At 37.8% G+C, this 144,179-nt stretch overlaps 3 protein-coding genes across 13 annotated transcripts; 2 read left to right on the top strand and 1 right to left on the bottom strand.

Moving 5' to 3' along the window:
- Positions 1–28,396: 28,396 nt before the first annotated feature.
- Positions 28,397–29,286, bottom strand: LOC110776696 (uncharacterized). The gene is made up of 2 exons (XM_021981244.1): positions 29,034–29,286; positions 28,397–28,911 (listed from the first exon to the last, which is right to left on the bottom strand). The coding sequence occupies exons 1-2, from the start codon at positions 29,284–29,286 to the stop codon at positions 28,397–28,399; spliced, it is 768 nt and encodes a 255-aa protein (XP_021836936.1).
- A 15,215-nt stretch (positions 29,287–44,501) lies between these two features.
- Positions 44,502–91,401, top strand: LOC110800574 (uncharacterized). The gene is made up of 4 exons (XM_056830075.1): positions 44,502–44,603; positions 89,532–89,750; positions 89,800–90,355; positions 90,506–91,401. The coding sequence occupies exons 1-4, from the start codon at positions 44,502–44,504 to the stop codon at positions 91,399–91,401; spliced, it is 1,773 nt and encodes a 590-aa protein (XP_056686053.1).
- Positions 91,402–95,488: 4,087 nt separating this feature from the next.
- Positions 95,489–102,700, top strand: LOC110800569 (uncharacterized). 11 transcript variants are annotated; one of them, XR_008920506.1, is made up of 8 exons: positions 95,495–95,705; positions 95,787–95,869; positions 96,310–96,427; positions 96,542–96,633; positions 97,223–97,477; positions 98,285–98,334; positions 98,461–98,613; positions 102,450–102,700. XR_008920506.1 is itself a non-coding variant. In XM_056827959.1 (5 exons), the coding sequence occupies exons 1-5, from the start codon at positions 95,549–95,551 to the stop codon at positions 98,331–98,333; spliced, it is 456 nt and encodes a 151-aa protein (XP_056683937.1). In that variant the 5' UTR covers positions 95,491–95,548; the 3' UTR covers position 98,334. The 11 variants fall into 11 exon arrangements, 1 of the variants encoding a protein (XP_056683937.1); XR_008920504.1 differs by having other exon boundaries at positions 96,297–96,427; XR_008920498.1 differs by lacking the exons at positions 98,461–98,613; positions 102,450–102,700 and adding an exon at positions 96,938–97,039 and having other exon boundaries at positions 95,489–95,705; positions 96,353–96,427; positions 97,223–97,472.
- Positions 102,701–144,179: the final 41,479 nt, after the last annotated feature.

The raw sequence follows: 144,179 nt of genomic DNA, 5'->3' as shown, positions 1-144,179 counted from the left end.
TAGCCGTTATCACGGTGGCGGTAATATCTTGGTAATTCCTGTGTTTTAAGTCGGAAAATGTTTTATAAAAAGCAAGGAATTATTAGGTGTTACATACTTGGACCAAGGGTATTATTTCCTTCAGTCTCCCACTTGTCCTTAGGGACAAGTGTGCATTGCTTAATTCCTTTGTCGCTTGATGCCTGCTCATGAACATAAGGTAAGAGTAGTCATCCTTATTATATCCAGAGGTATTTTTCGGTTTTCAGAGTTCAACTGTTCAAATAAACAGATAATCATAGCCTATTATTCATCTGAGCACGGCCATGCATTTTTCAGTTTCTAGCTCTCTGAGTGGCCTTGTACAACTTTCACCATCTCATCCCGATTTATGGGAGGACAATCCCAATCTTGTGATCTTCATGTTAGACTTCGTTTGATAGGGGATTACCCGAGCTTTGCCGTTATAGTCTCCTTTTACGGTGCGACGCTTGACAACGTCAAAGTAACCAGTTCTCAAACAAGTAATCTCAAATCACTCAGGTATTGAGGATTAGTGTCTAATAATGTAATGAAATTTAGTTATGACAGACTTTCATCTCTTACAGTAAAGTTTCATAGGTCTGTCTGATACTTATCTTCTCAAGTATCTATGCAAATGATTGCGACATTTCCATGTGCACATAGTTCAAGAAACAGAACTACTAGTCATCTTGCATTCTACTCGTCTAGCATTTTCTATGCGTCCACCTTTATAGAAAACTTCCGACCAGGGACCATTTTCAATTTTTGACATTCAAGTTCACTTGATAGACATTTCATAGTCACAGGACTGGTCCTGACAGCCTATCTTGAATATATTGTCAAATTAAAAGGACTCATCATTTAATACTAAACCAAGATTAAATGGAATATGAAAATACATTTCATATATGATAAATGTTCAACCCCAATGTTTTACAAGCATGGGCCTCTAACCCATCTTCAAAACAATTAATGGAATTCAAAGCTAATCTTGATTTCCAGTGCCACAATGTGAGTGTTTCTTCTCACTTGTTGCATAGGTTTAGTTATCATGCTTTGCCAATCTTAATATCCTTTTCATCGAATGTTTTCGAGATAGGATGATATAGTCTTTCTTGCTACAATGGTGATTCTACGCATTTCGCAATGAAGAACCATCAAGTCAGCAGACATGTAATCCACCCAAGTTCAGCGAAGAACTCTTTAATGTGAACAACTCTGTATTATTGCTTCTTAGGCAATAATTACTTTTACTTCAACTGTATAAGTTGCCAGTGATGCTTTGTTTGGATTTTACTTATCCAAGCAGTTCACAGATATCTGGATGTCTTTCCATCTGTATCTTAGAACATAGAAATTAATATTTTAATTTCCCATGCAACAACTAATGGTCTTCAATCCATGTTGCCATTTCAAAACACGATGCTCTGTAGCTCGTCCTTGCCAATGGTTAACTCCAAAGGGATCTTGCTTGATCCTTTGCCAGTGTTTACCCGTGTAGCATCAATATTTAGCATATCTTTATTTCCTTGAACCAATAATTATTCCAATGTACCTTTTCAAGTACCATATGATTTTCTTGATCTCAATCTAGTTGATCTTTACTTAGTTAGACCAATAGAGATTAGTATATGTTCGTCATGCCTAAAGCCATACGATATATTTTTGGCGATCCTCATATTATATCATACATGATAAATTCTTTTGCAGAATTATTCTCAATTGAATTCTATTCATGTAACTTTAGCTATCCAATTTCACTAGATACTGAGTCTAGCTAAATTCTTTGACATTTAATACAAGTGAAGAATCTCATTAGATTCTTTGATGTTTAACTTTGTAAATTCTTATACATAGTTCAAACATTCATTATTTATTTACATGGGTCGAATATCTCCTATGGAGTCTTTCGTGTTTGATTTAGTAAATGCCATTACTTAATCCAAAACAAAATTCTAAGATCTTTGTAAATTGATCTTAATACTCAGTATGTACTAAGTTTCGCCTTGGTCCATCATTGATGAATATTTTCAAATCTAAGTCATTAGCATTTGAATGTTATTTCACAATAGAGAGATATGTGTGTGATACACATAGGACCAATTAAGTTTTATGTACTCCTACTAAACTTCTTATACATCTATAAGAATCATGTACATTCTATGAAACTAAAATACTTATTAGCTAATTGCTTGCTTTAATATGCACTTAGATTTCATAAGCTAACATTATTTGGATCCACAAATTCTATGACATGTCATGTATATAGTTTATTCCAACATTTGATTGAGGAATACGTTTTGTCATCCAATTGCTATATATACCAATATGCAATCATTTATTGAATTATAGACTTGAGCATTACGATTATGCATGAGGTTTCAACATAATCCACGTTGTGAATTTTCTTGTAACCTTTAGCAACTAATCTAGCTTTGTGTGAAGACACAATTTCACGTTTGATGGTTTTTATCCTTAAATCCAATTTGCAACCAATAGGTGTGAAACTATTCTAGGAAATCAAAAAAAATTCAATTTTGTCATCAAAACACTAAGTATGTTCTATGGCCTTTAACCAATTAAACATTAAGTCTATATATGGCCTCTAACCATTTTAGGGAATCTCTATTTCGTCATAGCTTTCTTACAAGTCACAAACTCATTACCATTCTTGATAATAGTTTGACTGCAAGTTGTAGGATTCTTCACTATCTAATAGAAGAATTTCATAGTTTCAGTGACCTGAACTCTATGCCTACATGGGTTTAAAACATCAAACAATAGAATATCAATAGCCACTTGAAAATCCTTTTAATATTCTGTTCTCCTTGAAGCACTTATAAAGTCTTCTAAGAGATGTCTATTCTTTAAAGCCACTTCTAAAGTCCTTAAAGAATAAGTGTTCGGCTTTTATAAAGAACTTCAAAAAGCCTTCGGAATGTCCGTTTATGTTTGTTGTTCGCCTCGAAGACGAATTTGGTTTAGTTTGGTGGTAGTTGAGCATTTTGTTTTAGAAATTATAGGAAAATTCTTTATGATTCATCATTGATCGATTCAAGTACCAATTGACTTCGATCATTCCAATTTAGACATACCATATCTTATGGAGCTCGATCGTGAAATTACAACACACAATCATTGATGATCATTCTTGACTTAAGTAATCATCAACATGATCTAACCTAAATCTTTATGATTTCTTGCCAAGTGGATTTTATACTTCTGAATCTTTGAACTAGCCAAACAGATTCAAATTTGTATCACTTTGAGTAAATAATTCCATATTCACTCAAAACAATGTGAAATAATAAAGTCATAAAATATTTCTTTAGCTTTGAACTCTATTGTCTAGGTACGATGTTCTAACAATAGTTCATATCTTTTGTTACTTTCAAAAAGTAAGACTAGCTTGTCTTGAATGATCTAGAAATCAATCAACTTTCAAAAGTCCATCAAAACAGAGCTTTAGAACGTTAACTTGTTGATATGGTCTAAGTAACAATGCCAAAGATTAGTGGAACTCAAATCAAGAGATTGATTTGAACCTAGTAAAGTTTTTATTGTTAAAAAGTTGTTTGTTTTAATCAAGCACATTGACTCAACCCGTAAATGACCATTTCATTCAAATAAACAAACAAACATTGTTTTTGTTTTTCTTGAATGTGAGTCTTTCTGTGTTTGAAAACAGAAATTTAGGTATGCTGATTATGGAACAAAATAGTCATTAAGTTCCAGCCTTGAAAGGTCTTAAAACAAACTAGATGACCCTACAACTAATGTAGCATTTCCATGCTTCATATCCCACTTGTAGGTCATTAGTGTATCCTAGCTTCCATCATTTGAGTTATTATCAAAGTAAGAACCTCAAGCGGTATATGATACCAAGGAATTTTGATTGCTAGGTTACTTTTCTTTAAACATAAACTTATAGGTAGAAACGAAATTGTAAATTCCTTTTACTTGTTCCTTGTTTTCCTATTTCTTGTACCCGTTCTTATAGTCTTAAGAATTAAATTCTTTAGTATTGATATTTATACTTTGTTGGACATGTCCAATGTCACTCCAACAAGGTTCTTACCATTTAATTTATGTTGAATATTTTGCTTCAACTAGATGATCTTACCAGAAGCTTCTAAAGTTCTCCAAGAATCGATCTATTCGAATGTCTAGGGACTAGACTCATTCGAGAATTAAATGGACAAAGATATTAGGTTGTTAACCTTTGGTAAAGCTGAGCGTTTAAACTCAATGCTTTATGATCTCAAAACAACATTGTATTTTGAATTCACAAGCACCAATCGGTTTGCCATTCAACTTTGATACTCGAAAACAACCATAAAAGTCGCTAAAATAAACGTACATTTTAAATTGCTCACTTTCTCTCATTTCCGTGAATCGTTCTTGGATTCACTACCAATCGAGGAAATTTAATGTTACCTTTCTAAAAGGATTTACTGCAGTGGAAGATATTTAATTATTAACAATAATTAAACCATACATTGAAGCATGCAAAGTCTAAACATTTATCATGAGTAATAACTTGAAGATTAAAGCAATCATGCAATTTAAACAAGTCATTGGCATTTTATTCGAATTTATTGTTTCGGCAGGTGTGAATAAAATGAATCCAAGATCCTTAAATCATTAAAGAATTAAGCACATTATGTATTCTGACTCAATTCTAAAATATTTTAGGTAAGCAAATCCTTTGCTAATAGTCTAGAAACTACTCTTGGTTGATAGGTACGTCTAAGAACTTATTAGGTAAACCTATCCCGTTTGCCACGACATAAAAGTACTCCTTACTTATATCGTTGAGTTTCACCAAAACTAACATGTACTCACAATTATTTGTGTACCTTACCCCTTTAGGATCAACAAGTAACACCTCACTATGGCGGAATACTATTACTTAGATTGATGTTAAGGTTATCCAAGTAAGTGTTATTTTGGCATGACACCTTTTAACTCAATTTTTTAAAGTTTGGAACTTAAGGCTCTTACTATGTTGGTTAGATTTTAAGTGAACTAAAATCCTTAATCATGCAACACAATCAAGCCATAATCTCATGCATAATTAAGACATATTTAAAGCAATAAATAACTTAAAGCATGCATAAGATTTAAATGTGATCTAGTATGGCCCGATTTCATCTTGAAGCTTCAACTTCAAACTCCGTCTTTGAAAATGGATTGGAAACTCCGTCTTGAATTTCACCATGGGAGGCGCCATTTTCTTCAAATAGGACATGCTATAATTAAAACTAATTACAACTATTTGATGGTACACAGACCATATTTAAAATAAAAACTTTGGTGCATTAGACCAATTTTACATTCAAACTAATGGTACGCAGACCATATTTTATATCCTATTTGGGCCATACTAGTCACTTTCCATAACCTGCAAAACAGTACATTTACAATATACCATTCACCCATTCATTTATCAATGAATGGCCCACATAGCAAGTTAGAGAAAAAATCATGCATCACATAAACATTTGCAACAACTAATCTAAGGTTCCAATAATGTACAAATTATTCAACCTTATTAGTTCTAATCGAGTTTTTTTAACCTTAAAGGAATGTAGACCTAGTCAAGAGTTTAATGACTAAAATCTCCCACTAAAACCAAGAGTTTACATGCTTTACAAATTTTAAACACAAAATTGTATTTCCTAGTCCAACCGGAAACTTACAAATTTAGTTGAAATTTAAAGCTCATATAAATAATATTTAAATCCCTTAATTTTATTTTCAGTTGATTAAAATTAATTAATTTAAATTTTTATCAAGGTTTTAATTTTATTAAAATAATTAGAATAAAATAATTTATAATAATTAAATTAATCAAAATTAAATTCCGAGAAAAAAATTAAATTGTGAAATTAAATTTAATTAAAATCGTTTTCAACCGAAACATAAACAAAACGACCCAAACGTGCCAAGGCAAGGCCATAGGCCGAAGCCCATGCCTCGCCCAAGCAACAGCGCCGCAGCGCCCATGGGCCGCGTGCACAAGGCAGCTGTAACACCCTAATAATTCCTTGCTTTTATAAAACCATTTTCCAACTTAAAATAAAGGAATTACTAAAGTATTACCGCCACCGTGATAACGGTTAAGGCAAGTACCAGAATTACGCAGCGGAATTTAATGTTAACTAACTTTTCAAAACATGATTAATAAATATCGAGGCCTCCTACAAATTGGAACCATGACGGCCCAAAAACCAAAGTATAAAAAGTTCAACGAATTTAAACATAATTAAAATATAAATAAATAGTTCAAAATACGAAAGCATGCAACTCTCTCAATCATCCCAAGCCACATGATTTCGATCTACCAACCTGCTATATTATTCTACTCCCCATCAATGCAAGTGCAAATGATAGATCATCATAGGGTCATTAAGGCAAAGGCCATGACCAAAAGACACAAAGCACGCATGTAGTCAGCAAAAGCTGAGTACTTACAAGAATAGAGTGAAACAAAACTATAAACATGCATCACTCACTAAGTACTAATCAACATGCAAAAGCCATTAATAATAACAAGTAAATCATGAATACAAGACTCGACGCTTGACTCGACTCTTGACTCACAATTTAATTAGAATAAGCTTCGAACGGGCCAAGGAAATATTCCATAAAGGAAGGGTGATGGGAGCCAACCATACACCAAATAATAAATAATAATATCGGGCCATACCGAGTGTCGGGCCATACCGACGGAATTCCTGCGCATAATATGAATGAAACAACGTCTTGTATCATTAGTAGGAGATCAAGCTTTCCGCCAAGTCTCCCCCCATTGTTCATACTCAAGGTATATACGTTCCAAGAGTTTTGAAGCTTGTTCTGGTTGCACTTTACGTTTATTAATATTTTATTAGAGGCGAACTCGAGACTCAACAAACATACATTTAATAAACAACAACCAAAACAATCTCATTTTAATCCTTTAGGACTTGTGATCAATAAATCAAGACGTAGTGGAATTACTACCAAGTTCCTTCTCACAAAAGGTGAGATTCCACATCATGCCCATTAACATGAGGGTTGTGCCCTTGCACGACAAAATCCTAATTCATTTCACATAAAATATTCCCAACTGAACCCTACATGTGCGATGGCTTACGTGAGCGAACCCTTCACATGTGGTAGAATAAATAGTACAACGAGGTACGAATAATTGGCTCAAAAGTATGCTAGACATCCCGTACAATAGCATAACAATAAATAATCCATCCCTTGCATGTGAAACAAACCATACATGCATAAATATTGAACAACTTACAATAGTCCATACTCACAATAGTCCCAACATGCTTGTTCAATCAACAAATCAATAATTCCAACAATAATAAGTCACATGATCGTTCACCAAATCAACTATGAATTCACCAAGTTCACATAATACAATTCACATCCATAAACAATCATGTAATGTCCCTTGACAATTAATGTGGTCGCCCTAGACTTGTACGTACCTGGAATACCTAAGTACAGGGGCCACTGTGCGAATCACAACTTACTAGAAATCAACTCCTATAAACACAATGGAGAAACTTAATTATTATCCATGTTTACTAAATTTCCAGAAACTTTGTTTAGTTTTAAAACACTTGAATTAATTAGAACTTAATCGTTCATTAATAAAATAATAGTCTCAATCAATCGTTTAAAACCCTAGCATGAAATTAATTTATTTTCATGTATAAAACAATTAAAAGTCGACGTTTTAAGTTTTTACAATATTCTAAAAAATATAATTGATTATCATAATTAAATTCATCATCTAATTATGCTAATCAATCGCCCATAAGGCTTAGATTAAAACTCCAATCATAGTTTGTAATTAAAACCATTAAAACCAATAAAAATTGAAGCTTTAATATATACTTCAAATCTTAAAATTATAATATTTCAATTCAAAACATTCTTCAATAATTCAAACATACAAATCCTCAAAATTCGGTGTTCATAACCGATCCCAGCATTTTAATTAATCAAAACCAATAATAATAGTATAATTTAAATATGGAATTGAAATAGAATAGGCAAGGAAGAAGAGAATTATACCAATCCGGCCTATAGCACGGAACAACCACGAATTAATTGTGATTGGGTGAAAGAATTGAGTGAACGAACAAGAACACACACACACACACACACACACACACACACACACACACACACACACACACACACACACACACACACACACACACACACACACACACACACACACACACACACACACACACACACACGCGCCTTGTGTGTGTGCGCGCGCGGCGAGAACGAAGAGCAGGGGCAGGGAACAACTGTGCGCAAGCAAGAGGGACGAGGGCGCGGGCTAGCGCGAGCAAGAGGGACGAGGGACGAGAGGTGTATGGGCGAGAGGCAGCACACGCACAACAACACAACAACACAGCAGCAGCGCAGGGGCGTGCTGGCGCTGCGCGAGGGAGCAAGAGAGTGTGAGGTGTGCGGGTGGTTACGTGCACGAGGGCACCAGGCAGTGAGCATCAAGGGCGAGGGGCGTGGGTGCTCGAGGCACAAGGAACGAGCGCACAATTGATGTGCGTGCTCGGGAAGGAGACGGGCCAAAGAGAGGAGAAGAGAAATTACTGCAGTAGGATTTTAGAACGCTCATAACGTTTAATATACAACTCGGAATTGATTGATTCTTGCGGCAAAGTTCAAGAACTTTTCAAGATCTACAACTTTGAAGAATAAACATCTTTCTGATAACGAACGGAAGTAGGAGAAAAACGGACAAACATAAGTTCGACAAAAGAAAGAAGAATTTAGGGTTAGGGTTTTACTTTTAGGTTTAATGAATAATAGTGAGCGATTTTGAGGGTGAGCACCTATATTTATAGGCTTAGGAAACTCAAAGATGGGCTAGGCTTTAGGATTTCCTTTCGAGCTTCATTAAACATAGGATGGGCTTGTTTAATTTGTTTGGACTTGAACTTGGAATTGAATTGGGCTAGATTCATTTAAAATCGTTTTACTTTTGAAACCCAATTAAATTCCCAACATTAAATAATAAATTCGTTTGGTAATAATTAAACTAATAAATATTCTAATTAAATAAAATACATTTAAATAACATTTAAATGCGTTTTAAATTCTAAAAATCATAAAAATGCTTTATAAATATAATAAAATATATTTATAAAATACAGAAAAATACGAGGTATTACAGTCTACCTTCCTTAAAAGAAGTTTCATCCCGAAACTTGGGCACGGAAATCATAATTTGAAATCAAAACTTGAGACTTTATGAGACTTTATTGCGTTTTCTTTGCAAAAATTTTTAGTTGTTGTACTCTTTAAGTAATTCAACATGGCAATATGAAGTGCAATTTCCATAGAAGGCACTAAAATAAGTACAAAATAAGGGAAAATAAGGTAAAAACGCGAAATTCTACCGCACTCTACCCCCCTTAAAAGAAACGAGTTACGGCCCCGTAACTCAACTACCCTCGGGAAATAGCTAGGGATACTTTCTTATATCGTCCTCAGCTTCCCGGGACTACAAAACTTCATTAGACCACAAAACTTTCACAATTTTAACACCCTTAGTTCGTATACTACGCACTTTACAATCCAGGATTTGACTGGTCTTTCCTCGAAGATAAACATTGGTCTAATTCTATAGTTTCCGGTTGCAACACATGCGACCTATCCGAAACATACTTTCTCAATTGAGATATATGAAACACATTATGCACTCTATGCCGGTCCATGGGTAAGGCTAGTCTATAAGCTACCTTTCCTATCCATTCTAGGGACTCGTAATGACTTACGTACTTTGGCTTAGATTTTATTTCTTTCCAAAAGTCATTACTCCTTTCTTTGGTGAAACTTTGAGTAACAATTTGTCACCCACTAGAAATTTTTGTCAAGTATGCATAGCCCTTTTGGCGATCTTGCGCTGCTTGAATCTTTGATTGAATAGTTCTAATTTGGTTCATTGTGTCCTCTATCATCTGAGGCCCTAACACAACGTGTCTTACTGACATCGCACCAACATAGTGGACTTCTACATTTCCTTCCATACAAGGTTCAAATGGTGTCATTCCTATACTGGCATGATAGCTATTGTTATAGGAAAATCAATCAAATCTAAACTATCTTCCCGACTTCCTTGGAAATCAATTTCACATGCACGAAGCATATCCTCAAGTGTCTAAATGGTTCTCTCAGTTTGTCCATATGTGGATGGGTGGAACACTATACTCATTTCCAATGTCGTGCCAAAGTTATTCTATACAGTTTCCCAGAAGGTTGAAAGAAACCTTGAATCCCTATCTGGCAAGATATCCTTAGGAACTCCATGTAGTCTCACAACATACTTAATGCAAGCCTTAGCAAATTGCTTCATCTTTCTAGGTCTCCTACATTGGTATAAATACTGATGGCTTGGTCAGTCTATCTACCACAACCCAATTGGTGTCATTTCCTAGCTTTGGCTTGAGCAAACAAGTGACAAGGTCCATTGAAATACAGTCTCATTTCCAACTTGAAAATTATAATGGTTGAACCTTTCCTTGAGGTCTCTATGTTCTATTTTGACCTTCTGATAAGTCAAATATCTAGCTACAACTCAGCTACTTCATTCTTCATTCTTGGCCATTAATAGACACTTTTCAGATCCTTATACAACTTGTCACCGCCTAGGTGAACAAAATATGGTGTATTATGACCTTCTCTCATGAGCTTTTCTTTAACTCTTCGCACATTTGACGCACACACCACCTTCCTTTGTGCCTAAAACTTCCATCAACATGGATCTTAAAATCTATTTTCTTCCCTTGCGAAATCTTTTCCTTGATTCGCTCCAAGTTGACATCTCCAATTTGATTCTCCTTAATCTCATCCATGCAAACAATATGGCTGCTAGCTCTATGTCATGGGTAGGGTACTTAGGTTTATACGGTTTTAGTTTCCTTGATGCATACACAATAACCTTCCCGTTCTGCATCAATACACACCCTAAACCATTCTTTGATGCATCACTATACACATTATAGGTATCATTTCCATCTGGTAGAGTTAACACTGACGCGGTTGTCAAACGCATCTTTAGAGCTTGGAATGCTTCCTCACAGTTTTCATTCCACTCAAACTTAGCTTCTTTCTTCATCAAGGTAGTCATTGGTTTGGGTATCCTAGACAAGTCTTGCACAAAGAGTCTATAATATCCAGCTAACTAAGAAAACTTCAAATTCAGTGACACTCTTTGATGTAGGCCATTCCCTAACAGCTTTAATCTTGCAAGGTTCACTACAACTTCTTCTTTAGACACTAGATACCCCAAAATGTGACATTCTCCATCCAGAATTCACACATTGATAATTTGGCATAGAATTGGTTATCCCTAAGTGTACTTAACATAGACCCAAAATGTTCAACATGCTCTTTATTGCTCTTCGAATACACCAAGATATCATCTATAAAAACACTAAAAACTTATCCATAAATGCATGGAACACACGATTCTTCAAGTCCATGAATATTGTAGGTGCACTGGCCAACCCAAATGGCATAGCAGTGAACTCGAAATGACTATTTCTTGTCCTAAATGCAGTCTTTGATATATCATTATCCGCAATTCTCAATTGATGATAACCTGATCACAATTCGATCTTCAAGAAAATTCCCGCTACTTTAAATTAGTCAAAATAGGTGTCTATCCTAGGCAAAAGGGTACTTTGCTCTTAATTATGACCTCATTGGGTTCCTTGTAGTCTATACAATGTCTCATACTCTTATCCTTCTCCTTCATAAACACAATTGGTGCTCCTATGGTGATGCACTTGGTCTAATATAACTTTTCTCCAATAATTCCTCCCATTGACCTTTCAAATCACTCATTCCTACTGGAGTCATTATGTATGGAGCTTTCGAAATAAGTGCGATTTCAGGTGCTAAGTCTATAGTAAAGTCAATAGGTCGATTGAGAGGTATTCTCGGGATCTCTTCCGGAAACACATCTAAAACTCATTCACTACCGCAATGTCCTCAGGTTTATCCTTAACTTGATTATCGAGGTTTATCACATTGCACAAGAATACTGGATTTCCTTTATGGAGTAACTTCACGATTTCCGTTTTCGTGATGGTTCCTATGTCTCTAGGCTTACCAAAACGACGGTAGGATACTACTTTACCTAGGCTAGGTCTCCAATGAACTTTTTATTTCTCACAGTCAGTCTTGGCTTCGAACATGGCCAACCAATCCATACTTACAATAACATCCAAGTCCTTAATTCAAACTCAATCAGGTTAAAAATGAAGATGGTTTTAGCGATGGTCAAAGGCACATTCTTATGAATCTTGGTACTTACTATACTACCAGTTGGTATAATTATGGGTACCCTAATGACTCTGGTTCCCAACATCCTTTCTCTTTTTGCTAGTTTCTCTTGCAATCTTGTTCTTTCTCACCTGTAGTCCATATAGAGGAGCGACCTTTCTATATATAGAGGGTATCTAGAGAGGTTAGGATCACTCCAGATAGTAACAACTATGAATCCAGTTGGCAATCCATTTTCAAACCATTGAGCCCTAAGCTCTTCCGTTGCCACCACTTCAGGTGCAAACTTAGACAATTCTATAACTTGGAATAGTATTCAGTCAAAGACAACCGGTCCATCTTCAGCTCAATGAATTTTTGGGTTTTCTGCCTTTCCAGTTAAGGTGGGTAAAACTTGTTTCTCAAGGAAATTTTGAATGATTCCCACCCAAATCCTGGTGTAGCTCTCAAAGCATTCACACACCTTTACCATCGTAAATAAGCTTCTCCCCTAAGGTAATACACAACATTATTCACCCTAAGGTTCTCTGGACAGTTTACAACAACCATCAATTTATCAAACTTTCTAAGCCAGTCCTCCAGTACACTTGGGTCAAACTCCCCTTGGTACAGTGGAAGATTACTCTGGACTACCATCTTGAACATTTCCCTAGCAGGGTCATTAATTGAATTTTTCCTAGTCTCTGCTAGGTTCTGAAGTACTGCGGCTAGTTGCCTAACAATATTGGATATTCCTTGATCATCCACGACTCACTTTAATGACTGGGTTTGACATGGACAACGCTAAGGTTACAGACCAACAAACCAATCAAATTACTTTGCAACAATGCATAAAATTTCGAACATGATGGGGAAAGTGGAGCCACCTACTAGCCACCCCCTTGACTTGTTCGAACCACATAGCTAAGTGGAAACTAACCACGATGCACTTAGTTAATAATTAATTCGAGAAATAAAACACATAATCCCTTTGCGACACCCACGAAACTTTTAATCGAGATTTGAACTCAAGAGATAATAAAAGTGTAGATACCTACTTTTGTCCTCATTCCCGAAAGGGAAGGTTCGATGATGAAAACGTAAATCTCCACTTGACAACGCATCTCCTATAAAATAACGAGTCTCAATTCCCCTTTTCATTTCACCCGAAACCTGCTATTTATGGAAACCTGCTAAAAATAGTAACTGCCGTAATGGGTAGTTGTTAAAAGTGGCAAGTCATAAAAGATAGAAACCTGTCAGAATTAGGTGTTGCACTCCAACATAAATCCTAAATGAGATAGAAATTGCGAGAGAATCCTATTCCTAATATGATTCAAAAGTAAGAGTCACGTGTTAATTAAAATCCTAACGAGCCTAGAGTTCGTAACGGGCCCAGACGCATCCCGTCACAAAGTTAATACGCACTAAAGGACTCAATTAAACCTCAAATACTCCGGATTCTAGGAATCCGAATCTGACTAAGAAAAACAGCCCAGACCCTATTTTCAACGCCTGGCTCTGGGCGCTGAAAATACCTGGTACATGTTTTTTCCTAATTCCTCATGGATTAGAGTTCTGCAATTCTATCTCTCCACGAACTCTTTCCCATAAATAGACCCCTAAGTTCGACGTGAAAAGAACACACAACAACACACAATTATATTCTGAGTATTGACTCAAAACCCCTAAGCCTAAGCCTCACGCTGCAAAACTGATCACGCGTTCTGTCGCAATCGATCCATAAATCGAACAGAACGTATCCCGCCCTATAATTTGAGATTCGTTGAATAAAAGGAGAAATAGCAAAGTCAAAGTGGTTAGTTTTCTGAGAACCGTGACGCACCTCTCAAGGGTGCGTCGTAATGTGTCCCTTTTCCATGGTTTAATTGCTTTCCTCGCCCTTTTATGAACTGTTAAACTAACTAAAATCTGATTGTTCGATCACGCTTAATAAATATGATATTTTTGGGAAATTGGATTATCATGCTAGGTCCCTTAAAACAATCTAAATCAGATAATCGCGTTCGATCTAGTACTATATGTTGCATATTGATAAAATCAACTCAGATTAGTTTAATAGTTAACGCATGTCCCTTCAATTATTTATGCTGAGCTGGTAAGGATATCCTGCCTCTGGAGTTATCGAAGAGCGAGTACTCCTCTCGGTAGTTACAGTCCCCCGAACCCTCAATCTCTACCCTGCGGGTGTACGTTGAGCGATCCCCACCACCAGGGATCACAACGGAACCTACGGCCGTCGTGGTCAAACATAATTGCACTCCCTTTATGTCACGATAACCGGGTTTTGTCAGTTTTTCTCATTGTCGTTAAAAACTGAATGGCGACTCCTATATTACTAGTCAATTGGGTGTAAACTCACAGAAAATCCAATTACACTTGATTTGACAAAAAGAAGCGTCACACCAACGAGGGATGAGGTCACGCATTAGCCTCGTGCTTTTTCGACCCCCTCACAGTGGCGACTCTGCTGGGGATAGTGAAGGAAATACTTGTGCTTGTAGGTAATCAAAATAGCCGAAGGGTGAAACGATCCTACCCCGCGTTTATTTCCCAATCAAGTTGGGACGACCTGAAAATCAGTATATTAATGTGAACGGACAGAACCGCATAACGAATCATGGCTCCCTTGGTGTTTCATCTTGGGAGTTGGGACTAAGGATACCCATCGCCAACCGGGGGGTGCATACGCTTTGAATGTTGTCCACTCGGCACTTTCGCTAGTAGTACACCCGTCCCAAACCCAATCGCTCGCTCATTAGGTCCCTCTCGCCTGCATGCCCCCTTGGCTTGCACTTGCGGGTTGGCCTCTTGGGCGAAATTCGTCTGTTGAAGACACTACCCCGACCGGGGCATGTGTTGGATCTGCGATAGAAGCGGTACTAAGCCAGGCGCAAATAACTACCCATAGAAGCCTATCATAAACTACATGACATATTATTATTGCCTCATGATGGAATGTTAGTTATGTGTAGCGAAATATATGATTGTGTGTGACAAACTATCCTAGAAAAACCAACGACCTTAAAAATTGCCCAAACATCCATAAACCAATTTGCCAAAGAGTTATACCGAAATACGTGTTCCGCAAACCCGAACGATCGCCACAAAAATAAGCGACGCTCGGGATGGCCTGTAACGAATCCCACAAAACGCTGTAACGCGTAAAGGACGTTATTAGGCAAACACGCAAAATCAAAGTCCCATAAACAAAAAATATACGCAAACAAGAAAACGAGCACCAGCCAGGGACGCATTTTCAACGCCCCTGGCTGGGCGCCAATATTTCTCACGCCCAATGCTGGGCGCTGAAGTTGCTGCCTGGCCTTTTGGTCAGGCACATCAGCCTCGGTGCCCGCGCATAAAAAATATACGTAGCAAAAAAAAAAAACTTTTCGAAAAAAATTGCTGCAAGGGCGTATGAAAAGGCACTCGTTTATAAAAGCGACTAAAAAAATAATAATAAATAACTCTTTGTGTCGTTGTTAGGCCTCCTACGACGACAATGTTCGGCACCAAAACCGAGCATGCTAATGACCTTGAATGTCACATGGGCAAAGTATTCAAAAAATAATGTTCAAATAGAGTCTTCAAGGAAAATAATGTTCGAATAAAAAAAAAATCCGAGTCTAGACTAGGCTATGCCGAAGTACAATCCAAATCCTAAGTCTTAGTTGTCTTATCCATAGAATCGGTCCTAATGCTTGGTGTCGTTCTGCAAGTTAAAGGTTAAACCGTATTGAGTCTCCCTTCCTAACATTTAAATCAATAAGCACCCATATGTAATTGTCATCCCTTGCTAAGAGTCTACGGCCTCAATACTCTCTCTCACCAATAAAAATAATATATTATAGTATTTGCAAAATGGAAACAGTCACATTCTGAAAATCATTCCCCCACAGTCGCACAACCCCCAAAGTGAACCTAAGGTGTCAATACCATTAGCAAAAAATTAATGGCCTCAAGGCTCATGATCACATTGGGTCACGACTATCATAGTCCTCTCGAGCCACTCGCTCCTTGAAATACTACTAAGTACGGACTAAAAGATTTTCCATGAATGCAACATGACCAACCATGAAAATACCCAAATCGGCATACCATAAGGCTACCATTGGGGTAAAGCAATACACACTAAGAGAGAAGCGTTACTAATGATTCTAGTCTTGCAAAAATAAAAATTCTATCTCCCCAACTAACTACCTTGCCAACATCAAGCAAAATGGCGCATGACAAATGAACACCCAAGGGTTAAAATCTAAAGTGTCAACCAACGAAAGTTATGGTCCAATTAGCCTAAGTCTGAGAGTCGCTTGGTCAAGTGTTATAGGCTTACGCCACGTCATTATTTTGAGTCTAGGCCACCTCCTTGTATCCATGCACGGGTTATAATCAGAAAGATTAATGAAAGTTCGAGTCTAAATCACAACTTCCAATTAAATCCCATAAACTGGAATCTGAAAAGAAGCAAAAAAAATTATTTTCGATGTAATTCTTTCGTTAAATTTCAATAAGGTAAAAATAACATTTTGAATCTACGCTATTTGCACATTTTAAGAAACGACTAAATACGCTTGCAAAGTAAGACAATTTAAAAGGTCCACCCTAGGCCTACTAAAATTAAAAGGTCCACCCTATGCCTACTAAAATTAAAAGGTCCACCCTAGCTAGGCCTACTAAAATTAAAAGGTCCACCCTAGGCCTACTAAAATTAAAAGGTCCACCCTAGGCCCACTAAAATTAAAGGTCCACTATAGGCCTACCAAACGAGGCTCACTCAGTCTCGCCTCGTGACTCAAAGACCACAACCATCTACCTTTTAGCCCAAATAAAAAAAAATTTGAAGGATTTATGCTGGGGAGAAATCCCAAGCAAAAAGAGAAAGAGAAAAGGGAGAGCGAAAAGAGCCATGAAATACTTAAAGAGAAAGAGAAAAGGGAGAGCGAAAAGAACGAGCCATGAAATACTTAGCCCATACCTCCCAAAGCGCAAAATTTACACAAGTCAAACGAAGAAAAGAATTGAGTCAACCAATCCAAATCATAAAATTCTACGATGTCTACCCTTTCCAATCCTTATGCTCTTAGACGCCTTCGCTCTGAGGTCCCTGTTCAGCTCATTTAACCCATCCATGTTCTCATCGCCATAACCCAAGAAACCATTACCTCAACTCTTATTTTTGAACTTGTTATCAACCGCAAACCACGCACGGCCATTGACACGTACGTCATGCCCATCATTGCCAAAGTCCAAACCTGCTCTTACACCACCATTAGCATAATGACCATATAACTTGTTTGGATACATCCTGTTGATATACCCTTGAGCCGTCCCCATGCTACTCATTGGCCTTGGTTGATGTAAACTCATGACACTAACTTGAGGCTGCAAATTATTAGTCCTAGAAGATGTAATCCTTATGCTTGACCAATACCCATACAAATTATCCTATCTCATTCAACCCATCTTTCAAACCGTCTTGAGTCACGAATAAAAAAGAAGACAAATGAAAAGTACAAAAAATAATAAATAATAAAAAAGCGAACTTTGCAAAGTGCCTTTAAAAATTCGTTTAAAAAGAAAAAGAACATTTAGCGCACCAAAAAAGATCCGCCCAGAAATAATTTTCAGCGCCCACGGCTGGGCGCCGAAATCTTTAGCGCCCCAGCCTGGGCGCTGATTCTCTCTGCTTGCTAAAATTTGTCCAGAAGTGCTCGTCATTTTATCCCCACATACACGGAACAATAACGAACACTTGGGGGGGTACAACACGTATTCAGATATACGTACCACCAAAAAAAATACATGTACTCAAAAAAAATATAAAACAAATTTTTGGCTTACGTCAAAGCAACAAATTAAAATAATAATAAACTTCACTTATTCTACCGTTTCAAATAATATGTTTCTGAAGGAAATAATGCCCTTGGTCCAAGTATGCATTCTATGTTAAGTCTAATAAATGCGGTTCAGTATTAATTAACAAGTTAATAATTCAGTGAGATCAAGTGAGCTGAATGCCTAGCTAGAGGCCGCTTCAAATCAAGTGGAATTAATGATATTAATCCACAGCTTACTTTTGACTGAACCCGTAGGGTCACACAAATAGTACGTAAACGGATCAAGTATTTAATGACATTAAATACTCTATCTATGGATATTCGGAATCGACGGATCTTGGTTTCAGTGGGAGTTGAGATCGTCACAAGCAAGAAATGAATACTCCGGAAACGATGATATTGCCGGAAACGGAAATATGGATCGTATCGGAAATATAAATATTAACGAAGTCGTAGATGTTGCCGGAAACGGAAACATGGTACGTATCGGAAAATATTATCGGAAATGGAAATATTGCCGGAATCGGAAATATTGCCGGAAACGGAAATATTGTCAGAATCGGAAATATTATCGGAATCAGAAAATAATTCCGGAAACGGAAATATTAAATATTTGTTCGAAACGGAAATTAATTCCGGAATCGGAAATATTAAATATTGTTCGTATCGGAAATGAATTCCGGAATCGGGAATTTAATCGGAAGCGTATCGTACGAATTAGCATCGGACGAGGGCCCGCTAGACGAAGGCCCAGCACGAAGCCAGGCCATCGCCCAGCAAGCCGCACGCACCAACGCACGCCTCGACCAGGCCCAGCGCAAGGCTTGCGCGGGTGCACGGCTCGTGCAATGCTTGTGCGGGAAATCCTAATCCTATTAGGATTTGTGCAAAGATTAAATCCTAATCCTATTAGATTGGGTTTTTTTATTTAGAGTCCTAATAAAGTTCTAACTAGCAAATCCACATCCTAGTAGGATTACAATTCCTTTTCCATACTCCTATAAATAGGTGCCTAGGGTCACAATTTATGGGCACGATTGAAGTATTCAAAGGGTAAGTTTTTGAAATAAAAATCAGCCATACACTTGCTAACACTAGCCGAAATTCCTAAGCACCTTAAGGGCGATTCTAGTTGGTCTAACTTGAGGCGGATCAGAACGTACTGTGGACTATCTACGGAGGGACGACATTTGGAGTCCTAAAGACTTGTTCTTGTTCGGTTCGGGCGCAGCTAGGGAAGGCACGCTACAACATGTATGCATCTATTCTATGTTAAATGATTATGTGTAAATAATATGCTTTCCTGGCTAGATGGTTTTTCCGCATGATTTATGAATTGTCATATGTATCATAACCTAACAGTGGTATCACGAGCCTCTTATTATTTTCATAATCTAAATTGCATAAACATCGTTAAATATTACAAATTTGCAAGAATTAAAAGGGGTGATTAATTTTCGTAATTTTTAATTAATTGCAAATTGCGTTTATTTAATTATACGTACGCAGTTTATCGGCAGTTTCTTCGTTACTCATCCAAATCAAGTGATTTTTCGGCCGAACCCAGAATTCTCAAGTTCGAAGCCTAACTATGACTTTTCGGAGGTTTTAGTTTTTCGAATGCAAAATTTCGTAAATTTAAGATGTTAAATTAAATATTTGCGATTCTTGTTGATAAATCTTGAATTTTTGATTGACCTACTGTATATGTTTAACAAGTTTGAATGCCTAGCCTTGTTAATTATGCAATCTAATTTGTAATTATGATTAATTTGTTGAAAATTGGAATAATTTAGAATTAATTTGATTTTCATAATTAGTTATAATTTAATTAGATACCTATGATTAAAAACCACCATAAAAATTGTAAATTTATGTTAAATTTTAAATTTTTTATGACCTAGACTTGAATCCATGTCAATCGGAAATCAATTAAATAATAAATTTTTGATTTTTCGCCCTAAAATTATGAAATTAATATGATTTATTAATTTGTTAATAATTTTGAAAATAAAATTTTAATTTTTATGCGATTCGCTCATATAACTTGCACGCACAAAGCAATGGACGCTACGTGTTACCCTTAAGGGGTGTTGTATAGTGCGGGCATGCGACGACGAGCAAGGGAGCTCGTCGCCCATGCGGTACGAATGCAGCGAGCAAAGGCATGGTGCACGAGCACAAGGCAGCAGCCCTGCCTTGTGTCGTGGGTTGTGTGCAATGGGCGCATGGGCAAGGGCGAAAGAAAGGCACGAGCAGTTGCGTGTGGGCAGTAAGCGAGCTGCGCCACAGCGCGCACTGCCTCGCGCAAGCGTGCGGAGCCTCGCGCGCAACGAGCGCAAGCTCGCGTGCCACGAGCGCTACGCCCAGCATCGATCGCTCGCGCGCAGCGAGCGCCTGCTCGCATGCCACTGCCTCGTGCGATGAGCGCAAGCTCGCGTGCGACGAGGGCAGGCGCGCAGCGAGCCAGAGGCCAAGCGTGCCTCGGATGCCTTGCGATGGAATGCAGCAACGATTCGACGCAGCGCATGGGCTGCGCGCACATGGCCAGCGATGGCTGTGTGCGTGTGGCCTATGGCTGTGCGTTGCGTGGTGATGTTGCGTCACGATTAGATCGTTTTAAAATTTTAATTTGAAATTTTGAGTTTACGTAATTTTAATTAATTTTAAAATTTATAATTTAAATTGTTTTCTTGGATTTTAATTTTGAATATTATAATTATAATAAATTTTATTTATTCTAATTAATTATTTTACTAAAATTAAAATCATGAATTAATTTAAATACGACTGAAAATAAATTAAATTTGTGGATTCAATTATAAATTTATATGAGCTTTAAATTTTAATTAAATTTGTATGTTTCCGGTTAGACTAGAAATACATTTTTATGTTTAAAATTAGTAAAGCATATAAATTTATTGGTTTAAGTGGGAGCCCTTTTAGTCATAAACTCTTGATTAGGTCTACAAATCCTTAAGGTTAAAACAACTTGATTAGAATTAATAAGGACTGAATAATTTGTAGATTATTGGTGCCCTTAATTAATTGCTGCAAATGTTTATGTGATGCATAATGTGTTTTACTAACCAGCTATGTGGGCCATTCATGATAATGAATGGGTGAATGGTATATATTATACATGTACTGTTTTGCAGGTTATGAAGTGACTAGTATGGCCCAAATAGGATAGAAAATATGGTATGCGTACCATTAATTTGAATGTAATTGGTCTAAAGTACCAAAATTGTTTTTCAATTCAAATATGGTCTGGGTGCCATCAAATAGTTGTAATTAGTTTTAATTATAGCTTATCCTATTTGAAGAAAATGGTGCCTCCCACGGAGATTTTCAAGACGGGCTTTGAAGTTGAAGCTTCAAGATGAAGTCGGGCCATACTAGATCACATTTATCTTATGCATGTTTTAAGTTATTTATTGCTTTTTAAATATGTCTTAAATATGCATGAGATCAAAGCTTGAGTATGTTGCATGATTAAGGATTTTAGTTCACTTAAAATCTAACCAACATAGTAAGAGCCTTAAGTTCCAAACTTAAAAATTGAGTTAAAAGGTGCCATGCCAAAATATACACTTGCTTGGATATCCTTTACATCAATCTTGTAATAGTTTTCGCTCAGCGAGGTGTTACTTATTGGTCCTAAAGGGGCAAGGTACACAAATAATTGTGAGTACATGTTAGTTTTGGTGAAACTCAACGATATAAGTAAGGAGTCCTTTTATGTCATGGCAAAATCGATAGGTTTACCTAATAAGTTCATAGACGTGTCTATCAACCAAGAGTAGTTTCTAGACTATTAGCAAAAGGTTTTTGCTTACCTAAGATGTTTTAGGATTAAGTCGACAAACTGTGCTTAATTCTTCAATGATTTTAGGATCTTGGAATCATTTTATTCACACATGCCGGAACACATAACTTGAATAAAATGCTTAATGAACATTGAATTATGCATGTATGCTAGAATTTAAGTTTATTAAGAGAAACTGTGAATGGTTATTTATTTGTTTTTTCTTTTCAATTGTAGTTTTAACTATGGCAAACAACAATTCATTCAACATTCGGTCAATTCTCGAAAAGGAGAAGTTGAACGGGAAAAACTTCCTTGATTGGCAAAGGAACTTGCAAATAGTTCTTCTGCAGGAAGAAAAGGAGTATGTCCTGGAAAAGGCGATGCCCGAATCCGCAGGCGACGGGGTCACTCAGGCAGCCCTCAATCGATGGATTGATGCCAACAAGGATGTGAAATGTCTAATGCTCGCCACCATGAGTGCAGATCTGCAGAAAACGTTCATCAACTCAGATGCTTTCACAATCATCAGTGAGTTGAAGAACATGTTCCAAGATCTGGCTCGAGTCGAAAGATTCGAGACTCATAGGCAAATTCTTGAGACCAAGCTTAAGAAAGGCGAGCCCGTAAGTCCACATGTTCTCAAAATGATTGGACTCATTGAGAATATGAGTCGGCTGGATCAGCAATTCTCTCAGGAGATGGCTGTAGACACCATCCTCCATTCTCTTCATAACGGGTATGATCAGTTTAAACTGAACTACAGTATGAATAGTCTGGACAAAACGCTCACTGAGCTTCACGGTATGCTGAAAACCGCTGAAAAGACGCTCAAAAGTGATAAGCAAGATGTGCTTATGGTGCGTGGGGGCAAGTTCAAGAAATCTGGAAAGAAGAGGAATGCTAAGAAAGGTGGCAACAAGGCCAGCCCAACTAAGCAAACTGGCGCCAAGTCTGAAAAGAGGAAGGTCAGTCAACCCACTTCTGAATCCGAATGCTTCTACTGCAAGAAGAAGGGGCATTGGAAGAGAGATTGCTTGAAGCTAAAGGAAGATCAGAAGAACGGAACAGTCGTTCCATCTTCAGGTATTTTCGTTATAGACTGTATACTTGCTAATTCAACTTCTTGGGTATTAGATAAAGGTTGTGGCTCACACTTATGTTCCAATCCACAGGGACTAAGAAGAAGTAGAAAGTTAAGCAAGGGTGAAGTCGACCTACGAGTGGGAAATGGAGCACGGATTGCTGCATTAGCTGTAGGAACTTATTATTTGTCGTTAGCCTCTGGGCTAGTTTTGGAACTGGAAGAATGTTTCCATGTTCCAAGTCTTACTAAAAACATCATTTCAGTTTCTTGCTTAGATGCTAAGGGACTTTCCTTTTTAATAAAAGACAATAGTTGTTCGTTTTATTTTAAAGAGATGTTTTATGGATCTGCTAGATTAGTCAATGGACTTTATTTATTAGATCACGACAAACAAGTTTATAACATAAATACCAAAAAGGCCAAAAAGGATGATTCAGATCTCACCTATCTGTGGCATTGTCGATTAGGCCATATAAACTTAAAACGCTTAGAAAGATTTCAAAAGGAAGGAATTCTATAACCATTTGACTTAGAGGATTATGGTAAATGCGAATCATGTTTACTTGGCAAAATGACAAAGCAACCTTTCCCTAAAGTTGGAGAAAGAGCAACTGAACTATTGGGTTTAATCCATACAGATGTATGTGGACCAATGAGTACAAATGCTAGAGGTGGTTTCAGCTACTTTATCACTTTCACTGATGACTTCAGTAGATATGGTTATGTCTACCTAATGAAGCATAAGTCTGAATCCTTTGACAAATTCAAGGAATTTCAGAGTGAAGTAGAGAATCAATTAGGCAAGAAGATTAAGGCACTGCGGTCTGATAGAGGCGGTGAATATCTGAGCTATGAATTTGATGACCATCTGAAAGAATGTGGAATTCTATCAGAATTGACTCCTCCTGGAACACCACAATGGAACGGTGTGTCGGAACGGAGGAACAGAACCTTGCTAGACATGGTCAGGTCAATGATGGGTCAGGCCGAACTTCCATTAGAATTTTGGGGACATGCACTAAATACAGCTGCACTCACTATAAATAGAGCTCCGTCTAAAGCTGTCGAAAAGACTCCATATGAGTTATGGTTTGGAAAGCCTCCAAATGTGTCTTTTCTTAAGATTTGGGGATGTGAAGTATACGTCAAACGGTTAACTTCAGACAAACTTCATCCGAAATCTGACAAATGTATCCTTGTGGGCTATCCAAAGGAAACAAAGGGGTATTACTTCTACAATACATCTGAGAACAAGGTGTTTGTTGCTCGAGATGGTGTCTTTTTGGAGAAAGATCACATTTCCAAAATGACAAGTGGGAGAAAAGTAGACCTCGAAGAAATTCGAGTCGAACAACAAACTCTAGAGAATGCTCAAGATGACATTCAGGATGAAACTCAGAGATCTTTAGAAGTATCTGGTGAGAATCATGGTCAATCTAGAAATGTTACCCCGCGTAGATCGCAAAGATATAGTTCTCAACCGGAAAGGTACTTAGGTATTTTGACGAACGAGAGCTATGACGCTCTATTACTTGAAAGTGATGAACCTGCGACTTACAAACAAGCTATGACGAGCCCTAGCTCCAAGCAATGGCAAGAAGCCATGCAATCTGAATTAGACTCCATGTCTGAAAACCAAGTATGGGATTTGGTCGATTTGCCAGATGGCTACCAAGCCATTGGAAGTAAATGGGTTTTCAAACTGAAAAAGGACAAGGATGGGAAACTTGAAGTTTTCAAAGCTAGATTGGTTGCAAAAGGTTACAGGCAAGTCCACGGTGTGGATTACGATGAAACCTTTTCACCAGTTGCAATCCTAAAGTCTATTCGGATAATGTTAGCAATCGCTGCAATATTACGATTATGAAATATGGAAGATGGATGTCAAAACCGCTTTCTTAAACGGCGTTTTAACAGAAACTGTGTTTATGACACAACCTGAAGGTTTTGAGGATCCAGAGAATGCTAAAAAGGTATGCAAGCTAAAGAAATCAATCTACGGATTGAAGCAGGCATCCAGGAGCTGGAATATACGTTTTGATGAAGCAGTCAGTTACTTTGGTTTCATCAAGAACGCAGACGAATCTTGTGTATACAAGAAGGTCAGTGGGAGTAAAATTGCTTTTCTAGTATTATATGTCGACGACATATTACTTATCGGAAATGACATTCCTATGTTGAACTCTGTCAAGATTTGGCTTGGGAAATGTTTTTCGATGAAGGATCTAGGAGAAGCACAGTACATATTGGGCATCAAGATTTACAGAGATAGATCTAAAAGGATGATTGGACTTAGTCAAAGCACTTATATTAATAAAGTGCTTGATAGGTTCAAGATGGCAGACTCCAAGCGAGGCTACCTACCCATGTCTCATGGAATAACTCTAAGCAAGACTCAGTGCCCAAAAACACTTGATGAGCGTAGACGAATGAATGGGATTCCATATGCATCATTGATTGGTTCACTAATGTATGCTATGATATGTACACGCCCGGATGTTGCGTACGCACTCAGTGCTACGAGAAGATACCAGTCAGACCAAGGAGAGGCGCATTGGACTGCTGCCAAGAATATTCTGAAGTACCTGAAAAGGCACAAAGATGACTTCCTGGTCTATGGTGGAGATGATGAATTAATTGTTAAAGGCTATACGGACGCAAGTTTCCAAACCGACAAAGATGATTTCAGATCATAGTCTGGGTTTGTCTTCTGCCTCAACGGAGATGCAGTAAGCTGGAAAAGTGCTAAGCAAAGCACCATTGCGGATTCTACAACTGAAGCGGAGTACATTGCTGCACATGAAGCAGCAAAGAAAGCTATATGGCTAAGGAAGTTCATAGGCGAACTTGGTGTAGTCCCCTCCATTAAAGGACCAATAACCCTGTATTGTGATAATAACGGAGCTATTGCACAGGCAAAGGAGCCTAGACACCACCACAGAGTCAAGCATGTACTTCGTAGATTTCACCTTCTACGAGAGTTCGTTGAAAGAAAAGAAGTCGAGATAAGCAAGATTGGAACTGATGACAACATATCAGATCCATTGACTAAACCTCTGCCGCAGGCGAAGCACAACTCGCACACTGCAGCTATGGGAATCAAGCATATTGGAGAATGGCTTTGATATCCTTGTTTAATGTTTTAAAGTTTTAGAGTTTAAATCTTTGTAAAACATTATTGGTTAATCATTCACAATAAATGAATAGAATTCATTTTTCCATTTAATTTGTGGTTTATTAAATGATGAGTCCCTTCAATTTGACGATATATTCAAGATAGACTGTCAGGACCAGTCCTGTGACTAAGAAATGTCTATCAAGTGAACTTGAATGTCAAAGGTTGAAAATGGTCCCTAGTCGGAATTTTCTATAAAATTGGACGAATAGAAAACGTTAGACGACTAGAATGCAAGATGACTAGTAGTTCTGTTTCTTGAACTATGTGGACATGGCAATGTCATAATCATTTTCATAGATACTTACTTTGGGAAGACTAGTATCGGACAGACCTATGAAACTTTACTGTAAGAGATGAAAATCTGTCATAAGTAAATTTCATTAAAATTATTAGACACTAAATCCTCAATACCTGAGTGATTTGAGATTACTTGTTTGAGAACTGGTTACTTTTACGTTGACCAACCGTCGCACCGTAAAAGAAGGCTATAAAGGCAACGCTCAGGTAATCACCTATCAAACGAAGTCTAATCTTAAGATCGCAAGATTGGGATTGTCCTCCCATAAATCGGGATGAGATGCTTAAAAGTTGTACAAGGCCACTCGGAGAGCTAGAAATGTGAAATGCATGGCCGTGCTCGGATGAATCATAGGCTATGATTATCTGTTTATTTGATCAGTTGAACTCTGAAACCGAGACACACCTCTGGACATAATAAGGATGACAACTCTTACCTTATGTTCAAGAGCAAGCATCGAGCGACAAAGAAATTAGGAAATGCACACTTGTCCCTAAGGACAAGTGGGAGACTGAAGGAAATAATGCCTTTGGTCCAAGTATGCATTCTATGTTAAGTCTAATAAATGCGGTTCAGTATTAATTAACAACTTAATAATTCAGTGAGATCAAGTGAGCTGAATGCCTAGCTAGAGGCCGCTTCAATTCAAGTGGAATTAATGATATTAATCCACAGCATACTCTTGACTGAACCCATAGGGTCACACAAATAGTACGTAAACGGATCAAGTATTTAATGACATTAAATGCTCTATCTATGGATATTCGGAATCCACGGATCTTGGTTTCAGTGGGAGCTGAGATCGTCACAAGCAAGAAATGAATATTCCGGAAACGATGATATTACCGGAAACGGAAATATGGATCGTATCGGAAATATAAATATTATCCAAGTCGTAGATGTTGCCGGAAACGGAAACATGGTACGTATCGGAAAATATTATCGAAAATGGAAATATTGCCGGAATCGGAAATATTGCCGGAAACGGAAATATTGTCAGAATCGGAAATATTATCGGAATCGGAAAATAATTCCGGAAACGGAAATATTAAATATTTGTTCGAAACGGAAATTCATTCCGTAATCGGAAATATTAAATATTGTTCGTATCAGAAATGAATTCCGGAATCGGGAATTTAATCGGAAGCGTATCGTACGAATTAGCATCGGACGAGGGCCCGCTAGACGAAGGCCCAGCACGAAGCCAGGCCATCGCCCAGCGAGCCGCACGCACCAACGCACGCCTCGACCAGGCCCAGCCAAGGGCGCGCGCGCGCGAGAGCACAGCAGCGTGGGCTGTGCGCCTGTCGTGGGCCGCAAGGCTTGCGCGGGTGCACGGCTCGTGCAATGCTTGTGCGGGAAATCCTAATCCTATTAGGATTTGTGCAAAGATTAAATCCTAATCCTATTAGATTGGTTTTGTTATTTAGAGTCCTAATAAAGTTCTAACTAGCAAATCCACATCCTAGTAGGATTACAATTCCTTTTCCATACTCCTATAAATAGGTGCCTAGGTTCACAATTTATGGGCACGATTGAAGTATTCAAAGGGTAAGTTTTTGAAAAAAAAATCAGCCATACACTTACAAACACTAGCCGAAATTCCTAGGCACCTTAAGGGCGATTCTAGTTGGTCTAACTTGAGGCGGATCCGGACGTACTGTCGACTATCTACGGAGGGACGACATTTGGAGTCCTAAAGACTTGTTCTTGTTCGGTTCGGGCGCAGCTAGGGAAGGGACGCTACAACATGTATGCATCTATTCTATGCTAAATGATTATGTGTAAATAATATGCTTTCCTGGCTATATGGTTTTTCCGCATGATTTATGAATTGTCATATGTATCATAACCTAACAAATTGCAACTTGTCCCTTTTTATTGTAGCTTGATCCCTCTTAATAGGTTTCCCTATTTGGCTAATGATTTTGAATAGAGCTCTCTCCCCCCAGTATTTGAAACCAAGCTTCAATTGCACCCAAATAGGCACAGATTTCACCTCCTCTTTGTCCATGTCCATATCAGAATTCCATGGCGTCATTTTTAGGGGTTTGCTATCAAAGAAGTAGTGGCCATCTAAGACCTTATCCCTCGAGTCCATGGTGAAGAATCTAACAATGAATACACCCCTCTTCACCATAACCACTTTGTCAACATTTAAATGTTTCCAGATGCGCCTAATGAATCCCTCCATAACATTAATTGGAGGATTAGCACCCACAACATAACAAACTACAACTGACATCCAAAACTCAACCTCTTCCTGAATATCTTCCAACTCAATTTCTACAGGATTATTAGACTCAGTCTCAAAAATAGGATCACCATCACTCACATCCAGAGATTCAACATTATTCCTAACTTCATTATCAATCACAGTATTATTCGATTCATCATCAGAAGTATCATCAGCACTTTATCAAGTAAGATAGGGATTGTACCTACGTCCAAATTGCTTCTGGATTGAGTTCGACTCGCAATACCATTGGAATTGTGTATTGATTGCAAGTAATCATTGAAAGAATGTCGCAATTCAGAACGAATTTGGAGTTGGTGCAAACTCAATTTAGGCGTCAGCACTTCATTCTCAATGCCAAAATCAATCGCTTCCACCCCAAGAACTTCCTCCAATGAGCGAGTTATCAGAGCTTGAGAGTCAAATGATGGACCTCGAGGTTTCGACTTACCATTTCCATGCTTGTTCCCCTGATTTTTCGATCCAGACTTTCTTGCCATGGTGAGGGTGCACGATAAGGTATCATGCACCAGAGAGAAACTTGGAGAGAAAGTCAGGGAAACCCAGATTTTCTTATGTGTTGGTTTATATTAATATGTATCCTGGCATCTAGGTTTTTCCGCATGATTTATGTTTTTCATAAGTATCATAACCTAACAGTGGTATCACTAGCCTCTTATTATTTGCATAATCAAAATTGCATAACATGGTTAAATTTTACCAATTTGCAAAGAATTAAAAGGGGTGATTAATTTTCGTAATTGTTAATTAATTGCAAATTGCGTTTATCTAATTATATGTACGCAGTTTTTCGGCAATTTATTCGTTACTCAACCAAATCGAGTGATTTTTGTGTCAATTCCGCATGTAAAAGGCATTCTAAAATTTTGACAAAAAGAGTCTTTTTCGGCGAACCCAGAATTCCCAAATTCGAAGCCTAACTATGACTTTTCGGAGGTTTTAGTTTTTCGAACGCAAAAGTTTGTAAATTTAAGATTTTAAATTGAATATTTGCGATTCCTGTTCATAAATCTTGAATTTTTGATTGACCTACTGTATATGTTTAACAATATTGAATGCCTAGACTTGTTAATTATACAACCTAATTTGTAATTATGATTAATTTGTTGAAATTCGAATAATTTAGAATTGATTTGATTTTCATAATTAATTAATAATTTAATTAGGTTTCCATGATTAAAAACCACCATAAAAATTGTTAATTTGTGATAAATTTTAAATTTTTATGACGTAGATTTGAATCCATGTTAATCGGAAATTAATTAATTAATAAATTTTCGATTTTTCGCCCTAAAATTATGAAATTAATATGATTTATTAATTTGTCATTAATTTTTAATTAAAAATTTTAAATTTTTATGAAACGCTCATAAATGTTGCACGCACAAAGCAAAGGACGCTACGTGTTACCCTTAAGGGGTGTTGTATAGTGCGGGCACGCGACGACGAGCAAGGGAGCTCGTCGCCCGTGCGGTACGAATGCAGCGAGCAACATAGCATGGTGCGCGCGCGAGGCAATGGTGTTGGCCTTGTGTGCTATGCGATGGACGATGAGCGATGGGCGACAAGCAAGGCACTGCGAGCAGTCGCGTGTGGGCAGCAATCGTGTTGCGCCACAGCGCGCACTGCCTCGCGCAGCGAGCGATGGCTCGCGTGCAGCGAGCGATGCCTCGCGAGGGAGAGCTGCTGCAATGCAATGCGGGCGAGCAGGCTGCGCATAAGCGTGGCTTGGCTTTCTGCGTTTGTGCGTGGCTGCTGCTACTCGTGCCTTGTGCAACGGTCAGTCGACGGGCGATGCGGCCTCGTGGCTCGATGGGGCTTGGGCGCAAGCCCAAGTGCCTTGTCTTGCGACGATTGACACGTTTTGGTTTTAATTTTGAATTTTCAGTTCGGAAATAATTTTAGTTAATTTTAAAATTAATAATTTAAATTGTTTTCTCGGGATTTAATTTTGATTATTATAATTATTATAAATTTTAATTTATACAAATTATTTTACTAAAATTAAACCTTGAATTAATTTAAATTCGTTTAATTCAACTGAAAATAAATTAAATTAATGGATTCGATTATAATTTTATAAGAGCTTTAAATTTTAATTAAACTTGTATGTTTCCGGTTAGACTAGAAATACATTTTTATGTTTAAAATTAGTAAAGCATATAAAGTTATTGGTTTAAGTGGGAGCATTTTTAGTCATAAACTCTTGATTAGGTCTACAAATCCTTTAAGGTTAAAACAACTTGATTAGAATTAATAAGGACTGAATAATTAATAGATTATTGGTGTCCTTGATTAATTGCTGCAAATATTTATGTGATGCATAACAATGTGTTTTACTAACCAGCTATGTGGGCCATTCATGATAATGAATGGGTGAATAGTATATATTGTATATGTACTGTTTTGCAGGTTATGAAGTGACTAGTATGGCCCAAATAGGATAGAAAATATGGTCTAAGTACCATTAATTTGAATGTAATTGGTCTAATGCATCAAAGTTTGTTTTTCAATTCAAATATGGTTTGCGTACCATCAAATAGTTGTAATTAGTTTAATTCTAGCTTATCTTATTTGAAGAAAATGGCGCCTCCCATGGTGAAATTCAAGACGGAGTTTCCAATCCATTTACAAGACGGACCTTGAAGTTGAAGCTTCAAGATGAAGTCGGGCCATACTAGATCACATTTATCTTATGCATGCTTTAAGTTATTTATTGCTTTAAATATGTCTTAATTATGCATGAGATTATGGGTTGATTATGTTGCATGATTAAGGATTAGTTCACTTAAAATCTAACCAACATAGAAGAGCCTTAAGTTCCAAACTTAAAAAATTGAGTTAAAAGGTGCCATGCCAAAATAACACTTACTTGGATAACCTTTAGATCGATCTAGTAATAGTTTTACGCTCAGCGAGGTGTTACTTATTGATCCTAAAGGGGTAAGGTACACAAATAATTGTGAGTACATGTTAGTTTTGGTGAGTAGTTTCTAGACTATTAGCAAAGGCATTGCTTACCTAAAATATTTTAGAATTGAGTCTAAATACATAATGTGCTTAATTTTTCAATGATTTAAAGATCTTGGAATCATTTTATTCACACCTGCCGGAACAATAAATTCGAATAAAATGCCAATAACTTGTTCAAATTGCATGATTGCTTTAATTTTCAAGTTATTACTCATGATAAATGTTTAGACTTTGCATGCTTCAATGTATGTTTTAATTATTGTTTATAATTAAATATCTTGCACTGCAATAAATCCTTTTAGAAAGGTAACAGTAAATTTCCTCGATCGGTAGTGAATCCAAGAACGATTCACGGAAATGAGAGAAGATGAGCAATTTAAAATGTACATTTCTTTTCGCGACTTTTATAGTTGTTTTCGAGTATCAAAGTCGAATGGCAAACCGATTGGTGCTTGTGAATTCAAAATACAATGTAGTTTTGAGATCATAAAGCATTGAGTTTAAACGCTCAGCTTTACCAATGGTTAACAACCTAATATCTTTTTCCATTTAATTATCGAATGAGTCTAGTCACTAGACATTCGAATAGATGGATGCTTAAAGAACTTTAGAAGCTTCTGGTAAGATCATCTAGTTGAAACTTAATATTCAACATAAATAAAATGGTAAGAACTTTGTTGGAGTGACATTGGACATGACTAAAACAAAGTATAAAAGTCAACACTAAAGAATTCAATTCTTAAGACTATGAGAAAGGGTACAAGAAATAGGAAAACAAGGAACAAAAGAAAGGAATTTGCATTCCGTTTCTACCTATAAGTTTATATTTCAAGAGAAGTGACCTAGCAATCAAACTTCCTTGGTATCATATACCGCTTGAGGTTCTTACTTTGGTAATAACTCAAACAATGGAAGCTATGCTACACTAATGGCCTACAAGTGGGAAATGAAGCATGACAATGCTACATTAGTTGTAGGGTCATCTAGTTTGTTTTAAGTCCTTTCAAAGGCTGGAACTTAATGGCTATTTTGTTCCACAATCAGCATACCTAAATTTCTGTTTTCAAACACAGAAAGACTCACATTTAGAAGAACAAAAACAATGTTTCTTTGTTTATTTGAATGAAATGGTCATTTACGGGTTGAGTCAATATGCTTGATTAAAACAAACAACTCTTTAACAATAAAAACTTTACTAGGTTCAAATCAACCCCTTGATTTGAGTTCCACTAATATTTGGCATTGTTGCTTAGACCATATCAACAAGTTAACATTCATAAGCTCTATTTTGATGGACTTTTGAAATTTGATTGATTTCTAGATCAATTCAAGACAAGCTAGTCTTACTTGTTGAAAGTAACAAAAGATATGAACTATTGTTAGAACGCCTAGACGATAGAGTTCAAAGCTAAAGAAAGAGATTTTATGACTTTATTATTTCACCTAGATTTGAGTGAATATAGGTTTATTTACTCAAATGTGATATAAGTTTGAATCTGTTTGGCTAGTTCAAGATTCAGAAGTATAAAATCCACTTGGCAAGAATTCATAAAGATCTAGGTTAGATCATGTTGATGATTACTTGAGTCAAAAATGATCATCAATGATTGTGTGTTGTAATTTCACAATCTAGCTCCATGAGATATGGCATATCTAAGTTGGAATGATCGAAGTCAATTAGTACTTGATTCGATCAATGATGAATCATAAAGACTTTTCCTATAATTTCTAAAACAAAATGCTCAACTACCACCAAACTAAACCAAATTCGTCAAAGCTATTGAAAAGTAATTTCATAATATCTTTTCATAAATATATATCTAAAGAGTTGCTAAACTCAGTGGGAGCTTAGTGTTTGTTATTCAACAAACTAAGTCCCAAGTATATATTTCATTGTGATTTATTCAAATGAGACACAAGGGTATTGTTTCTACCACGAATTTTTGAGAACATAATGTTTGTTTGCTCGAAATGGTGTCCTTTTGGAGATTCGTTTCCAAAATGACAAGTGGGAGAAAATAGACCTCGAAAGTCTTCGAGGCGAACAACAAACATAAACAGACATTCCGGAGGCTTTTTGAAGTTCTTTAGAAAATCCGAACACATATTCTATAAGGACTTTAGAAGTGCCTTTTAAAGAATAGACATCTCTTAGAAGACTTTATAAGTGCTTCAAGGAGAACAAAATATTCAAAGGACTTTCAAGTGGCTGTTGATATTCTATTGTTTGATCGATGTTCTATACCCAAGTAGGCATAGAGTTCAAGTCACTGAAATATGAGATTCTTCTATTAGATAGTGAAGAATCATGGAGTTCAGGTCACTGAAGCTATGCGATTCTTCTATTAGATAGTGAAGAAACCTACAACTTGCAGTCAAACTATTATCATGTAGATTAATAAGTTTGTGACTTGTAAGAAAGTTATGACGAAACCTAGATTCCCTAAAATGGTTAAAGGCCATATATAGACTCAAATGTTTTAGATGGTTAAAGGCCATAAAACATAACCAATGTTTTGATGACAAAATTGAAATTTTGTTGATTTGCAAAAATGGGTTAACACCTATTGGTTGCAAATTGGTTTTAAGGATAAAAACCATCAAACATGGAATTGTGTTCACACACAAAGCTAGATTAGTTGCTAAAGGTTACAAGCAAATTCACGGCGTGGATTGTGTTGAAACCTCATGCATAATCGTAATGCTTAAGTCTATAATTCAAGCAATGATTGCATATTGGTACATATGGCAATTGGATGACAAAAACGAATTTCTCAATCAAATGTTGGAAGAAACTATGTAGATGGTATGTCATAGGATTTGTGGAGCCAACTAAATACTTGAAAAAGGAAAGCTAGCTTATGAAATCTAAGTACAGATTTAAGCAAGCAAATTAGGAATTAAAACTGTATTTTAGTGAAGCTAATAAGTATTTTAGTTTCATAAAATGTACATGATTCTTATATATATATAAGAAGTTTAGTGGGAGTACATAAAAACTTAATTGGTCCTATGTGTATCACACACATATCTCTCTATTGATCAATGACATTCAAATGCTAATGACTTAGATTTGAAATTATTCATCAATGATGGACCAAGGCGAAACTTAGTACATACTGGGTATTAAGATCTATTTACAAAGATCTTATGATATTGTTTTGGATTAAGTAATGGCATTTACTAAATCAAACACGAAAGACTCCATTGGAGATATTCGATCCATATGAATAAATCTAAGTAATGAATGTTTGAACTATGTATAAGCATTTACTAAGTTAAACATCAAAGGATCTAAGTGAGATTCTTAACCTATATTATATGTCAAAGAATTTAGCTGGATTTAGTATCTACTGAAACTAGAATGAGCTAAAGTTACATGAATAGAATTCAATTGGGAATTATTCTGCAAGAGAATTTATCATGTATGATATAATATGAGGATCGCCAAAAACGTATCGTATGACTTTAGGCATGCCGAACATATACCAATCTCTAATTGATCTAAGTGAAGATCAACTAGATTGAGATCAAGAAAAACTTATGGTACTTGAAAAGGTACATAAGAAAAATTCTTGATTCAAGGAAATAAAGATATGCAAAATATTGATGCTACACGCATAAACAATGGCAAAGGATCAAGCAAGATTCCTTTGGAGTTAACCATTGACAAGGACGAGCTAAAAAGCATCGTGTTTTGAAATGGCAACATGGATTAGAGACCATGAGTTGTTGCGTGGGAAATTAAATATTAATTTCTATGTTCTAAGATATAGTTGGAAAGTCTTCCGCATATCTGTAACTGCCCGGATAAGTAAAATCCAACCAAAGCATCACTAGCAACCTATACAGTTGAAGTAAAAGTACTTATTGCCTAAGAAGCAATAAAACAGGGTTGTTTACGTTAAAGAGTTCTTCACTGAACTTGGGTGGATCACATGTCTGCTGACTTGATGGTTCTTCATTGCAAAATGCGTAGAACCACTATCGAAGTAAGAAAGACTGGATCACATAATAAACAAACTCAAAAGATCTTATCATCCTATCTTGAAGAACATTCGATGAAAAGGATATTAAGATTGGCAAAGCATGATAACTAAACCTATGCAACAAGTGAGAAACAACACTCATATTGTAGCACTGGAAATCAAGCATAGCTTTGAATTCCATGACCTTTTTTAAAGATGGGTTTGAGGCCCATGGTTGTAAAACAATGGGGTTGAACATTTATCATATATGAAATGTACTTTCATATTCCACTTAATCTTGGTTTAGTATTAAATGGTGAGTCCCTTCAATTTGACGATATATTCAAGATAGACTGTCAGGACCAGTCCTGTGACTAAGAAATGTCTATCAAGTGAACTTGAATGTCAAAAGATTGAAAATGGTCCCTGGTCGGAGTTTTCTATAAAGATGGGCGCATAGAAAATGTTAGACGACTAGAATGCAAGATGACAAGTAGTTATGTTTCTTGAACTATGTGGACATAGCAATGTCGTAATCATTTGCATAGATACTTACTTTGGGAAGACTAGTATTGGACAGACCTATGAAACTTTACTGTAAGAGATGAAAAATCTGTCATAAGTAAATTTCATTAAAATTATTAGACACTAATCCTCAATACTTGAGTGATTTGAGATTACTTGTTTGTGAACTGCTTACTTTGACGTTGTCAACCATCGCACCGTAAAAGGAGGCTATAAAGGCAACGCTCAGGTAATCACCTATCAAACGAAGTCTAATCTCATGATCGCAAGATTGGGATTGTCCTCCCATAAATCGGGATGAGATGCTAAAAGTTGTACAAGGCCACTCGGAGAGCTAGAAACTGTAAAATGCATGGCCGTGCTCAGATGAATCATAGGCTATGATTGTCTGTTTATTTGATCAGTTGAACTCTGAAACCGAGAAACACCTCTGGACATAATAAGGATGACAACTCTTACCTTATGTTCAAGAGCAAGAATCGAGCGACAAAGGAATTAGGAAATGTACACTTGTCCCTAAGGACATGTGGGAGACTGAAGGAAATAATGCCCTTGGTCCAAGTATGCATTTAATGTTAAGTCTAATAAATGCGGTTCAGTATTAATTAACAAGTTAATAATTCAGTGAGATCAAGTGAGATGAATGCCTAGCTAGAGGCCGCTTCAGTTCAAGTGGAATTAATGATATTAATCCACAGCTTACTCTTGACTGAACCCGTAGGGTCACACAAATAGTAAGTAAACGGATCAAGTATTTAATGGCATTAAATACTCCATCTGTGGACATTCGGAATCGACGGATCTTGGTTTCAGTGGGAGATGAGATCGTCAAAGGCAAGAAATGAATACTCCGGAAACGATGATATTGCCGGAAACGGAAATATGGATCGTATCGGAAATATAAATATTATCCAAGTCGTAGATGTTGCCGGAAACGGAAACATGGTACGTATCGGAAAATATTATCGGAAATGGAAATATTACCGGAATCGGAAATATTGCCGGAAACAGAAATATTATCGGAATCGGAAAATAATTCCGGAAACGGAAATATTAAATATTTGTTCAAAACGGAAATTAATTCCGGAATCGGAAATATTAAATATTGTTCGTATCGGAAATGAATTCCGGAATCGGGAATTTAATTGGAAGCGTATCGTACGAATTAGCATCGGACGAGACTTGCTAGACGAAGGCCCAGCACGAAGCCAGGCCCTCGCCCAGCAAGCCACACGCTTCAACACACACGCCAAAGCCTCGCCAGGCCCAGCGCAAGGCCAGGCCCAGCAAGGCATGGCGCGCGCGGAACAAGTGGGCTGCGACGGACATGGGCTGCGAGCAAGAGCAGCTCACGTGGGCCGCGAGACTTGCGCGGGCTGTTCTCGTGCTCGTGCTCGTGTGCGGTTGTGTGCAATACGAATCCTAAAGCTATTAGAATTCGTTCTATGATTAAATCCTAATCCTAGTAGATAGAATTTATTTAATAGAGTCCTAATAGTATTCTAATTAAACTAAATTGGTATTCTAATAGGATTCTAAGTCCTTTTCCATAATCCTATAAATATGTGCCTAGGGTCACAAATTTATATACAAGTTTCAAGTATTCAAAACTAGGATTTTTAAGCAGAAAAATCAGCCATATTACTTGCCCTATTAGCCGAAAATTTATAGAACCTTAAGGGCGATTCTAGTTGGTCAATCTTAAGGCGGATCCGAACGTGCTGTGGACTATCTACGAAGGGACGACACTTGGAGTCCTAAAGACTTGTTCTTGTTCTGTTCGGGCGCAGCTAGGGAGGGCACGATACAAAGTGTAAGCATCTAAATTATGCTATATGATTATGTGCAATTAATATGAATCCTGGCATCTAGGTTTTTCCACATGATTTATGTTTTTCATATGTATCATAACCTAACACATACGCAAAGTCCGCACCGCCCAGCCTAGTCTAATCATAGGGAGGGAGAGGGGCAATTCTCTCCTCGGGTGGGACATGGCCACTATAATAAGGATATGAGAGTGGTACGCCATCTCCCCCCCAACGAGGAATTGGCCCTTCTTGGGGCGGGTGGTGGGGTAGTTTAAGTACGACTCAATAGGGTTGTTCCTCACATTCACATCATAATTAGCCCTTGCATAGTACCCCCAATGATCTTGCCCGTGAAGGATATCACTGAAGGAAATAATGCCCTTGGTCCAAGTATGCATTCAAAGCCAAGTCTAATAAATGCGGTTCAGTATTAATTAAACAAGTTAATAATTCAGTGAGATCAAGTGAGCTGAATGCCTAGCTAGAGGCCGCTTCAGTTCAAGTGGAATTAATAATATTAATCCACAACTTACTCTTGACTAAACTGGTAGGGTCACACAAATAGTACGTGAACGCATCAAGTATTTAAGTGAATATATTATTCATTAAATACTCTATTTATGAACATTCGAAAAACGACGGATCTCGGTTCTAGTGGGAGCTGAAATCATCAAAAGGAAAAATATAGAATGCTCTGGAAATGATGATATTGCCGGAAACGGAAATATGGATCATGCCGGAAATATAAATATTATCCAAGTCGTTGATGTTGTCGGAAACGGAAATATAGTTCGTATCGGAAAATATTATCGGAAATAGAAATACTGCCGGAAACAGAAATATTGCCGGAATCGGAAATAAATTCCGGAATCGGAAATATTAAATTCTTGTACGAATCGGAAATAAATTCCGAAATCGGAAATATTAAATATTTGTTCGAATCGAAATGAATTCCGGAATCAGAAAACAAATCGGAAGCGCGACATGCGAACGATCGACGAACGAGCTAGCGAGACGCAAGGCCCAGCGCAAGCGCCAGGCCCAGCGCCAAGCAAGCCCGCGCGCGGAGCAGCGAGGCAAAGGGAGCAAAGCAGCAACGCCCACTCGTGGGCTGCGGGTTGCGGGGCTGCGTGCTACACGACCAAAGCCTTAGCCGGTTAGGATTGCTTGCTTGTCAAGTAATCGTGTTTTCCTAATTCTACTAAATTTAGACGTTTTAGTTAAATCTGAAATATTTAAGTATTTGATTAAACCTAAAATTATAATGATATTAATTAACTAGAATCCTAATGGATTTAGTTAATCGATTCCTAGTAGAATTCAAACTCCTCTATTTCCACCCTATAAATATGTGGTTCATGATCACAATTTATAATGCAATTCAATATACTATTCTAACTTGTTAAATTCAAGAGAGAATTTAATACTTTCCTATCACTATTGTGAGTTTCCCGAGTGCATATAAAACCTTAGAGAATATGCTTGTTGGTTGAATCTAAGGCGGATTCGAACGTGCTGTGAACTATCTACGGAGGGGCGACATTTGGAGTCCTATACTTGTTCTTGTTCGGTTCGGGAGCAGCTAGGGAAGGCACACATCACATTGTATGTATCCTAATTATGCTAATTGACTATGTGGCAATTAATTTGGATTCTTTGCTTTATGGTTTTTCCGCATGAATTATATTGTTTATATTATTCATAACCCTACAGTGGTATCACGAGCCTCTAATTAATTCCATAATCAATTATAGTTAACATGGATTAAATTCTATAAATTTGCAATGAATTAAAGGGGTGATTAATTTCGTGTATGTAATTAATTGCAAATTCGTGCGATTATTTGATTATATGTTCGCAGTATTTTTCCGCAGTTTTGTCAATAATGGTCGGAATCTTATGTTTTTGTAGTAAATTTCGCATGTAAACGACGTTTTAAATTTTGACAAAATTCAGAGATTTGATGCCGAACCCAGAATTACCAAATTCGAAGCCTAACTATGACTTTTCGGAGGTTTTTAGTTTTTCGAATGCAAAATTTGTAAATTTTATGATGTTAAATTAAATATTTGCGAATCTTGTATGTAAATCTTGAATCTATGATTGACCTACTGTAATTGTTTAACAATTTTAAAGCTTAATCTTGTTAATTATACAACCTAATTTGTAATTGTAATTAATTTGTTAAATTTCAAACAATTAAGAATTTGATTTGAATTTCATAATTAATTGGCAATTTAATTAGGATCTTATGATTAAAAACCACCATAAAATTTGTTAAAATTGTAAAGTTTTAAAATTTTATGACCTAGATTTTAATCCCTAAAAATACATGTAATCGGAAATTAATTTGAATAATAAATTTTCGATTTTCACCCAAATTTAGTGAGATTAATATGATTTATTAATTTGTCGTTAAATTTAAAATATAAAAATTATTATTTTTTATAAAACGATCACCAATCTTGCACGCACGAAGCAATTAAAGCTAAGTATTACCCTTAAGGGGTGTTGCATAGTGCGGGCATGCGACGACGAGCAAGGGAGCTCGTCGCCCATGCGGTACGAAGCAATGAGCAAGCACGAGCATGCGCGGCAGGCTAGGCCTTGTGCGGTGTGTGATGTGCGGGTGGTCGACAAAAGGGGCGACGAGGCAAGGCAACAACACAACGAGCAAGGGAGCTCGCGTGCCGCTGCGCAAGCCCCTGCCCAGCGAGCAAGCAACAAGCAGCAGGCAACAGGCACATCATGAGGCTGGTTTGTTGCTGTGGTGCATCACTCAGCCATCAGCAATGCAGGCCCTGGGCGCTGCTGTAATACCTCGTATTTTTCTGTATTTTATAAATATATTTTATTATATTTATAAAGTATTTTTATGATTTTTAGAATTTAAAACGCATTTAAATGTTATTTAAATGTATTTTATTTAATTAGAATATTTATTAGTTTAATTATTACCAAACGAATTTATTATTTAATGTGTGTGTGTGTGTGTGTGTGTGTGTGTGTGAGTTCTTGTTCGTTCACTCAATTCTTTCACCCAATCACAATTAATTCGTGGTTGTTCCGTGCTATAGGCCGGATTGGTATAATTCTCTTCTTCCTTGCCTATTCTATTTCAATTCCGTATTTAAATTATACTATTATTATTGGTTTTGATTAATTAAAATGCTGGGATCGGTTATGAACACCGAATTTTGAGGATTTGTATGTTTGAATTATTGAAGAATGTTTTGAATTGAAATATTATAATTTTCAGATTTGAATTATATATTAAAGCTTTCATTTTTATTAGTTTTAATGGTTTTAATTACAAACTATGATTGGAGTTTTAATCTAAGCCTTATGGGCGATTGATTAGCATAATTAGATGATGAATTTAATTATGATAATCAATTATATTTTTCAGAATATTGTAAAAACTTAAAACGTCGACTTTTAATGGTTTTATACATGAAAATAAATTAATTTCATGCTAGGGTTTTAAACCATTGATTGAGACTATTATTTTATTAATGAACGATTAAGTTCTAATTAATTCAAGTGTTTTAAAACTAAACAAAGTTGCTGGAAATTTAGTAAACATGGATAATAATTAAGTTTCTCCATTGTGTTTATAGGAGTTGATTTCTAGTAAGTTGTGATTCGCACAGTGGCCCCCGTACTTAGGTATTCCAGGTACGTACAAGTCTAGGGCGACCACATTTATTGTCAAGGGACATTACATGATTGTTTATGGATGTGAATTGTACTACGTGAACTTGGTGAATTCATAGTTGATTTGGTGAACGATCATGTGACTTATTATTGTTGGAATTATTGATTTGTTGATTGAACAAGCATGTTGGGACTATTGTGAGTATGGATTTCATTGTCAATCATGTTGTTCAATATTTATGCATGTGTGGTTTGTTTCACATGCAAGGTATGGATTATTTATTGTTATGCTATTGTACGGGATGTCTAGCATACTTTTGAGCCAATTATTCGTACCTCGTTGTACTATTTATTCTACCACATGTGAAGGGTTCGCTCACGTAAGCCATCGCACATGTAGGGTTCAGTTGGGAATACTTTATATGAAATGAATTAGGATTTTGTCATGCAAGGGAACAACCCTCATGTTAATGGGCATGATGTGGAATCTCGCCTTTTGTGAGAAGGAACTTGGTAGTAATTCCACTACGTCTTGATTTATTGATCACAAGTCCTAAAGGATTAAAATGAGATTGTTTTGTTTGTTGTTTATTAAATGTATGTTTGTTGAGTCTCGAGTTCGCCTTTAATAAAATATTAATAAACGTAAAGTGCAACCAGAACAAGCTTCAAAACTCTTGGAACGTATATACCTTGAGTATGAACAATGGGGGGAGACTTGCCGGAAAGCTTGATCTCCTACTAATGATACAAGACTTTGTTTCATTCATATTATGCGCAGGAATTCCGTCGGTATGGCCTGACACTCGGTATGGCCCGATATTATTATTTACTATTTGGTGTATGGTTGGCTCCCATCACCCTTCCTTTATGGAATATTACTTTGGCCCGTTCGAAGCTTATTCTAATTAAATTGTGAGTCAAGAGTCGAGTCAAGCGTCGAGTCTTGTATTCATGATTTACTTGTTATTATTAATGGCTTTTTCATGTTGATTAGTACTTAGTGAGTGATGCATGTTTATAGTTTTGTTTCACTCTATTCTTGTAAGTACTCAGCTTTTGCTGACTACGTGCTTTGTGTCTTTTGGTCATGGCCTTTGCCTTAATGACCCTATGATGATCTATCATTTGCACTTGCATTGATGGGGAGTAGAATAATATAGCAGGTTGGTAGATCGAAATCATGTGGCTTGGGATGATTGAGAGAGTTGCATGCTTTCGTATTTTGAACTATTTATTTATATTTTAATTATGTTTAAATTCGTTGAACTTTTTATACTTTGGTTTTTGGGCCGTCATGGTTCCAATTTGTAGGAGGCCTCGATATTTATTAATCATGTTTTGAAAAGTGAGTTAACATTAAATTCCGCTGCGTAATTCTGGTACTAGCCTTAACCGTTATCACGGTGGCGGTAATACTTTAGTAATTCCTTTATTTTAAGTTGGAAAATGGTTTTATAAAAGCAAGGAATTATTAGGGTGTTACAAAGTGGTATTCAGGAGCTTAAGGCTAATTTGTAGTAAGTAATACTACAAAGTGGTATACTAGAGCTTAGTTTCATTCCTTCTTTATAGTAAGCAATACTACAAAGTGGTAATCGAAGACTAATGCTTCTTTGTAGTAATTCATACTACAAAGTGGTATTTGCGGAACTTCAGGATTTTTAAATATTATTTTCCTAAAGTCAAAACGTATTATTTTGAGTACTCAATATTTTAAAGGTCAAATATCAATTATTTTGGGTCGTTTGAAATAAGTTGAAAAGTTTGGATTATTATTTAATTTAATTAAATTTCCGAATTTTTTTTATTCGAAAATCTCGAATTAAATTAGAATTAATTTTAATTATTTTCGGATTTTCTTTTATTTAAACATCCGAATTATTTATTTATTTAATTATTCAAGTAATTATTCGAACTTTCGAATTTGAGAATTTTTTTTTTCGGATTTCCTTAATTATTATCCGAAATTAATTTGTTTAATTAATTAATAATTCTTATTAATTTTCGATTTTAATTTCTAATAATGTCAACTAAGTTAGGAGTTATTTCTTAATTAATTTCGAAAATTAATATTACTTCCAAGTGAGGAATGGGTAGATTAAGAAGGGCATATTAGTTTAAGTATGCATTTTATATGATAATGTGATTTATTAATTGCCATGTATATGTTTTGACCATGTTTTATCTTGCTTTATGTGATTATTTACATCATATTTCATGTCGAGCATATACTTGTGCTTTGAAATTTTCTGGCTCCACGAACTATTTATTGTATCCTTGGGGGTTGAATTTTGTTGGGAACATGATTAGTGAGACTCTTAAGTGTGTGTTTTTAGGACTTAAGAATGTTGCCTTCAAAGTTTTCCAATCTAGGACAGTTAGAGAACCTTGATAGTGAGACTCCATATGTGTATGTGAAGAAGATTGAGCTTGCATACAACTATTTTGGGACGTTTAAGAATTGCCACATTTGAGGAAAATTGATGTTATGCCTGAGATGATTGTATATTGTTTACCCCATAGTACACCTTATATAGAGCTTAAGCATAAGTTCAGAGATATGCATTTTGAGGATGATACACCTAGTTGGAGGAAGTATTGTATTGTAGATGGTAGATGAAGGTATGATACTGAGGTTATGACTACTATCATTGAATTAGCAGAAAGGTGCTATGAAGAAGGTATGCTTACTATGGGATTAGGTCTAGGTGACATAGATGACGATTATGAGTATGAAATGGAAGAAAATGAATGATAATGGTGAAGTTGTTGAGGTTGAAAAATCTGAATCCAGTGGTTCATGAATCTACTATTGAGTTTTCTAGTGGCTTTGAAATAGAACCAAAAGCTAATAATGAGGTGAATAAAGTGTCATAACAGGATGATGAGGTTATGGATAAATATTATGATTCGGAAGACAACATGGATGATATTAATGATCAAGAATTTACTCCAGATCAATACAAAGAAAGAGATGATCGTCGTGATGACATTAGTCTTTAGAGAAATGTAATCCGATCCTTAGTTATTTATTTTGTTGATTAATAAAGTAGAAAAGCTACTATTTATGGTAATTAGTTCAATTATGGTTTGGAGAAATAAAAGCAATGTTATTGATGGATGTAAGGCCTTTTCATTGAAGTATTAATAAAAGCATCGAATTCCTTTTTGTGAGGGGGTCGAAAAAGCACGAGGCCAATGCGTGACCTTGTCCCTCGTGGGTGTGACGCTTCTTTTTGTCAAATCAAGTGTAATTGGATTTTCTGTGAGTTTACACTCAATTGACTAGTAATATAGGAGTCGCCATTCAGTTTTTAACGATAATGAGAAAAACTGACAAAACCCGGTTATCGTGACATAAAGGGAGTGCAATTATGTTTGACCACGACGGCCGTAGGTTCCCTTGTGATCCCTGGTGGTGGGGATCGCTCAACGTACACCCGCATGGTAGAGATTGAGGGTTCGGGGGACTGTAACTACCGAGAGGAGTACTCGCTCTTCGATAACTCCAGAGGCAGGATATCCTTACTAGCTCAGCATAAATAATTGAAGGGACATGCGTTAACTATTAAACTAATCTGAGTTGATTTTATCAATATGCAACATATAGTACTAGATCGAACGCGATTATCTGATTTAGATTGTTTTAAGGGACCTAGCATGATAATCCAATTTCCCAAAAATATCATATTTATTAAGCGTGATCGAACAATCAGATTTTAGTTAGTTTAACAGTTCATAAAAGGGCGAGGAAAGCAATTAAACCATGGAAAATGGACACATTACGACGCACCCTTGAGAGGTGCGTCACGGTTCTCAGAAAACTAACCACTTTGACTTTGCTATTTCTCCTTTTATTTAACGAATCTCAAATTATGGGACGGGATACGTTCTGTTCGGTTTATGGATCGATTGCGACAGAACGCGTGATCAGTTTTGCAGCGTGAGGCTTAGGCTTAGGGGTTTTGAGTCAATACTCAGAATATAATTGTGTGTTGTTGTGTGTTCTTTTCACGTCGAACTTCGGGGTCTATTTATAGGAAAGAGTTCGTGGAGAGATAGAATTACAGAACTCTAATCCACGAAGATTTCGGCGCCCAGAGCCAGGCGTTGAAAATAGGGTCTGGGCTGTTTTTCTTAGTCAGATTCGGATTCCTAGAATCCGGAGTATTTGAGATTTAATTGAGTCCTTTAGTGCGTATTAACCTTGTGACGGGATGCGTCTGGGCCCGTTACGAACTCTAGGCTCGTTAGGATTTTAATTAACACGTGACTCTTACTTTTGAATCATATTAGGAATAGGATTCTTTCGCAATTTCTATCTCATTTAGGATTTATGTTGGAGTGCAACACCTAATTCTGACAGGTTTCTATCTTTTATGACTTGCCACTTTTAACAACTACCCATTACGGCAGTTACTATTTTTAGCAGGTTTCCATAAATAGCAGGTTTCGGGTGAAATGAAAAGGGGAATTGAGATTCGTTATTTTATAGGAGATGCGTTGTCAAGTGGAGATTTACGTTTTCATCATCGAACCTTCCCTTTCGGGAATGGGGACAAAAGTAGGTGTCTACAGTTAGCCCCCACTTTGACTGAGTCTTGGAATAAGACGATGGTCAAAGTACTAGATGGAGTGCGTCACACAAGCCATGGTGACCTGTTTTTGCGAGGGTCTCACGAGCCCCCGAGTGATAACATTTTACTTAAGGGTCATCACTTGAAGTGTCGACATATCCCTCACGTGTCATTGGGATTTGTCAACGGATAGTATAGAGAATTCCTCACTTTGTCATTGGAAGGATCTAAAGAAGTGTAGAAAACTCCCTCACTTTGTCATTGGGAGTAGCTACAGATGTTTTCGAAATCAAAGCTATAAGGTGTAATTGGGCCTGGCCAAGCCCAACCACGAGGTAAAAAATTTTTTTAAAGATTCTCATTTTCAAGGCTAGTTAAACGAGAAAACCTCCTTGTTTTTATGGGACATAAAACGAAGGAAAATCCAACACATCGTTCTTTTTTGGAAAAACAGAAAACCAATCCTTTAATTTTTGGAAAAAAGGGAAAACCAATTTCATCGTTCTTTTTTGGAATAACGGAAAACCTATCCTTTAATTTTTGGAAAAAGGGAAAACCGATCCTTTAATTTTTGGAAAAAGGGAAAACCGATCCTTTAATTTTTGGAAAAAGGGAAAACCGATCCTTTAATTTTTGGAAAAAAGGGAAAACCAATCCTTTAATTTTTGGAAAAAGGGAAAACCGATCCTTTAATTTTTGGAAAAAAGGGAAAACCGATCCTTTAATTTTTGGAAAAAGGGAAAACCGATCCTTTAAATTTTGGAAAAAGGGAAAAACGATAAAGGTTATCGCTGCAGCGACTAAGGACCTGCGCGGTTAGTGACGCAGACCCCGCCGGCTAAAGATGGCGAGCCTGTCCGCTAAGGGTGGACACCCCGCCCGATAGAAGTGGACGAATCTGTTTTTGAAATTTGAAGATAAGGACCTACGCAGTTTGTGACGCAGACCCCGCCGGCTAAAGATGGCGAGCCTATTTTGAATTTTGAAGACTTTATTTTTTGAAAACTGAGGACCTGCGCGGCTAGTGACGCAGACCCCACCCGCTGAAGGTGGGCGAGCCCTGTCCGCTAAGGGTGGACGCCCCTGAATTCGTCTTTTCGATTTGGAACTCGCGTGGTTCGTGGCGCGATCTTGCCCGATTGAGGTGGGCAAGTCGTGATTTCTTTTGAGAATTTCTTTTATTCATTCTTGCAAGAGCGAATTCTTTCGAGGGATGCTCGGATTTAGTTGTAACCTGAATGTGGGTTGACAACGTGCTTAGACGAACCATTGTCTTGTGGTCATCTTCTTTCATGGTTTTGAGCTAGTCTTTATGGCTTAATTTTGCCATTACCTGGGTCCTTGATTAGGGGACTATGTATAAGTATCAACGGCGACTTTTGTCTTGAGGTCGTAATCCGTTTTTATCTTTTGAGGTTATCCAAACACGTGACTTCGTACAGTGTAGTCTGGGAATACCGTTTTAACTTTGCACACTTTCTTTTGAAATATATATTTTCTTTCGAGTCCCCAAGCACTCGTGCTTGACGGTCATTTTTTGTCAAAGAGGTTCCTACGCATTTTGTAATGTCTTTGATCGTGTTTGGGATCGTGCTCGTAAGTGCGAGCGATCTTTGTAGTGGTGTGCTACTTTGACAAAGTCGTGAGGTGCGACTTTCGGCAATTTTCAAGTCGAATGAATATGGCAGGGCCCACTAGAAGTTAGGGCCTTTTTTGAGCCTGGGTACATTTTCGGCGCCCAGGCCTGGGCGTTGAAATAATTCACGCCCAGGTGGGGCGTTGAAAGTGTTGTTTAGGCTGGTCTTTTGATGACACGGTTGGCCTTTTGTTCATTCGTTTATTTCACTTGGAAGTTCTATGTATTCTCTTTTCTTTTGTTTTTTTCTTTGTTTTTAGAACGTGATGATTTTCTTGAGAAGCCGTAGCCGATTGGTGGACTACGGTGCTTGTCGCTTTGGGGCGATTATTTTAAGGAACTTTTTCTCTTAAGGCGTACAGTTATTGCGATAGTTGGGCGAGTCTATATGGCCCGAGGTGAAGGAAATAATGCCCTTGGTCCAAGTATGCATTCAATGATAAGTCTAATAAATGCGGTTCAGTATTAATTAACAAGTTAATAATTCAGTGAGATCAAGTGAGCTGAATGCCTAGATAGAGGACGCTTCAGTTCAAGTGGAATTAATGATATTAATCCACAGCTTACTCTTGACTGAACCCGTAGGGTCACACAAATAGTACGTAAACGGATCAAGTATTTAATGGCATTAAATACTCCATCTATGGATATTCGGAATCGACGGATCTTGGTTTCAGTGGGAGCTGAGATCGTCACAGGCAAGAAATGAATACTCCGGAAACGATGATATTGCCGGAAACGGAAATATGGATCGTATCGGAAATATAAATATTATCCAAGTCGTAGATGTTGCCGGAAACGGAAACATGGTACGTATCGGGAAATATTATTGGAAATAGAAATATTGCCGGAATCCGAAATATTGCCGGAAACGGAAATATTGTCTGAATCGGAAATATTATCGGAATCGGAAAATAATTCCGGAAACGGAAATATTAAATATTTGTTCGAAACGGAAATTAATTCCGGAATCGGAAATGTTAAATATTGTTCGTATCGGAAATGAATTCCGGAATCGGAAAGTTAATTGGAAGCGCGTCGTACGAATTAGCATCGGACGAGCTTGCTAGACGAAGGCCCAGCACGAAGCCAGGCCCACGTCCAGCAAACGCTCGCCACAACACGCCAGCCCAAGGCTGCGCCAGGCCCAGCGCAAGGCAGGCCACAGCGCGCGCCCAAGGCTGCGGCAGTCGTGGGCTGCGATGCTCGGGCTGTGCGCGCGCGCGCATGGCGCCCCTCGTGGGCTGCTGTGCGTCCGTGGGTGTTTGTGTTCACATACGAAACCTAAAACGTACAGGATTCGTTTAATGATTAAATTCCTAATTCTATTTGATAAATTAATTAAATAAGAGTTTCATTAGGATTCTAATTTAATTAATTCGTATCCTAATAGGATTCCAATTCTCTTTCCATACCCCTATAAATATGTGGCCTGGGTTCACAATTTATAACGAGTTATTCAAGTATTCAAAGTGAGTTTTTGAGAGAAAAATTCAGTCACACATCTTGCTCAAAAGTGCCGAAAATTTATAGTACCTTAGAGGCGATTCTAGTTGGTCAATCTTAAGGCGGATCCGGACGTGCTGTGGACTATCTACGGAGGGACGACACTTAGAGTCCTAAAGACTTGTTCTTGTTCGGTTCGGGCGCAGCTAGGGAAGGCACGCAACAAAGTGTATGCATCTAAATTATGCTATATGATTATGTGTAAATAATATGTATTCCTGGCTTAATGGTTGTTTCCGCATGATTTATGAATTGTCATATGTATCATAACCTAACAGTGGTATCAGAGCCTGTTATTATTTTCATAATCTAAATTGCATGAACATGGTTAAATATTACAAATTTGCAAGAATTAAAAGGGGTGATTAATTTTCGTAATTGTTAATTAATTGCAAATTGCGTTTATTTAATTATACGTACGCAGTTTTTCGGCAGTTTCTTCGTTACTCATCCAAATCGAGTGATTTTTGTGTCAATTCCGCATGTAAAAGGCATTCTAAAATTTTGACAAAAATAAATTTTTTCTGCCGAACCCAGAATTCTCAAATTCGAAGCCTAACTATGACTTTTCGAAGGTTTTAGTTTTTCGAATGCAAAATTTCGTAAATTTAAGATGTTAAATTAAATATTTGCGATTCTTGTTGATAAATCTTGAATTTTTGATTGACCTACTGTATATGTTTAACAAGTTTGAATGCCTAGCCTTGTTAATTATGCAATCTAATTTGTAATTATGATTAATTTGTTGAAAATTAGAATAATTTAGAATTAATTTGATTTTCATAATTAATTATAATTTAATTAGAAACCTATGATTAAAAACCACCATAAAAATTGTAAATTTATGATAAATTTTAAATTTTTATGACCTAGGCTTGAATCCATGATAATCGGAAATCAATTGAATAATAAATTTTCGATTTTTCGCCCTAAAATTATGAAATTAATATTAATTTATTAATTTGTCATTAATTTTAAATATAAATTTTAAATTTTTATGCGATTCGTTCATATAACTTGCACGCACAAAGCAATGGACGCTTCGTGTTACCCTTAAGGGGTGTTGTATAGTGCGGGCATGCGACGACGAGCAAGGGAGCTCGTCGCCCGTGCGGCACGAATGCAATGAGCAAGCGCATGGTGCACGAGCACAAGGCAGCAGCCCTGCCTTGTGTCGTGGGCCACGAGCTATGGACGAATGGGCATGGGCGAAGGGCGAGCCAAGGCAGTCGCGTGTGGGCAGCAAGCGAGCTGCGCCACAACGCGCACTGCCTCGCGCAAGCGCGCGCCGCCTCGCGCGCAGCGAGCGCAAGCTCGCGTGCCACGAGCGCTGCGCCCAGCGTCGATCGCGCGCAGCGAGCAATTGCTCGCGCACAGCGAGCCATGGCTCGCGCACAGCGAGCGATGGCCCGCGTGCATCGAGCGCTGGAGCGCGCACATCGAGCGCTGGCGAGCGCGCACAGCGAGCGATGGCTCGCGTGCATCGAGCGCTGGCGCGCGCGCAGTGAGCACCAACTTGTGCGATGGCTTGCGATGGGTAGATGCAGCAGCTATGCGACGAGCGCATGGGCTGCGCGCACATGGCCAGCGATGGCTGTGTGCGTGTGGCCCATGGGCGTGCAATGCGTAGGGTGTTTGCATTGCAATTAGATCGTTTTGAATGTTTAATTTGAAATTTTCAGTTTACGTAATTTTAATTAATTTTAAAATTAATAATTTAAATTATTTTCTTGGATTTTAATTTTGAATATTGTAATTATAATAAATTTTATTTATTCTAATTATTTTACTAAAATTAAAATCATGAATTAATTTAAATACGACTGAAATTAAATTAAATTTTTTGGATTCAATTATAAATTTATATGAGCTTTAAATTTTAATTAAATTTGTATGTTTCCGGTTAGACTAGAAATACATTTTTATGTTTAAAATTAGTAAAGCATATGAATTTATTGGTTTGAGTGGGAGCCCTTTTAGTCATAAACTCTTGATTAGGTCTACAAATCCTTAAGGTTAAAACAACTTGATTAGAATTAATAAGGACTGAATAATTGGTAGATTATTGGTGCCCTTGATTAATTGCTGCAAATGTTTACGTGATGCATAATGTGTTTTACTAACCAGCTATGTGGGCCATTCATGATAATGAATGGGTGAATGGTATATATTGTATATGTACTGTTTTGCAGGTTATGAAGTGACTAGTATGGCCCAAATAGGATAGAAAATATGGTCTGCGTACCATTAATTTGAATGTAATTGGTCCAAAGTACCAAAGTCGTTTTTCAATTCAAATATGGTCTGCGTACCATCAAATAGTTGTAATTAGTTTTAATTATAGCTTATCCTATTTGAAGAAAATGGAGCCTCCCACGGAGATTTTCAAGACGGACTTTGAAGTTAAAGCTTCAAGTTGAAGTCGGGCCATACTAGATCACAAATATCTTATGCATGTTTTAAGTTATTTATTGCTTTTAAATATGTCTTAAAATGCATGAGATCAAAAGCTTGATTATGTTGCATGATTAAGGATTTTAGTTCACTTAAAATCTAACCAACATAGTAAGAGCTTTAAGTTCCAAACTTAAAAATTTAGTTAAAAGGTGCCATGCCAAAATATACACTTGCTTGGATATCCTTTATATCAATCTAGTAATAGTTTTCGCTCAGCGAGGTGTTACTTATTGGTCCTAAAGGGGCAAGGTACACAAATAATTGTGAGTACATGTTAGTTTTGGTGAAACTCAACGATATAAGTAAGGAGTCCTTTTATGTCGTGGCAAAATCGATAGGTTTACCTAATAAGTTCTTAGACGTACCTATCAACCAAGAATAGTTTCTAGACTATTAGCAAAAGGCTTTTGCTTACCTAAGATGTTCTAGGATTAAGTCGACAAACTGTGCTTAGTTCTTCAATGATTTTAGGATCTTGGAATCATTTTATTCACACCTGCCGGAACACATAATTTGAATAAAATGCTTAATGAACATTGAATTATGCATGTATGCTAGAATTTAAGTTTATTAAGAGAAACTGTGAATGGTTATTTATTTGTTTATTCTTTTCAATTGTAGTTTTTAATATGGCAAACAACAATTCATTCAACATTCGATCAATTCTCGAAAAGGAGAAGTTGAACGGGAAAAACTTCCTTGACTGGCAAAGGAACTTGCAAATAGTTCTTATGCAGGAAGAAAAGGAGTATGTCCTAGATGAGGCGATGCCCGAAGCTGCAGGTGACGGGGTCACTCAGGCAGCCCTCAATCGTTGGATTGATGCCAACAAGGATGTGAAATGTCTAATGCTCGCCCCCATGAGTGCGGATCTGCAGAAAACGTTCATCAAATCAGATGCTTTCACAATCATCAGTGAGTTGAAGAACATGTTCCAAGATCTGGCTCGAGTCGAAAGATTCGAGACTCATAGGCAAATTCTTGAGACCAAACTTAAGAAAGGCGAGCCCGTAAGTCCACATGTTCTCAAAATGATTGGACTCATTGAGAATATGAGTCGGCTGGATCAGCAATTTTCTCAGGAAATGGCTATAGACACCATCCTCCATTCTCTTCATAGCGGGTATGATCAGTTCAAACTGAACTACAGTATGAATAGTCTGGACAAAACGCTCACTGAGCTTCACGGTATGTTGAAGACCGCTGAAAAGACGCTCAAAAGTGATAAGCAGGATGTGCTTATGGTGCATGGGGGCAAGTTCAAGAAATCTGGAAAGAAGAGGAATGCTAAGAAAGGTGGCAACAAGGCCAGCCCAACTAAGCAAACTGGCGCCAAATCTGTAAAGAGGAAGGTCAGTCAACCCACTTCTGAATCCGAATGCTTCTACTGCAAGAAGAAGGGGCATTGGAAGAGAGATTGCTTGAAGCTAAAGGAAGATCAGAAGAACGGAACAGTCGTTCCATCTTCAGGTATTTTCGTTATAGACTGTATACTTGCTAATTCAACTTCTTGGGTATTAGATACAGGTTGTGGCTCACACTTATGTTCCAATCCACAGGAACTAAGAAGAAGTAGAAAGTTAAGCAAGGGTGAAGTCGACCTACGAGTGGGAAATGGAGCACGGATTGCTGCATTAGCTGTAGGAACTTACTATTTGTCGTTGCCCTCCGGGCTAGTTTTGGAATTGGAAGAATGTTTCCATGTTCCAAGTCTTACTAAAAACATCATTTCAGTTTCCTGCTTAGATGCTAAGGGATTTTCCTTTCGGAAATTTCATGAAATGCCCTCGAGTTTTGCCATAATTCACCAAACGCCCATCAAGTTTCAATAATTCATAAAATACCCCTCACAATTCGTACAAATACCCAACATACCCTTACTAATAACGGGCCGTTAGTCCGCCGTTAGCCAAGTTTCCAATTCACCCAAATGCCCCTATTCTAAAACTTATTTCACCAAATGCCCCTATTATGAAACTTATTTCACCAAATGCCCCAAATTTAAATATAGCTATTATGATGTTCCGACGGCTAGTTTTTGTGTTTGAAAAGTGATTCTTGGTCATGGTTGGCTATAAAAACCCCTTTGCTGAATGGTTCTTGTATTTTAGATATTATTTTACTTTACTTTGCTAATTTCATAAGATTTGTGTCATGAGTTTTCTTTCAAAATCATCTTCCACACCCAATGAGTCCACATATATTAGGGTACCTAACAAATTTTGTTATTGTGGTAGGAATAGAGGTTGAAGTGGTGTTCCACAAGCTCTTCTGGATAGCTGCTAATGCCTTTTGGGGTAGTTTTTTGCACATCTGTTTTGATCTTGCACATATTCATTGAGTAGAAAATATATAACATTAAAAGTAGTTGGTGCAAAGATGTTTTGTAAGTGAAGCTAAAAACAGGAATGCTTCCCAGTTTGGTAATTTGTGCAGATTATGCAACATCAATTATTTATGAAATGTGAATTTGTTTCTCATTATTTGTGTTTACTTCATGATTACAAACAGTAAAATTACAAACATCAATATCCCCATTTGTATTACAACTTTGACTACTTTTTGTTGTTGTTTTAGCTTCTTCTTCATTTGCTTCAATTCTTCTTGCATCTTACTGTTTCGCATGTTTTCAATACTTTCTCCTTCGTCTAAGCTTCCCCCGCATTGTCCTTCATGTTGTTGCCCCTTGTTTTCTTGCTCAACTACTCCCTTGTACCATCTCAGATTGTTTCAAGGATCACACTTGTAGTACAACCTTTGTGGATTGAGTGTTATATCAGAGCTTCGAATGACAAATTTCTTACCACAATAACAAAATTTGGTAGGTACTCTAATATATGTGGACTCATTGGGTGTGGATGATGATTTTGAAAGAAAACTCATGACAAAAATCTTATGAAATTAGCAATGCAAATCAAAATAACATCTAACTTACAAGAACCATTCAGCAAAGGGGCTTTTATAGTCAACCGTGACCAACAGCTACCTTTCAAACACAAAAACTAGTCGCTGAAACATCAAAATAGCTATATTTAAGTTTGGGGCATTTGGTGGAAATAAGTTTCACAATAGGGGCATTTGGTGAAATAAGTTTCAGAATAGGGGCATTTGGGTGAATTGGAAACTTGGCTAACGGCAGACTAACGGTCCGTTATTAGTAAGGGTATGTTGGGTATTTGTACGAATTGTGAGGGGTATTTTATGAATTATTGAAACTTGATGGGCGTTTGGTGAATTATGGCAAAATTCGAGGGCATTTCATGAAATATCCGTTTTCCTTTTTAATAAAAGACAATAGTTGTTCGTTTTATTTTAAAGAGATGTTTTATGGATCTGCTAGATTAGTCAATGGACTTTATTTATTAGATCACGACAAACAAGTATATAACATAAATACCAAAAAGGCCAAAAAGGATGATTCAGATCTCACCTATCTGTGGCATTGTCGATTAGGCCATATAAACTTGAAACGCTTAGAAAGACTTCAAAAGGAAGGAATTCTAGAACCATTTGACTTAGAGGATTATGGTAAATGCGAATCATGTTTACTTGGCAAAATGACAAAGCAACCTTTCTCTAAAGTTGGAGAAAGAGCAAATGAACTATTGGGTTTAATCCATACAGATGTATGTGGACCAATGAGTACAAATGCTAGAGGTGGTTTCAGCTACTTTATCACTTTCACTGATGACTTCAGTAGGTATGGTTATGTCTACCTAATGAAGCATAAGTCTGAATCCTTTGACAAATTCAAGGAATTTCAGAGTGAAGTAGAGAATCAATTAGGCAAGAAGATTAAGGCACTGCGGTCTGATAGAGGCGGTGAATATCTGAGCTATGAATTTGATGACCATCTGAAAGAATGTGGAATTCTATCAGAGTTGACTCCTCCTGGAACACCACAATGGAACGGTGTGTCGGAACGGAGGAACAGAACCTTGCTAGACATGGTCAGGTCAATGATGGGTCAGGCCGAACTTCCATTAGAATTTTGGGGACATGCACTAAATACAGCTGCACTCACTATAAATAGAGCTCCGTCTAAAGCTGTCGAAAAGACTCCATACGAATTATGGTTTGGAAAGCCTCCAAATGTGTCTTTTCTTAAGATTTGGGGATGTGAAGTATACGTCAAACGATTAATTTCAGACAAACTTCATCCAAAATCTGACAAATGTATCCTTGTGGGCTATCCAAAGGAAACAAAGGGGTATTACTTCTACAATACATCTGAGAACAAAGTGTTTGTTGCTCGAGATGGTGTCTTTTTGGAGAAAGATCACATTTCCAAAATGACAAGTGGGAGAAAAGTAGACCTCGAAGAAATTCGAGTCGAACAACAAACTCTAGAGAATGCTCAAGATGACATTCAGGATGAAACTCAGAGATCTTTAGAAGAATCTGGTGAGAATCATGGTCAATCTAGAAATGTTACCCCGCGTAGATCGCAAAGATATAGATCTCAACCGGAAAGGTACTTAGGTATTTCGACGAACGAGAGCTATGACGTTCTATTACTTGAAAGTGATGAACCTGCGACTTACAAACAAGCTATGACGAGCCCTAGCTCCAAGCAATGGTAAGAAGCCATGCAATCTGAATTAGACTCCATGTCTGAAAACCAAGTATGGGATTTGGTCGATTTGCCAGATGGCTATCAAGCCATTGGAAGCAAATGGGTTTTCAAACTGAAAAAGGACAAGGATGGGAAACTTGAAGTTTTCAAACCTAGATTGGTTGCAAAAGGTTACAGGCAAGTCCACGGTGTGGATTACGATGAAACCTTTTCACCAGTTGCAATGCTAAAGTCTATTCGAATAATGTTATCAATCGCTACATATTACGATTACGAAATATGGCAGATGGATGTCAAAACTGCTTTCTTAAACGGCGTTTTAACAGAAACTGTGTTTATGACACAGCCTGAAGGTTTTGAGGATCCAAAGAATGCTAAAAAGGTATGCAAGATAAAGAAATCAATCTACGGATTGAAGCAGGCATCCAGGAGCTGGAATATACGTTTTGATGAAGCAGTCAGTGACTTTGGTTTCATCAAGAACGCAGACGAATCTTGTGTATACAAGAAGGTCAGTGGGAGCAAAATTGCTTTCCTAGTATTATATGTCGACGACATATTGCTTATCGGAAATGACATTCCTATGTTGAACTCTGTCAAGATTTGGCTTGGGAAATGTTTTTCGATGAAGGATCTAGGAGAAGCACAGTACATATTGGGCATCAAGATTTACAGAGATAGATCTAAAAAGATGATTGGACTTAGTCAAAGCACTTATATCAATAAGGTGCTTGATAGGTTCAAGATGGCGGACTCCAAGCGAGGCTACCTACCCATGTCTCATGGAATGACTCTAAGCAAGACTCAGTGCCCAAAAACACTTGATGAGCGTAGACGAATGAATGGGATTCCATATGCATCATTGATTGGTTCAATAATGTATGCTATGATATGTACACGCCCGGATGTTGCGTACGCACTCAGTGCTACGAGAAGATACCAGTCAGACCCAGGAGAGGCGCATTGGACTGCTGCCAAGAACATTCTGAAGTACCTGAAAAGGCACAAAGATGACTTCCTGGTCTATGGTGGAGATGATGAATTAATTGTTAAAGGCTATACGGACGCAAGTTTCCAAACCGACAAAGATGATTTCAGATCACAGTCTGGGTTTGTCTTCTGCCTCAACGGAGGAGCAGTAAGCTGGAAAAGTGCTAAGCAAAGCACCATTGCGGATTCTACAACTGAAGCGGAGTACATTGCTGCACATGAAGCAGCAAAAGAAGCTATATGGCTAAGGAAGTTCATAGGTGAACTTGGTGTAGTCCCCTCCATTAAAGGACCCTGTATTGTGATAATAACGGAGCTATTGCACAGGCAAAAGAGCCTAGACACCACCAGAGAGTCAAGCATGTACTTCGTAGATTTCACCTTCTACGAGAGTTCGTTGAAAGAAAAGAAGTCGAGATAAGCAAAATTGGAACTGATGACAACATATCAGATCCATTAACTAAACCTCTGCCGCAGGCGAAGCACAACTCGCACACTGCAGCTATGGGAATCAAGCATATTGGAGAATGGATTTGATGTCTCTATTTAATGTTTTAAAGTTTTAGAGTTTAAATCTTTGTAAAACATTATTGGTTAATCATTCACAATAAATGAAAAGAATTCATTTTTCCATTTAATTTGTGGTTTATTAAATGATGAGTCCCTTCAATTTGACGATATATTCAAGATAGACTGTCAGGACCAGTCCTGTGACTAAGAAATGTCTATCAAGTGAACTTGAATGTCAAAGGTTGAAAATGGTCCCTAATCGGAGTTTTCTATAAAATTGGACGCATAGAAAACGTTAGACGATTAGAATGCAAGATGACTAGTAGTTCTGTTTCTTGAACTATGTGGACATGGCAATGTCATAATCATTTGCATAGATACTTACTTTGGGAAGACTAGTATCGGACAAGACCTATGAAACTTTACTGTAAGAGATGAAAATCTGTCATAAGTAAATTTCATTAAATTATTAGACACTAAATCCTCAATACCTGAGTGATTTGAGATTACTTGTTTGAGAACTGGTTGCTTTGACGTTGACCAACCGTCGCACCGTAAAAGGAGGCTATAAAGGCAACGCTCAGGTAATCACCTATCAAACGAAGTCTAATCTCAAGATCGCAAGATTGGGATTGTCCTCCCATAAATCGGGATGAGATGCTTAAAAGTTGTACAAGGCCACTCGGAGAGCTAGAAACTGTGAAATGCATGGCCGTGCTCGGATGAATCATAGGCTATGATTATCTGTTTATTTGATCAGTTGAACTCTGAAACCGAGGAACACCTCTGGACATAATAAGGATGACAACTCTTACCTTATGTTCAAGAGCAAGCATCGAGCGACAAAGGAATTAGGAAATGCACACTTGTCCCTAAGGACAAGTGGGAGACTGAAGGAAATAATGCCCTTGGTCCAAGTATGCATTCTATGTTAAGTCTAATAAATGCGGTTCAGTATTAATTAACAAGTTAATAATTCAGTGAGATCAAGTGAGCTGAATGCCTAGCTAGAGGCCGCTTCAGTTCAAGTGGAATTAATGATATTAATCCACAGCTTACTCTTGACTGAACCCGTAGGGTAACACAAATAGTACGTAAACGGATCAAGTATTTAATGGCATTAAATACTCTATCTATGGATATTCGGAATCGACGGATCTTGGTTTCAGTGGGAGCTGAGATCGTCACAAGCAAGAAATGAATACTCCGCAAACGATGATATTGCCGGAAACGGAAATCTGGATCGTATCGGAAATATAAATATTATCCAAGTCGTAGATGTTGCCGGAAACGGAAACATGGTACGTATCGGAAAATATTATCGGAAATGGAAATATTACCAGAATCGGAAATATTGCCGGAAACGGAAATATTGTCAGAATCGGAAATATTATCGGAATCGGAAAATAATTCCGAAAACGGAAATATTAAATATTTATTCGAAACGGAAATAATTCCGAAATCGGAAATGTTAAATATTGTTCGTATCGGAAATGAATTCCGGAATCGGAAATTTAATCGGAAGCGTATCGTACGAATAAGCATTGGACGAGGCCTGCCGGACGAGGGCCCAGCACGAAGCCAGGCCATCGCCCAGCAAGCCAAGCGCGCCACACAAACAGCCACGCCAGGCCCAGCGCAAGGCCAGGCCCAGCAGGCCGTGGCAGCGCGCACAGCGCGCGCAGCGCGCGCGGGTGCTTGCGTGGGCTTGTGGCTCGCGCAGGCCTCGCTGCGTGGGCTGCTGCTCGCACGCACGCATGGGCGGCCCATCGTGGCTGCCGTGTGTGTGTGCGTAAGTGTTTGTGTTCGTGCACGTTTCCTAAAACGTGCAGAGTTCGGTTAATGATTAAATTCCTAATTCTATTTGATAAATTAATTAAATTAGAGTTCTTGTAGGATTCTAGGTTTAATCAATTTGTATCTGAATAGGATTTCAATTCCCTTTCCATACCCCTATAAATATGTGGCCTGGGTTCACAATTTATAACGAGTTTAAAAAGTATTCAAAGTGAGTTTTTGAGAGAAAAATTCAATCACACATCTTGCTCAAAAGTGCCGAAAATTCTAGTACCTTAAGGGCGATTCTAGTTGGTCAATCTTAAGGCGGATCCGGACGTGCTGTGGACTATCTACGGAGGGACGACACTTGGAGTCCTAAAGACTTGTTCTTGTTCGGTTCGGGCGCAGCTAGGGAGGGCACGCAACAAAGAGTATGCATCTAAATTATGCTATATGATTATGTGTAAATAATATGTATTCCTGGGTTAATGGTTGTTTCCGCATGATTTATGTAATATCATATGTATCATAACCTAACACAATCAAACTTCCTTGGTATCATATACCGCTTGAGGTTCTTACTTCGGTAATAACTCAAATAATGGAAGCTAGGCTACACTAATGGCCTACAAGTGGGAAATGAAGCATGGCAATGCTACATTAGTTGTAGGGTCATCTAGTTTGTTTTAAAGGCTGGAACTAAATGGCTATTTTGTTCCATAATCAGCATACCTAAATTTCTGCTTCAAACACAGAAAGACTCACATTCAGAAGAACAAAAACAATGCTTGTTTGTTTGTTTATTTGAATGAAATGGTCATTTACGGGATGAGTCAATATGCTTGATTAAAACAAACAACTCTTTAAAGAACTTTACTAGGTTCAAATCAACCCCTTGATTTGAGTTCCACTAATCTTTGGCATTGTTGCTTAGACCATATCAATAAGTTAACATTCAAAAGCTCTATTTTGATGGACTTTTGAAAGTTTATTGATTTCTAAATCAATTTAAGACAACTAGTCTTACTTGTTGAAAGTAACAAAAGATATGAACTATTGTTAGAACGCCTAGACAATAGAGTTCAAAGCTAAAGAAAGATTTTATGACTTTATTATTTCACATGGATTTGAGTGAATATAGGTTTATTTACTCAAATGTGATATAAGTTGAATCTGTTTGGCTAGTTCAAAGATTCAGAAGTATAAAATCCACTTGGCAAGAAATCATAAAGATCTAGGTTAGATCATGTTGATGATTACTTGAAGACCAAATATGATCATCAATGATTGTGTGTTGTAATTTCACAATCTAGGTCCATAAGATATGGCATATCTACGTTGGAATGATCGAAGTCAATTAGTACTTGATTCGATCAATGATGAATCATAAAGACTTTTCCTATAATTTCTAAAACAAAATGCTCAACTACCACCAAACTAAACCAAATTCGTCAAAGCTATTGAAAAGTAATTTTAATAACTTTTCATAAAATATATCTAGAGAGTTGCAAAACTCAGTGGGAGCTTAGTGTTTGTCATTCGACAAACTAAGGCCCAAGTATAGATATATGTTTCATTGTGATTTATTCAAATGAGACACAAGGGTATTGTTTCTACCACGAATTTTTGAGAACATAATGTTTGTTTGCTCGAAATAATGTCCTTTTTGGAGATTCGTTTCCAAAATGACAAGTGGGAGAAAATAGACCTCGAAAGTCTTTGAGGCGAACAACAAACATAAACGGACATTCCGGAGGCTTTTCGAAGTGCTTCAGAAAATCCGAACTTATTCTTTAAGGACTTTAGAAGTGGCTTTAAAGAATAGACATCTCTTAGAAGACTTTACAAGTGCTTCAAGGAGAACAGAATATTCAAAGGACTTTCAAGTGGCTATTGATATTCTATTGTTTGATGTTCTATACCCTAGTAGGCATAGAGTTCAAGTCACTGGAACTATGAGATTCTTCTATTAGATAGTGAAGAAACATGGAGTTCAGGTCATTAAAGCTATGCGATTCTTCCATTAGATAGTGAAGAAACCTACAACTTGCAATCAAACTATTATCATATAGATTAATGAGTTTGTGACTTGTAAGAAAGCTATGACGAAACCCAGATTCCCTAAAATGGTTAGAGGCCATATATAGACTCAAATGTTTTAAATGGTTAGAGGCCATAAAACATACTCAATGTTTTGATGACAAAATTGAAATTTTGTTGATTTGCAAGAATAGTTTCACACCTATTGGTTGCAAAGTTTGTTTTAAGGATAAAAACCATCAAACATGAAATTGTGTTCACACACAAAGCTAGATTAGTTGCTAAAGGTTACAAGCAAATTCACGATGTGGATTGTGTTGAAACCTCATGCAAAATCGTAATGCTTAAGTCTATAATTCAAGCAATGATTGCATATTGGTACATATGGCAATTGGATGACAAAACATCTTCCTCAGTCAAATGTTGGAAGAAACTATGTACATGGTATGTCATAGGATTTGTGGATCCAAATAAATGCTTGAAAAGAAAAGCTAGTTTATAAAATCTAAGTACAGATTTAAGCAAGCAATTGGGAATTAGAAATGTATTTTAGTGAAGCTAACAAGTATTTTAGTTTCATAAAATGTACATGATTCTTATAGATATATAAGAAGTTTAGTGGGAGTACATAAAACTTAATTGGTCCTGTGTGTATCACACACATATCTCTCTATTGTGAAATAACATTCAAATGCTAATGACTTAGATTTGAAATTATTCATCAATGATGGACCAAGGCGAAACTTAGTACATACTGGGTACTAAGATCTATTTACAAAGATCTTATAATATTGTTTTGGATTAAGTAATGGCATTTACTAAATCAAAACACGAAATACTCCATTGGAGATATTCGACCCATGTGAATAAATCTAAGTAAAAGAATGTTTGAACTATGTATAAGCATTTACTAAGTTAAAACATCAAAGGATCTAAGTGAGATTCTTAACCTATATTATATGTCAAAGAATTTAGCTGGATTCAGTATCTACTGAAATTGAATGAGCTAAAGTTACATGAATACAATTCAATTGAGAATTATTCTGCAAAAGAATTTATCATGTGTGATATAATATGAGGATCGCCAAAAACGTATCGTATGACTTTAGGCATGACGAACATATACCAGTCTCTATTGATCTAAGTGAAGATCAACTAGATTGAGATCAAGAATACTTATGGTACTTGAAAAGGTACATAGGAATAGTTCTTGATTCAAGGAAATAAAGATATGCTAAATATTGATGCTACACGCATAAACACTGGCAAAGGATCAAGCAAAGACCCTTTGGAGTTAACCATTGACAAGGACGAGCTAAAGAGCATCGTGTTTCGAAATGGCAACATGGATTGGAGACCATGAGTTGTTGCGTGGGAAATTAAAATATTAATTTCTATGTTCTAAGATACAGCTGGAAAGTATTCCACATATCTGTGAACTGCTTGGATAAGTAATTCCAAACAAAGCATCACTAGCAACCTAAACAGTTGAAGTAAAAGTACTTATTACCTAAGAAGCAATAAAACAGAGTTGTTTATATTAATGAGTTCTTCATTGAACTTTGGTGGATCACATGTCTGCTAACTTGATGGCTCTTCATTGCAAAATGCGTAGAACCACTATCGAAGTAAGAAAGACTAGATCACATAATAAACAAACTCAAAAGATCTTATCATCCTATCTCGAATATCATTCGATGAAAAAGATATTAAGATTGGCAAAGCATGATAACTAAACCTATGCAACAAGTGAGAAAGCAACACTCACATTGTAGCACTGGAAATCAAGCATAGCTTTGAATTCCATGAAATGTTTTAAAGATGGGTTCGAGGCCCATGGTTGTAAAACATTAGGGTTGAACATTTATCATATATGAAATGAATTTTCATATTCCATTTAATCTTGGTTTAGTATTAAATGATGAGTCCCTTTAATTTGACGATATATTCAAGATAGACTGTCAGGACCAGTCCTGTGACTAAGAAATGTCTATCAAGTGAACTTGAATGTCAAAGGTTGAACATGGTCCCTAGTCGGAGTTTTCTATAAAATTGGACGCATAGAAAACGTTAGACGATTAGAATGCAAGATGACTAGTAGTTCTGTTTCTTGAACTATGTGGACATGGCAATGTCATAATCATTTGCATAGATACTTACTTTGTGAAGACTAGTATCGGACAAGACCTATGAAACTTTACTGTAAGAGATGAAAATCTGTCATAAGTAAATTTCATTAAAATTATTAGACACTAAATCCTCAATACCTGAGTGATTTGAGATTACTTGTTCGAGAACTGGTTGCTTTGACGTTGACCAACCGTCGCACCGTAAAAGGAGGCTATAAAGGCAACGCTCAGGTAATCACCTATCAAACGAAGTCTAATCTCAAGATCGCAAGATTGGGATTGTCCTCCCATAAATCGGGATGAGATGCTTAAAAGTTGTACAAGGCCACTCGGAGAGCTAGAAACTGTGAAATGCATGGCCGTGCTCGGATGAATCATAGGCTATGATTATCTGTTTATTTGATCAATTGAACTCTGAAACCGGGGAACACCTCTGGACATAATAAGGATGACAACTCTTACCTTATGTTCAAGAGCAAGCATCGAGCGACAAAGGAATTAGGAAATGCACACTTGTCCCTAAGGACAAGTGGGAGACTGAAGGAAATAATGCCCTTGGTCCAAGTATGCATTCAATGATAAGTCTAATAAATGCGGTTGAGTATTAATTAACAAGTTAATAATTCAGTGAGATCAAGTGAGCTGAATGCCTAGCTAGAGGCCGCTTCAGTTCAAGTGGAATTAATGATATTAATCCACAGCTTACTCTTGACTGAACCCGTAGGGTCACACAAATAGTACGTAAACGGATCAAGTATTTAATGGCATTAAATACTCCATCTATGGATATTCGGAATCGACGGATCTTGGTTTCAGTGGGAGCTGAGATCGTCACAGGCAAGAAATGAATACTCCGGAAACGATGATATTGCCGGAAACGGAAATATGGATCGTATCGGAAATATAAATATTATCCAAGTCGTAGATGTTGCCGGAAACGGAAACATGGTACGTATCGGGAAATATTATTGGAAATAGAAATATTGCCGGAATCGGAAATATTGCCGGAAACGGAAATATTGTCTGAATCGGAAAATTATCGGAATCGGAAAATAATTCCGGAAACGGAAATATTAAATATTTGTTCGAAACGAAAATTAATTCCGGAATCGGAAATGTTAAATATTGTTCGTATCGGAAATGAATTCCGGAATCGGAAAATTAATCGGAAGCGCGTCGTACGAATTAGCATCGGACGAGCTTGCTAGACGAAGGCCCAGCACGAAGCCAGGCCCACGTCCAGCAAACGCGCGCCATAACACGCCAGCCCAAGGCTGCGCCAGGCCCAGCGCAAGGCAGGCCACAGCGCGCGCCCAAGGCTGCGGCAGTCGTGGGCTGCGATGCTCGGGCTGTGCGCGCGCGCGCATGGCGCCCCTCGTGGGCTGATGTGCGTGCGTGGGTGTTTGTGTTCACATACGAAACCTAAAACGTACAGGATTCGTTTAATGATTAAATTCCTAATTCTATTTGATAAATTAATTAAATAAGAGTTTCATTAAGATTCTAATTTAATTAATTCGTATCCTAATAGGATTCCAATTCTCTTTCCATACCCCTATAAATATGTGGCCTGGGTTCACAATTTATAACGAGTTATTCAAGTATTCAAAGTGAGTTTTTGAGAGAAAAATTCAGTCACACATCTTGCTCAAAAGTGCCGAAAATTTATAGTACCTTAGGGGCGATTCTATTTGGTCAATCTTAAGGCGGATCCGGACGTGCTGTGGACTATCTACGGAGGGACGACACTTGGAGTCCTAAAGACTTGTTCTTGTTCGGTTCGGGCGCAGCTAGGGAAGGCACGCAACAAAGAGTATGCATCTAAATTATGCTATATGATTATGTGTAAATAATATGTATTCCTGGCTTAATGGTTGTTTCCGCATGATTTATGAATTGTCATATGTATCATAACCTAACACGAGGAACATACCGTAAGACTTTGACCGCTCTTGTTGTTGTATATTTTTCCTTTTGAACGCGTTCGTGAATGTTCGATACTTAGAATGATGATATGTATGTGCGAACGAGCGTTCATAGAATGGCCGTTGTGTGCGGTCCATTAATCAGTTCGCTTGAATCATTTGTTTTTTTGAGCAATGACTGATTTTGAATAGTTTACTTAGAAGCTTGATAGGGTTCAGGCCCATTCATGAAGTGGGCTCAAGCATCGTGCCCTTTCGATTGTTCAAACATTTGCTTCAAGATTTTTTATTTTGCTATGGTCGTTTCGTAGCTTGGAGCCCCCAAGTATGCATGTTGGGATGCTTCCTTTTGGCGTACGATTTTGTAGGTTCTTTCGAGAGAGATTCCTTGGGGTTCCTGCTCGTGTGGGTGCGAGCTATCCCTTCCGTGGTAGGTAATGTTTTGCTACCTTTAATCCTTAATGTAGAAGTCGTGTGGCTTGCATTTTGAATTTGGGCGATAAGTAGTCTTTGCCTCTTTTACACATGCTCTTTGGTCGTGCCCGCATTAGCGCAATATGCCTTACTCTCTTTTTTTAGACTTGTACCGTGGGATAGCTGAATTTATGGTGCGACGTAGGCTTGTGTGGCCTAACCGCATGTATTAGAACATTTCTCCAGGTGTTGGGATATCATTATTATTTTTTGCATTGGAGTACTTCATCACGCCTCGTTCAGGTGCTCGAACAAGTGTAGCACCTTCTGCGTGGGTTTGCACGGCTTATTACTTCGTTCGATGCGAGGATTCATAGGTGTTTCTTTCTTATTTTTATATCTGGGCAAAACTTGGCTAGCAGAAATATTCAGCGCCCAGGCTGGGGCGTTAAAGTTATCCGCGCCCATCCCTGGGCGTTGAAATTGATTTCTGGGTATAATTTTGACAGTTTTTTTTGATTTTTTTTTCCGCTTTTGCTTTGGAACGATGTAGACTGTGTAACGGGCGCTTTATAAGGCGAGCGTTATGTGCAGTGGTTTGATCGGAGTTTTGGTGACTCGCAATTTTCAGTTACCCTTGTTAGTGGGGTGACTTTATATGTTCTAAGTAGTGCTTAGAATTTGGGAGGGGTTGTAGCCATTCTAAGGTTCGTTTTACATGATTAAAGCTTAGGATTGTGCCCCTATGATGTATGTATAGCATTAGCGTCGAGAATTTGCGATAAAATTGTCATTTCGAGCATTTTTAGAGTGTTTTTATCAAGCCCCCGATTGTAGCTACGGGATTGGCTTGGTGCTATAATGCCTTGCATACGTTTTTGTGCATTCATGGTGACATGGATCATGAATAGTTTGAACCAGACTCGTTTAGTGAGAGGTACGTTCGAGTAGTGATCTGCTACTTCTCTTGTAAATGTCGTATTGTGCGACATTCCATGGTCAAGGTAATCACATGTTGAAGTGTGCCTTGACCAAAAGCTAGGTGCTCTTCTTTACCCATAATCATATTTAGAAATTTCTTTGACTCGCTTGCAACATTGAGATAAATTCCTACTTAGCTTAAACCAACGACACTTTATTACGTTCGAAGAAGTCTTTGAAAATTATTTGAAATTATTTGAACTCCGAGTCCTACTTTGTACAATCCGAGGTGTCCTAAGTAAGTTGACTTATAGAAAGGTTCGTACAGGATTATATGAGTGAATCAAAATACTGTTACGATTTTTGGAATGCTGTCTAAGGATTTGCTGAAAGCCAGGGTGCAGGTGTCAAGATATACTTGTGCCCGTTTGGCATATGCTTTAGGCTTTTTAGGGCTATCTTTTCCAGAATTGCGGGAATATAAACCGTTTTCAAATTGACTTAGATTTACTTGGTGTATGTCCGTACAAAAGGTCAAGGTATACTTAGTTCTTTCTCTAGTTCTTTCATTTCAATTTTAGCCCCCAATTGCTATTATGTCTTCCCATTAATGATGCTTTTTAGATTTCGATTTTAGATGCCCGTGTCATATGTCTGAGTAGGGTGAAACTTGGTTAAGTGCCAATTCCTATTGACAATGTCTGATTTTTTTCAAAGGGGATTCGCAAGCATTTGAATTACCATGAACGGGTGCCCTGAGTTCGAAGGAACGATGGGGCAATGCCGTAGAACAATTCTCTTTTTTTTGCAAGATTACTGCCTTTACTACTTGTTGGCGATCATGACTGTGTCTAGTGGTGAAAGAAGGTCTTTAAGCGAACGACTTATGTCTAGTGGTGAAAGAAAGTCTTTAAGTGAGTTAGTTCTCTTTAGGGAGGGTCAAGTCGAGTACTTTAGAGGTCATGGATGCTTGCGCTAGCCCCCATTCAATTGAGGCAAAGCGATTTTTTGGCTAAGTGCCTAGGAGTGTGAGTGCTCCTTCTGGCAAGGGTACGTGCCCTTATTATTTTTCGATGTGTGCTCATTAATTTTGGCATCTTGATGACTTGGATTCTTCCTTTGACTTAAATCTTTCTTTCGACTTGGGTTGCAAGTAATTGAATTTCAATAAGGGACTCTATTTCTTATTCTTGTTATTCTATAGGCTTTAATATTTTTGCAAATTGGTTGGACCGAATCATGGATTGCCTACGTATCCGCCTTAAATAGATTTAATTTGGAATCAGGTCTTGCGTAGTTCTTAGCCTAGAAAATGGTTTCATAGAATGCCGATTTTAAACAAGTATGTTCTGAGGTGGAAACTGTTAGGTTATGATACATATGACAATTCATAAATCATGCGGAAAAACCATATAGCCAGGAAAGCATATTATTTACACATAATCATTTAGCATAGAATAGATGCATACATGTTGTAGCGTGCCTTCCCTAGCTGCGCCCGAACCGAACAAGAACAAGTCTTTAGGACTCCAAATGTCGTCCCTCCGTAGATAGTCCACAGTACGTCCGGATCCGCCTCAAGTTAGACCAACTAGAATCGCCCTTAAGGTGCTTAGGAATTTCGGCTAGTGTTTGCAAGTGTATGGCTGATTTTTATTTTAAAAACTTACCCTTTGAATACTTCAATCGTGCCCATAAATTGTGACCCTAGGCACCTATATATAGGAGTATGGAAAAGGAATTGTAATTATACTAGGATGTGGATTTGCTAGTTAGAACTTTATTAGGACTCTAAATAACAAAACCAATCTAATAGGATTAGGATTTAATCTTTGCACAAATCCTAATAGGATTGGGATTTCCCGCACAAGCATTGCACGAGCCGTACACCCGCGCAAGCCTTGCGGCCCACGACAGGCGCACAGCCCACGCTGATGTGCTCTCGCGCGCGCGCGCCCTTGGCTGGGCCTGGCCTTGCGCTGGGCCTGGTCGAGGCGTGCGTTGGTGCGTGCGGCTTGCTGGGCAATGGCCAGGCTTCGTGCTGGGCCTTCGTCTAGCGGGCCCTCGTCCGATGCTAATTCGTACGATACGCTTCCGATTAAATTCCCGATTCCGGAATTCATTTCCGATACGAACAATATTTAATATTTCCGATTCCGGAATTAATTTCCGTTTCGAACAAATATTTAATATTTCCGTTTCCGGAATTATTTTCTGATTCCGATAATATTTCCGATTCTGACAATATTTCCGTTTCCGGCAATATTTCCGATTCCGGCAATATTTCCATTTCCGATAATAATTTCCGATACGTACCATGTTTCTGTTTCCGGCAACATCTACGACTTGGATAATATTTATATTTCCGATACGATCCATATTTCCGTTTCCGGCAATATCATCGTTTCCGGAGTATTCATTTCTTGCTTGTGACGATCTCAGCTCCCACTGAAACCAAGATCCGTCGATTCCGAATATCCATAGATAGAGTATTTATTGTCATTAAATACTTGATCCGTTTACGTACTATTTGTGTGACCCTACAGGTTCTGTCAAGAGTAAGCTGTGGATTAATATCATTAATTCCACTTGAACTGAAGCGGCCTCTAGTAGGCATTCAGCTCACTTGATCTCACTGAATTATTAACTTGTTAATTAATACTGAACCGCATTTATTAGACTTAACATAGAATGCATACTTGGACCAAGGGCATTATTTCCTTCAGTCTCCCACTTGTCCTTAGGGACAAGTGTGCATTTCCTAATTCCTTTGTCGCTCGATGCTTGCTCTTGAACATAAGGTAAGAGTTGTCATCGTTATTATGTCCAGAGGTGTTTCTCGGTTTCAGAGTTCAACTGATCTAATAAACAGATAATCATAGCCTATGATTCATCCGAGCACGGCCATGCATTTCACAGTTTCTAGCTCTCCGAGTGGCCTTGTACAACTTTTAAGCATCTCATCCCGATTTATGGGAGGACAATCCCAATCTTGCAATCTTAAGATTAGACTTCGTTTGATAGGTGATTACCTGAGCGTTGCCTTTATGGCCTCCTTTTACGGTGCGACGGTTGGTCAACGTCAAAGTAACCAGTTCTCAAACAAGTAATCTCAAATCACTCAGGTATTGAGGATTTAGTGTCTAATAATTTTAATGAAATTTACTTATGACAGATTTTCATCTCTTACAGTAAAGTTTCATAGGTCTGTCCGATACTAGTCTTCCCAAAGTAAGTATCTTTGCAAATGATTATGACATTGCCATGTCCACATAGTTCAAGAAACAGAACTACTAGTCATCTTGCATTCTAATCGTCTAACGTTTTCTATTCGTCCAATTTTATAGAAAACTCCGACTAGGGACCATTTTCAACCTTTGACATTCAAGTTCACTTGATAGACATTTCTTAGTCACAGGACTGGTCCTGACAGTCTATCTTGAATATATCGTCAAATTTGAAGGGACTCATCATTTAATAAACCACAAATTAAATGGAAAAATGAATTCTATTCATTTATTGTGAATGATTAACCAATAATGTTTTACAAAGATTTAAACTCTAAAACTTTAAAACATTAAACAAGGATATCAAAGCCATTCTCCAATATGCTTGATTCCCATAGCTGCAGTGTGCGAGTTGTGCTTCGCCTGCGGCAGAGGTTTAGTCAATGGATCTGATATGTTGTCATCAGTTCCAATCTTGCTTATCTCGACTTCTTTTCTTTCAACGAACTCTCGTAGAAGGTTAAATCTACGAAGGACATGCTTGACTCTCTGGTGGTGTCTAGGCTCCTTTCCCTGTGCAATAGTTCCGTTATTATCACAATACAGGGCTATTGGTCCTTTAATGGAGGGGACTACACCAAGTTCGCCTATGAACTTCCTTAGCCTTATAGCTTCCTTTGCTGCTTCATGTGCAGCAATGTACTCCGCTTCAGTTGTAGAATCCGCAATGGTGCTTTGCTTAGCACTTTTCCAGCTTACTGCACCTCCGTTGAGGCAGAAGACAAACCCAGACTGTGATCTGAAATCATCTTTGTCGGTTTGGAAACTTGCGTCCGTATAGCCTTTAACAATTAATTCATCATCTCCACCATAGACCAGGAAGTCATCTTTGTGCCTTTTCAGGTACTTCAGAATATTCTTGGCAGCAGTCCAATGCGCCTCTCCTAGGTCTGATTGGTATCTGCTCGTAGCACTGAGTGTGTACGCAACATCCGGGCGTGTACATATCATAGCATACATTATTGAACCAATCAATGATGCATATGGAATCCCATTCATTCGTCTACGCTCATCAAGTGTTTTTGGGCACTGAGTCTTGCTTAGAGTTATTCCATGAGACATGGGTAGGTAGCCTCGCTTGGAGTCTGCCATCTTGAACCTATCAAGCACCTTATTGATATAAGTGCTTTGACTAAGTCCAATCATCCTTTTCAATCTATCTCTGTAAATCTTGATGCCCAATATGTACTGTGCTTCTCCTAGATCCTTCATCGAAAAACATTTCCCAAGCCAAATCTTGACAAAGTTCAACATAGGAATGTCATTTCCGATAAGTAATATGTCGTCGACATATAATACTAGAAAAGAAATTTTGCTCCCACTGACCTTCTTGTATACACAAGATTCGTCTGCGTTCTTGATGAAACCAAAGTCACTGACTGCTTCATCAAAACGTATATTCCAGCTCCTGGATGCCTGCTTCAATCCGTAGATTGATTTCTTTAGCTTGCATACCTTTTTAGCATTCTCTGGATCCTCAAAACCTTCAGGTTGTGTCATAAACACAGTTTCTGTTAAAATGCCGTTTAAGAAAGCGGTTTTGACATCCATCTGCCATATTTCATAATCGTAATATGCAGCGATTGCTAACATTATCCGAATAGACTTTAGCATTGCAACTGGTGAAAAGGTTTCATCGTAATCCACACCGTGGACTTGCCTGTAACCTTTTGCAACCAATCTAGCTTTGAAAACTTCAAGTTTCCCATCCTTGTCCTTTTTCAGTTTGAAAACCCATTTGCTTCCAATGGCTTGGTAGCCATCTGGAAAATCGACCAAATCCCATACTTGGTTTTCAGACATGGAGTCTAATTCAGATTGCATGGCTTCTTGCCATTGCTTGGAGCTAGGGCTCGTCATAGCTTGTTTGTAAGTCGCAGGTTCATCACTTTCAAGTAATAGAACGTCATAGCTCTCGTTCGTCAAAATACCTAAGTACCTTTCCGGTTGAGATCTATATCTTTGCGATCTACGCGGGGTAACATTTCTAGATTGACCATGATTCTCACCAGATACTTCTAAAGATCTCTGAGTTTCATCCTAAATGTCATCTTGAGCATTCTCTAGAGTTTGTTGTTCGACTCGAATTTCTTCGAGGTCTACTTTTCTCCCACTTGTCATTTTGGAAATGTGATTTCTCCAAAAAGACACCATCTCAAGCAACAAACACCTTGTTCTCAGATGTATTGTAGAAGTAATACCCCTTTGTTTCCTTTGGATAGCCCACAAGGATACATTTGTCAGATTTCGGATGAAGTTTGTCTGAAATTAATCGTTTGATGTATACTTCACATCCCCAAATCTTAAGAAAAGACACATTTGGAGGCTTTCCAAACCATAACTCATATGGAGTCTTTTCGACAGCTTTAGACGGAGCTCTATTTATAGTGAGTGCAGTTGTATTTAGTGCATGTCCCCAAAATTCTAATGGAAGTTCGTCCTGACCCATCATTGACCTGACCATGTCTAGCAAGGTTCTATTCCTCCGTTTCGACACACCGTTCCATTGTGGTGTTCCAGGAGGAGTCAATTCTGATAGAATTCCACATTCTTTCAGATAGTTATCAAATTCATAGCTCAGATATTCACCGCCTCTATCAGACCGCAGTGCCTTAATCTTCTTGCCTAATTGATTCTCTACTTCACTCTGAAATTCCTTGAATTTGTCAAAGGATTCAGACTTATGCTTCATTAGGTAGACATAACCATATCTACTGAAGTCATCAGTGAAAGTGATAAAGTAGCTGAAACCACCTCTAGCATTTGTACTCATTGGTCCACATACATCTGTATGGATTAAACCCAATAGTTCAGTTGCTCTTTCTCCAACTTTAGAGAAAGGTTGCTTTGTCATTTTGCCAAGTAAACATGATTCGCATTTACCATAATCCTCTAAGTCAAATGGTTCTAGAATTCCTTCCTTTTGAAGTCTTTCTAAGCGTTTCAAGTTTATATGGCCTAATCGACAATGCCACAGATAGGTGAGATCTGAATCATCCTTTTTGGCCTTTTTGGTATTTATGTTATAAACTTGTTTGTCGTGATCTAATAAATAAAGTCCATTGACTAATCTAGCAGATCCATAAAACATCTCTTTAAAATAAAACGAACAACTATTGTCTTTTATTAAAAAGGAAAATCCCTTAGCATCTAAGCAAGAAACTGAAATGATGTTTTTAGTAAGACTTGGAACATGGAAACATTCTTCCAGTTCCAAAACTAGCCCGGAGGGCAACGACAAATAATAAGTTCCTACAGCTAATGCAGCAATCCGTGCTCCATTTCCCACTCGTAGGTCGACTTCACCCTTGCTTAACTTTCTACTTCTTCTTAGTCCCTGTGGATTGGAACATAAGTGTGAGCCACAACCTGTATCTAATACCCAAGAAGTTGAATTAGCAAGTATGCAGTCTATAACGAAAATACCTGAAGATGGAACGACTGTTCCGTTCTTCTGATCTTCCTTTAGCTTTGGACATTCTCTTTTGTAATTACCTATTCCATCACAATAAAGACAGCTTGATGTGGACTTGTCCTGCTTTGATTTAGCATTGCCCTTGGACTTTCCACTTTTCTTGAACGGTCTCCCTCTAGCCTTGAGTAAATCTTTGGCTTCACAGTCCAGTATTATCTCAGCCTTTCTGACAAGGTGAACAAATTCTGCAACTGTTTCTTCTCTTGGTTCACTTAGGTATAGTTGCTTGAAGCGACCAAACCCACTGTGTAGTGAATTGAGCAAGATAGAGACTGCCATCCTTTCGCTTATTGGTGTTCCTAGTAGACTTAGGCGATCAAAGTATGAACGCATAAGATCCACATGGAACCTCAGTGGGACGCCTACCCTCTGTTTAGTGCGAAGGAGCTGAACATGTGTTTCTTGGACTTCCATCCTATAACACCTGTTGGGAGAACTAACCTTTAGACCAGACATTGATTCAATCAACTCATGGACGTTCAGGTCCCTGTCCTCCGTGCTTCCACGACAGATATCCCTCAGATTCTTGATGAGCGTAAAAGGTTCATAGGCTACAAACCTTCTAGCCCAATCATCAGGGATATTGTTCAGCATGAGACTCATAACCTTTTTGAGATCCGCATCCCAGGCGAAAAATCTCTCAGGGGTCATGTCTCTGGCATAGTAGCTTGGCATGGGATGCAATAGTACATACTCAAGTCCATTGAGTCTGGCTATTTCAACTAGCTTAGCTTCCCATTCAAGAAAATTTGCTAGGTTCAGCTTGACCATAAGCTCAGAACCCATGATGATGTTTTAATTTTTGTTTGCCATAGTTAAAACTACAATTGAAAAGAATAAACAAATAAATAACCATTCACAGTTTCTCTTAATAAACTTAAATTCTAGCATACATGCATAATTCAATGTTCATTAAGCATTTTATTCAAGTTATGTGTTCCGGCAGGTGTGAATAAAATGATTCTAAGATCCTAAAATCATTGAAGAATTAAGCACAGTTTGTCGACTTAATTCTAAAACATCTTAGGTAAGCAAAAACCTTTTGCTAATAGTCTAGAAACTATTCTTGGTTGATAGGCACGTCTAAGAACTTATTAGGTAAACCTATCGATTTTGCCACGACATAAAAGGACTCCTTACTTATATCGTTGAGTTTCACCAAAACTAACATGTACTCACAATTATTTGTGTACCTTGCCCCTTTAGGACCAATAAGTAACACCTCGCTGAGCGAAAACTATTACTAGATTGATGTAAAGGATATCCAAGCAAGTGTATATTTTGGCATGGCACCTTTTAACTCAATTTTTAAGTTTAGAACTTAAGGCTCTTACTATGTTGGTTAGATTTTAAGTGAACTAAAATCCTTAATCATGCAACATAATCAAGCTTTGATCTCATGCATATTTGAGACATATTTAAAAAGCAATAAATAACTTAAAACATGCATAAGATAAATGTGATCTAGTATGGCCCGACTTCATCTTGAAGCTTCAACTTCAAAGTCCGTCTTGAAAACCTCCGTGGGAGGCACCATTTTCTTCAAATAGGATAAGCTATAATTAAAACTAGTTACAACTATTTGATGGCACGCAGACCATATTTGAATTGAAAAACAATTTTGGTACTTTAGACCAATTACATTCAAATTAATGGTACGCAGACCATATTTTCTATCCTATTTGGGTCATACTAGTCACTTCATAACCTGCAAAACAGTACATATACAATATATACCATTCACCCATTCATTATCATGAATGGCCCACATAGCTGGTTAGTAAAACACATTATGCATCACATAGACATTTGCAGCAATTAATTAAGGGCACCAATAATCTACAAATTATTCAGTCCTTATTAATTCTAATCAAGTTGTTTTAACCTTAAGGATTTGTAGACCTAATCAAGAGTTTATGACTAAAAGGGCTCCCACTTAAACCAATAAATTCATATGCTTTACTAATTTTAAACATAAAAATGTATTTCTAGTCTAACCGGAAACATACAAATTTAATTAAAATTTAAAGCTCATATAAATTTATAATTGAATCCACAAATTTAATTTATTTTCAGTCGTATTTAAATTAATTCATGATTTTAATTTTAGTAAAATAATTAGAATAAATAAAATTTATTATAATTATAATATTCAAAATTAAAATCAAAGAAAACAATTTAAATTATTAATTTTAAAATTAATTAAAATTACGTAAACTGAAAATTTCAAATTAAAATTTTAAAACGATCTAATCGTGACGCAACATCACCACGCAACGCACAGCCATAGGCCACACGCACACAGCCATCGCTGGCCATGTGCGCGCAGCCCATGCGCTGCGTCGCATCGTTGCTACATTCCATCGCAAGGCATCCGAGGCACGCTTGGCCTCAGGCTCGCTGCGCGCCTGCCCTCGTCGCACGCGAGCTTGCTCTCATCGCACGAGGCAGTGGCATGCGAGCAGGCGCTCGCTGCGCGCGAGCGATCGATGCTGGGCATAGCGCTCGTGGCACGCGAGCTTGCGCTCGTTGCGCGTGAGGCTCCGCACGCTTGCGCGAGGCAGTGCGCGCTGTGGCGCAGCTCGCTTGCTGCCCACATGCGACTACTCGTGCCTTGCTTTCGCCCTTGCCCATGCGCCCATTGCACACAACCCACGACACAAGGCAGGGCTGCTGCCTTGTGCTCGTGCACCATGCCTTTGCTCGCTGCATTCGTACCGCATAGGCGACGAGCTCCCTTGCTCGTCGTCGCATGCCTGCACTATACAACACCCCTTAAGGGTAACACGTAGCGTCCATTGCTTTGTGCGTGCATGTTATATGAGCGAATCGCATAAAAATTAAAAATTTTATTTTCAAAATTATTGACAAATTAATAAATCATATTAATTTCATAATTTTAGGGCGAAAAATCGAAAATTTATTATTTAATTGATTTCCGATTGACATGGATTCAAGTCTAAGTCATAAAAAATTTAAAATTTAACATAAATTTACAATTTTTATGGTGGTTTTTAATCATAGGTATCTAATTAAATTATAACTAATTATGAAAATCAAATTAATTCTAAATTATTCCAATTTTCAACAAATTAATCATAATTACAAATTAGATTGCATAATTAACAAGGCTAGGCATTCAAACTTGTTAAACATATACAGTAGGTCAATCAAAAATTCAAGATTTATCAACAAGAATCGCAAATATTTAATTTAACATCTTAAATTTACGAAATTTTGCATTCGAAAAACTAAAACCTCCGTAAAGTCATAGTTAGGCTTCGAATTTGAGAATTCTAGGTTCGGCCGAAAAATTCTCTTTTTGTCAAAATTTTAGAATGCCTTTTACATGCGGAATTGACACAAAAATCACTCGATTTGGATGATTAACGAAGAAACTGCCGAAAAACTGCGTACGTATAATTAAATAAACGCAATTTGCAATTAATTAACAATTACGAAAATTAATCACCCCTTTTAATTCTTGCAAATTTGTAATATTTAACCATGTTTATGCAATTTAGATTATGAAAATAATAAGAGGCTCGTGATACCACTGTTAGGTTATGATACATATGACAATTCATAAATCATGCGGAAAAACCATAAAGCCAGGAAAGCATATTATTTACACATAATCATTTAGCATAGAATAGATGCATACATGTTGTAGCGTGCCTTCCCTAGCTGCGTCCGAACCGAACAAGAACAAGTCTTTAGGACTCCAAATGTCGTCCCTCCGTAGATAGTCCACAGTACGTCCGGATCCGCCTCAAGTTAGACCAACTAGAATCGCCCTTAAGGTGCTTAGGAATTTCGGCTAGTGTTTGCAAGTGTATGACTGATTTTTATTTCAAAAACTTACCCTTTGAATACTTCAATCGTTCCCATAAATTGTGACCCTAGGCACTTATTTATAGGAGTATGGAAAAGGAATTGTAATCCTACTAGGATGTGGATTTGCTAATTAGAACTTTATTAGGACTCTAAATAACAAAGCAAATCTAATAGGATTAGGATTTTAATCTTTGCACAAATCCTAATAGGATTAGGATTTCCCGCACACGCATCGTACAAGCCGTGCACCCGCGCAGGCCTTGCGGCCCACGACAGGCGCACAGCCCATGTTGCTGTGCTGCGCGCGCGCGCGCCCTTGGCTGGGCCTGGCCTTGCGCTGGGCCTGGTCGAGGCGTGCGTTGGTGCGTGCGGCTCGCTGGGCGATGGCCTGGCTTCGTGCTGGGCCTTCGTCTAGCGGGCCTCGTCCGATGCTAATTCGTACGATACGCTTCGGATTAAATTCCCGATTTCGGAATTCATTTCCGATACGAACAATATTTAATATTTCCGATTCCGAAATTAATTTCCGTTTCGAACAAATATTTAATATTTCCATTTCCGGAATTATTTTCCGATTCCGATAATATTTCCGATTCTGACAATATTTCCGTTTCCGGCAATATTTTCGATTCCGGCAATATTTCCATTTCCGATAATATTTTCCGATACGTACCATGTTTCCGTTTCCGGCAACATCTACGACTTGGATAATATGTATATTTCCGATACGATCCATATTTCCGTTTTCGGCAATATCATCGTTTCCGGAGTATTCATTTCTTGCCTGTGACGATCTCAACTCCCACTGAAACCAAGATCCGTCGATTCCGAATATCCATAGATAGAGTATTTAATGTCATTAAATACTTGATCCGTTTACGTACTATTTGTGTGACCCTACGGGTTCAGTCAAGAGTAAGCTGTGCATTAATATCATTAATTCCACTTGAACTGAAGCGGCCTCTAGCTAGGCATTCAGCTCACTTGATCTCACTGAATTATTAACTTGTTAATTAATACTGAACCGCATTTTTTAGACTTAACATAGAATGCATACTTGGACCAAGGGCATTATTTCCTTCACAATTTGCTCGAGTGATGGTGGATGTTCCATTATCTAAGGAGCTTCCTGATTATATTTCTTTTAGAGATGAGAATGGCTTGATGGTGAAATTAGGATTGTACTATGAATGGAGGCCTACATTGTGTTCTAAATGCAAGAAGATAGGCAATTTATGTTAGGATATGATACATATGACATTACATAGATCATGCGGAAACAACCATTAACCCAGGACAACATATTATTTACACATAATCATATAGCATAATTTAGATGCATACTCTTTGTTGCGAGCCCTCCCTAGCTGCGCCCGAACCGAACAAGAACAAGTCTTTAGGACTCCAAGTGTCGTCCCTCCGTAGATAGTCCACAGCACGTCCGGATCCGCCTTAAGATTGACCAACTAGAATCGCCCTTAAGGTACTAGAAAATTTCGGCAATTTGAGCAAGATGTGTGTTTGAATTTTCTCTCAAAAACTCACTTTGAATACTTTGAAAACTTGTTATAAATTGTGAGCCCTAGCCTCATATTTATAGGGGTATGGAAAGGGAATCGAAATCCTATTCAGATACAAATTAATTAAACCTAGAATCCTACAAGAACTCTAATTTAATTAATTTATCAAATAGAAATAGGAATTTAATCATTAACCGAACTCTGCATGTTTTAGGAAACGTGCACGAACACAAACACTTGCACACACACACGCACGGCTGCCACGATGGGCCCCATGCGTGCGCGCGAGCAGCAGCCCACACAGCGCCCGCGCGCGCTGCGCGCTGCGCGTGCTGTGCGCGCTGTGCGCGCTGTGCAGCCTGCTGGGCCTGGCCTTGCGCTGGGCCTGGCGTGGCTGTTTGTGCGGCGCGCTTGGCTTGCTGGGCGATGGCCTGGCTTCGTGCTGGGCCTCGTCCGGCAGGCCTCGTCCGATGCTTATTCGTACGATGCGCTTCCGATTAAATTTTCCGATTCCGGAATTCATTTCCGATACGAACAATATTTAATATTTCCGATTCCGGAATTAATTTCCGTTTCGAACAAATATTTAATATTTCCGTTTCCGGAATTATTTTCCGATTCCGGTAATATTTCCGATTCTGACAATATTTCCGTTTCCGGCAATATTTCCGATTCTGGCAATATTTCCATTTCCGATAATATTTTCCGATACGTACCATGTTTCCGTTTCCGGCAACATCTACGACTTGGATAATATTTATATTTCCGATACGATCCATATTTCCGTTTCCGGCAATATCATCGTTTCCGGAGTATTCATTTCTTGCCTGTGACGATCTTAGCTCCCGCTGAAACCAAGATCCGTCGGTTCCGAATTTTCATAGATGGAGTATTTAATGCCATTAAATACTTGATCCGTTTACGTACTATTTGTGTGACCCTACGGGTTCAGTCAAGAGTAAGCTGTGGATTAATATCATTAATTCCACTTGAACTGAAGCGGCCTCTAGCTAGGCATTCAGCTCACTTGATCTCACTGAATTATTAACTTGTTAATTAATACTGAACCGCATTTATTAGACTTAACATAGAATGCATACTTGGACCAAGGGCATTATTTCCTTCAGTCTCCCACTTGTCCTTAGGGACAAGTGTGCATTTCCTAATTCCTTTGTCGCTCGATGCTTGCTCTTGAACATAAGGTAAGAGTTGTCATCCTTATTATGTCCACTGGTGTTCCTCGGTTTCAGAGTTCAACTGATCAAATAAACAGATAATCATAGCCTATGATTCATCCGAGCACGGCCATGCATTTCACAGTTACTAGCTCTCCGAGTGGCCTTGTACAACTTTTAAGCATCTCATCCCGATTTATGGGAGGACAATCCCAATCTTGCGATCTTGAGATTAGACTTCGTTTGATAGGTGATTACCTGAGCGTTGCCTTTATAGCCTCCTTTTACGGTGCGACGGTTGGTCAACGTCAAAGCAACCAGTTCTCAAACAAGTAATCTCAAATCACTCAGGTATTGAGGATTTAGTGTCTAATAATTTAATGAAATTTACTTATGACAGATTTTCATCTCTTACAGTAAAGTTTCATAGGTCTTGTCCGATACTAGTCTTCCCAAAGTAAGTATCTATGCAAATGATTATGACATTGCCATGTCCACATAGTTCAAGAAACAGAACTACTAGTCATCTTGCATTCTAATCGTCTAACGTTTTCTATGCGTCCAATTTTATAGAAAACTCCGATTAGGGACCATTTTCAACCTTTGACATTCAAGTTCACTTGATAGACATTTCTTAGTCACAGGACTGGTCCTGACAGTCTATCTTGAATATATCGTCAAATTGAAGGGACTCATCATTTAATAAACCACAAATTAAATGGAAAAATGAATTCTTTTCATTTATTGTGAATGATTAACCAATAATGTTTTACAAAGATTTAAACTCTAAAACTTTAAAACATTAAACAGAGACATCAAAGCCATTCTCCAATATGCTTGATTCCCATAGCTGCAGTATGCGAGTTGTGCTTCGCCTGCGGCAGAGGTTTAGTTAATGGATCTGATATGTTGTCATCAGTTCCAATTTTGCTTATCTCGACTTCTTTTCTTTCAACGAACTCTCGTAGAAGGTTAAATCTACGAAGTACATGCTTGACTCTCTGGTGGTGTCTAGGCTCTTTTGCCTGTGCAATAGCTCCGTTATTATCACAATACAGGGCTATTGGTCCTTTAATGGAGGGGACTACACCAAGTTCTCCTATGAACTTCCTTAGCCATATAGCTTCCTTTGCTGCTTCATGTGCAGCAATGTACTCCGCTTCAGTTGTAGAATCTGCAATGGTGCTTTGCTTAGCACTTTTCCAGCTTACTGCTCCTCCGTTGAGGCAGAAGACAAACCCAGACTGTGATCTAAAATCATCTTTGTCGGTTTGGAAACTTGCGTCCGTATAGCCTTTAACAATTAATTCATCATCTCCACCATAGACCAGGAAGTCATCTTTGTGCCTTTTCAGGTACTTCAGAATATTCTTGGCAGCAGTCCAATGCGCCTCTCCTGGGTCTGACTGGTATCTGCTCGTAGCACTGAGTGCGTAAGCAACATCCGGGCGTGTACATATCATAGCATACATTATTGAACCAATCAATGATGCATATGGAATCCCATTCATTCGTCTACGCTCATCAAGTGTTTTTGGGCACTGAGTCTTGCTTAGAGTCATTCCATGAAACATGGGTAGGTAGCCTCGCTTGGAGTCCGCCATCTTGAACCTATCAAGCACCTTATTGATATAAGTGCTTTGACTAAGTCCAATCATCTTTTTAGATCTATCTCTGTAAATCTTGATGCCCAATATGTACTGTGCTTCTCCTAGATCCTTCATCGAAAAACATTTCCCAAGCCAAATCTTGACAGAGTTCAACATAGGAATGTCATTTCCGATAAGCAATATGTCGTCGACATATAATACTAGGAAAGCAATTTTGCTCCCACTGACCTTCTTGTATACACAAGATTCGTCCGCGTTCTTGATGAAACCAAAGTCACTGACTGCTTCATCAAAACGTATATTCCAGCTCCTGGATGCCTGCTTCAATCCGTAGATTGACTTCTTTAGCTTGCATACCTTTTTAGCATTCTTTGGATCCTCAAAACCTTCAGGCTGTGTCATAAACACAGTTTCTGTTAAAACGCCGTTTAAGAAAGCAGTTTTGACATCCATCTGCCATATTTCGTAATCGTAATATGCAGCGATTGCTAACATTATCCGAATAGACTTTAGCATTGCAACTGGTGAAAAGGTTTCATCGTAATCCACACCGTGGACTTGTCTGTAACCTTTTGCAACCAATCTAGCTTTGAAAACTTCAAGTTTCCCATCCTTGTCCTTTTTCAGTTTGAAAACCCATTTGCTTCCAATGGCTTGGTAGCCATCTGGCAAATCGACCAAATCCCATACTTGGTTTTCAGACATGGAGTCTAATTCAGATTGCATGGCTTCTTGCCACTGCTTGGAGCTAGGGCTCGTCATAGCTTGCTTGTAAGTCGCAGGTTCATCACTTTCAAGTAATAGAACGTCATAGCTCTCGTTCGTCAAAATACCTAAGTATCTTTCCGGTTGAGATCTATATCTTTGCGATCTACGCGGGGTAACATTTCTAGATTGACCATGATTCTCACCAGATTCTTCTAAAGATCTCTGAGTTTCATCCTGAATGTCATCTTGAGCATTCTCTAGAGTTTGTTGTTCGACTCGAATTTCTTCGAGGTCTACTTTTCTCCCACTTGTCATTTTGGAAATGTGATCCTTCTCCAAAAAGACACCATCTCGAGCAACAAACACTTTGTTCTCAGATGTAATGTAGAAGTAATACCCCTTTGTTTCCTTTGGATAGCCCACAAGGATACATTTGTCAGAATTTGGATGAAGTTTGTCTGAAATTAATCGTTTGACGTATACTTCACATCCCCAAATCTTAAGAAAAGACACATTTGGAGGCTTTCCAAACCATAATTCGTATGGAGTCTTTTCGACAGCTTTAGACGGAGCTCTATTTATAGTGAGTGCAGCTGTATTTAGTGCATGTCCCCAAAATTCTAATGGAAGTTCGGCCTGACCCATCATTGACCTGACCATGTCTAGCAAGGTTCTGTTCCTCCGTTCCGACACACCGTTCCATTGTGGTGTTCCAGGAGGAGTCAATTCTGATAGAATTCCACATTCTTTCAGATGGTCATCAAATTCATAGCTCAGATATTCACCGCCTCTATCAGACCGCAGTGCCTTAATCTTCTTGCCTAATTGATTCTCTACTTCACTCTGAAATTCCTTGAATTTGTCAAAGGATTCAGACTTATGCTTCATTAGGTAGACGTATCCATACCTACTGAAGTCATCAGTGAAAGTGATAAAGTAGCTGAAACCACCTCTAGCATTTGTACTCATTGGTCCACATACATCTGTATGGATTAAACCCAATAGTTCATTTGCTCTTTCTCCAACTTTAGAGAAAGGTTGCTTTGTCATTTTGCCAAGTAAACATGATTCGCATTTACCATAATCCTCTAAGTCAAATGGTTCTAGAATTCCTTCCCTTTGAAGTCTTTCTAAGCGTTTCAAGTTTATATGGCCTAATCGACAATGCCACAGATAGGTGAGATCTGAATCATCCTTTTTGGCCTTTTTGGTATTTATGTTATATACTTGTTTGTCGTGATCTAATAAATAAAGTCCATTGACTAATCTAGCAGATCCATAAAACATCTCTTTAAAATAAAACGAACAACTATTGTCTTTTATTAAAAAGGAAAATCCCTTAGCATCTAAGCAAGAAACTGAAATGATGTTTTTAGTAAGACTTGGAACATGGAAACATTCTTCCAGTTCCAAAACTAGCCCGGAGGGCAACGACAAATAGTAAGTTCCTACGGCTAATGCAGCAATCCGTGCTCCATTTCCCACTCGTAGGTCGACTTCACCCTTGCTTAACTTTCTACTTCTTCTTAGTCCCTGTGGATTGGAACATAAGTGTGAGCCACAACCTGTATCTAATACCCAAGAAGTTGAATTAGCAAGTATACAGTCTATAACGAAAATACCTGAAGATGGAACGACTGTTCCGTTCTTCTGATCTTCCTTTAGCTTCAAGCAATCTCTCTTCCAATGCCCCTTCTTCTTGCAGTAGAAGCATTCGGATTCAGAAGTGGGTTGACTGACCTTCCTCTTTGCAGATTTGGCGCCAGTTTGCTTAGTTGGGCTGGCCTTGTTGCCACCTTTCTTAGCATTCCTCTTCTTTCCAGATTTCTTGAACTTGCCCCCACGCACCATAAGCACATCCTGCTTATCACTTTTGAGCGTCTTTTCAGCGGTCTTCAGCATACCGTGAAGCTCAGTGAGCGTTTTGTCCAGACTATTCATACTGTAGTTCAGTTTGAACTGATCATACCCGCTATGAAGAGAATGGAGGATGGTGTCTATAGCCATTTCCTGAGAAAATTGCTGATCCAGCCGACTCATATTCTCAATGAGTCCAATCATTTTGAGAACATGTGGACTTACGGGCTCGCCTTTCTTAAGCTTGGTCTCAAGAATTTGCCTATGAGTCTCGAATCTTTCGACTCGAGCCAGATCTTGGAACATGTTCTTCAACTCACTGATGATTGTGAAAGCATCTGAGTTGATGAACGTTTTCTGCAGATCCGCACTCATGGTGGCGAGCATTAGACATTTCACATCCTTGTTGGCATCAATCCAACGATTGAGGGCTGTCTGAGTGACCCCGTCGCCTGCAGCTTCGGGCATCGCCTCATCTAGGACATACTCCTTTTCTTCCTGCATAAGAACTATTTCCAAGTTCCTTTGCCAGTCAAGGAAGTTTTTCCCGTTCAACTTCTCCTTTTCGAGAATTGATCGAATGTTGAATGAATTGTTGTTTGCCATATTAAAAACTACAATTGAAAAGAATAAACAAATAAATAACCATTCACAGTTTCTCTTAATAAACTTAAATTCTAGCATACATGCATAATTCAATGTTTATTAAGCATTTTATTCAAATTATGTGTTCCGGCAGGTGTGAATAAAATGATTCCAAGATCCTAAAATCATTGAAGAACTAAGCACAGTTTGTCGACTTAATCCTAGAACATCTTAGGTAAGCAAAAGCCTTTTGCTAATAGTCTAGAAACTATTCTTGGTTGATAGGTACGTCTAAGAACTTATTAGGTAAACCTATCGAATTTGCCACGACATAAAAGGACTCCTTACTTATATCGTTGAGTTTCACCAAAACTAACATGTACTCACAATTATTTGTGTACCTTGCCCCTTTAGGACCAATAAGTAACACCTCGCTGAGCGAAAACTATTACTAGATTGATGTAAAGGATATCCAAGCAAGTGTATATTTTGGCATGGCACCTTTTAACTCAATTTTTAAGTTTGGAACTTAAGGCTCTTACTATGTTGGTTAGATTTTAAGTGAACTAAAATCCTTAATCATGCAACATAATCAAGCTTTTGATCTCATGCATTTTAAGACATATTTAAAAGCAATAAATAACTTAAAACATGCATAAGATATTTGTGATCTAGTATGGCCCGACTTCATCTTGAAGCTTTGACTTCAAAGTCCGTCTTGAAAAATCTCCGTGGGAGGCACCATTTTCTTCAAATAGGATAAGCTATAACTAATTACAACTATTTGATGGTTCGCAGACCATATTTGAATTGAAAAATAACTTTGGTACTTTAGACCAATTACATTCAAATTAATGGTACGCAGACCATATTTTCTATCCTATTTGGGCCATACTAGTCACTTCATAACCTGCAAAACAGTACATATACAATATATACCATTCACCCATTCATTATCATGAATGGCCCACATAGCTGGTTAGTAAAACACATTATGCATCACGTAAACATTTGCAGCAATTAATCAAGGGCACCAATAATCTACCAATTATTCAGTCCTTATTAATTCTAATCAAGTTGTTTTAACCTTAAGGATTTGTAGACCTAATCAAGAGTTTATGACTAAAAAGCGCTCCCACTTAAACCAATAAATTCATATGCTTTACTGATTTTAAACATAAAAATGTATTTCTAGTCTAACCGGAAACATACAAATTTAATTAAAATTTAAAGCTCATATAAATTTATAATTGAATCCAAAAAGTTTAATTTAATTTCAGTCGTATTTAAATTAATTCATGATTTTAATTTTAGTAAGATAATTAGAATAAATAACATTTATTATAATAACAATATTCAAAATTAAAATCCAAGAAAATAATTTAAATTAATTTTAAAATTAATTAAAATTACTTGAACTGGAATTTTCAAATTAAACGTTCAAAACGATCTTTAATCGTAACGCAAACACCCTACGCGTTGCACGCCCATGGGCCGCACGCACACAGCCATTGCTGGCCATGTGTGCGCAGCCCATGCGCTCGTCGCATAGCTGCTGCATCCCCATCGCAAGCCTCCGCACGCATTGGTGCTCGCTGCGCGCGCCAGCGCTCATCGCACGCGAGCTATCGCTCGCAGTGCGCGCGCGACATCGCTCGCTGGGCGCGCGACATCGCTCGCTGGGCGCGCGATATCGCTCGCTGGGCGCGCGAGCCATCGCTCGCTGGGCGCGCGAGCCATCGCTCGCTGGGCGCGCGAAATCGCTCGCTGGGCGCGCGACATCGCTCGCTGTGCGCGCGAGTAATGCTGGGCGCAGCGCTCGTGGCACGCGAGCTTGCGCTCGCTGCGCGCGAGGCTGCGCGCTCTTGTGCGAGGCAGCGCGCGTTGTGGCGCAGCTCGCTTGCTGCCCACACGCGACTGCCTTGGCTCGCCCTTCGCCCATGCCCATTCGTCCATTGCTCGTGGCATACGACACAAGGCAGGGCTGCTGCCTTGTGCTCGTGCACTACGCCCTTGCTCATTGCATTCGTGCCGCACGGGCGACGAGCTCCCTTGCTCGTCGTCGCATGCCCGCATTATACAACACCCCTTAAGGGTAACACGAAGCGTCCATTGCTTCGTGCATGCAAGTTTTATGAACGAATCGCATAAAATTTAAAATTTATATTTAAAATTAATGACAAATTAATAAATAATATTAATTTTATAATTTTAGGGCGAAAAAATCGAAAATTTATTATCCAATTGATTTCCGATTGTTATGGATTCAAGTCTAGGTCATAAAAATTTAAAATTTATCATAAATTTACAATTTTTATGGTGGTTTTTAATCATAGGTTTCTAATTAAATTACAAATAATTATGAAAATCAAATTAATTCTAAATTATTCTAATTTTCAACAAATTAATCATAATTACAAATTAGATTGCATAATTAACAAGACTAGGCATTCAAACTTGTTAAACATATGCAGTAGGTCAATCAAAAATTCAAGATTTATCAACAAGAATCACAAATATTTAATTTAACATCTTAAATTTACGAAATTTTGCATTCGAAAAACTAAAACCTTCAAAAAGTCATAGTTAGGCTTCGAATTTGAGAATTCTGGGTTCGGCCGAAAAAAACTACTTTTGTCAAAATTTTAGAATGCCTTTTACATGCGGAATTGACACAAAAATCACTCAATTCGGATGAGTAACGAAGAAACTGCCGAAAAACTGCGTACGTATAATTAAATAAACGCAATTTGCAATTAATTAACAATTACGAAAATTAATCACCCCTTTTAATTCTTGCAAATTTGTAATATTTAACCATGTTCATGCAATTTAGATTATGAAAATAATAAGGGGCTCGTGATACCACTGTTAGGATATGATACATATGACATTACATAGATCATGCGGAAACAACCATTAACCCAGGACAACATATTATTTACACATAATCATATAGCATAATTTAGATGCATACTCTTTGTTGCGTGCCCTCCCTAGCTGCGCCCGAACCGAACAAGAACAAGTCTTTAGGACTCCAAGTGTCGTCCCTCCGTAGATAGTCCACAGCACGTCCGGATCCGCCTTAAGATTGACCAACTAGAATCGCCCTTAAGGTACTAGAAAATTTCGGCAATTTGAGCAAGATGTGTGTTTGAATTTTCTCTCAAAAACTCACTTTGAATACTTTGAAAACTTGTTATAAATTGTGAGCCCTAGCCTCATATTTATAGGGGTATGGAAAGGGAATCGAAATCCTATTCAGATACAAATTAATTAAACCTAGAATCCTACAAGAACTCTAATTTAATTAATTTATCAAATAGAAATAGGAATTTAATCATTAACCGAACTCTGCATGTTTTAGGAAACGTGCACGAACACAAACACTTGCACACACACACGCACGGCTGCCACGATGGGCCCCATGCGTGCGCGCGAGCAGCAGCCCACACAGCGCCCGCGCGCGCTGCGCGCTGCGCGTGCTGTGCGCGCTGTGCGCGCTGTGCAGCCTGCTGGGCCTGGCCTTGCGCTGGGCCTGGCGTGGCTGTTTGTGCGGCGCGCTTGGCTTGCTGGGCGATGGCCTGGCTTCGTGCTGGGCCTCGTCCGATGCTTATTCGTACGATGCGCTTCCAATTAAATTTTCCGATTCCGGAATTCATTTCCGATACGAACAATATTTAATATTTCCGATTCCGGAATTAATTTCCGTTTCGAACAAATATTTAATATTTCCGTTTCCGGAATTATTTTCCGATTCCGGTAATATTTCCGATTCTGACAATATTTCCGTTTCCGGCAATATTTCCGATTCTGGCAATATTTCCATTTCCGATAATATTTTCCGATACGTACCATGTTTCCGTTTCCGGCAACATCTACGACTTGGATAATATTTATATTTCCGATACGATCCATATTTCCGTTTCCGGCAATATCATCGTTTCCGGAGTATTCATTTCTTGCCTGTGACGATCTTAGCTCCCACTGAAACCAAGATCCGTCGGTTCCGAATTTTCATAGATGGAGTATTTAATGCCATTAAATACTTGATCCGTTTACGTACTATTTGTGTGACCCTACGGGTTCAGTCAAGAGTAAGCTGTGGATTAATATCATTAATTCCACTTGAACTGAAGCGGCCTCTAGCTAGGCATTCAGCTCACTTGATCTCACTGAATTATTAACTTGTTAATTAATACTGAACCGCATTTATTAGACTTAACATAGAATGCATACTTGGACCAAGGGCATTATTTCCTTCAATTTACAGGAAGAGTGTAGACAGGGCAAATCTAAAAGAGTATGGGTGCAGAAGGCTAAGCAAGTGCAGCCAGATGCTACATTGCATACTACTACAAGTCCAGTGGTAGATCCAGAAGGGTTTCAAAGATCTCTAAGACCTATTAGAGTCAGAACATCTCCAAGAGAACCAATAAGAACCTCCAATGTATTTCAGATTCTTGATACTAGACTGAATGGAGATGCAGGAGTGAGTGGTGATGACAACATTGGTGAGGAACATAGGGATGTTACACCAGGAAGGGGGGACCCTTCCCACTCTCATGGATAGAATAGCTGCTTGGAATGTCAGAGGCCTTAACTCACTTCAGAAGCAGAATGAAGTTAAACACTTCATTCAGAATTATGAGGTGGGGTTGGTGGGGCTTCTGGAGCATAAGGTGAAGCTGCCTGATTTGGGTAAGCTTTATCAGAAAGTTTTTGCAAAACGGTGTTTCACCAGTAATGCTAGCTATCACCATGGTGGTAGAATAGTTGTTGCTTGGAAGGCTGGTAGTTTCAATGTCAATATAGTTGCTGCATCTAGTCAATTTTTTCATTGTCACATTACTCCAGTTAGTGGTATGCCTGCTTTTTTCTGTACCTTCATTTATGATCATAATGAAGCTGGGTTGAGACAGGATCTATGGAGAGATTTAAATCTGATTCATACTGTTGCCCCTTGGATTCTATGTGGGGATTTTAATTGTGTCATGGCCCATGAGGAAAGGATAGGTGCCCCTGTTAAGCAATGTGATATTGTGGATATGTGTGGGTGTATGCATAGTTGTGGTATGGAGGACTTGAAGAGTGTAGGTAATTTGTATACTTGGAATAATAAACAACAAGGGAATAAGAGAGTCTTTTCAAAGATTGATAGAATATTAGCAAATCAAGCATAGCAAGATGTTTATCCTGATGCAGAAGTTTGTTACTTACCTGAGGGTCAGTTTGATCATTCTCCAGGTTTGCTTACTGTTTATCCTAGAGTAAATGGAGGAAAGAAGCCTTTTAAATACTTTACTATGTGGAAATCATCTCCAGTGTTTTCTGATACTGTTAAGACAGCTTGGAACACTCAGATTGGGGGGAGTAAAATGTTTACAGTTGTTAGCAAGTTAAAAAAAGTTAAGTTTTCCCTCAAGGAATTGAACAAGATTGGTTTTACTGATGTGCATGCTGCTGATTTGAAAGATCACAATGAGCTCATAGAAGCTCAAGAAGCTATGCATAAAGATCCCACTAATCTGGAACTAGCTGATGCTGAGTTGAGAGCTATTCAGGAGTACAAAGGAAAGCATAAGATATATTTAGAGTTTTTGAGTCAAAAAGCTAAAGTAGCATGGCTAAAAGATGGGGATGAAAACACTGCTTTGTTTCATCAGAGTATCAGAAGCAGAAATTTGAAAAATCAAATTTACAGTATTCATGATATAGGAGGTGTATGGAAGGATAATCCTACTAAGGTTGCTGATGCCTTTCTAGATTATTACAAGCAGCTTTTGGGGAGAAAACATGAGTCTAGAACTCCAGTTTTGAAAGAGGTGGTGCAGTTAGGTCATGTGTGTCAAGCTCATCACAAAGCAATTCTGAATGCAAGTTACACTGCAGAAGAAGTTAGGGCTGCTCTTTTTTCTATTCCAGGAGCCAAGGCACCTGGTCCAGATGGTTTTGGTTCTCATTTTTATAAAGACTCTTGGCACATTGTTGGTGATGAAGTGGTTGCTGCTGTTCTTGATATGCTGCAGCATGGAAAGATTTTGAAGGAGTTGAACCATACAGTGATTACTTTAATCCCAAAAACCAAATGCCCCAAAGATGTGACTGAATTTAGACCTATTTCTTGTTGTAACACACTTTAAAAGTGTATTACTAAGGTTCTGTGTGGAAGGCTTAGACAGGTATTGCCAGACCTTATCCTAGAAAACCAAGGGGGTTTTGTTCATGGTAGGTTCATTGTCCATAATATAATGGTTGTTCAGGATTTGGTGAGACATGCAGTATGGAAGGAAGGGTGTGAAGCCTAGTTGTCTCATGAAGATTGATTTACAAAAAGCATATGATACTGTGGATTGGCAGTTTCTCCAGGAAATGTTAGAGCACCTGGATTTTCCACAACACTTTGTGAATTTGGTCATGCAATGTGTTTCCACCCCCATGTTCTCTCTGATGTTCAATGGTTCCATGCATGGGTTTTTTAAATCCAAGAGGGGGTTGAGGCAGGGTGATCCTATTTCACTACTCTTATTTGTCATATGCATGGAGTATCTGTCTAGAATCTTACATAAAATGAGTGATATGCCTTTGTTTAGATTTCATCCAAGATGTAGAGAGATCAATCTCACTCACCTATGCTTTGTTGATGATCTAATCGTATGTTGCAAGGGTGAGTATCCATCTATCTTATTGCTGCTCAAGGCTTTTAAGATTTTTTCTGATTCTTCTGGCCTCAAAGCTAATCAACAGAAGTCATCCATTTATTGTCATGGCATGTCAGATAATGATGTTCAGAGGGTGGTTGATGTTTCTGGTTTTACCAGAAGCTATCTTCCTTCCAAATATTTGGGGGTTCCAATATGCTCTAAAAAGATCTCTGTTGCTCAATGCAGTCATTTGGTGGATAAAATTATAGCTAAATCAAAATTTGGAGCTCCAAAAATCTGTCTTATTCTGCAAGAATGCAGTTGATCAATTCTGTATTGTTGAGTCTGCATATCTACTGGGCTCAAATTTATGTGTTGCCAAAGAGTGTATTGCATGATATTGGGAAGATTTGTAGGGCTTTCTTGTGGAGTGGGCAAGCATACAGTCAGAAACCTAGTAATGTTGCTTGGGAAAATACTTGTTGTGGGAAGCAATTTGGTGGTTTGGGATTTAGGGATATAATTTTGTGGATACAGCAGCAATGGGCAAATATATTTGGGCTATGGTTACCAAGCAGGATCAAGTGGATTTCTTCTGTGTATCTCAAGGATGGGGACTGGTGGGAGTATAAACCTCCAGTTTCTGCAAGTTGGTATTGGAAGCAAATTTGTAAAACAATAGAGCAACTGAAGCAATTCTTCACTCAGACAGACTTAAGAGTTATGGCAACTTATTCTGTGAAGCAGGTTTATGAGACAATAGCTGGAACTAAACCTAGAATTCATTGGGATAAAGTAGTGTGGAATAGATTAAACAATCCCAAGCATAGATTTATTGGCTGGCTAGCCATGCAATCAAGACTCCAGACCACCTCAAAGCTGGCCAGAATTGGAGTTAGTCATTCAGCTCTGTGTTTGATCTGTGGGCAAGGAGATGAAACTCATCATCATCTGTTTTTTTAATGTGTGTATAGCTGTGAATGCATCAGAGCTGTTAAATCCTGGTTGGTTATGTCCACTAATAGCAACAGTCTAACCAGTTTGGTTAGTCAAATTGGGCATAGCAGATGGTCTAAATTTAAGAAGCAGGTTTATTATGTAGTTATGGTGGCTGCAGTGTACCTGATCTGGCAATGTAGGAATACTAGTTTCTGGGAAAACTATGTTCCTACTATGACTCATACTGTGAACAAGTTGAAGCAGTTAGTGAGAGGTAGAATCCATATTGTCATGCCTAAGAGTGTTAGCAGAAGAGATAGTGAGTGGTTCATGAATTTGTAATGCTTGTTAGCTTGTTGTTTTTTGCAGCCTTGTATAGCTCGTTCCTGCTGACTCCTTGTGTTTAGGGTCCAACCTAGTTGGTTCGTATTACTTGGAGTTAGCTTAGGTTGTATTCTTGTTTGGCATTAATATTATCTCTCACTTGCTTAGCAAAAAAAAAAGGGTACATATTAATTGCACATAATCATATAGCATAATTTAGATGCATACACTTTGTAGCGTGCCCTCCCTAGCTGCGCCCGAACCGAACAAGAACAAGTCTTTAGGACTCCAAGTGTCGTCCCTCCGTAGATAGTCCACAGCACGTCCGGATCCGCCTTAAGATTAACCAACTAGAATCGCCCTTAAGGTTCTATAAATTTTCGGCTAATAGGGCAAGTAATATGGCTGATTTTCTGCTTAAAAACCCTAGGCACATATTTATAGGATTATGGAAAAGGACTTAGAATCCTATTAGAATACCAATTTAGTTTAATTAGAATCCTGTTAGGACTCTATTAAATAAATTCTATCTACTAGGATTAGGATTTAATCATAGAACGAATCCTAATAGCTTTAGGATTCGTATTGCACACAACCGCACACGAGCACGAGCACAGCCCGCGCAAGCCTCGCGGCCCACGCGAGCTGCTCTTGCTCGCAGCCCATGTCCGTCGCAACCCACTTGTTCCGCACGCGCCATGCCTTGCTGGGCCTGGCGAGGCTTTGGCGTGTGTGTTGAAGCGTGTGGCTTGCTGGGCGAGGGCCTGGCTTCGTGCTGGGCCTTCGTCTAGCAAGTCTCGTCCGATGCTAATTCGTACGATACGCTTTCGATTAAATTCCCGATTCCGGAATTCATTTCCGATACGAACAATATTTAATATTTCCGATTCCGGAATTAATTTCCGTTTCGAACAAATATTTAATATTTCCGTTTCCGGAATTATTTTCCGATTCCGATAATATTTCCGATTCTGACAATATTTCCGTTTCCTGCAATATTTCCGATTCCAGTAATATTTCCATTTCCGATAATATTTTCCGATACGTACCATGTTTCCGTTTCCAGCAACATCTACGACTTGGATAATATTTATATTTCTGATACGATCCATATTTCCGTTTCCGGCAATATCATCGTTTCCGGAGTATTCATTTCTTGCCTTTGACGATATCAGCTCCCACTGAAACCAAGATCCGTCGATTCTGAATATCCATAGATGGAGTATTTAATGCCATTAAATACTTGATCCATTTACGTACTATTTGTGTGACCCTACGGGTTCAGTCAAGAGTAAGTTGTGGATTAATATCATTAATTCCACTTGAACAGAAGCGACCTCTAGCTAGGCATTCAGCTCACTTGATCTCACCGAATTATTAACTTGTTAATTAATACTGAACCGCATTTATTAGACTTAACATAGAATGCATACTTGGACCAAGGGCATTATTTCCTTCAGTATGACCCGGCATTCCCCGATGTATATCCACCCCATTCTGAAAATTGGGGGGCATGTTGGGGAACATACCAAGCACCATCTATGACGGTTTGTCCCACCTCCCCTAGATACGATTGGCCACCCTACACCACTGAAGGAGATAATGCCCTTGGTCCAAGTATGCATTCAATGCTAAGTCTAATAAATGCGGTTCAGTATTAATTAATTATACTAGTTAATAATTCAGTGAGATCAAGTGAACTGTATGCCTAGCTAGAGGCCGCTTCAGTTCGAGTGGAATTAATAATATTAATCCACAACTTACTCTTGACTGAACCCGTAGGGTCACACAAATAGTACGTGGACGTATCAAGTATTTAAGTGAATTAAATACTCCATTTTTGGATATTCGGAATCGACGGATCTCGGTTCCAGTGGGAGTTGATATCGTCAAAAGGCAAATTATGAATACTCCAAAAACGATGATATTGCCGGAAACGGAAACATGGTACGTATCGGAAAATATTTTTGGAAATGGAAATATTGCCGGAAACGGAAATATTGTCGGAATCGGAAATATTATCGGAATCGGAAATAATTCCGGAATCGGAAATATTAAAATATTTGTTCGAAACGTAAATTAATTCACTAGTAGAATAAACCTCTGTTGCAGGCCCCTTATTGCAGCGTACATAAATGAATACGCTTCAACAACTAGTAGGTCAACGCGGGTCAAACCCTTTAAAGAGTTGTTGCAGCGTACAAATTAATTACCCCCTTCAAAAGAGTTTTTTGCAGCGTACATAATAAAAGCCCCTGTAATAGCCCTTTATTTTGCAGTCGTACATGGTAAAAGCCCCTGCAATAACATATTATAATTCTTTTACGCCGCAACTCAATTAATTCATACCAAACATTTCTATCTCAAACCTCAAGACCAATGGATGATTCTCACCTACGCAGTTGCAGCAGAGGCCGCCATTTTTCTTGTGATCTCACTTCCTTTACCAAAGGTTCTCAGAACTCGTCTGGTTTCATTAATATCTCTTATCCTTCAGCCGTTAATGTTCATCGTCCCTTTCGCCGCTTTTCAGCTTCTCGGTATCACCTCTTTCTCTCTCCCCTTCCCCATTTCTTTTCTCGTTTGCGATGTCGAATTCAGTTTTCTATTTTGATTTTTAGATATTTACTGGAAGTATGAGCACCAATTGACGTGTACTTCTGAGATCTGTACTGTCACCGAGAGAGATCGCTATGAGAAATCGGTAATTGTTGTTTTGTTGTTGATTATTTAGGGTTTACGTGCCTTAATTTTGTACAATTTAATTTCTAATTTTGTTGGATTTATTATCATGATTATTTACTATCGGGAGATTAATTGCTCCTACCATCCATCATCCAATGTTTAGGAATTAGGATTAATGGGGTGGTTTAATTTCCATAGTTTACATTTTGATATTGTTGTTAATCAGTTAATGTGAAGGGCTTGGGGTTGATTCCCCGGTAGTTGTAAATTTGTAATGATGGATTGGAGGTTTTGTCGGGGCGGTGATGATACTGCATTGTTGAAAGACTCAAAATAGAGTGGAAAGGCTGAGCCTAGGGGTATTATTAGGGTCTTAACGATATGTTTAGCACTCCATTTGTTAGGTGCATTGTTAGATTCAATTTATGTCGCATTCCATTTGTTAGTTGCACTCCACAGAAAACTGAAGACGCTCTGGAATTGGATTCTCCACTCTGATCAGGAAAAAATGGACCATCATACTGCTGTTTGTTATGCAATTCTCACTCTGGCAATGGCTACTTCTTCTGCAATTCAGGTTTAATTCTTCTCTAAAACCCTTTAATTCTTCTCGAAACCCCCGAAATTGCCGAAAACTCGTTTTGTTAATTTTTGAACTTAAACCCTTTCTTTGAATTTTATTTAACTACAGATTGGCGCTCGAGATGAATTCAGGAAGACCCAAATAATCGCAACGAATTCTCCGTTCTCTATTGCACCTGAAACCCTCCAGAAGCAGATTGAGTACTTTCTTTCATCTCTTTCTTCCTTATTTTGTGTTGATATTTTACTGTTACGTATGCCCAACTGTGTAGACTTAAGTTAGTGTAGTCATTGAAGAAATTGTTAAAGATGAACCAGAAATGAGGGTAATTGATTGGTAAAGATGAACCAGAACTTTGGTAGTTTTCTGAAGTGTTGTCAACCTCTTGGAATAGAGTTGGTCCCCTTTGGTAGTTTTTTTTGTTTTCTTGAAATGTGTTGGTATCTTAAATTTACTCGTAATATCCCTTCCTCAACTTCTCACCACTTGTCGTCATGTTGTTAGTTTATGGAGTATGGCTGATCAGCATACACAAATGACACAGAATTCATATCCTGTCAGAATACCAAAAACTGGATAACTTGTCCTTTTATTTCTCTTTGATAGGTTAGTTGATTATTCTCAAAGGGGGCTTTTATTTTTATATTGATTTTCTTTTGATTAAGACATGTAGTTGGTCACATTTTCTCCATCAGAGATAGTTTCTCAGTGTCTTTTACCTCTCTAAATAACTTATCACCCTCCAAGTTATGAATATCCAGCTCGATATTGATGATTTGTTCTTTACAGATGATCTGAACGAGATATAGCGTGTGTATCTAAGTATGTGTGGGGAGCAGGGGTGAGTCCAGATGACTCTGTTCTGGCAGAGGAGAATTGATTTTGTCATGTAAAAGTATCACTTAATGACACAAATCACAATGTTCATAAGCATTACTCTGAGAATCACCTGATGGATATTTATACTCTTTATATGTTTCAAGAAACTCAGTTTTGAAGAGGAAAATGAATTTCAGGGAAAATGAGCAACTCAATTTTGGTAAGGTACTGCTACTAAAAGAATACAATCATCTACTGTCTATTTCTTGCCTTATTCAATATGTGGAAAATAATACACCTTCAAATTTTTCTAACACGAGTTCTAAAACCTTTGCTTTCGACAATTTTTTCCTTCAATTTCTTATTAGATTAATTTATTGATAGCTTTAATCTAAAAGCTGAATACCAAGTCACCTTTTATCTGTCAGCTGTCAGATACAGCAGCTGAGTTTGTTTACACATCCATCTTTCAAAACACTGTAATGTAGTCAGTCTCTTGCAAGAGGTCCAGAACATTTTGCTGTTCTCTTTGGTAGTTTTGGTTCTATCTTCGGTACTTCTAGAAAAAGGGTTGCAGACCACTCAGATCATCTTTTCTTTACCTTTAACGTATACTAAATATTTTGAGACTCAAATTTTTAATACTTCGTATGTAATTTTTAATACTACAAAGCTTAAAAGTTATGAATTTGTTTTTTGTTTTGTTTAATCGACTTTTCTTTTCCAATGTGCAACAGTGCAAGGATGTTGAGATCAAGCTATCCTTGTTCAAGTATGCTCACATTTGTAAAAGAACTGATTAAAAAAGTCCACGTGAATTTTTCTTATAAGCATGCTCATAGTCTGCTAGTCATTACTTTTTTTTCTGAAGCCATGCTAGTCATTACATGAATATGGAGAAGAATAAGCATCACCTGATTTTTTAGTTCAGGGATTTTTGTATAGAAGGGTTATAATAGGGTATAAATTGAAATGCATTCTGATTGATACTTGAATTTTGTTTGAAATTTCCTCTTCCAACTTTTATTGCAGCTGCTTTCATGTAGATAATCAAGCTGTCTCTTCTAGTGCCCCCGACTAGGGTTAGTTTATACATTTCTTTTCTACAAACTGCTACCAATGCTGAAGTGTCAATTTAGACTAAAGTGTTTGATTCATCTGGTAGCTTCATCTCACTGCATGTTTTCTGTGTCTTTTTCTTGTTTTAGAACAAAACTAACTCCACCACTCCGGCCGTAGTCTGTGGTGCTTTTTGTGCTATATTCGGTGCTATTGCCCTTGATTCCGGGAAGTCCGATGCTGCTGCAAAAGTGTTCTTGAATGTTCATGCTCGCACTGGTGAATTAGCTGCTGATTTTTAGGTAAGCCTCAGAATCATAATGGCTGCATCCTACTATGAACTCATGTTTTGTGAATCATTTCTGTATATTGTATGGTGTATTAGCTTTATGTATGCCGTAGAAGTAGTATGACCAGGAACTCCATTCTGAATCTGTATTACTCTGAATCTTCTGTGAGGCTAATAGAGTCTATCCACTGGAGTTTCTCTGTGGGATCTTTCTGAATTTGGTTCAAACAATTGAATTTTGTTTCTTTATTTCGACAACTAAACTAAACTGATTATCAAATTGAGTCTGCAAGTCAAGCTAGGTGTTCATTTAGGGACATTCAAGTTAGAAATTTGTGATGAGGCGGGCTTGGTGCTGTTAGGTGCTCACGAATTGATGCAGCAAAGTTGTGTGGTGGTCAAGACTGGTTTAATTAGATAAGTGAAATTGTTAGACTAGATACATGAATGTAGAAATGTTAGGGAAATTGTGTTGTTATTAGGGCTACAAGGACTGTTTCTTAATTGATGGAGTAATTAAGATGGTAAGGCTACTACGGTAAAGTCTGATCAGTACGATACAAGATGGAAGGAAGTAGACTAAAATTCCTATATTTGATAAACTACCTTGATCTATCTTCTGCTGTCGTGGAAACGAGCAGTATGTGGTGTGTGCAAGGGGCACAAAACCAGATTGTGGAAGAGAAAAGGAGGGTTTTAATCATGCAGTTTGCAAAGAACATGAAACCTTAGTGGGAGTAGTCACTGTAGTGCTTACTTTTGTTGATATCTGAAGTTCTTGGTATTCAGGTGTTGCTTTTTATTTTTTTGTAGGGTAGTTGATTTCTGCGTGTATTATATGTGATCAGCATTTATGTACTTTTTCTTTTTAATTTGAAAGTGGAAGTAGTCTCTAGAGTATTAATCTTTTATCAACTTTTAATTTCTTGGTTGGATAGTTGATTACTGCCTGTATCATGCATTTGCATTAGCAGTCAACATTAGCTTGTCAACTTGGTTATGTAATGTGTGATCATCCTTTGAAATTTGAACTCACATGATTTCGTCTCCCCTTTCAACTGCCTAGATTTACAAATTGGCTGTTCTTTTTCTTTTTCCCTTTTTGTTTGTTTGTGACGCGGCTTCGATATATGTTGTCAATTACGTAGTAACTGGTTGAGATCTACTTCCTCATACTGGGTTGTTACTCGTTACACCAATACAATTATGCTATGTAAGTATTTTTTTTTTTGATAAAATTATGCTATGTAAGTAACGTGTATTTTTTTTTCCAATTTTATCAGAGGTTTCCTAAGAGACAATTAATGTGAATTGTATATGTCTTGAATTTTTATTACGTTAGGGTGAAGAGTCACTAAGCAGCTCATATTTGACCAAAGTTACCATCATGTTTAATAAGCATAATTTTAACTTTATAAGACTCGTTACAATCTATTTATGCACCTATAAGGCTCATTGCGTTGTTGTAGGTCATATTTAGGCTAAAATGACATTTTCGCTCCCAACTTTGAACTTAAGAACCTAAGGACTCATTTGAAACTTATTATATGATTAATATGCTTAGTTTTAAGTTTCTAAGACTTATTGTAATCTATTTATGCACATTTAATGCTTGTTTGATCGTTATAGGTCATATTTAGGCTAAAATGAGGCATTTTCGCTCCCAACTTTAAAATAAAGAATCTAAGGACTCATTTTAAACTTATTACATGTTTAATATGCATAATTTTAACTTTGTAAGACTCGTTACAATCTATTTATGCACCTTTAAGGCTCATTGGGTCTTTGTAAGCCATATTTAGGCTAAAATGACATTTTCGCTCCCAACTTTGAACTAAAGAACCTAAGGACTCATGTTAAACTTACTAAATGTTTTATATGCTTAGTTTTAACTTTCTAGGACTCATTACAATCCATTTATGCACATTTAAGACTCATTGTGTCGTTATAGGTCATATTTAGGCTAAAATGACATTTTCGCTCCCAACTTTAAACTTAAGAACCTAAGGACTCATTTTAAACTTATTATATGATTAATATGCTTAATTTTAAGTTTCTATGACTTATTCTAATCTATTTATGCACATTTAATTCTTGTTTGATCGTTATAGGTCATATTTAGGCTAAAATGAGGCATTTTCGCTCCCAACTTTGAAAAAGAACCTAAGGACTCATTTTAAACTTATTACATGTTTAATATGCATAATTTAAACTTTCTAAGACTCGTTCCAATTTAGTGTGATACCCCAATATTTTATGATTTCGTAAAATATATTTATATAGAAAATGAAGTTATAAATACTATTAAATTATTTTCCGTATTTAATTAGTCTCTTTAATATTTTCGGAAAATTAAAATAACAATTTTAAATCTAGTAGGATTCTTATTGTGAACAACTATAAGTACTACTTAAACCCTATTTAATTGCGGCAGCCCTAATTATATTTTCTTATTCTTAACTTTGTTCTGCCGTTTTCATAGCTTCGTTCCCACTTGTGCGTGAGTTGAACCATCAGCATCAAATCCATTCCTCTTCGCCTAATCATCAAAACCATTATGGTGCCATAGCATGCAAAAACACAAAACCACCAATTCCATTATACCCATTATCATGTATTTAACAATCCTTATCAAGCCTAAACGTTGTTCTTCGGTCGTACTGAGCAATGAGCGCTTCAACGCCCATTCGTCTTGTTCTCAATAAGTAGCGTATTGTATTTAATACATGGAATTATCATCTCGGAAGGTAATCACGCTTAGTCCTTCTAATTGTTCGTGTATATTATTCGTTGTAATCACGCGCACTTAGCTAGTTTTTTGGAGATGTTCGTATCTATTCCTTAATTATATGTTATCATATTGTTTATTTCGATTTTTGGTGTGCAAAGTATATGACTTATTTTTGTATGTTCATAGATTTGATGCTGTAGAAGAGTACCATACGAATTGTTGGTATATATGCTTTTTTTTTTGTTTAGTAGTTGAATGCAAGTATGGCGATGTAGGTGTGTTATTGTTATTATGGTTAGTGATAGACTTAGATTATTTATATTGGGTTTAGTCAAAATAAATTGTTGGAATTGATCAAATATTATTTTTTGGGAATTAGTTTTGTTTGCAGTGGAGGAGTGAGATATTATAGAATGAGTTACTTCAATTCGTATATGATTTTGGGATCATGGTGCTATTATTGAGAAATACTCTTTCGTATATTTTAACAATAAGGTTGATTTTGATCACATTATGTAATCATGAGGAAAAGTTGAATTATCATATTCTTGGTTTGAGGCTCAATGTTATAAACCTTGGTCCTTGGCATGTTGGTAAGGAGATGATAACCATTAGTAGAGGAGCAAGATACAATCTTTATTATTTTCTTAATATCCTCAAAGTGGGATTTGGTCCAAAAGTGGCCTTGACTCAGAGAGTCTTTTTAGTAGCTATTGAGAGTTTCAAGTTTTTATACTTGTTGGTTTATTATTCGAATTACCCATGTCCAAGGCTAGGTATAGAACAAAGAGCAAATATGGCACCTATTGGTTTGAGTACGTTTAGTAGAGGAAAAGATCATATCGATATATTTGAGGTTCATATGAAGAGAATATTTATAGTTTCCGTATAGTATGGAGTTAGTTTTATTTTTGGGATCATACTTGAAATGTAGTTTCATACTACATTATTTACATGACACTTTATTACTCTATTTTAGTATGTTTCTGTTTGTAACAGGTGATTACTTAGCTTTTGCTGACGTGTGTGTTTATTTGCTATGTGTGTTTGCGGCCATGTCTTTTTCTTATGGTGGCCCTGCGACGATCCTTTTGGAATTTGTCCTCTATGGTGAGCAGTCAATATTAACTGGAGCAGATTGATCGTGAAAGATCGCAATTCAAGATGAAGGAGCTCAAGTGTTATCGTATAGTCTTTTATGACAGTTTAATACTTTTCAGTTGTAAATAGACCACCTAGTAACCGAGTTGTAATAGTTTAAGTTTTGTAAGCCTTAGCACTTGACAATGTGGTCAAGTGTGGCGGTGATACCTCCGATTTAGGTGTAAGTTTCCGCAATTTCTATAAAGTCTTTTATATTTCTTATTTATTTAAAGATTAGTAAATCGGGTGTGTTACATTTATTTATGCACCTTTAGGCTCATTGGGTCTTTATAGGTGATATTTAGGCTAAAATGACATTTTCGCTCCCAACTATGAACTAAAGAACCTAAGGACTTATTTTAAACCTTTTACATGATTAATTTGCTTAGTTTTAACTTTCTAAAACTTATTCCAATGTATTTATGCACATTTAAGGCTTGTTTGGTCATTATAGGACATATTTAGGCTAAAATGACATTTTTGCTCCCAACTATGAACTAAAGAACCTACACACTCATTTTAAACCTTTTACATGATTAACATCCTTAGTTTTAACTTTCTAAGACTCATTTCAATCCATTGATGCACATTTAAGGCTCATTGGGTCGTTATAGGTCATATTTAGGCTAAAATGAGGCATTTTCGCTCCCAACTCTGAACTAAAGAAGCTAAGGACTCATTTAAACTTATTACATGTTTAATATGCATAACCTAAGGCTAGATGAGGTAATTAATTGATTCGTATTCTACACTATTAGGACATTGTCATTAGTTGCTTGAAAGTGAAAATGTGATATTTAATTTGCATTTAATCTAATGTTGAATTGAAATTTCTGTTTTTGTAAAGGTCTTCACTCCGAGGAATGCGCCTTATGCTAGTGAGGAAATTGATGTGGTTCGTGAGCAATAGGCTAAGCTTTTTACCAGCAAGTATTTATTATTGGCCAGAGCGAGCTTGATTGAGTTGGTTTAGTTGTTATAGAACAATCTTTTATATTAAAATGTATTTGTACGTTGAAATTGGAACATATATTTAAATGTAAAACGTGCACTTTGGTTTTTGGATATATAGTATACAAAATATCAGTTGTTTTTATATTTGTTATACAGGTTGCGATATTCTATTATTGTTGTGACAGGTTTCTATATTTGGTGCAAGGCACTCTAGGTATCCCTAAATAAAACTAAAGTTTTGCTGTGAAAAGTGCTTTGTTGCAGCATACATATATATGTACGCTGTAACAAGGGTGTAAAATTTGGCAAAATCATGACCTGTTTCAGCGTATAAATAGATGTACGCTGCAACAGGATGGGTCTATTGCAGCGTACACCAAATTGTACGCTACAACAAGTCATGATTTTGGCCTAATTTTACACACTTGTTGCAGCGTATATATATATGTACGCTGTAACAAAGCACTTTTCGCAGCGAACAATGTACGCTGCAACAAGTTCAGACTTGTTGCAAGGCCCCCAGTTGCAGCATACGATGTACGCTGCAACAGGGGTCTAAAAGCCCGCTGCAATAAGGGTTTTTTCTACTAGTGATTCCGGAATCGAAAATATTAAATATTGTTCGAATCGGAAATGAATTCCGGAATCGAAAAATTAATCGGAAGCGCGTCGTACGAAATAAACATCGGACGAGCTTGCAAGACGCAAGGCACAACACGAAGCCAGGCCTGCACCTAGGAAAGATCGCGCACAGCAAGGCAAGCAAGCAGCCCGCAAGCACCGCAAGGCCCAGCCAAGCAACACGCAAGGCCAGGCCCAGCGAGGCCAGCAGGCTGGCACGCCCAATAATCCTACCCTATAAATAGGTGATGGCAATCACAATTTATAATACATCAATTCAAGTATTCATATAGTTTTAAGTTAAAAACTAAAGTTAATAATTTACCACAAATTATAATCGAATAAACATAAAACCTTAGGCTAAATTCTAGTTAATTGAATCTAAGGCGGATCCGAACGTGCTGTGTACTATCTATGGAGGGACTACACTTGGAGTCCTAAACTTGTTCTTGTTCGGTTCGGGAGCAGCTAGGGAGGGCACGCTACAAATGTATGCATCCTAAATTATGCTAATTGTTATGTGGCAATTAATTTGGATTCCTGGCTTTATGGTTTTTCCGCATGAAATATATATGTTTTATATTTGTCATAACCTAACAACCACCGCCTCCTGGACCGGTGTAGATGGCCAATATAATTTCACCCCGACCTCGTCCGATTATGTTAGTCCATATGATCCCTCGGGCATCTTTTATCCCTACCAACCTCTTTCACAGGCAGATGGTGAGGACCGTATAGATGATGCTTGAGCCCTTTTCCCCCCATATTTATTCCTTGATTAGACTATGTTTGTAATACCCCATATTTTTAGGAATTGTATTAATCATTTCATGCATTTTTTTAATATATATTTGATATTGTTGTGGGATCTTTTGTGGCGGTGATGACGTGTCACGCGTTCCTCGGAGGTATCAAGTATGCGCTGGCACGATCTTCCTGCAACCTGCATAACAAGAATATTCCCGTAGGAATATTCCCTCCGATGCCTAAGTAAGTATAGGCTAGAGAGAGAAGTAATATGTAGAAAGAAGGCAGAGCAAAGATAGTTTAAGTTAGGTGGGAATGAATTGAATGCCCCCTTTTACCTAGGGATCTGCACTATTTATAGTGCTAGGGTTTCTTGGGAATTGATTCCTGAACCCTGGCTGCATGATTGAGTGCTCTCTGAGATTGGGACACGTGTCCAATAGTAGGAGGTCTGATTTAGACCTGATGGACTTTTTAAGCTTTGGGCTTTCCTTTAAGCTTTTATCATGGGTAACTTGGAATCTTACCAAGCAAATAGAACTCCTGGGCCTAAGTGATGGGTCTTGGACCTGGATGCGGACACTGGCCCTGTATGGATTTGAGGTATGCATACTCGAGTTGGCCATGCAAGTCTCATGGCTCAGCGTAGTTATATGCCAAAGCCATATCAGGACATGAGTCTTCTGTGAGGTTGCCTTATAGGGCTAGGGGACCTTTTTGAGTTGGGCCTTCCTTTTGGGCTAACATAAGAAGGCCACGTGTCACTCTTTAGTTTAGGCCACATCATTTGCCTCTCAAGGAGGGTGCCCCTCACCCATGTGGGGCAATCTTCTTGACATGGTGGAGTGCCACGTGTGGTTGCTTTTCAGGACCTGGTTTTCCCTTTAAAACCTCCAGAAATCGTTTATTTTCCTCTCATTTTCCTTTTGTTATTTCAAAGTGATTTTTAGAGAGAGAAAGCGATTTTCCCTTCGAAGATCTTCTTGTGCGTGACTTGGGTGTTCTTGGACTCTTCATTCATTGTTCTTGGAGTTTGGACGATTTTGCCTGAGAGTTCAGCAGTTTGATCACTCATTGATAAGCATTCTTGTTAGTTTTCTGTTTCTTCATTTATATATGTATTTAAAGTTTTTCTTTTGGTGCTTCTATTTCTTGGGGAGACGTCCTGTCGATCGCTGAACTCCTCTTGTATCTGGACGGCGTCCTCGCTTTTTTCCTTTTCCTCTTTTCTTAAGTCGGACGTCCTGTTCCTTATGCAGGGCGGCATGGCACGTATTAAACAGACGGCCAATGTGGGTGCATGGGAAGCACCCCGAGAGAGGGATAGCAGGGCTCCCTTTTCGAACCCGTCCCATGGAAATAGGGGAGGAGTTAGTTCCTCACATCATTCAGGAGATGGGGGTTCCAGGGCGGCCCGTTCTTCAAGGAGAAGAAAGAGTGTGGCTTGCCGTCCCCGTATCCCACCTGAGGATTTTGAAGATGACTCTTCTAGTTCTTCGGACGAGGAGTTTGCCAAAAATCTTCCTCCCATGGTTCGTGGAAAAGAGGACGTGGACTTGTTTCCTTCTGACTTCCTCCCAAGCAAGAAATGGTTGAGGTACCTAAAGGAGCAAGGACGTGACTTTGAGCGTTTCTTGCTCTTGCCTCATGGTTTTAGTTTTAAGTGTCCTCGTCCTCATTGGTCTGGCCCAGCTGAACCCTAATTCTTGGGCAAATGTTTTTGGATATATTTCCAAATGTGCGTTAAGTGACGTCACCCCCTCCTTTCCTTCTTTCGTTAGACTCGTAGATATTGCTCCTTCTTCTCGTTCTCCCCAGGGGTGGTTTACCCTGTATAGTCGGCGGGGTTATAAGATGGTAGTGGGTAAGTCTTCCAACTGGATATGGTGGAGAACCAAGTGGTCCATTATCCGAATGGAGGATCTTTCCCTCTCAGAGCGTCTTTCTCGCTGGAATTACCGGCTTCGCTTCTTGTCCAAAACTGACGCCTATCCTCGCCTTCTTTCAAAGGAATGGAGGCTCGTAAAGCCTTTGTTCCAGGCCGAGATGTATCGGCTGTCTGCAAAGAGTCACGCGTAGGTACCTAACAGTTGGCTTCCCCATGTGGGACAGTTCACCAACATGGTCTTCCTTGCGGCCGTTGGTCTCTTCCCTTATTTACATAGAGGTAGTATTGTGTTTAATTTGTTTTTCGTTAATAACCTTGATTTTCTTGTTCTTCGCTAATCCCCTTGGCTTATGTAAACTCTGCTATGGATCGTTTGTCCCCAGAAGATAAGGGATTGGTGGAGATTCCTATCTGGTTGTCCCAGGTGTATACGGACGACATCCTCAAAGCCGTGGAGGCAAAGAGGAAGGAATCCTCAAAGAAGTCAGATGAGACGGCTTCTGGTGACCTTCCCAAGGTACGTTTTATTCAGTTGGACGCGTTCTAGAGTCTTTAAGGTTTATGCCGGCTTTTGAACTCTTCATTTTCAGGGGCCTACTTCATCGGTTACGGGGAAGCGTCCTGCCCCTTCGTCAGTAGCCCCTAAGCCCAAGCGGCCCTTCTTCAAGAAGCTGAGCAGTACTGATTCCGCAGTGACCCCCGGGTTGAAGCCGTCAGCAACGAAGCCGTCAACAACTCTGGCCGGGGGAGTGGGAGCTTCTGTTTCGCAAGTGGAAGACCTTCCTCCTGTACCAAAGGAGACGTCTCCCCTGGTGGAAGATGAGGGTGGTTCAGTGGCCAAGGCGACTGCTATTGAGGCTGCTGCTACTGATGCAGCTGCAGATGCTTGTCGTGCTGCTGCCTCATCGTCTAGGGAGAGGATGAGCAGGGAGTCCAGGGATCCTTCTCCTGCTGGGGACGCGTCGATGCCCCCGCCTGCTTCGTCAATTGGTAAGCTCCGTAATGAAGGAAATAATTCCCTTGGTCCAAGTATGCATTCAATGCTAAGTCTAATAAATGCAGTTCAATATTTATTAATTATGCAAATTAATAATTCAGTGAGATCAAGTGAACTGTATGCCTAGCTTGAGGCCGCTTCAGTTCAAGTGGAATTAATAATATTAATCCACAGCTTACTCTTGACTTAACCCGTAGGGTCACACAAATAGTACGTGAACGGATCAAGTATTTAAGTGAATTAAATACTCCATTTATGGATATTCGGAATTGACGGATCTTGGTTCTAGTGGGAGCTGAAATCGTTAAAAGGCAAATTATGAATATTCCGAAAATGATGATATTGCCGGAAACGGAAATATGGATCGTATCGGAAATATAAATATTATCCAAGTCGTAGATGTTGTCGGAAACGGAAACATGGTACATATCTGAAAATATTATTGGAAATGGAAATATTGTTAGAATCTAAAATATTGCCGAAAACAGGAATATTGTCGGAATCGGAAATATTATCGGAATCGGAAATAAATTCCGGAATCGGAAATAAATTCCGGAATCAGAAATAAATTCCGGAATCGGAAATATTAAATATTTGTTCGAAAGGGAAATTAATTCCGGAATCGGAAATATGAAATATTGTTCGAATCGGAAATTAATTCCAGAATCGGAAAATAAATCGGAAGCGCGATGTACGAAATAAACATCGGACGAGCTTGCTAGACGCAAGGTGTAATACCTCGTATTTTTCTATAATTATAAATATATTTTATTATATTTATAAAGCATTTCTTCGTACTTATAAAGTATTTTTATAAATTAATTTCATTTAATGAGAATTAAATGCGCTTTTATTTTTAATTAAAATCGAATTTTATTAAATAAATTCAACGAATTTATTTAATCGGGAATTGTTGGGTCGTATTTCAAAAAAGAATTTATTAAACTTAAAGCCCGGTTGTTTTGTTTTAATCAAATCCAACAAAGCTTGCAAGGAGTAAATTAAATGAGCCCGGTAATAAGCCCAACTCAAAATTACCCTAACCTAGCCCACAAGGGAGAGAAAACCTATAAATAGACCTCATATCAAACCCTCACAACCAAAAATTCAGAAATCTCTCTCTCCCCTTTTTTTCCTCTCCTTGCGGCACACTCCACACCCACACTCCCTCTCTTCTTCGTGCGCCCTTGCTTGCGGCGCAAGGCAGCCTCGCCCGTCTCTTCCTCTCGCCTTCCCGCTGAAGGAAATAATGCCCTTGGTCCAAGTATGCATTCTATGTTAAGTCTAATAAATGCGGTTCAGTATTAATTAACAAGTTAATAATTCAGTGAGATCAAGTGAGCTGAATGCCTAGCTAGAGGCCGCTTCAGTTCAAGTGGAATTAATGATATTAATCCACAGCTTACTCTTGACTGAACCCGTAGGGTCACACAAATAGTACGTAAACGGATCAAGTATTTAATGGCATTAAATACTCCATCTATGAATATTCGGAACCGACGGATCTTGGTTTCAGTGGGAGCTAAGATCGTCACAGGCAAGAAATGAATACTCCGGAAACGATGATATTGCCGGAAACGGAAATATGGATCGTATCGGAAATATGAATATTATCCAAGTCGTAGATGTTGCCGGAAACGGAAACATGGTACGTATCGGAAAATATTATTGGAAATGGAAATATTACCAGAATCGGAAATATTGCCGGAAACGGAAATATTGTCAGAATCGGAAATATTACCGGAATCGGAAAATAATTCCGGAAACGGAAATATTAAATATTTGTTCGAAACGGAAATTAATTCCGGAATCGGAAATATTAAATATTGTTCGTATCGGAAATAAATTCCGGAACTGGAAATTTAATCGGAAGCGTATCGTACGAATTAGCATCGGACGAGGCCTGCCGGACGAAGGCCCAGCACGAAGCCGGGCCATCGCCCAGCAAGCACGCGCGCAGCCAAGGCAGCGCCCAGGCCTACCGCAAGGCAGGCCCAGCGCGCGCCAAGGCCACGGATGCGTGGGCCGCGCTGCGTGGGCTGCTGCTCGCACGCGCATGGGCAGCCCTTGTGGCTGCCGTGTGTGTGTGAGTTTGTGCTCATGCGTGATTCCTAAATCTACAAGAGTCAGTGTATGATTAAATTTCTATTTCTAATTGGATAAATTAATTAAATAGAATTCATGTAGGATTCTAATTTCAATTAATTCGTATCCTACTAGGATTACGATTCCTTTTCCATAACTCTATAAATAAAGGCCTAGGGGTCATTATTTATACAACAAGTTTTAAGTATTCAAAACTAAGATTTTTAAGCAGAAAAATCAGCCAATATTCTTGCCTACCTAACCGAAAATATTAGAACCTTAAGGGCGATTCTAGTTGGTCAATCTTAAGGCGGATCCGGACGTGCTGTGGACTATCTACGGAGGGACGACACTTGGAGTCCTAAAAACTTGTTCTTGTTCGGTTCGGGCGCAGCTAGGGAAGGCACGCAACAAAGAGTATGCATCTATTCTATGCTAAATGATTATGTGTAAATAATATGTTTCCTGGCTTTATGGTTTTTCCGCATGATTTATGAACTGTCATATGAATCATAACCTAACAGTGGTATCACGAGCCCCTTATTATTTTCATAATCTAAATTGCATGAACATGGTTAAATATTACAAATTTGCAAGAATTAAAAGGGTGATTAATTTTCGTAATTGTTAATTAATTGCAAATTGCGTTTATTTAATTATACGTACGCAGTTTTTCGGCAGTTTCTTCGTTACTCATCCGAATTGAGTGATTTTTGTGTCAATTCCGCATGTAAAAGGCATTCTAAAATTTTGACAAAAAAAGTATTTTTCTGCCGAACCCAGAATTCTCAAATTCGAAGCCTAACTATGACTTTTCGAAGGTTTTAGTTTTTCGAATGCAAAATTTCGTAAATTTAAGATGTTAAATTAAATATTTGCGATTCTTGTTGATAAATCTTGAATTTTTGATTGACCTACTGCATATGTTTAACAAGTTTGAATGCCTAGTCTTGTTAATTATGCAATCTAATTTGTAATTATGATTAATTTGTTGAAAATTAGAATAATTTAGAATTAATTTGATTTTCATAATTAATTGTAATTTAATTAGAAACCTATGATTAAAAACCACCATAAAAATTGTAAATTTACGATAAATTTTAAATTTTTATGACCTAGACTTGAATCCATAACAATCGGAAATCAATTGGATAATAAATTTTCGATTTTTTCGCCCTAAAATTATGAAATTAATAATATCTATTAATTTGTCATTAATTTTAAATATAAATTTTAAATTTTTATGCGATTCGTTCATATAACTTGCGCGCACGAAGCAATGGACGCTTCGTGTTACCCTTAAGGGGTGTTGTATAATGCGGGCATGCGACGACGAGCAAGGGAGCTCGTCGCCCGTGCGGCACGAATGCAATGAGCAAGGGCGTAGTGCACGAGCACAAGGCAGCAGCCCTGCCTTGTGTCGTGTGCCACGAGCAATGAACGAATGGGCATGGGCGAAGAGCGAGCCAAGGCAGTCGCGTGTGGGCAGCAAGCGAGCTGCGCCACAGCGCGCGCTGCCTCGCACAAGAGCGCGCAGCCTCGCGCGCAGCGAGCGCAAGCTCGCGTGCCACGAGCGCTGCGCCCAGCATCACTCGCGCGCACAGCGAGCGATGTCGCGCGCCCAGCGAGCGATGTCGCGCGCCCAGCGAGCGATGGCTCGCGCGCCCAGCGAGCGATGTCGCGCGCCCAGCGAGCGATGTCGCGCGCCCAGCGAGCGATGGCTCGCGCGCCCAGCGAGCGATGTCGCGCGCGCGCACTGCGAGCGATAGCTCGCGTGCGATGAGCGCTGGCGCGCGCAGCGAGCATCAGTGCGTGCGGAGGCTTGAGATAGTGAAGCAGCAGCTATGCGACGAGCGCATGGGCTGCGCGCACATGGCCAGCAATGGCTGTGTGCGTACGGCCCATGGGCGTGCAACGCGTAGGGTGTTTGCGTTACGATTAGATCGTTTTGAATGTTTAATTTGAAAATTTCAGTTCACGTAATTTTAATTAATTTTAAAATTAATAATTTGAATTATTTTCTTGGATTTTAATTTTGAATATTATAATTATAATAAATGTTATTTATTCTAATTATTTTACTAAAATTAAAATCATGAATTAATTTAAATACGACTGAAATTGAATTAAATTTTTGGATTCAATTATAAATTGATATGAGCTTTAAATTTTAATTAAATTTGTATGTGTTATTTGGATGGAACACTACAAGAGGGGGGGTGAATTGTAATATGGAACTTGCTAGCCAATTTTTGCGGAATTATAAAGAACATAAGCAAGTAGAGAAACAATGTAAGAGAGATTTTACGAGGAAACTTTCCAGGGCCCAACTGGAAAGAAAACCTCGACCCACTAGGGATTTCAACTCAAACTCTTTTCACTATAGGGCAACAACTCAGTTACAATCCTATAAGAAACTTGGCCATTACTTGAGTTCCTCTACGAACTCAAGTTCCCAATAGTTGTTCCCTCAAACAACTACGCTCTCACTGACTTCCCTAGAAGTCTCTCTTGACTCTTAGACTTCACTCAAAGCCTCTCTGCTTCTCTCTCATAGACTTCACTCAAAGCCTACCCAAATACATATCAGGAACTCACTCACGTTCCTGCCCCATACACATCAGGAACTCACTCAAGTTCCAGCCCAAAACTTGATACAAGAATTCACTCAAACCCTTGACCAATTTCCAATTACAAGAGTTCGCTCAACCCTTGACCAACTCTCAAAATATTGATGATTGATAATTGATTAGTATCCCTCTAGTATGTAGCACATGAAAGAACAATGGGGAACTTAGAACTTCGAGGAACTTGGAACTAATGGACTGACTCAAGAACGTGGAAACCAAAACATATTTCTATTAAAACGTTTTTCCTCTTAAACCAGACCTACTGGAAAGACTGTGAGAGTCAGACAGTTTGGAATGAATGCTAAGATCTTCTTTTATAGTGTTGAAACTCCTAACCACTTCCCCCTTAATCTCCTCAACTGACGACCATGTTGCCATGATTTTAGGCATGTTCCCATGACCTATTCAGTTGCTGAAAACGTGGGAGTCAAAGCTGGAAGTGCCTGAATTTTCTCAACAGAATTTCCTTTTGAAAGAACAGAAAATAGGAAAACGTGATTAAATAAAATCCTTGGGGAAAAAGAAATGTTTTGTAAAATAGGATCCAAGGTGTATTTTCCAAAACATAACTATTTCATTTTATTTCTTCACAGTAAAATTCTATTTCTATTTTATAAAATCTTTCTTTATAAAATATTATATTTTATAAAATCTTTCTTTAGAAAATATTCTGTTTTATAAAATCTTTCTTTAGAAAATATTAATCTTATATTAGAGAGACTTTATTTTACTATTTTAAGATCATATTCAAAGTTCCTTTTAGTACCTTGTTCCATAATCTTTCAAGCTACTACATACTTACATGAATCCTAGAAAATAAACTCTTATTTCCTGTCTTCATGTTCCATGCTGCTCCGCATGTTGGTTGTTCCACCTCTGGAACTTCTCGAACCATGTTCCCATCAGGAACTTATTTATGCCTGCTTGATCAGTTTCTCTGATTGTCCAAGTCTACATGCTTTGGCCTTCTCTTGTTCCTGCTCTGGAACTCCTGGTTTTCTTAGCATAGAAACTTAAACATTTATTAGTTAAGTTTGCCTGTCATCATCAAAACCATGTGGGTTAACAAATTCCCCCTTTTTGGTGATGACAAACCAAGCAAACTTAATAGAGAAAATAAATCCAACATGCATAGAAATCTTAAAACAAAATATTTACAAGAGTTAAAAGAATATACATAGTTGTAACATACTTGAGAAAAGCAGATATTTGAGACTAGGAACTCAAAATATTTTGCCTTCAATGTTTCAATGTTTGCCTTTCTTTTCCCCCTTTTGGCATCATCAAAAAGGTTTAGCTAATAGTATTAATTTAATCCCATCACAGCACCATACTAACGAGAATGGTTAGTCAGAATCAGAGACAAAGCAAAATATCTCCCTCAATGTTGTACTGTTTAGACAATCATACTCAAGCGAATAGAATTCAAAGTGAAAAGAAATTATCATAAGCCAATGTTCCTTAGCAACAAGCAGAAAAGAAAGAAATAAGTTCACCCAAAAAAAACAGAAAAGAAAAATAAAAATAATGAAAAATTATTTCAAAATACATAAACACCATCAATTTGTATTTTGCAGGGATAGGCAATTTATGAGGTAAAGGTTAGGCATGGCTCATGATTTTAATGAATGTATTCCTTTGTCACTTGTTTATCTGCATGTCTCCTTCTTTACGGACTTTCAACTGAAGATCCTCGCCATAAAATACACCGTTGTTCCTTTCTTTCTTCTATTCTTCTTTAGCAGTACGTATAAATTCTTTGAAGCTTTTTGATAGTTCCTTGATTCAATTTTTGTAGGAACTTACATTTATGGTGTAAGTTCCCATGTGAATCTTTGAAGGAACTACATAATTTTTGAGATAATTCTTTAAGGTATAGACAGCTTCATTTGCATTTCAACTTGGAAACTTGAAATGCTTGTAGGAACTTATGATCCCTTCTCTTTCTATTTTCACATATCTCTCCTTTTATTCCCCTCTTTTTTTTTCGATTTCTTTTGTCTCCTTTTTTTTTTTTTTTTTTTTTTTCATCTCCCTTTTTTTTTTTCAAAATGTACATTAACGCTCTATTAATCACCTTCCTCATTAGTTCCCCCTCAGTTGTTGCTGCATCGATTTAGTGACAAAGGAGGAATATTTTGTAGAGGGTTTTTGTATAGTGATGAATTTTTGAGAATTTTTTTTGAAGAGAAAAAATAAATCAACGTGTGGTATTGATTTGGATTTTGTGGTTTCTAATAGGTTGATATGGTAAGAGAATATTGGGAAACATTTTTGTGAGGAACAAAACTTAATTGGTGCATAAGTCTTTTAGGATATAGGTGAAAGAGATTTTAAGTGTTTTAGGTGTTTATGATAGATTGAAACATTTAAAAGATAAAATTTTATTTTATTGGGTGTAACTTAACAAAAGATGGAACATCCTTGAGGAAAATTGAGATCGGCAAGGAGTCCTTTCATTAAGCAAATACGAAAAATTGTAAAGGAAAAAGAATAAACGAAGATTGAATCAAAAGAAAAAATATAAAAAATTGCTTGTCGTACTAGTAATAGGAACACACAAAACAACATGGCTTATGACTCTTCTTTTTACCTTTTCATCAGTTAGCACAAGTAATTATGAACCAAAATACGAGAAATTAGGAGAGTCCTTCACAATGTACAATTCTGATCTATGTTCACACACAAGAATTGCGTGGGATTAATTTTACCAAAAGCTAAATACTTACAGTTTTGCCATATTTGGGGAACTTCAAGGAAAATATATCCAGCTTGAATATACTGAGTTCCAGTCACATTTTCTCGTGCTTCTGATCAAGAGTTATAGGATGGTAAAATGCGACTTTCGGAGATTTGATTGGAACCTCTCGCTTGAACCTATGGATATGGCAATATTTGGTCTATTAGCGGTTAAATATTGGACAATTTAACAATCATACCTCTGAAGCTTTGTGTATGGCTCACAATCATCCCTTAGGAACCTTCATCTAGTCTTGCTCGTGTTCCTGTGGGAGTGTGATGCGTCTCTGCATTCTTACGCTCATATTACTTTATGAGTTTAGTAAAGTACTTACACAAAGATTTGTTAGTTGTACCAAAGAATATATAATCAGTGATAAATACGTACAACAACCAAATTATAACATGCATTCATATGAAGGATTTTTAAAGAAAATTCATGATGCATGAAGAATAGTTCTTTGGAAAAATAAGCTATAATGCGTTTTCCTTTTACAGCACAAAATATAAGTGTGACACATTTACTTTAAGCATACATAAGTGCCTTATTTAAATATGTGTATGCGTTCCAAATCAACAAAACTCTTGTTAAAGACTATGTTATGCTCATGTCATGCTTCACTAAGTCTTGATCCTCCAAACAGTCCATGAGTAGATGAAATCATAAAGAAAGCATATTCACATAATGCATTGCAAAACTTGTACACTTGTATTAATAAGTTAACAATATAACGCATTAAAACATGCTATGATATGAATAAGAAAAATTTACCTTATATAAATTTTCACCATGTATATGATTTCTTTGAAGTGCTGGACTGATTTTGATGACTTTATGTTCGAGTTCCTAGAGTGCTAGTTCCACCATCTTGATGCCCTCACATCTTATTGAAACATTCATGTGTAATCGAATATTGTCAATCATTCTTCAGAAGTTCCTTGACGTGCTTTTGTCATTTGATCATCTCAATTATCACTCTCTATTTAATTTTTATAGAAATTAAGAGAGTGGTTGTTGTGTTCTTTCATCATGTTCATATAAACACTTATGATAATGAAACCTTATAAAACAATTCGTTAGGTTCAACATTTATGTATATATATCACTAATAAATCAGTTTCTCTTGAAAACAAAATATGTTAATTTTAAAATCAGTTTTCAAGAAGGGACTTGACATTGTTCTTTATAAGAAAAAAGAAGTCATCTTCTGTTTGGAACAACCTACGTTCCATATGTGCAACAACATAGGATTATATATAATTACCTTATAAACAAGCTACTGGAGAAAGAGTCTCCTAAAAATCAATACCTTTCTGGCTGGTTGTTCCTTTCAAGAACCAACCTTCTATGAGTTCCTTTGTCGATGTCATTGATAAATTGATTGAATGAATGTTGTAGTGCACACAGGAACTCGATAAATGAATCTGGCAATTTCTCTACTACTAGAGCAGCCGTGGAACTTGTTGCATGATATTGATTGATCGAGTTGATCTTCAGCTTCATGAACTGGAACTTGAACCTTAGTTTGAAGTTCCTCGACATGAGCTTATGTAGCTGGCTACTGTTGCTTTTAATAGTGACATATTTTATCATTAGAAACTCGATTAGTTCTACAGGAACTTGCGAGTTCAATATGGAAATAAACTTTAACCTGTTGCTGGGAATAGACATGTTAGTTTCAATCACAAGTAATATATTCACTTATTTCAACGCACATTTTTATATTTGTTGTAAACTCTGGATCATCTTCAATAACCCCTAGAAATATCAAATTATTGTTAGGAACCAAATTGTGATCCACAAAGTATGTGTTCCCTCTTTGATTCCCTTCAACTATGACATTTATTACTGATGATGTAATTTATTTTTAAAATTACCAGAGAAAACATAATTTTGGAAACTCTAAACAAATGTGCATTAATTACTCGACAATAAAAATTCACAATGGAACAGGAACTTGACTTACCAACTTTTCATTTGGAACCAATCTTACCTTAACTGTCAAAAGTTATAAGTTTCCACTGTAGGTAGCAACCAAACGATAATAGTGAATTTTCTTTCATAGAACAATCATTGTCGAGATATAACGAGTTGTTCCCCCTTAGTTGTAGCCACCTCATTTTTCATGTTACAAGTAAGCTAGAACATGTTCCTATGGTCTTCATGACCATTCTCCATCTTGAGTTATTTTAATATGAGTAATCTGGGAAAAAATAACACTCAAGTGTAGTACTTTTGTGCAAAGTTATGATTAGCAGGTTAGTCTAAAATAAATATATATATACTCAAACATAATAACAAAATATGATGTTCCTGAAAAAGTTACTTCACGAAAGAAACATGAAACATATATTTTGTTCCATGGAACTTAAGTTAACAAGAACCAAGAACTTGTACATGAAAAACTTTGACACCAAAAATTTGCTATCAAATAGTTTATGCACAATTTATCAAGTTACTGTAACCTTGAGTTCGCTGATTGTTTCACCAGAACTTAGGAAGAGTTCCTTTGATCAATCAAACTTATATTATGCATTTTATACATATTAAATTCCAAAACAAAACCTATAACACAAATAAGGTTAGTTTGCACAATAATTTAAGAGAAACAGGTTTATAAAAAAATTCAACATTAATTAACACAAGTAAAATGAGGGAACAACCTTACTAGCATTTCACATGATTGAGTTCCTTTGAGATGTTCAAAGTGACTTCCCATTATATAGTGCATGTGAGTTGATTCGTTGATATGACCCATCATATTTGGAAGGAACTTACATGCTGGTGGAACTGGAACTAGTTTACATCTGAAGTTCCAAGTTCCGAGCCTGAGTTCCTCTTCACTATTCCAACGAATCTAATGGATTTCCAACTCATTTTTCCTTGGTGTAATTCTGGTGTTGTTCCTTTACTTCATACACACACTCAATCATGAGTTATAAACCTGTAAAAATCATTTCTCTTCTACTACGTTCCATAATCATGCATTAGTAGTAAATATATGTAAGTAGCATAATTTAGAAGATTAAAGTATACAAAAATTGTAAACTAACAGACCTGTAAACAATTAATGGTCTTGGGAACCTGACATGATTTCAGTTCCTTTCTTTTTAGCATTAGCATCTTAGAAAATGATTATCTTAAACTGCTGGATCTAAGATTCAACATGCATACATGTAATAAATATTCAATATACTCATAATACATGGAAAAATCGTTCTTTGGACAATAAATGATATAACATTAGATTATGTAGCCCAAAGAATAAAGTTCCCTTCGCAGGGAAACCAAGTTCCAAGAGTGGCTATATGCATTGTTCCTTTGTCTTGTTCCTTGAACCATTCTTATTAAACAAATAATGCATAAATGTAAAATCAATTTTAGAATCTGAAATTTGTCTCACAAAAACATATTTGAGAAGATCCAAAATCGATTAAACAAATTCAAAATACATTTGAATAATTTTCATAAAACGTTGTCAGGAACTTGAGTTAAATAAATAGCGTATGCATATAAAGATCTCAAAAATTAGATGTTTACCTTAAATATATCATTAAGGATCTTTTAGTTGCAGCCTTTATCTGTTCCTTGGAATGGTGCTGGAATGAGTTCCTTTATCTAGAAGTTCCTCTTCGGATTTTGATCCTTGTTCCGAAGTGGGGTGCTGATGTAATGTATCTTTAATAATGTCACACCCTCATGAGTTACTAAGTGTAACTCGTGGGTCAACAGTGATCCAGTGAGTTCCTCAATGTGGAACTTATATTCATAGGAACTCTGACATATTAATGTGCATCTTTGTTTGTTCCTGTACCAATTTCTTTGTCATGGGAACCCAACAGATTTGGGTCCCTTCTTGTTAGTAGTAACTGTTAAGAAAATAATCAACACAACAACTACTACCAAGATACAATAAGCCTTCATATAAATGATATTCAATATATTCATGAAGCATATAAAATAATAGTTCTTAGGCAGAGAAAAAATAAGTAGGATATTTTGTTGCCTAAAAATTAAAAACTCTGAGTTCCACAAATATGCATTTTTCAAAATACGTTTCCTTGACATAATTTTAATGTACTGAAGTTTAAAAAAATAAATGGAAAAATCATTTATTAAATATAGATTTTAGATTTTTCAAATTTAATTTTAAATCAAAACAAAACAGAAGTTCCATTAGAAACAATGCAAGGAACACGCAATAAATTAATGTATGCACACAAAGAAGGTCTAAAGGAATAGATATTTACCTTAGAAGATCGCCTGTTACACCTTGACTGACTTTTATTCAACAATAAAAGTCGGATCTGCCTTGTTCCTTTGAATGGGTAGGATCGAGTTCCTTTCATCAAGTTTCTTGTAATTGTTCCTCCTTCCAGGAACTTAACTCAGCAGGGTTGCCTGCTTATCAGCGAGTTCCGGCTCTGATACCAATTGTTATTTGGATGGAACACTACAAGAGGGGGGGTGAATTGTAATATGGAACTTGCTAGCCAATTTTTGCGGAATTATAAAGAACATAAGCAAGTAGAGAAACAATGTAAGAGAGATTTTACGAGGAAACTTTCCAGGGCCCAACTGGAAAGAAAACCTCGACCCACTAGGGATTTCAACTCAAACTCTTTTCACTATAGGGCAACAACTCAGTTACAATCCTATAAGAAACTTGGCCATTACTTGAGTTCCTCTACGAACTCAAGTTCCCAATAGTTGTTCCCTCAAACAACTACGCTCTCACTGACTTCCCTAGAAGTCTCTCTTGACTCTTAGACTTCACTCAAAGCCTCTCTGCTTCTCTCTCATAGACTTCACTCAAAGCCTACCCAAATACATATCAGGAACTCACTCACGTTCCTGCCCCATACACATCAGGAACTCACTCAAGTTCCAGCCCAAAACTTGATACAAGAATTCACTCAAACCCTTGACCAATTTCCAATTACAAGAGTTCGCTCAACCCTTGACCAACTCTCAAAATATTGATGATTGATAATTGATTAGTATCCCTCTAGTATGTAGCACATGAAAGAACAATGGGGAACTTAGAACTTCGAGGAACTTGGAACTAATGGACTGACTCAAGAACGTGGAAACCAAAACATATTTCTATTAAAACGTTTTTCCTCTTAAACCAGACCTACTGGAAAGACTGTGAGAGTCAGACAGTTTGGAATGAATGCTAAGATCTTCTTTTATAGTGTTGAAACTCCTAACCACTTCCCCCTTAATCTCCTCAACTGACGACCATGTTGCCATGATTTTAGGCATGTTCCCATGACCTATTCAGTTGCTGAAAACGTGGGAGTCAAAGCTGGAAGTGCCTGAATTTTCTCAACAGAATTTCCTTTTGAAAGAACAGAAAATAGGAAAACGTGATTAAATAAAATCCTTGGGGAAAAAGAAATGTTTTGTAAAATAGGATCCAAGGTGTATTTTCCAAAACATAACTATTTCATTTTATTTCTTCACAGTAAAATTCTATTTCTATTTTATAAAATCTTTCTTTATAAAATATTATATTTTATAAAATCTTTCTTTAGAAAATATTCTGTTTTATAAAATCTTTCTTTAGAAAATATTAATCTTATATTAGAGAGACTTTATTTTACTATTTTAAGATCATATTCAAAGTTCCTTTTAGTACCTTGTTCCATAATCTTTCAAGCTACTACATACTTACATGAATCCTAGAAAATAAACTCTTATTTCCTGTCTTCATGTTCCATGCTGCTCCGCATGTTGGTTGTTCCACCTCTGGAACTTCTCGAACCATGTTCCCATCAGGAACTTATTTATGCCTGCTTGATCAGTTTCTCTGATTGTCCAAGTCTACATGCTTTGGCCTTCTCTTGTTCCTGCTCTGGAACTCCTGGTTTTCTTAGCATAGAAACTTAAACATTTATTAGTTAAGTTTGCCTGTCATCATCAAAACCATGTGGGTTAACAGTATGTTTCCGGTTAGACTAGAAATACATTTTTATGTTTAAAATTGGTAAAGCATATGAATTTATTGGTTTAAGTGGGAGCGCTTTTTAGTCATAAACTCTTGATTAGGTCTACAAATCCTTAAGGTTAAAACAACTTGATTAGAATTAATAAGGACTGAATAATTGGTAGATTATTGGTGCCCTTGATTAATTGCTGCAAATGTTTACGTGATGCATAATGTATTTTACTAACCAGCTATGTGGGCCATTCATGATAATGAATGGGTGAATGGTATATATTGTATATGTACTGTTTTGCAGGTTATGAAGTGACTAGTATGGCCCAAATAGGATAGAAAATATGGTCTGCGTACCATTAATTTGAATGTAATTGGTCTAAAGTACCAAAGTTATTTTTCAATTCAAATATGGTCTGCGAACCATCAAATAGTTGTAATTAGTTATAGCTTATCCTATTTGAAGAAAATGGTGCCTCCCACGGAGATTTTCAAGACGGACTTTGAAGTCAAAGCTTCAAGATGAAGTCGGGCCATACTAGATCACATTTATCTTATGCATGCTTTAAGTTATTTATTGCTTTAAATATGTCTTAATTATGCATAAGATTGTGGCTTGATTATGTTGCACGATTAAGGATTTTAGTTCACTTAAAATCTAACCAACATAGTAAGAGCCTTAAGTTCCAAACTTAAAAATTGAGTTAAAAGGTGCCATGCCAAAATATACACTTGCTTGGATATCCTTTACATCAATCTAGTAATAGTTTTCGCTCAGCGAGGTGTTACTTATTGGTCCTAAAGGGGCAAGGTACACAAATAATTGTGAGTACATGTTAGTTTTGGTGAAACTCAACGATATAAGTAAGGAGTCCTTTTATGTCGTGGCAAATTCGATAGGTTTACCTAATAAGTTCTTAGACGTACCTATCAACCAAGAATAGTTTCTAGACTATTAGCAAAAGGCTTTTGCTTACCTAAGATGTTCTAGGATTAAGTCGACAAACTGTGCTTAGTTCTTCAATGATTTTAGGATCTTGGAATCATTTTATTCACACCTGCCGGAACAATAAAATCGAATAAAATGCTAATAACTTGTTTGAATTGCATGGTTGCTTTAATTTCAAGTAATTATTCATGATAAATGTTTAGACTTTGCATGCTTCAATGTATGTTTTAATTATTGTTTATAATTAAATATCTTGCACTGCAATAAATCCTTTTAGAAAGGTAACAGTAAATTTCCTCGATTGGTAGTGAATCCAAGAACGATTCACGGAAAAGAGAGAAAGTGAGCAATTTAAAATGTACGTTTCTTATATCGACTTTTATGGTTGTTTTCGAATATCAAAATCGAATGACAAACCAATTGGTGCTTGTGAATTCAAAATACACTGTAGTTTTGAGATCATAAAGCATTGAGCTTAAACGCTCAGCTTTACCAATGGTTAACAACCTAATATCTTTGTCCATTTAATTCTCGAATGAGTCTAGTCCCTAGACATTCGAATAGATCGATACTTAGAGAACTTTAGAAGCTTCTGGTAAGATCATCTAGTTGAAACAAAATATTCAGCATAAATTAAAATGGTAAAGAACCTTGTTGGTGACATTGGACATGTCTAACAAAGTATAAAAGTCAACACTAAAGAATTCAATTCTTAAGACTATAAGAAAGGGTACAAGAAATAGGAAAACGAGGAACAAATGAAAGGAATTTACGATTCCGTTTCTACCTATAAATTTATGTTTAAAGAGAAGTGACCTAGCTATCATATACCGCTTGAGGTTCTTACTTCGGTAATAACTCAAATAATGGAAGCTAGGATACACTAATGACCTACAAGTGGGAAATGAAGCATGGCAATGCTACATTAGTTGTAGGGTCATCTAGTTTGTTTTAAGTCCTTTCAAAGGCTGGAACTTAATGGCTATTTTGTTCCATAATCAGCATACCTAAATTTCTGCTTCAAACACAGAAAGACTCACATTCAGAAGAACAAAAACAATGCTTGTTTGTTTGTTTGAATGAAATGGTCAATTACAGGTTGAGTTAATATGCTTGATTAAAACAAACAACTCTTTAAAGAACTTTACTAGGTTCAAATCAAACCCTTGATTTGAGTTCCATTCATCTTTGGCATTGTTGCTTAGACCATATCAACAAGTTAACATTCACAAACTCTATTTTGATGGACTTTTTGAAAGTTGGTTGATTTCTAGATCAACTTAAGACAAGCAAGTCTTACTTGTTGAAAGTAACAAAGAATATGAACTATTGTTAGAACGCCTAGACGATAGAGTTCAAAGCTAAAGAAAGGTTTTATGACTTTATTATTTCACATGGATTTGAGTGAATATAGGTTTATTTACTCAAATGTGATATAAGTTGAATCTGTTTGGCTAGTTCAAAGATTCAGAAGTATAAAATCCACTTGGCAAGAAATCATAAAGATCTAGGTTAGATCATGTTGATGATTACTTGAGACCAAATATGATCATCAATGATTGTGTGTTGTAATTTCACAATCTAGCTCCATAAGATATGGCATATCTACGTTGGAATGATCGGAGTCAATTAGTACTTGATTCGATCAAATGATGAATCATAAAGACTTTTCCTATAATTTCTAAAACAAAATGCTCAACTACCACCAAACTAAACCAAATTCGTCAAAGCTATTGAAAAGTAATTTCAGAATATCTTTTCATAATATATCTAAAGAGTTCCTAAACTCAGTGGGAGCTTAGTGTTTGTTATTCAACAAACTAAAGCCCAAGTATAGATATATGTTTTCATTGTGATTTATTCAAATGAGACACAAGGGTATTGTTTCTACCACGAATTTTTGAGAACATAATGTTTGTTTGCTCGAAATGATGTCCTTTTGGAGATTCGTTTCCAAAATGACAAGTGGGAGAAAATAGACCTCGAAAGTCTTCGAGGCGAACAACAAACATAAACGGACATTCCGGAGGCTTTTCGAAGTGCTTCAGAAAACCCGAACTTATTCTTTAAGGACTTTAGAAGTGGCTTTAAAGAATAGACTTCTCTTAGAAGACTTTACAAGTGCTTCAAGGAGAACAGAATATTCAAAGGACTTTTAAGTGGCTATTGATATTCTGTTGTTTGATGTTCTATACCCAAGTAGGCATAGAGTTCAAATCACTGAAACTATGAGATTCTTCTATAGTGAAGAAACATGGAGTTCAGTTCACTGAAACTATGCAATTCTTCTATTAGATAGTGAAGAAACCTACAACTTACAGTCAAACTATTATCATGTAGATTAATGAGTTTGTGACCTGTTAGAAAGCTATGACGAAACCCAGATTCCCTAAAATGGTTAGAGGCCATATATAGACTCAAATGTTTTAAATGGTTAGAGGCCATAAAACATACTCAATGTTTTGATGACAAAATTGAAATTTTGTTGATTTGCAAGAATAGTTTCACACCTATTGGTTGCAAGTTTGTTTTAAGGATAAAAACCATCAAACATGGAATTGTGTTCACACACAAAGCTAGATTAGTTGCTAAAGGTTACAAGCAAATTCATGGCATGGATTGTGTTGAAACCTCATGCAAAATCGTAATGCTTAAGTCTATAATTCAAGCAATGATTGCATATTGGTACATATGGCAATTGGATGACAAAACGTATTCCTCAATCAAATGTTGGAATAAACTATGTACATGGTATGTCATAGGATTTGTGGATCCAAATAAATGCTTGAAAAGGAAAGCTAGCTTATGAAATCTAAATCCAGATTTAAGCAAGCAATTGGGAATTAGAACTGTATTTTAGTGAAGCTAATAAGTATTTTAGTTTCATAAAATATACATGATTCTTATAGATATATAAGAAGTTTAGTGGGAGTACTTAAAACTTAATTGGTCCTATGTGTATTACACACATATCTCTCTATTGTGAAATAACATTCAAATGCTAATGACTTAGATTTGAAATTATTCATCAATGATGGACCATGGCGAAACTTAGTACATACTGGGTATTAAGATCTATTTACAAAGATCTTATGATATTGTTTTGGATTAAGTAATGGCATTTACTAAATCAAACACGAAAGTCTCCATTGGAGATGTTCGACCCATGTGAATAAATCTAAGTAAAGGATGTTTTAACTATGTATAAGCATTTACTAAGTTAAACATCAAAGAGTCTAAATGAGATTCTTAACCTATATTATATGTCAAAGAATTTAGCTGAATTTAGTATCTACTGAAACTAGATAAGCTAAAGTTACATGAATAGAATTCAATTGGGAAATATTCTGCAAAAGAATTTATCATGTATGATTTAATATGAGGATCGCCAAAAACGTATCGTATGACTTTAGGCATGACGAACATATACCAATCTCTATTGATCTAAGTGAAGATCAACTAGATTGAGATCAAGAATACTTATGGTACTTGAAAAGGTACATAGGAATAGTTCTTGATTCAAGGAAATAAAGATATGCTAAATATTGATGCTACACGCATAAACACTGGCAAAGGATCAAGTAAGACCCTTTGGAGTTAACCATTGATAAGGACGAGCTATATAGCATCGTGTTTTGAAATGGCAACATGGATTGGAGACCATGAGTTGTTGCGTGGGAAATTAAAATAATAATTTCTATGTTCTAAGATATAGTTGAAGAGTCTTCCACATATCTATGAACTGCTTGGATAGGTAAATCCAAACAAAGCATCACTAGCAACCTATACAGTTGAAGTAAAAATGATTATTGCCTAAGAAGCAATAAAACAGGGTTGTTTAAAGTTCTTCACTGAACTTGGGTAGATCACCTATCTGCTGGCTTGATGGTTCTTCATTGAAAAATGCGTAGAACCACTCTTGAAGCAAGAAAAACGTCTGCTAACTTGATGGTTCTTCATTGCAAAGTGAGTAAAACCACCATCGAAGTAAGAAAGACTAGATCACATAATAAACAAACTCGAAAAGATCTTATCATCATATCTCGAAGAACATTCGATGAAAAGGATATTAAGATTGGCAAAGCATGATAACTAAACCTATGCAACAAGTGAGAAGCAACACTCACATTGTAGCACTGGAAATCAAGCATAGCTTTGAATTCCATGAATTGTTTTAGAAGATGGGTTTGAGGCCCATGGTTATAAAACATTGGGGTTGAACATTTATCATATATGAAATGTATTTTCATATTCCATTTAATCTTGGTTTAGTATTAAATGATGAGTCCCTTCAATTTGACGATATATTCAAGATAGACTGTCAGGACCAGTCCTGTGACTAAGAAATGTCTATCAAGTGAACTTGAATGTCAAAGGTTGAAAATGGTCCCTAGTCGGAGTTTTCTGTAAAATTGGACGCATAGAAAACGTTAGACGATTAGAATGCAAGATGACTAGTAGTTCTGTTTCTTGAACTATGTGGACATGGCAATGTCATAATCATTTGCATAGATACTTACTTTGGGAAGACTAGTATCGGACAAGACCTATGAAACTTTACTGTAAGAGATGAAAGTCTGTCATAAGTAAATTTCATTAAATTATTAGACACTAAATCCTCAATACCTGAGTGATTTGAGATTACTTGTTTGAGAACTGGTTGCTTTGACGTTGACCAACCGTCGCACCGTAAAAGGAGGCTATAAAGGCAACGCTCAGGTAATCACCTATCAAACGAAGTCTAATCTCAAGATCGCAAGATTGGGATTGTCCTCCCATAAATCGGGATGAGATGCTTAAAAGTTGTACAAGGCCACTCGGAGAGCTAGAAACTGTGAAATGCATGGCCGTGCTCGGATGAATCATAGGCTATGATTATCTGTTTATTTGATCAGTTGAACTCTGAAACCGAGGAACACCTCTGGACATAATAAGGATGACAACTCTTACCTTATGTTCAAGAGCAAGCATCGAGCGACAAAGGAATTAGGAAATGCACACTTGTCCCTAAGGACAAGTGGGAGACTGAAGGAAATAATGCCCTTGGTCCAAGTATGCATTCTATGTTAAGTCTAATAAATGCGGTTCAGTATTAATTAACAAGTTAATAATTCAGTGAGATCAAGTGAGCTGAATGCCTAGCTAGAGGCCGCTTCAGTTCAAGTGGAATTAATGATATTAATCCACAGCTTACTCTTGACTGAACCCGTAGGGTCACACAAATAGTACGTAAACGGATCAAGTATTTAATGGCATTAAATACTCCATCTATGAATATTCGGAACCGACGGATCTTGGTTTCAGTGGGAGCTAAGATCGTCACAGGCAAGAAATGAATACTCCGGAAACGATGATATTGCCGGAAACGGAAATATGGATCGTATCGGAAATATGAATATTATCCAAGTCGTAGATGTTGCCGGAAACGGAAACATGGTACGTATCGGAAAATATTATTGGAAATGGAAATATTACCAGAATCGGAAATATTGCCGGAAACGGAAATATTGTCAGAATCGGAAATATTACCGGAATCGGAAAATAATTCCGGAAACGGAAATATTAAATATTTGTTCGAAACGGAAATTAATTCCGGAATCGGAAATATTAAATATTGTTCGTATCGGAAATAAATTCCGGAACTGGAAATTTAATCGGAAGCGTATCGTACGAATTAGCATCGGACGAGGCCTGCCGGACGAAGGCCCAGCACGAAGCCGGGCCATCGCCCAGCAAGCACGCGCGCAGCCAAGGCAGCGCCCAGGCCTACCGCAAGGCAGGCCCAGCGCGCGCCAAGGCCACGGATGCGTGGGCCGCGCTGCGTGGGCTGCTGCTCGCACGCGCATGGGCAGCCCTTGTGGCTGCCGTGTGTGTGTGAGTTTGTGCTCATGCGTGATTCCTAAATCTACAAGAGTCAGTGTATGATTAAATTTCTATTTCTAATTGGATAAATTAATTAAATAGAATTCATGTAGGATTCTAATTTCAATTAATTCGTATCCTACTAGGATTACGATTCCTTTTCCATAACTCTATAAATAAAGGCCTAGGGGTCATTATTTATACAACAAGTTTTAAGTATTCAAAACTAAGATTTTTAAGCAGAAAAATCAGCCAATATTCTTGCCTACCTAACCGAAAATATTAGAACCTTAAGGGCGATTCTAGTTGGTCAATCTTAAGGCGGATCCGGACGTGCTGTGGACTATCTACGGAGGGACGACACTTGGAGTCCTAAAAACTTGTTCTTGTTCGGTTCGGGCGCAGCTAGGGAAGGCACGCAACAAAGAGTATGCATCTATTCTATGCTAAATGATTATGTGTAAATAATATGTTTCCTGGCTTTATGGTTTTTCCGCATGATTTATGAACTGTCATATGAATCATAACCTAACACCCGCAGCCGCAGAGTAGCACGTTGTGCCTTGCGGCGCTGCCCACTCATCCCTAGTCTCGCGTCGCGTCGCAGCACAACACCCCTGCTGTGTGTGCGCGTCTCGCCTGTGCCTAGAGCCCACTCGTCGCCTGTCCCTTGCGCGCGCTCGCCCAGCTGTGGTGCGTTGCGCTGCTGTTGTTGTTGTGTGTTTGTCGTGTGCGATGGTCGGCACACACACACACGATAATTAATCGTTGTGTGTGTGTGTGTTGATCAATTGTTTAAATCAAGTTTTGTTTTCAAAAATATTAATTTTCAGTTTTAAATTGATTTAATTATTGTGATTAGTTTAAGTATTTGGGTTGTTCAAATTAATTAATACGGTTATGAACACCGTATTGGGTTAGTATTGTGTTTTAATTAAAGGATTTGGTTTTGATGATTGAGTTTATAATTTTCAGATTTTATAAGGTTATAAAGTGTTGATTTTTGGAGTCAAAACATGTTTTGGAATAAACTATTGTTAGGGTTTTTGATTTCAAATTAATTAAGAAATTGATTCACATAATTTAATGACAATTTAAATTATGGGAATCAAATTAAATTTTCAGATTGTTTATAAGCTTTAAAAAGTTGGTTTTTAAGGGTTTTAAAGCTAAAAAGTCAATTTTTTTATGTTAGGACTTAAGTTGACTATTTGAGACTATTAAATTAACGATTTATGATTGATTTCTATTTAAACTAAGAGTTTTAGAATCTTAAATAGTTGCTGGAAATTTAGTAAACATGGATAATAATTTAGTTCTCTTGTTTCGTTTATAGGAGTTGATTTCTAGTGAGTCGTGATTCGCACAGTGGCCCCCGTACTTAGGTATTCCAGGTACGTACAAGACTAGGGTGACCACCCATCCCTTGAGGACTTTGTGAAGTGTATTGAATGCAAATCATGTGAACTTATATGTGTTATGAATTTATGTTTGATGATTGGGAATGAATATGTGATTATGGATTCATGTTTGATATTGAGAACGAGCATGTTTTTATTTTTATTGAATCTATGTGAACGAGCATGTTATGAATTGAATTATGCTTTATAGATTCTATTGAACTATCATGTTATGGACTTTTATAATCGTTGAATTATGTCAAGCCTGTTGTTCAAGTTGGTTTGCATGTATGAGTATTGCGCATGCAAGTTGTTATTATTGTTATGCTATAGTACAGGATGTGTAGCATAATTATTATGCCAGTCGAATATTGCCAGTGAGCAATATATATTCTACCAAAGGGGTAGAATATGTTAGAGAGTATATGTGAATTGAATTAAGGACAATTCGTGCTAAGGGCACACCCCGCTTGTTAATAGGCAATGTCGGGTTATCTCAAACAGTGTTTTTGAGAAGGAACAATGGGAGTAATTTCACTTGAGTCTTGTTTGATCACAAGTCCTAAAGAAGTAAAATAATGAAGAGTTATTGTTGAATTGTTGAATTGTTTAATTGTTTGTATGTTGTGTCTTGAGTAGAGTCTTGAGTCGCCTTGAACATAATATACTAATTAATGTAAAGTGTAACCCAAAGAGCTTCAAAACTCTTGGAACGTATATACTTTGAGTATGAACAATGGGGGGAGTCTTGCCGGAAAACTTGTACTCCTAGAATGATACAAGACGTTGTTTCATTCTCTTTTATGCCGTTGTGCATTGGAATTCCTGTCGGTATGGCCCGACTGTCGGTAGTAGCCCGACTTATTTTGGTGTATGGTTGGCTCCCATCACCTTTTTCTTTGCTTTTGAGGATACTTTACTTTATCCGTTCAAAGCTACTTTTTATTAATCTGTGAGTCAAGAGTCGTGTCAAGTGTCGAGTCTTGTCTCCATGTTTATTTGTTTATTATATGGCTTTTGCATGTGGATTATTTAATTCGTCGAGTGAAGCATGTTAGGATAGAATGTTATTCTAGCTTGTTCGTACTCAGCTTTTGCTGACTTCGTGCTTCATGTCTTCTGGTCATGGCCTTTGCCTTGATGACCCTATGATGATCCATCAATTGCATTTGCGTTGTTGGGGAGTAGATTTTCAATAAAGCAGGTTTGTAGAGATAACTTGCGGGAGAAGTTATCATGAAATTCGTGTTGAGAGTTTATTCTTCCGTACTTTATAAACTATATAATTTTATTTAAAGTCATGACTACTATTTTCAGTTAATGGATTTTAAATGGTTTAATACTTTGGATTTGGGCCTCAACGGTTCCAACTTGTTTTAATGACTATTAACTATTTATTTAATATGTTTTGAAAGTTAGTTAATTCCGCTGCGTAATTCTGGTAAATAGCCTTAGCCGTTATCACGGTGGCGGTGTGAGGGGGTCGAAAAACCACGAGGCTAATGCGTGACCTCGTCCCTCGTGGGTGTGACGCTTCTTTTTGTCAAATCAAGTGTAATTGGATTTCCTGTGAGTTTACACCCAATTGACTAGTAATATAGGAGTCGCCATTCAGTTTTTAACGACAATGAGAAAAACTGACAAAACCCGGTTATCGTGACATAAAGGGAGTGCAATTATGTTTGACCACGACGGCCGTAGGTTCCCTTGTGATCCCTGGTGGTGGGGATCGCTCAACGTACACCCGCAGGGTAGAGATTGAGGGTTCGCGGGATTGTAACTACCGAGAGGAGTACTCGCTCTTCGATAACTCCAGAGGCAGGATATCCTTACTAGCTCAGCATAAATAATTGAAGGGACATGCGTTAACTATTAAACTAATCTGAGTTGATTTTAATAATATGCAACATATAGTACTAGATCGAGCGCGATTATCTGATTTAGATTGTTTTAAGGGACCTAGCATGATAATCCAATTTCCCAAAAATATCATATTTATTAAGCGTGATCGAACAATCAGATTTAGTTAGTTTAACAGTTCATAAAAGGGCGAGGAAAGCAATTAAACCATGGAAAAGGGACACATTACGACGCACCCTTGAGAGGTGCGTCACGGTTCTCAGAAAACTAACCACTTTGACTTTGCTATTTCTCCTTTTATTTAACAAATCTCAAATTATGGGACAGGATACGTTCTGTTCGATTTATGGATCGATTGCGACAAAACGCGTGATCAGTTTTGCAGCGTGAGGCTTAGGCTTAGGGGTTTAGAGTCAATACTCAGAATAATAATTGTGTGTTGTGTTCCTTTCACGTCGAAGTTAAGGCCCTATTTATAGAAAAGAGTTCGTGGAAAGATAGAATTGCAGAACTCTAATCCACGAGTAATTAGAAAAAAACACGTACCAGGTATTTTCAGCGCCCAGGCCTGGGCGCCGAAGATTTCGGCGCCCAGAGCCAGGCGTTGAAAATAGGATCTGGGCTGTTTTTCTTAGTCAGATTCGGATTCCTAGAATCCGGAGTATTTGAGATTTAATTGAGTCTTTTAGTGCGTATTAACCTTGTGACGGGATGCGTCTGGGCCCGTTACGAACTCTAGGCTCGTTAGGATTTTAATTAATACGTGACTCTTACTTTCGAATCATATTAGGAATAGGATTCTCTCGCAATTTCTATCTCATTTAGGATTTATGTTGGAGTGCAACACCTAATTCTGACAGGTTTCTATCTTTTATGACTTACCACTTTTAACAACTACCATTACGGCAATTACTATTTTTAGTAGGTTTCCATAAATAGCAGGTTTCTATAAATAGCAGGTTTCGGGTGAAATGAAAAGAGGAATTGAGATTCGTTATTTTATAGGAGATGCGTGAAGGAAATAATGCCCTTGGTCCAAGTATGCATTCTATGTTAAGTCTAATAAATGCGGTTCAGTATTAATTAACAAGTTAATAATTCAGTGAGATCAAGTGAGCTGAATGCCTAGCTAGAGGCCGCTTCAGTTCAAGTGGAATTAATGATATTAATCCACAGCTTACTCTTGACTGAACCCGTAGGGTCACACAAATAGTACGTAAACGGATCAAGTATTTAATGGCATTAAATACTCCATCTATGAATATTCGGAACCGACGGATCTTGGTTTCAGTGGGAGCTAAGATCGTCACAGGCAAGAAATGAATACTCCGGAAACGATGATATTGCCGGAAACGGAAATATGGATCGTATCGGAAATATGAATATTATCCAAGTCGTAGATGTTGCCGGAAACGGAAACATGGTACGTATCGGAAAATATTATTGGAAATGGAAATATTACCAGAATCGGAAATATTGCCGGAAACGGAAATATTGTCAGAATCGGAAATATTACCGGAATCGGAAAATAATTCCGGAAACGGAAATATTAAATATTTGTTCGAATCGGAAATTAATTCCGGAATCGGAAATATTAAATATTGTTCGTATCGGAAATAGATTCCGGAAATGGAAATTTAATCGGAAGCGTATCGTACGAATTAGCATCGGACGAGGCCTGCCGGACGAAGGCCCAGCACGAAGCCGGGCCATCGCCCAGCAAGCACGCACGCCACAAGCCCAGCGCGCACCAAGGCCACGGATGCGTGGGCCGCGCTGCATGGGCTGCTGCTCGCATGCGCATGGGCAGCCCTTGTGGCTGCCGTGTGTGTGTGTGTGAGTTTGTGCTCATGCGTGATTCCTAAAACTGCAAGAGTTAGTGTGTGATTAAATTCCTATTCCTAATTAGATAAATTAATTAAATAGAATTCATGTAGGATTCTAATTTCAATTAATTCGTATCCTACTAGGATTGCGATTCCTTTTCCATAACTCTATAAATAAAGGCCTAGGGCTCATTATTTACATACAAGTTTTTAAGTATTCAAAACTAAGATTTTTAAGCAGAAAAATCAGTCAATATTCTTGCCTACCCAACCGAAAATATTAGAACCTTAAGGGCGATTCTAGTTGGTCAATCTTAAGGCGGATCCGGACGTGCTGTGGACTATCTACGGAGGGACGACACTTGGAGTCCTAAAGACTTGTTCTTGTTCGGTTCGGGCGCAGCTAGGGAAGGCACGCAACAAAGAGTATGCATCTAAACTATGCTAAATGATTATGTGTAAATAATATGTTTCCTGGCTTTATGGTTTTTCCGCATGATTTATGAACTGTCATATGAATCATAACCTAACAGTGGTATCACGAGCCCCTTATTATTTTCATAATCTAAATTGCATGAACATGGTTAAATATTACAAATTTGCAAGAATTAAAAGGGGTGATTAATTTTCGTAATTGTTAATTAATTGCAAATTGCGTTTATTTAATTATACGTACGCAGTTTTTCGGCAGTTTCTTCATTACTCATCCGAATTGAGTGATTTTTGTGTCAATTCCGCATGTAAAAGGCATTCTAAAATTTTGACAAAAACAGTATTTTTCTGCCGAACCCAGAATTCTCAAATTCGAAGCCTAACTATGACTTTTCGAAGGTTTTAGTTTTTCGAATGCAAAATTTCGTAAATTTAAGATGTTAAATTAAATATTTGCGATTCTTGTTGATAAATCTTGAATTTTTGATTGACCTACTGCATATGTTTAACAAGTTTGAATGCCTAGTCTTGTTAATTATGCAATCTAATTTGTAATTATGATTAATTTGTTGAAAATTAGAATAATTTAGAATTAATTTGATTTTCATAATTAATTGTAATTTAATTAGAAACCTATGATTAAAAACCACCATAAAAATTGTAAATTTACGATAAATTTTAAATTTTTATGACCTAGACTTGAATCCATATCAATCGGAAATCAATTGGATAATAAATTTTCGATTTTTCGCCCTAAAATTATGAAATTAATATTATTTATTAATTTGTCATTAATTTTAAATATAAATTTTAAATTTTTATGCGATTCGTTCAAATAACTTGCACGCACGAAGCAATGGACGCTTCGTGTTACCCTTAAGGGGTGTTGTATAATGCGGGCATGCGACGACGAGCAAGGGAGCTCGTCGCCCGTGCGGCACGAATGCAATGAGCAAGGGCGTAGTGCACGAGCACAAGGCAGCAGCCCTGCCTTGTGTCGTGTGCCACGAGCAATGAACGAATGGGCATGGGCGAGGGGCGAGCCAAGGCAGTCGCGTGTGGGCAGCAAGCGAGCTGCGCCACAACGCGCGCTGCCTCGCACAAGTGCGCGCAGCCTCGCGCGCAGCGAGCGCAAGCTCGCGTGCCACGAGCGCTGCGCCCAGCACTACTCGCGCGCACAGCGCGCGATGTCGCTCGCCCAGCGAGCGATGTCGCGCCCCAGCGAGCGATGGCTCGCGCGCACAGCGCGCGATGTCGCCCGCCCAGCGAGCGATGTCGCGCCCCAGCGAGCGATGGCTCGCGCGCACAGCGAGCGAGCCAGCGCGCCCAGCGAGCGATCTCGCGCGCGCGCACTGCGAGCGATAGCTCGCGTGCGATGGGGCGCTGTGCGGAGGCTTGCGATAGGACAGCAGCAGCTATGCGACGAGCGCATGGGCTGCGCGCACATGGCCAGCAATGGCTGTGTGCGTACGGCCCATGGGCGTGCAACGCGTAGGGTGTTTGCGTTACGATTAGATCGTTTTGAATGTTTAATTTGAAAATTTCAGTTCACGTAATTTTAATTAATTTTAAAATTAATAATTTGAATTAATTTCTTGGATTTTAATTTTGAATATTATAATTATAATAAATGGAATTTATTCTAATTATTTTACTAAAATTAAAATCATGAATTAATTTAAATGCGACTGAAATTAAATTAAATTTTTGGATTCAATTATAAATTTATATGAGCTTTAAATTTTAATTAAATTTGTATGTTTCCGGTTAGACTAGAAATACAATTTTATGTTTAAAATTAGTAAAGCATATGAATTTATTGGTTTAAGTGGGAGCGCTTTTTAGTCATAAACTCTTGATTAGGTCTACAAATCCTTAAGGTTAAAACAACTTGATTAGAATTAATAAGGACTGAATAATTGGTAGATTATTGGTGCCCTTGATTAATTGCTGCAAATGTTTACGTGATGCATAATGTGTTTTACTAACCAGCTATGTGGGCCATTCATGATAATGAATGGGTGAATGGTATATATTGTATATGTACTGTTTTGCAGGTTATGAAGTGACTAGTATGGCCCAAATAGGATAGAAAATATGGTCTGCGTACCATTAATTTGAATGTAATTGGTCTAAAGCACCAAAGTTATTTTTCAATTCAAATATGGTCTGCGAACCATCAAATAGTTGTAATTAGTTATAGCTTATCCTATTTGAAGAAAATGGTGCCTCCCACGGAGATTTTCAAGACGGACTTTGAAGTCAAAGCTTCAAGATGAAGTCGGGCCATACTAGATCACAAATATCTTATGCATGTTTTAAGTTATTTATTGTTTTAAATATGTCTTAAAATGCATGAGATCAAAAGCTTGATTATGTTGCATGATTAAGGATTTTAGTTCACTTAAAATCTAACCAACATAGTAAGAGCCTTAAGTTCCAAACTTAAAAAAAATTGAGTTAAAAGGTGCCATGCCAAAATATACACTTGCTTGGATATCCTTTACATCAATCTAGTAATAGTTTTCGCTCAGCGAGGTGTTACTTATTGGTCCTAAAGGGGCAAGGTACACAAATAATTGTGAGTACATGTTAGTTTTGGTGAAACTCAACGATATAAGTAAGGAGTCCTTTTATGTCGTGGCAAATTCGATAGGTTTACCTAATAAGTTCTTAGACGTACCTATCAACCAAGAATAGTTTCTAGACTATTAGCAAAAGGCTTTTGCTTACCTAAGATGTTCTAGGATTAAGTCGACAAACTGTGCTTAGTTCTTCAATGATTTTAGGATCTTGGAATCATTTTATTCACACCTGCCGGAACACATAACTTGAATAAAATGCTTAATAAACATTGAATTATGCATGTATGCTAGAATTTAAGTTTATTAAGAGAAACTGTGAATGGTTATTTATTTGTTTATTCTTTTCAATTGTAGTTTTAATATGGCAAACAACAATCAAAACATCATCATGGGTTCTGAGCTTATGGTCAAGCTGAACCTGACAAATTTTCTTGAATGGGAAGCTAAGCTAGTTGAAATAGTCAAACTCAATGGACTTGAGTATGTACTGTCACATCCCATGCCAAGCTACTATGCCAGAGACATGACCCCTGAGAGATTTTACGCCTGGGATGCGGATCTCAAAAAGGTTATGAGTCTCATGCTGAACAATATCCCTGATGATTGGGCTAGAAGGTTTGTAGCCTATGAACCTTTTACGCTCATCAAGAATCTGAGGGATATCTGTCGTGGAAGTACGGAGGACAGGGACCTGAACGTCCATGAGTTGATTGAATCAATGTCTGGTCTAAAGGTTAGTTCTCCCAACAGGTGTTATAGGATGGAGGTCCAAGAAACACATGTTCAGCTCCTTCGCACTAAACAGAGGGTAGGCGTCCCACTGAGGTTCCATGTGGATCTTATGTGTTCATATTTTGATCGCCTAAGTCTACTAGGAACACCAATAAGCGAAAGGATGGCAGTCTCTGTCTTGCTCAATTCACTACACAGTGGGTTTGGTCGCTTCAAGCAACTATACCTAAGTGAACCAAGAGAAGAAACAGTTGCAGAATTTATTCACCTTGTCAGAAAGGCTGAAATAGTACTGGACTGTGAAGCCAAAGATTTACTCAAGGCTAGAAAGAGACCATTCAAGAAAAGTGGAAAGTCCAAGGGCAATGCTAAATCAAAGCAGGACAAGTCCACATCAAGCTGTCTTTATTGTGATGGAATAGGCCATTACAAAAGAGAATGTCCAAAGCTAAAGGAAGATCAGAAGAACGGAACAGTCGTTCCATCTTCAGGTATTTTCGTTATAGACTGTATACTTGCTAATTCAACTTCTTGGGTATTAGATACAGGTTGTGGCTCACACTTATGTTCCAATCCACAGGGACTAAGAAGAAGTAGAAAGTTAAGCAAGGGTGAAGTCGACCTACGAGTGGGAAATGGAGCACGGATTGCTGCATTAGCTGTAGGAACTTACTATTTGTCGTTGCCCTCCGGGCTAGTTTTGGAACTGGAAGAATGTTTCCATGTTCCAAGTCTTACTAAAAACATCATTTCAGTTTCTTGCTTAGATGCTAAGGGATTTTCCTTTATAATAAAAGACAATAGTTGTTCGTTTTATTTTAAAGAGATGTTTTATGGATCTGCTAGATTAGTCAATGGACTTTATTTATTAGATCACGACAAACAAGTATATAACATAAATACCAAAAAGGCCAAAAAGGATGATTCAGATCTCACCTATCTGTGGCATTGTCGATTAGGCCATATAAACTTGAAACGCTTAGAAAGACTTCAAAGAGAAGGAATTCTAGAACCATTTGACTTAGAGGATTATAGTAAATGCGAATCATGTTTACTTGGCAAAATGACAAAGCAACCTTTCTCTAAAGTTGGAGAAAGAGCAAATGAACTATTGGGTTTAATCCATACAGATGTATGTGGACCAATGAGTACAAATGCTAGAGGTGGTTTCAGCTACTTTATCACTTTCACTGATGACTTCAGTAGGTATGGTTATGTCTACCTAATGAAGCATAAGTCTGAATCCTTTGACAAATTCAAGGAATTTCAGAGTGAAGTAGAGAATCAATTAGGCAAGAAGATTAAGGCACTGCGGTCTGATAGAGGCGGTGAATATCTGAGCTATGAATTTGATGACCATCTGAAAGAATGTGGAATTCTATCAGAATTGACTCCTCCTGGAACACCACAATGGAACGGTGTGTCAGAACGGAGGAACAGAACCTTGCTAGACATGGTCAGGTCAATGATGGGTCAGGCCGAACTTCCATTAGAATTTTGGGGACATGCACTAAATACAGCTGCACTCACTATAAATAGAGCTCCGTCTAAAGCTGTCGAAAAGACTCCATACGAATTATGGTTTGGAAAGCCTCCAAATGTGTCTTTTCTTAAGATTTGGGGATGTGAAGTATACGTCAAACGATTAATTTCAGACAAACTTCATCCAAAATCTGACAAATGTATCCTTGTGGGCTATCCAAAGGAAACAAAGGGGTATTACTTCTACAATACATCTGAGAACAAAGTGTTTGTTGCTCGAGATGGTGTCTTTTTGGAGAAAAATCATATTTCCAAAATGACAAGTGGGAGAAAAGTAGACCTCGAAGAAAATCGAGTCGAACAACAAACTCTAGAGAATGTTCAAGATGACATTCAGGATGAAACTCAGAGATCTTTAGAAAAATCTGGTGAGAATCATGGTCAATCTAGAAATGTTACCCCGCGTAGATCGCAAAGATATAGATCTCAACCGGAAAGGTACTTGGGTATTTTGACGAACGAGAGCTATGACGTTCTATTACTTGAAAGTGATGAACCTGCGACTTACAAGCAAGCTATGACGAGCCCTAGCTCCAAGCAATGGCAAGAAGCCATGCAATCTGAATTAGACTCCATGTCTGAAAACCAAGTATGGGATTTGGTCGATTTGCCAGATGGCTACCAAGCCATTGGAAGCAAATGGGTTTTCAAACTGAAAAAGGACAAGGATGGGAAACTTGAAGTTTTCAAAGCTAGATTGGTTGCAAAAGGTTACAGGCAAGTCCACGGTGTGGATTACGATGAAACCTTTTCACCAGTTGCAATGCTAAAGTCTATTCGAATAATGTTAGCAATCGCTGCATATTACGATTACGAAATATGGCAGATGGATGTCAAAACTGCTTTCTTAAACGGCGTTTTAACAGAAACTGTGTTTATGACACAGCCTGAAGGTTTTGAGGATCCAAAGAATGCTAAAAAGGTATGCAAGCTAAAGAAGTCAATCTACGGATTGAAGCAGGCATCCAGGAGCTGGAATATACGTTTTGATGAAGCAGTCAGTGACTTTGGTTTCATCAAAAACGCGGACGAATCTTGTGTATACAAGAAGGTCAGTGGGAGCAAAATTGCTTTCCTAGTATTATATGTCGACGACATATTGCTTATCGGAAATGACATTCCTATGTTGAACTCTGTCAAGATTTGGCTTGGGAAATGTTTTTCGATGAAGGATCTAGGAGAAGCACAGTACATATTGGGCATCAAGATTTACAGAGATAGATCTAAAAAGATGATTGGACTTAGTCAAAGCACTTATATCAATAAGGTGCTTGATAGGTTCAAGATGGCGGACTCCAAGCGAGGCTACCTACCCATGTCTCATGGAATGACTCTAAGCAAGACTCAGTGCCCAAAAACACTTGATGAGCGTAGACGAATGAATGGGATTCCATATGCATCATTGATTGGTTCAATAATGTATGCTATGATATGTACACGCCCGGATGTTGCGTACGCACTCAGTGCTACGAGCAGATACCAGTCAGACCCAGGAGAGGCACATTGGACTGCTGCCAAGAACATTCTGAAGTACCTGAAAAGGCACAAAGATGACTTCCTGGTCTATGGTGGAGATGATGAATTAATTGTTAAAGGCTATACGGACGCAAGTTTCCAAACCGACAAAGATGATTTCAGATCACAGTCTGGGTTTGTCTTCTGCCTCAACGGAGGAGCAGTAAGCTGGAAAAGTGCTAAGCAAAGCACCATTGCGGATTCTACAACTGAAGCGGAGTACATTGCTGCACATGAAGCAGCAAAGGAAGCTATATGGCTAAGGAAGTTCATAGGAGAACTTGGTGTAGTCCCCTCCATTAAAGGACCAATAGCCCTGTATTGTGATAATAACGGAGCTATTGCACAGGCAAAAGAGCCTAGACACCACCAGAGAGTCAAGCATGTACTTCGTAGATTTCACCTTCTACGAGAGTTCGTTGAAAGAAAAGAAGTCGAGATAAGCAAAATTGGAACTGATGACAACATATCAGATCCATTAACTAAACCTCTGCCGCAAGCGAAGCACAACTCGCACACTGCAGCTATGGGAATCAAGCATATTGGAGAATGGCTTTGATGTCTCTGTTTAATGTTTTAAAGTTTTAGAGTTTAAATCTTTGTAAAACATTATTGGTTAATCATTCACAATAAATGAAAGAAATTCATTTTTCCATTTAATTTGTGGTTTATTAAATGATGAGTCCCTTCAACTTGACGATATATTCAAGATAGACTGTCAGGACCAGTCCTGTGACTAAGAAATGTCTATCAAGTGAACTTGAATGTCAAAGGTTGAAAATGGTCCCTAATCGGAGTTTTCTATAAAATTGGACGCATAGAAAAAGTTAGACGATTAGAATGCAAGATGACTAGTAGTTCTGTTTCTTGAACTATGTGGACATGGCAATGTCATAATCATTTGCATAGATACTTACTTTGGGAAGACTAGTATCGGACAAGACCTATGAAACTTTACTGTAAGAGATGAAAGTCTGTCATAAGTAAATTTCATTAAATTATTAGACACTAAATCCTCAATACCTGAGTGATTTGAGATTACTTGTTTGAGAACTGGTTGCCTTGACGTTGACCAACCGTCGCACCGTAAAAGGAGGCTATAAAGGCAACGCTCAGGTAATCACCTATCAAACGAAGTCTAATCTCAAGATCGCAAGATTGGGATTGTCCTCCCATAAATCGGGAAGAGATGCTTAAAAGTTGTACAAGGCCACTCGGAGAGCTAGAAACTGTGAAATGCATGGCCGTGCTCGGATGAATCATAGGCTATGATTATCTGTTTATTTGATCAGTTGAACTCTGAAACCGAGGAACACCTCTGGACATAATAAGGATGACAACTCTTACCTTATGTTCAAGAGCAAGCATCGAGCGACAAAGGAATTAGGAAATGCACACTTGTCCCTAAGGACAAGTGGGAGACTGAAGGAAATAATGCCCTTGGTCCAAGTATGCATTCTATGTTAAGTCTAATAAATGCGGTTCAGTATTAATTAACAAGTTAATAATTCAGTGAGATCAAGTGAGCTGAATGCCTAGCTAGAGGCCGCTTCAGTTCAAGTGGAATTAATGATATTAATCCACAGCTTACTCTTGACTGAACCCGTAGGGTCACACAAATAGTACGTAAACGGATCAAGTATTTAATGGCATTAAATACTCCATCTATGAATATTCGGAACCGACGGATCTTGGTTTCAGTGGGAGCTAAGATCGTCACAGGCAAGAAATGAATACTCCGGAAACGATGATATTGCCGGAAACGGAAATATGGATCGTATCGGAAATATGAATATTATCCAAGTCGTAGATGTTGCCGGAAACGGAAACATGGTACGTATCGGAAAATATTATTGGAAATGGAAATATTACCAGAATCGGAAATATTGCCGGAAACGGAAATATTGTCAGAATCGGAAATATTACCGGAATCGGAAAATAATTCCGGAAACGGAAATATTAAATATTTGTTCGAATCGGAAATTAATTCCGGAATCGGAAATATTAAATATTGTTCGTATCGGAAATAGATTCCGGAAATGGAAATTTAATCGGAAGCGTATCGTACGAATTAGCATCGGACGAGGCCTGCCGGACGAAGGCCCAGCACGAAGCCGGGCCATCGCCCAGCAAGCACGCACGCCACAAGCCCAGCGCGCACCAAGGCCACGGATGCGTGGGCCGCGCTGCATGGGCTGCTGCTCGCATGCGCATGGGCAGCCCTTGTGGCTGCCGTGTGTGTGTGTGAGTTTGTGCTCATGCGTGATTCCTAAAACTGCAAGAGTTAGTGTGTGATTAAATTCCTATTCCTAATTAGATAAATTAATTAAATAGAATTCATGTAGGATTCTAATTTCAATTAATTCGTATCCTACTAGGATTGCGATTCCTTTTCCATAACTCTATAAATAAAGGCCTAGGGCTCATTATTTACATACAAGTTTTTAAGTATTCAAAACTAAGATTTTTAAGCAGAAAAATCAGTCAATATTCTTGCCTACCCAACCGAAAATATTAGAACCTTAAGGGCGATTCTAGTTGGTCAATCTTAAGGCGGATCCGGACGTGCTGTGGACTATCTACGGAGGGACGACACTTGGAGTCCTAAAGACTTGTTCTTGTTCGGTTCGGGCGCAGCTAGGGAAGGCACGCAACAAAGAGTATGCATCTAAACTATGCTAAATGATTATGTGTAAATAATATGTTTCCTGGCTTTATGGTTTTTCCGCATGATTTATGAACTGTCATATGAATCATAACCTAACAATGCGTTGTCAAGTGGAGATTTACGTTTTCATCATCGAACCTTCCCTTTCGGGAATGGGGACAAAAGTAGGTGTCTACAGGCGGTAATATCTTGGTAATTCCTGTGTTTTAGTTCGGAAAATGTTTTATAAAGAGCAAGGAATTATTAGGGTGTTACACAAGGCCCAGCACGAAGCTAGGACCGCGCCTAGCTAATCCCGCGCTAAGGCAAGCAAGCAACAGCAACATGCCGCCCCACCAAGGCAAGGCCCAGCCGAGCACAAGGCAAGGCCAGGCCCAGCCAAGGCGTGGCAGCAGGCTGGAGCGCCCTTCGTGGGCTACGTACCAGCGCCGCTGGGCCGAGCCAACCTACGCGCGCGGGCAGCGCCCCTTGTGGGTTGTTCGTGCGTGTTTCGAATCCTTAGTCGTTTAGGATTTGTCCGATTAGATTATTTTCCTAAAACTACTAGAGTTAGTTGTTAAGCTAAACACTAAAATTAATAGATTTAATTTAAGTCTAATTCTAATTGAATTGGATAAATTGAAACCTAGTAGGTTTCTAGTTCCGATAATCCTACCCTATAAATAGGTGATGCAAATCACAATTTATATACATCAATCTAAAGTATTCATATAGTTTTAAGTTAAAAACTAAGCTTAATAATTTGCCGAATAATTAAGTAAGAATAACATAATACCTTAGGCTAAATTCTAGTTAATTGAATCTAAGGCGGATCCGAACGTGTTGTGGACTATCTACGGAGGGACTACACTTGGAGTCCTAAACTTGTTCTTGTTCGGTTCGGGAGCAGCTAGAGAAGGCACGCTTCGAATGTATGCATCCTAAATTATGCTAATTGACTATGTGGCAATTAAAAACAGTTTTGACGTGAAACCGTTTCAGGATGCAATTAATTTTGACGTGAAACCGTTTCAAGAACAAGCTTTCTTGCCCAATTGTGGACGGTTACCCCAGTGTTTTAGGTGATCAGCCTAATTTGGGGCGCTAATCTAGGCCACTCCTCAGACCGTCAACCGATTAGTCTTTTGTGACACCATCAAAGGAGAGGGCGTCCATATTGAATGATTGCTTTGCTGAGTCTTTTTTGCGTTTTTACGTCTTTATTTTTGCTAATCAATCTAGGACACTTCTCAGGCCGTCCCATTCAATTAGCCACTTGTGACGCCACCAAGTTGGAGGTCGTCGATGTTGAGTGACTTCTTTGATTGAGTCAATTTCATGCGTTTGTCATATGATTGAGTTCTTCATTTGATGTGTGGCTTGTTTGGACATAAGGTTATCAGAGTTTTGATAGGAAGAATATTATCATAAAGTTTATATTTATCTAAGCAGCGAAAGTAGATTGGCCGTTTTTTAGGCGCGTATTACAGGCCGTTTTGTTGGCTCTTAAATAATTTTTAGGCCGTTTTGAAGGCTTATATTACATAAATTTTTCTGACTAGTCTATTGAAATTCTATTCCTCAGCCACTTTTCTCTATCTTAACTGGGATATTATCGCTGGCTGTTGATGGTTCTTCTTCATACTTTCTCTTGCCTTTGATCCCGGTCGGGTCTTTCCTCCATGCTGACGGGTTAAGAGTTGTGAGGTAGCAGTCTCTTGCTTGCTGTTGATCTCCGTGTATAGTCCC

The sequence above is a fragment of the Spinacia oleracea genome, chromosome 5 (genome assembly GCF_020520425.1).
Source record: "Spinacia oleracea cultivar Varoflay chromosome 5, BTI_SOV_V1, whole genome shotgun sequence".
Lineage (NCBI taxonomy): Eukaryota > Viridiplantae > Streptophyta > Magnoliopsida > Caryophyllales > Amaranthaceae > Spinacia > Spinacia oleracea.
This window is presented reverse-complemented; position numbering and strand designations above follow the sequence as displayed.

Coding starts and splice junctions, on each gene's coding strand:
- LOC110776696 (XM_021981244.1), bottom strand. CDS start 29,286: ATGGCAAGAAAGTCTGGATCGAAAAATCAGGGGAACAAGCATGGAAAT. Junction 28,912..29,033: donor ATCAATACACAATTCCAATG/GTATTGCGAGTC, acceptor TTGATAATGAAG/TTAGGAATAATGTTGAATCT.
- LOC110800574 (XM_056830075.1), top strand. CDS start 44,502: ATGGTGAAGTTGTTGAGGTTGAAAAATCTGAATCCAGTGGTTCATGAA. Junction 44,604..89,531: donor AACCAAAAGCTAATAATGAG/GTGAATAAAGTG, acceptor TTCAATTTACAG/GAAGAGTGTAGACAGGGCAA. Junction 89,751..89,799: donor GACTGAATGGAGATGCAGGA/GTGAGTGGTGAT, acceptor ATGTTACACCAG/GAAGGGGGGACCCTTCCCAC.
- LOC110800569 (XM_056827959.1), top strand. CDS start 95,549: ATGATTCTCACCTACGCAGTTGCAGCAGAGGCCGCCATTTTTCTTGTG. Junction 96,428..96,541: donor CTACTTCTTCTGCAATTCAG/GTTTAATTCTTC, acceptor ATTTAACTACAG/ATTGGCGCTCGAGATGAATT. Junction 96,634..98,284: donor ACCCTCCAGAAGCAGATTGA/GTACTTTCTTTC, acceptor CTTTTATTGCAG/CTGCTTTCATGTAGATAATC.